At 54.1% G+C, this 119,914-nt stretch overlaps 4 protein-coding genes across 6 annotated transcripts in view; 2 read left to right on the forward strand and 2 right to left on the reverse strand.

Annotated features, from left to right (window-relative positions):
- Nucleotides 1-7,170, reverse strand: part of CSF1R (colony stimulating factor 1 receptor) — a 15,466-nt gene extending 8,296 nt beyond the window's left edge. The window contains exons 1-4 of the mRNA XM_032477098.1: nucleotides 6,963-7,170; nucleotides 2,674-2,931; nucleotides 1,967-2,251; nucleotides 205-341 (exon numbers count right to left, since the gene is read on the reverse strand). Coding sequence (XP_032332989.1) covers nucleotides 205-341; nucleotides 1,967-2,251; nucleotides 2,674-2,931; nucleotides 6,963-7,011 — 729 coding nt within the window. The 5' untranslated portion in view covers nucleotides 7,012-7,170. The remainder of the gene's footprint in view (nucleotides 1-204; nucleotides 342-1,966; nucleotides 2,252-2,673; nucleotides 2,932-6,962) is intronic.
- A 17,874-nt stretch (nucleotides 7,171-25,044) lies between these two features.
- Nucleotides 25,045-62,307, reverse strand: PDGFRB (platelet derived growth factor receptor beta). 3 transcript variants are annotated; one of them, XM_032477089.1, is made up of 25 exons: nucleotides 61,858-62,306; nucleotides 49,415-49,605; nucleotides 47,006-47,156; nucleotides 46,726-46,771; nucleotides 45,305-45,628; nucleotides 44,526-44,792; nucleotides 43,679-43,806; nucleotides 43,392-43,563; nucleotides 42,613-42,805; nucleotides 41,802-41,917; nucleotides 40,397-40,520; nucleotides 39,755-39,966; nucleotides 37,204-37,298; nucleotides 36,170-36,302; nucleotides 35,513-35,617; nucleotides 35,063-35,173; nucleotides 33,878-34,037; nucleotides 32,644-32,804; nucleotides 31,948-32,066; nucleotides 31,584-31,706; nucleotides 30,689-30,800; nucleotides 30,130-30,229; nucleotides 29,493-29,598; nucleotides 28,390-28,619; nucleotides 25,045-27,084 (listed from the first exon to the last, which is right to left on the reverse strand). In XM_032477089.1, the coding sequence occupies exons 4-25, from the start codon at nucleotides 46,763-46,765 to the stop codon at nucleotides 26,907-26,909; spliced, it is 3,309 nt and encodes a 1,102-aa protein (XP_032332980.1). In that variant the 5' UTR covers nucleotides 46,766-46,771; nucleotides 47,006-47,156; nucleotides 49,415-49,605; nucleotides 61,858-62,306; the 3' UTR covers nucleotides 25,045-26,906. The 3 variants fall into 3 exon arrangements, with proteins under 3 accessions (XP_032332980.1, XP_032332979.1, XP_006174702.1); XM_032477088.1 differs by lacking the exon at nucleotides 49,415-49,605; XM_006174640.3 differs by lacking the exons at nucleotides 47,006-47,156; nucleotides 49,415-49,605 and having other exon boundaries at nucleotides 61,858-62,307.
- A 10,120-nt stretch (nucleotides 62,308-72,427) lies between these two features.
- Nucleotides 72,428-88,670, forward strand: CDX1 (caudal type homeobox 1). The gene is made up of 3 exons (XM_032477101.1): nucleotides 72,428-72,946; nucleotides 86,709-86,854; nucleotides 87,570-88,670. Exons 1-3 carry the CDS (start codon nucleotides 72,502-72,504, stop codon nucleotides 87,786-87,788), a joined length of 810 nt encoding a protein of 269 aa, XP_032332992.1. The 5' UTR covers nucleotides 72,428-72,501; the 3' UTR covers nucleotides 87,789-88,670.
- A 5,139-nt stretch (nucleotides 88,671-93,809) lies between these two features.
- SLC6A7 (solute carrier family 6 member 7) lies at nucleotides 93,810-112,756 on the forward strand. The gene is made up of 14 exons (XM_032477099.1): nucleotides 93,810-94,069; nucleotides 98,702-98,885; nucleotides 100,407-100,538; nucleotides 100,698-100,932; nucleotides 102,613-102,751; nucleotides 104,121-104,255; nucleotides 105,137-105,240; nucleotides 105,343-105,467; nucleotides 106,158-106,270; nucleotides 106,598-106,729; nucleotides 107,212-107,311; nucleotides 107,504-107,604; nucleotides 108,182-108,349; nucleotides 111,717-112,756. Exons 1-14 carry the CDS (start codon nucleotides 94,037-94,039, stop codon nucleotides 111,924-111,926), a joined length of 1,911 nt encoding a protein of 636 aa, XP_032332990.1. The 5' UTR covers nucleotides 93,810-94,036; the 3' UTR covers nucleotides 111,927-112,756.
- The last annotated feature ends 7,158 nt before the right edge of the window (nucleotides 112,757-119,914 follow it).

Here is a 119,914-nt window from a genome sequence, read left to right on the forward strand (position 1 = left end):
CAGTGGCATGAGCCTGAGTCCTTTTTCTGGATCAGCTACTGACTGGCAGTGAGATGTTGGGTGTGTCCACTCCTCTCCCTGAGCCTTGGCTGTGCCTTCAGCCCAGAGAGCCAGCTTGAGGCGAGGCCAGGGGCTCTACCCTGCAGGGCCGGGCATGCAGGGGTGAGGGGCCGACTGCACCCTGCTGTCTCCCCAAGGACTGACCTTGGTGTCTCCGCGCTGGAGGAAGACGTCGAAGTTGACATCAACGTCACTGGCTGAGCACACGATCTGGGCAGCCTCTCCCTGAATCTGCACCAGCTCTGCAGGCTTCAGTGTCAAGGTCGGGGGCCCTGGGACGACTGAGATCAGGGGAAGACTGCCATGAACTCTCAGGCCAGAGCAGGCACTCTGCTTCCTGCCATGGGCCAGGCTCCCATCCCAAATCCTGGGAGGCAGCCCTGATGCCTCAGTTTTCCCCACAACATGTCCTGTTTCCTAAATAGAGCTTGAAAAGTTCTCTTCCCTCCGTCACCACCGCCGCTGCCCTCTCCCCAGTCTCACCATCACTCTATGCTCTGGACTCCCACAGCCACCAGGGAGGCCTCCCTGCTTCGTCCCTGACTCCTCACAGCAGCCTAAGTGAGCTCTTTAGAATGAAAACTGGATACTGCCCCTCTCCTGTGCCAATACTCGAAGGCTTCCCATCACTCGCAGAATAGAAGCTGAAGTCTCTCCCCTCCCCAAGCCCTGTTCCCGACGCCTGCACACCTGCTAGCCTTGGCTCGCCACGCCGCGGCCACCGCCTTTCCCACCCGGACCTCGCACCTGCCCTTCCCTCCGGGAAAGCTCCCTCCTGCACTTTGGTTGGTTGCTTTCAGATCTTTAGCTCAAATGTTCCTCAGAGGCCTCCTGGGACAGTTTAGCTGAATTTGTCCCACCCCCGACCCCAGTTTCTCCAGCGTGGTTTCTTGTTCACTGTTGGTATTTACTTTCTCTCTAGTCCATCTTCCTGGTTAAACACTTAGCCCAGTGCCTGACACATAGTAGGCATTGAATTAATATTCGTGGCTGTGCTGTTGTTGAAAAATAATCTAATTCCATTTCTCAAGGTCCAGAGACACTAGGGAACTCACCCCTGGTCACTGAGAGGGTCACAGCAGAATTAAGGCCCAGGGCTGTTGGCTCCCAGCCAGCCCGGGGCTCCCTCTGCAAGATGAGGTGCAGGCAAAGAGCCCTCATGACCTTCTCTGCACACAAAGTAGGGGCCTGTGACTCTCCGCAGAGGTTTCGTGGCCTCAGAGTGCAGGGCCTTGGGCCAGCCATGCCGCTCTGACCCTGGCCTCACGACAGGCACCTTATTCCTGCCTGAAGCCCAGGTTCTGAGTCTGGGGCCCTGCTGACTCACACTAGCCCTTCCAGAAGCCAGAATCCCATCCATCAGCCCAGCAGGGACAAGGGGGAACATGAATGAGGCTTCACCACCAACGGTGCCCCCAAGTAAGAGGTGTCTCATGCACCCATCACCCCCCGGCCTGGGCACCAGGCAGGGCACTGAGTGGGAAATCCACATCTGAGGGTGTGGGAGAGCTTCAGGCCCTCCTTCCATCCCTGAAACACTCAGTTCCCACCTCACAGCTGTGTACCTGCTGTTCCCTCTGCTGAAGCGGATCTTGGCACAGCTACCTTCTTCTCATAATTCACATTTCTGCTCAAGAAAACTGTCACTCTCTCTGCAGGGCTCCCCCCCACCCCAGTCTCTATTCCATCACCCATTTAATGATGTTCACAGCCTATCTCATGATCTGAGATCACCTTGCCTACTGAGATACTGACTTGCATGTGGTCTGCGTCCCTGTACCCGACACCTTGATGTCTTGCCCTGTAGGTGACTGTGGGGCAACTGGAAGGAAGAAGAGAAAGCAGGTGCCCCCGTTCCTTCCCGTCAGGCCAGGTGCCAGCTCTCCGTCCCTCCCCGCCCACGCACCTCTCTGCACTTTAAGCCGGATGCCGATCGACGTCACTGTCCTGCCGCCTACCCGAGCGCTGCACTGGTAGTCCTGGCTTTCAATGAACTTGGCCTTGTGGATGGTGAAGCCATTCCAGGGCGAGAAGGAGTAGTTAGTTTGGCGCAAGACAGGCCGGCCACGCACCCGCACCAGCGAAACGCTCGCCGCCAGTTCCGGGTCAGTGAGCAGGCAGGGCAGCAGCGCATCCTGACCCTCCAGCGCCGTCACCTCCTGGGCCAGAATCTTCCAGGGCCGAACAGGGTCTGGGGTAGAAGGAGACAGGATTAGTGCCCTCCCTTCAGCAGGATAAGTGGTCCCTGGACAGTGGTGATGAGGAGGCTTAGAAATACTGATCACTTGCTTGAAGTCACACAAAACCAAGGAAGCTCGGCTGATGCCTGGGGCTCTGGACCCAGGTCCAGCCCCACTACTTGATGCTGTGTGACCTTGGGCAAATGACTTAACCCTTCTAAGCCTCTGAAAAACGAGCATAATCACAGAATCACCTCACAGGGTTGTTGTGAAGACTACCTTAGAAACACTGCCATAGGTCCTTGTTCGTGGCAGGCTCAGTAAAGGTGGAGCTGGTATGTTATGACTGTTAAAATTACAGCCCAGCCCTCCAGCCCATTCCTGGTGGGCACTGCTTGGCTAGTCCTCCTGGGAGTGGCCTCAGAGTCCTTACCTTTGACGTAGAGGTGGATGGTAGCACTGCCCCCCAGGGAGTCTCCAAGCTCAGTGCAGCGATACGTCCCCGTGTTTTGGAAGGTAGCATTGTTCGTGGTCAAGACGCTGCTGGGGGCATCAGGGTCCAGGGTCCAGTAAGAAGAAATGGGGCCGTCCCATTCCACACTGCCATTGCTCACACATCGCAGGGTCACAGTTGTGCCGGGCTCCACAACCAGCTCAGGGCCACTGGGTTCAATCACTGGGACCCCCTGACCTGGTGATAGGTGGTGGTAAACAGAAGTGAGGCCTGAGGTCACAACCCCTGGTCCACACCCTGCCTCTGAGATGGGTGCTGCCCTAGCAGGGCTGGTTCTGGTTCTGGGGTCCAGCTGTGACTTGCAGGATCGCCTTGAACAAGCTGCTGCCCTTCTCTGGTCATTTGATCAGCCCCCTACCCCAAACCTGCTGCTGATGCACTGATGGCTCTGATACCCACAGCAGTCCCCTTCTCTGCCAAGGGAGATTTCTTGGCCTTCCGCCTAGCCACCGTCCCATGGGGATCTCCCAGCCTCCAGCCTCAGTCTTCCCAGCTGCATCATTCCCCCCAGGAATGGACTCCCTTAGTCCTATGTACGAGTGGGGTGCAACCCTGATGCCAAGCCCAGGGCCTGCCTCAACACAGGAGCCTCAAGCAAGCAAAGGAAGCAACAGAACATTCATGGCAAAGTCCTCCATGGGTGGAAGAAAATGGGTGTAGGATCTTAGCCCAGCAGAGTTAGAAATGTTCAGGAGCTTTCTGTGTGCCCACTCCTGTCACTGGACATCTGGTCTGTAGCACAGTGGGATAGTTCAGAGGCTCTGTGCCTCAGTTTCCCCACTTATAAAATGGGGACCATAATTGCACCCATTTATTGGGATGTCAAGGGGTTTAAATGTATGGGAAGCCTTCAGAACATCACCTGCTCGCCTGTCACCAAATGCTCAGTAAAGCCTAGCCTTTATGTTTATTATCTAGTTTACCCCCAGCAGCCCACCCTGATACCCCAGCACTGCTGTGTTTAGTGGGGAGACGGTCTCTTTTAAGGAAAATTTTCTTGAAGGAGAAAAGAGAACTTGAAACTCATCCCAGGCCCTCCGGGAAGAAGGCCCACTGGCTCTGCAGCGTCAGCATTTCTCCAGGGCCTAAAATAGGGGCACAGGAGGGAAGTGAGAGCTGATTCAAGGCCCTGGAGGGGCTGCCAGGCGCCCTCTGGCCTGCACAGGCGGAAACACATTGCTGGCACCAGGCTCGGGCCCGGTTTCCGCTCAGCCTGCAGCCCTTCTCCCAGGGATGGTCTCACTTCTGCTTCCTGGCCACTGTCCCCTCTAGGGGAGAGACTTCTGCCCCAGGAGAGGGAGTACCACCTGCTGGACATCAGCACGTCCTGGCTTGTGGGACCTGGCTCTGACACTGACCCACGAGGTACCTCTGGTTGAGTTCCAGTGATGGGGACACAGACACCAGCCCTGAAGGCACCAGGTAAATTCAGGGCTGCTCCAATGTCCCACACAAAAGCTCCTTAAATGAATCTTTCCATCCCACCAACCTCTGCCATCATCATAGGCTCCAGAATCAGAAAGATCTGTCACGTGATTTCAGGGTGGCTTAATTTGTTTTGATTTTGTATCCATCTGAGGTATGCAGCCTCTCCACCCGAGCTTCTGATCAGCATAAAGGATTGAGTGAACTGGTGAATACAGCCTAGGCCAACGGGTGGGGGGGGGCAGGGGGGAGTAGCCAGCCCTCCAGTGCTGTGTGACACCAGGGAGAGGAGCAAGTGGCATTTCTGACGGGCTGTTGGCAAATCCCAGCAGAGCAGGTGCTGCTCTATCGCTGCTGCAGCCACGCAGGTCCCCCAGCTGGGCTGTTACAGGGAAGAGCCGGGACTGTGGGGTCACACCGGCGAGGGTCTGAAACTTGGTTCTCTGCTGCTAACTGGGTGGGTTGCTTAACCTCTGACCTTCAGGCTACTCTCCCTTCCAATGGGAATAATCTGAGTTCTCACCTCTGAGAAGTCTCAGGAGGATTCAATGAGGTGATACTCAGCCACTAACTCAGTCAACTCTCCTGCCCTGGGTTACTGCTCCAACTGCTCCCTTCCTTCTGGTCCTGACACTGATAGCTGAAGTTTTTAACATTTAAAGGTCATACAGTCTATGCTTTAACACCCCGCGGTCTCGGATTCTGTGGCTCCGCGTTCTGTTTCTGCTGCTGCCTGGTCTCACAAGCGCCTTCTCCCTTCCCCCGTCCTGTCCTCTGGCCCAGCCTTGGCCTCCTGGAAGTGTAGTCAGAGGCATCTGTCCTGTTTTGTATGTCCTGTTGTCTCAGATACTCACACAGGACAAGGCTGACAGCCTCAACTTCTGCCCTAGTGCCCTGCTGCTGGCTTGGCTGGCAGAAGGGAAAGCCTGCTCAGGCCTGCCCTCCCTAGCCTGGTGCTGGACCCCTGCTTCCCCTCCACTCCACCATCTCGGCTGCCCAAACCTTTCCACCCGCTTTGACTTGCCTGGGAGACCCCTCCATCATCAGCTCTCAGGCTGTGCTCCAACCTCCACTCCACTCACCCAGCACACACACACACTGCACACCAAAACCTGGGGCAGTCCCCTCCTCAGCCTAGGGTCTTAGCGAGCCTCTCCTGGTCTCTAGGGTGTTCTGACCCTGTCCGCCAGCTTTCTCACAGCAGCCCCCTGTACTTCTCCTCATTCACCTGCTGGTCTACTGAGCTGAAAGCTTGTTTCCAGCCTACTGTCCCCATCTCTTCTTTCCTTTGGGGCTAGATGCTGGATAGCCACCCCCTCCTCCCAGCAGTGCTGCCCTGCAGGCAGGTTCTGGACGTGAAGACAGGACAAGGCAGGGAAGTAAAACCCATGGAGCTTTTTAGCGTGAAGGGAATATTCTCTATCTAAATTGAGATGATGTCAAACTCATCACTTGTCAAAACTCATCACTGGACACTTAAGAATGTGCTTTCTACTGTAGGTAAGTTACATCTCAGTAAAAAAGGAGAGACACTCAGTGGGATTAACTGGGCCAGAAAAAGATCTTCAGGGAGCCATCTCTTCATTTGGGACCAGACGCACCTATTCCCCAGGGTCCTGCAGCCTAGGACAGAGGGGAGGCCAGAGCAGAGGCTGCTGTTCCACTCCAACCCCAATCCCCACCCTTCTCCGAGTTCCCTCCAAACAAGCAATATAACATGTGTTTGCTGGGCCAACTCGCACTACAAGCCAAGCACTCAGCCCCCCACCTCCAGTTAGACACCCTCTTAGAAGGAGATTCTGCATCACTGCCGCTGCCAGAGGGGCAGAATTAGGGTGGGGTCTGCCCCACAGCTCTGTCCTGAGGCCCAGGAAACTGTGTTTAGGAAGGCTCTAGGCTCCTGTCCTCCCCCAGGCAAGCCTCTACCCTGTACTCTCTCCTCCCAAATTTACTTCTCCTGAAGGTGCGGAGGGTACAGCTCAGTGGCAGAGCACATGCTTAGCATACATGGGGTCCTGGGCTCAATCCCCAGTACCTCCATTAAGAAAAACAAATTAATAAAAATAAAATAAACCTAATTACCAAGTCCTCCAAAACTTTTTTTTTTTTTTTTTTTAATTTACCTCTCCTGAGCCCTGAGCCAGAGACGCTAAACTCTTACTTCTCCTTCTGAGCCCTTACCCAAGGCTTCCAAGGAAGGACCACTGTGTCTTCAGACCTTTCCAAGTCAGGTCCTTCCTAGTGAGTCACAGGCCAGCCGAGCCATTGGGGGTTCTCTGGGGGCCTCCCTACTCAGTGTAGATCTGGACCAGCAGCATTGGCATCTCCTAGGAGCTTGTTAGTAATGCAGAATCTCAGGCCACACCTGAGACCTACTGAATCAGAATCTGCACTGTAACCAGATCCCCAGGGAATTTGCACACACAGTGAAGTCTGAAAAGCATTTAGTTTAGTCCATCGCCATCCCCAACAACCTGCTATTGACCGAAGCCCTGAGATCATTAGAAACATGTTCAGCACACACGGAGAGTCAACATTCGAGGTGGGACAGATCAGCAGCCCTGGCCAGGACGGTTCCACCCCACTCACACCCTTTTTTTTTTTTTTTTTTACCCCCACTGCCTCTGCGAAGCAGACACCCACAATCCTGCAGTCCAAGGCTGGGGAGATGGAAGCACAGACTGAGGACACCCAGTAAGGGGCAAAGGTTTACAGAGCCCTTCCACACGGACCCTTCTCTGTCACACCCCTGCCACCCCCCAAAGCCCCAGCTCTGCTCTTACCATGCCAGGTTGTGGCCACCAGCAGGATCAGCAGAGCCCCTGGGCCCATGGCCTCAGCAGGGAGGTGGCAGGTTGATGCAGGCTTGGGGGTAGGCAGGGAACTCGACTCCTGGCTACCAGCTCCGCAGGGACTAGCACCACTGGACACACGTTCCTCTCCACTGCACTGGCTGTTTGTCTTGTTTTCCTCTTCCTCCTTCTCCTTGGGCTGATCCCCCTCTTCCCCTTTTAGCTAGGCAAGGCAACCACAGAGTTTGGAAATCTTGGCTTAAGAAAAAAAATAACACATACACAAAGCCATGACCCCCAGGGGGAAGGGCTGGAGTCTGGGGCAGAACTGGCTAAGTATGGGGCCTTTCTGAAGCCTCCACCAAGGGTCCCCTTGCCCAGGGTCACACATTCTCTCAGTAGCACAAACAGGTGTCTTCAGAGGGGCCAGGTGGCTCTGGCTGAGCTGAAAGGGAAGTTGGGTTGGTCTGGGAGAGCCTGATAATAGCATCAAGAAGCTTCCATTTACAAGACACTCAGAAACCAAGCCCTTTACATTCAGTGTCTCTTTTGGTTTCCACAAAAAAAAGTTTTTATGGTAGGTACCATTGTCATTCCCATTTCACAGATGGGGAAACTGAGGTTCAGAGAGCTCAGATACTGTAAACTTGCCCACGGTTACATGGCTACCAAATGGTTGAGCTGGAATGCGGATCCAGGTGGCCTGGATGTAGAACTGCCTTTCTGTGGATTAATTACATTTGTTTATTTTCAGAGCGACTCTAATTGTGCTACTATATATCTTAAGAAAACTGGCATTTCTCTCTCCTCTCCTTTTCTAGAGGCAATTGCTTTCACCCCTTTCAGTTTATTCTTTTAGTGTTTTTCTTCGTATTTCTATTAACATGGTTGTCAGTTACTTCTTGAAACCAAAAAATTTCCAATAGAACATTGATCCAGAAAAATGATCATTCTTTCCATCTGCTTAGATACATTTTTTTATAAACATTTTTTTCAGGAAGTATTTTTAACCTTTAGTAATCATAAATACCAACCAAAATTGACTCAAGAAACAGAAACTAACTAGACCTATAACTAGCAGAGATTGAATCAATAATCAAAAACCTCCCCAAAAAGAAAAGCCCAGGACCAAAGAGTTTCACTGGTGAATTCTCCCAAATATTTAAAGAATTAGCCCCAATCCTTCTCAAACTCATTCAAAAAATAGATGAGGGAACATTTCTAAATTCATTCTATGAGGCCAGCATTATCTTGATACCAATGGACAGACAAGAACATCACAAGAAAACTGCAGACCAGTATCCTTTGTGAACATAGATGCAAATATATTCAATAAAATATTAGCAAACCAAACCCAACAGTATATTAAAGTGATTATACACCATGACCAAGTGGGATTTACCCCAGAAATGCAAAGATGGTTCAACACATGAAAAATCAACCTAGTACACCACATCAGCAGAACAACAAAAGTCCCACATGATTATCTTAATTGATGCAGAAAAAACCCTTTGACAAAGTTTAACATACTTTCATGATAAAACATGCAAAAGACTAGGAATAAGAAGGAACATTCTCGGGGGGAGGTTATAGCTCAAGTAGTAGAGCGCAGGCTTAGCATGCGTGCATGAGGTCCTGGGTTCAATCCCCAGTACCTCCTCTAAGAATAACTAAATAAATAAACCTACTGAAAAAAAAGGACATCTTCAACATGATCAAGGACATACATAAAAAAGCTCACAGCTAACTCAATGATAAGACACTAAAAGCTTCCCCCTCCCACCCCCACCCTCAGATCAGTAACAAGGCAAGGATGCCTGCTCTCACCAGTTCTAGTCAACATGGTACTGGAGGTTCTAGTCAGGGCAATCATGAAGAAAAGAAATAAAAAGCATCCCAATTAAAAAGTCAAACTCTCTCTCTTCACAGATGCCATAATCCTATATACAGAAAAATCCTAAAGAATCTATAAAAAAAACAATTAAAAACCCCAAATCTATTAGAGCTAATAAATGTATCCAGCAAAGTTACAGGATGTAAGATCAACACACAAAGCTCAAGCATATTTCTATACACTAGCAGTGAACAGCCCAAAAAGGAAATTAAAAAAATAATTTTATTTGCAAGGGCATCAAAATGAATCCAAGACATATACACTGAAAACCACAGCACATCACTGAAAGAAGTTAAGAAGACTCAACAAGTGGAAAGACATTTCTTTTCATAGATTGGAAGATTATAAAAACAGCAAAACTCCCCAAAGTGATCTATAGATTTAACACAGTACCTATCAAAACCCCAATAGCCTTCACTGCGGAAATGGAAAAGCTGATTCTCAAGATCATATGGAATTTCAAGAGATGCCCAATAACCAAATCAATCCTGAAAAAGAGCAAAATCGGGGTTACACTTCCTAATTTCAAAACTTACTACAAAGCTACAGAAAGCGACCACAGCATGGTGTTGGCGTAAGCACAGATACATACATCAACAGAATAAACTTGAGACTGCAGAAATAAACCTTCATATCTATGGTCAATTGACTTTCAACAAGGGAGTCAAAGCCATTCAATGGGGAAAAAACAGTCTTTTCAACAACTGGTGTTAAGAGAACTGGATACCCACATACAAAAGAATGAAGTTGGACCCTTACTTCACACCACACAAAAATTAACTCAAAATGGATCAAAGATCTAAATATAAAGGCTAAAACTATAAGATGCATAGAAGAAAGCATAGGGGTAAATATTCATGACCTGAACTTAGAAATGGTTTCATAGCTCTGTCACCGAAAGCACGAGCAACCAAAGGGAAAAAAAAGTAAATTGGACTTTATCAAAATTAAACATTTTGGTGCAAAGAACACTATCAAGAGAATAAAGACAGCACACAGAATGCAAGAAAATATTTGCAAACCATATATACGAGAGTTAAGTATGTAGAATATATATACACACATATCCTATAATTCAACAGAGACAAATACTCAATTTAAGAGTGAGCAAAAAAAATGGAATAGGTATTTCTCCAAAAAAGACATACAAATGATCAACAAGCACATGAAAAGATGCTCAACATCATTAGTCATCAGGCAAATGCAAATCAAAACTACAATGAGATATCGCCTCACACCAACTAGGTCAGCCGTAATAAACAAACCAGAAAATACTAAGTGTCAGCAACGATGTGGAAAAATTGGAACCCTTGTATATTGCTGGTGAGAAGGTAAAGTGATGCCGCTGCTGTGGTAATCAGTTTGACAGTTCTTCAAAAAGTTAAACACAGAATTACCCCGTGGCCCAGTAATTCTCCTCCTCCATGTGGCTGAGCAGGGCCTCGCTGCCAGGCAGGCACAGACTCCACCAGCGTGGCAGCGGTTTTGAGAAGAGAAAGAGCTTTACTGTGAGGTCAATCAGCAAAAAGAGGGAGGCTCTCAAATCTAGGGTTTAAACAGAAATTTAAAGGGTTAGGGAAATTTCCAACTTGGAAGCTGACTGGCTAGCCTTAAATCAGCCCCTAATAAACTACTTATGCTGCTGGAAGCCAGATTTTCCTTATTGAAGGACTTCTCACTGTGTAAAGGGCTCTGGCGGCCACATTTCCTCAGACTAAATATTCTTGGTTCCAGGGTCATCCTGGAGACATGGGCTCCCATCTGGCACAGGCGCAGTGCTGTCTCCCTCAAGTAACTCAAGGTTTAATTAATCAACAGCCTATTTATGGAGGCAAAACCAGTTTAAGCTGGTGCTGTTTCAATCCTCCCTCCTTTCTCGTACATTCCTCAGCCTTGATGGAAATAGGGGAATGACCGCTGTAGCTGCTCCCTGCTAATTAAGGGTGTGGAATTTTATAAAAGGAATGAAATTGAAGTATTTGTGAGTCCCACCTGAGTCCTGGGCAATCATCATGTGAGTGGGGGAGGTCTTTTTAAACATATAAGGGTTACATTTAGTTTGCAGCTGATTCTCAGCGTGCTGATTTTTCCATCTTGAGGAGGACCCAATCCCTTATGCTTATGCAGAGCAGGGGGACGTCTGTGGGAAATGTTAGTCAGCTAGAAGCATTTTACATATAGCAGATAAAGTAACAGCGGAGACTACCTGTTTTAGAGTATCTAATTCTTTTACAATATGATCATTTTCAAGACTGCAATAATACTTAGTCTTAAGGAAGGGTCTCGCACGTAACATTTCACAAAGGCTCAAATTGGAGCTTGCTTCTAGGGGCAACTCTCACCCTGAGCCGGGCAACTGGCAGGGCCTTATCTCAGATTAAGTTGGTTTCTTGACCTATTTTGGCGATTGTCTTTTTCAAGGTATAATTCATCTTTCCGGTCTTTCCCGAAGACTGAGTCTCCATGAAGCGTGTAACTTTCATTATGTTCCGAGGACCCCAGACACCCTGTGAGTTCCCTTGGCTGTGAAAGCTCCACTGTTGTCTCTTTGCATTGAAAGAGGCAACCCAAAATGAGAGATGATTGCTTTTAGTAAGGCCAGGTAAGGCTGTTGTTAACCTCAGAAGCCTTCTCCGTTTCTGAATACTGAGGCTTAAAAGGAGTAGGTGACACACTCGGAATGAGTGCTAGGGCCTTGGGGTCTGGGCTTTTGGTTCTGGCCACTTGCTTTGTGGCCAGCCAAATTATTTACTTTAGCTATTTAACTAGCAGTCAGCTGTGTATCTTCTACAATTTGGTTAGTGCCTCTCAAATCCTGTACAAAACAATCTCCAGTCTGGTTTTAATACTGGTGGGATTGCAATGTTATATGGAGATTGACAAGGCTGGATGAATTGGCATTAAGGAAGGTGGTTATCAAGGGGCTTCATACCTTCCTCTGCATGCCTCTTTAAAGGGAATTGCTTTTAATTTGGAGCCTTGGGGCCTGAACGGAGTCCTATTACTATTGGGTCAGCTTTCTTGCTTCTTCCTGGCCTCCCATCAGCCCAAATGTCCACTCTTACCTTTGGCAGAATTCCTTCAGGTACTTCTGGTTGAGGCTTGTCTCCCAGTTCTAACAGTGCAGCTTGGAGGGTGGAGCCTTCATCTGGGAGTACTTGAATGTCTCCCTTTTCTGGTGAGAAATTCATTTAATTTTGTTAGCAGATGTCATCCCAACAAAGGAACAGGGCATTCAGGCATGTACAGAAAGCCACTTTAAATATGTTTCTCCCCAACTACATAAATCAGAGAGAGAAAAGGGGGAGGGTACACATACGAAAACCCTGCGTGGACCCCTGGTCATCTAGACCTGTGGGAAATCATCTCAGTGGATGTCGCCCTGCCTGAGGCAGGGCACCCCCTGGGCTGAATTGGGTACAGGCCTGGGGCTAGAGCTGTAGCTCCAGAGGAATTGTTGGAGGAAGACTCCGGGGCGACTCACAGGGATCCCCTACTTCACAGGGCATGGAGAACGGTGGGAGGCACCCACTGTAGTCAGTCAAGATCATTAGGTTCTGACTCAGGCAAGACTGACTTTTCCTGAGGGTCTTCCCTCTGACCCATAATTTTACATCTCTTCTGCAAAATAACTTAGAAAAACAAGTCACGGTCAAACGTTGTACCTGACTACTCGATCTGATGAAAGTCAACGACCACAGCGTGAGACAGAGCTGACGGTAGGACAGTGAAGAATTCTCCATCTGGGAGTCCATCCCCTGAAGAAAAATAAGCCCTTAGTGAAGCTGAGCTCTGCAGTTGGCTGACTGGGTTTCTCCCACTGCAGCGCTCAAGATAAGTTTACTCCTTCGCCAGCAAAAACACAAAAAAGCCAGGAACAACTGCCCTTAGCAAGCTCCTGCTCCCTCTTCCCAGGCTTTATGGGTTGGGCCCGAAGTCAACCAGCGCTCTTATCAGAAGCTCGGGGTTTGTGGGATGCGGCGATGTTGGCTGCACCTGGAAACACTTGCGTTCCCGAAAGATGAAGGAAAGCACCAGGGTTTGCCAATCTGTGGCTCAGAGCGCACTTTGTTCCTTTGTAGGAAGCACCTGGGCACACTAGCCACCTCCCCCCTCAACTACTCCACCTTAATGCTGGTTCTGAGGGGTTGGCTGCCCCCTCCCCCGCCCCAAGAATGAAGGTCTGGAGAGAGTGCAAGCAAGCGACCCCTAAGTCAAAGGCTTAGTCAATATCCCAGGTTTCAAACCCAAGAGCTGAGAATAGTCTGTGGAGTGCAGATCCCTAGAAAATGGCCTTGCATCACCCCCCACCAAAAGCAGAGGGAAATCAAACAGCCTTAAGAGGCATGAAAAAGCAAACCTAGGATGTTGGAACCAATTCCATCTCCTAGTTTGCCTTCCGGAAGGATGCAAGCAAATGCAGTAGTGACTATCCACAACTTGGCTGTAAGGATTCCCCGGAGGAGCCATAGAGGAGAGCAGACAGTCTCAAGGATGACCAGCTTGGATTTAAAGGTTCCCTTAGGGAACACCAAGAAGTTTCCCATTAGAGAGGGTTGTCGAGAACCGTAGCCTGAAAGTCATGCGTGCTCCCCAGCTGCCAAGACTGTAGCCAACTTGGTGAGAGGCTCCTGGTAGTTTTCCCCCTTGAGCTGAAGGCAGGCTTGCTATCGCAGAGGGCTTAGGGGAGTCCACGCCCTGTCTCGTTCACCATCTTGAAAAACTTACCTGCTGAGGAGGCAGGTGGAAGAAGAAACTCTATCACCTTGAAGAAATCGAAGTGTGGAGGCTGAGATGCAGTCAGAGCTCAGCTTGAGAGAGGAGTTCAGGAGATACGAGTTGAAACACCCAACCCTCACTACCTTTCTGAGCATGTTGGGGTTTAATCTTCCTGGCCGATGACCAAAATATTTGATCTTCCCAGCAGGTATCACAGACAAGCTAATCTCAATGTCTAGGGAGTTTCCAGGCAGAATACATTCAGCCCAAGCCCTGCACATAGCCCATGGCCTTTAGCATCGCCACCAATGCTTGTTCCTCCCAGCAAACTTAAAAAAAAAAAAAAAATATATATATATATATATATACACACATACATACACACACACACACACACACACACACATACTTAAAAGCAGTTCAGTGCTAACTCCATGCTACTTTGGCTCAAACAAAAGAGAGTTAAAATTCTCAATGAGGAAAAGCCAAAATGTGTCCAATTGTATAAAATTCCTTTAACCCAGGCAGGCGGTGTCCTTCTCTGGTGGAGAATTTTCATGCTTTACCCTCTCACCCCAACACAGTAATCAGGGCTGGTTTCATTAACAGTACACACCTGTATCAATACCATCAAGTAGTCATATTGGGCGCAGGTGAAAACTCCTGACACCTCTATAATAAGCTTTCTAGTCAGAGAGCAACGTCTTTTATCTCCTGAGTCAGAGGATCCTCGTTAATATCAAGTTTCATAAAGCTCTGCTGCAGTCATCCAAGAACCAACCCCTATTAGCCAATCCTAACAAATGATACAGTAGACAAATATAGACGAAGAAAAAAATCCAAAGGCATAAGGCTCTAAGCAAGGATTCGGGATGCTAATCCAATCGTTTGAGCACCTCAGTGGCTATAACCTTTTATACTGTCTCCCTTAGGATGGGACTCTACAATCCTGATGAGATTATTAGAGGATTTAGACACAGGTGCATTGTAACAAGGTTATGCACCCCAAAGACACCTGACGTGTCTAAGGAGCACCGAGGAGCCTGGGGCGCTGTGGTGGGGAAGCAGGACCCTGACAGCTGAACTTCCAGACAAGTAGGTCTAGGTGGCCACTCAGGGTCTGCGGCGAGGGTCCACACTCTGCCAGAGACTGCAGGAAAAAATAATCCGTGATCTGAACTTCCGCCGTAAGAAACTAGAAAAAGAACAAATTAAACACATAGCAACTATGAGGAAGGAAATAAAGACAACAGCAGAAATGAATGAAATCCAGAAAATGTTAGAGAAAAAATTAGTAAAGCCAAGAGCTGTTTCATTGAAAAATAAATAAAATATCCAAGGGAAAAAGAAAAGAAAGATGCAAGTTACAAATATCAGGAATGAAAGAGTGGACATCACCACCAACCCTATGGACATTAAAAGGATAATAAGGGAATGCCATGAACAACTCTAGGCACAGAACTTAAACAAGTTAGATAAGATGGACAAATCCTTTGAAAGACACAAGAATATGCTTCTAACATCACTGAGCTGGCTCGTTGGTCCTAAAAGGATGATAAGCATGTGAAACAGCTGCGCCAGCCGAGGTACGTCTGCTAACCCCAGCCTGGAGCAGTCCCCCGCTGCCCTGTAGATGCATGAGTGAACCCCGCTGCGTCCAACCAGATCAGCTGCATACGGTGTAGATGAGTGAGAAATAAATGTTTATTATTGTCATGGTTTTGTGGGAGTTTTGTTTGTTTGCTATGCAGCAAAAGCTAAATAATAAATTGAGCTGGGGCAAGTGCCAGGCCTGGGGAGGGTTGGATTTTGCCAGGCAGAGGCAGGGAAGGAAAAAAGGGCATTTGGAAAGAAATGAACAGCAGAGGCAATTCACAGGCTCTCTCGTTGGCCACCAGCAGTTACAGGACCCAGGCAGATGGCGGTAGTCCTGGGAATCCCCTCCCACCACCGTTCCTTTGTCCTCCTTGCTCCCGCAGTGCTCACTGTAAGATATTCATACATGAAGAAGGATCTGTTTTCCCCAAGTGGGAGTTCCCCCAAACTCCTTCCAACCACACAGCCCCTTTCCCAGCAAAAACCTCCAGAAGAATTGTGGGTACAGTATACCCTGCCCGACGTTTGCTCACGCATCTACATGCTCGTGTATCTATCCATTCGTACATTCAGCCATACATTATGGTTCTTAAATATAGTGTCATATGCTATTTATTGCACTAGGGGCTTGAGTTTTATCACTTGACCACACATCTTAGAAGTCTTTCCACGTGTGTACATGGAGACCTACCTCCTTGTTTTTTAATTGCTACACTGTATTCATGACAGGGATGTGCCACAATTTTTTCCTACCATCCCTCTACTTAATGGACACTTTAGTTTCTTGATTTTTCTCCACTGTAAACAATGCAGCAGTGAACATCCTCACACAAGCCATCGTGCATGTGTGCCCTCATGTGAGTGGGGTCCATTCCTAGAGGAGGGATTGCTGGGTCAAAGAGCAGGTACATCAAAATGTGGAGGTACTGTTAAACTGCCCTCCAAAAAAGGCTGTGCAAATGTGCGCTCCAGCCAACAGTGTGTGGGAAACCCAGCTTCACGAAATTCTTGCTGACACTGGCTATTGTTGATCTTTAAAAATATTCCTAGTCTAATATTTAAAAAATGTTATTTCACTGAGATTTTAATATGCATTTCCCAGAATGATGGTGAAATAAACTTTTTTTTCCCGCTTGTGTATTTCTACACTATTTCACTATTTGGATTTCTTCTACAGATATCCTTGGCCCATTTTTCCATTTGTTTCTTGTCTTTTATTGATTTATTGGCACCATTTATAGTCCGCATTACGTCTGTTAACCCTATTACCATCCATGTTGCAAATAGTCTCCACCAGTCTACCACTTCTAACTTTTTTCGGGGGTGTCCTTATTTACACAGAAGTTTTACTTTGAATGTTGTCTGATTAGTTCTTTTCACTTCTGGCTTCTGGGTTTTGTGTCTTGCTTAGTTAGGAAGCTGAGCCATTTATTGTTTATAAGGCACTTTCATTTCCATTTTCTCATACGGGCCTGGGCCACAGGGACTCAGTGAAGTGCATGCTATCTCCACTGTAGAGATAAGAAAAATGAATGTCAGAGAGGGTAAGTGACTTATCTCAGGTCACACAGCTTCTTTAGGGAAGACTCCAAGCCAGAGCTGAGATTCTCGGGGTCTCAGGCCCAGGTGACCGCTCCCTGCTACCACAGTCAGTCGGCCAGTACTACTTCCCACACACTTACAGCACTCCTGACAGGTCGCCTGCGTTCCTCTTGTTGTCAGAAAGCTGTAGCCCATGCTTCCCTCCCAGGGAACAGACAGGCCTCCTGAGGCACCCACGTGCTGCTTCTGGTGCTGTGTCCTGGACCCGCAGGCAACTCTGTTCCCTGTCCCTCGACAGGAATCCAGCGATGGGGAGGCAGCCCCCGGGGCCTCCAGAGGCACCATGTCTCCAGGTTGAGCACTCTGGTCCCTTAGCAGTCCCCGTGGGACCTGGTCTCCCCGCATATCTGGTCATCCTCACCCTCATCAGATCTTCAACAATGTGCAGGGTCAGCAGCATGACATTAACTTTTTCAAGTCCAACACGTTTGGAGGGAGTCCCTTTGCGTGGTGACAGGGGCACATCAGATGACATGGGGGACAGGTTGGAGAGTCTCTGAGGGCTTCCAGAGCAGTGGCTTTGGAGATGGTCCTTGGATGAGTCCTCCAGGCAGAAAGGAAAAATCCAGGAGAGTGACTGGCATGACAGCAGAGAAGGTGAAAATTCAGGGCTCCCTGTGGCCAGGCAGAGGAGGGCGGCAGAGGCAGAGGTAGGAAAGGGCAGAGTCTAAGTGGAAAGGGTCCCTGACCATCTGGCTGGGGGCTCAGACTTTATCCTGTAGGCCAGGGGTTCTTCGTGGGAGTCTCTAGAAAGGGGTACCTCCAAGTACAGTCCAGGAGCCCAGCTTCAGAATCACAGGAGTTAAAATGCAGCTTCCAGGGCCACCCCAGGCCTGCTGAATTAGGGTGGGAGGTGGGAACCTGCATGAGAAGCAGGCTCTCTAGGGGATTCTGATGTTACTCAGGCCTCTGCCCTCAAAAGCTCTTGGATAGCCTCAAGGAAATGTGAGGATCTCTAAGTTGTAAGTGAAATTTGTGTCTGATCAGGACATGGTACTCAGCTTCCATGCAGTTCCAAAAAGTCTCTGACCCAGGCTGGCAAGGACCAATCTCTGGTGGAGGGTATTGAGGTGGAGAAGGGATGTGGCTGGTGAGAGGGGTGGTCTAGGCCACCTTAGCAGAACCTGTCTCTGTCTCCTACATTAGAGGAAGCTGTCTTACTCATCTAGTTCTGTCCACCTGGCTAACTCTGACTCTGACAGCTCCTCGGCCTCCCTATCTCCAGGAGGCCTCCCTGTCCCTCCCAGGCCAGCAGGGGCCCCTCCTGTTCATCCCAGGCCTGCTGGGCTCACCCCCATCCCAGTTATTTCCTCACTCATAGGCCTCTGAGGTTTATCAGGTTCTCACCATGTGTCAGGCAGTAGGTATGCCAAGCAGTCTTTGGAGTTTTCTCATTGACTCCTCAACCCTAGAAGGAGGTATGGTTATTATCCCAAGATTCAGAGAAGTTAAGTCACTTTCTCAAGATCACACAGCGGGTGAGGGAATTTCTGTCTCTTGAGCCTATGTTATACTTGACTCTTCTGATCCACTGATTTAGACATTTGAAGGATGACTGAATCAATGAATGAATGCTGCGCTCCAAAGCTCTGCAAGCAGGAAGGTACTCAACCCTCGCACGAATACGACATTTGAAGGCTTCACATTTTCCACGTGTTGTTTACGTACCAGGTACCATGCCAGGCTCTCTGTACATTTACCTCATTTAATCCTCTCAGCCAGGAGGCTGGTTCTGTTAATTATCCTCATTTTGCAGATGAGGAAACCAAGGCTCAGAGAGGTTAGGCACTTGCTCCAGGTCCCAGAGCCAGCAGATGACAGAGCTGGCTGCAGACCCTATGCTAATGACCACCACGATGCACAGGGGGACCCTGGGTCCTTCCCAGCAGCAAGGGTGCTGACCCCAGTGGATGTGGGTGGGCTGGCTGAGGAAGCTGCTGGGAGGGTGACAAACAGGAATCCTGGATTGACATCACTCTTTCCTGTGGTAGAGGAACTCTGAGACAGGTTTGCATGTCAGCCCAAACATTAGGAAATCCTGAAGCGACTGTGTGGGCCTGCCACCATCCTGCACACACCGAGGGCCTGATCCTCATCGCCCTGCCTGGTTCCAGGCTCCTGGCACCTCCAGACCCCATGGCAGGGATAGCTTAGCCCTCACCTCCTGATTCAACCCCAGGCCCAGACCATGTCCTGGGATCCAGGAAGTTTCCCCACGAGAAAGTGGAGGGGCCTGAGCCAGGAACCAGGAATGCAGCATCAGGACAGTTGGGTACCAGTCCTGCTTCAGCTCTAGGCCAGAGAATTTCCACCGCACCTCCCTCTAGGGTCGAGGATTAAATGAGTTCCAGTATCTGGTTTGGGCTCCTGTGGGGTGTTTGTTCCCATCTACTGTTCCAGCCCTGTAGTGCAGATCAAGTCCGCACTCTAGCAGGGCTAGACCAGCTGTCCCCTGCCAGCCTCTGCCCCTTCGCTCTCCCCATGCTCTCCCTGCTGTAATGAGCACTGCGCTTTCAGCTCCTGAGCTCACCGTGCTTTCTTACTGGGCTGCACACTCCTGCTCGCCCCTCCTCTGTCTTTGCCTGTCTTATACTCTCTCTGGCCCCCCGAGGTCACAGCAGTCCTCAGGGTTGGGATGTTCTCAGTGAGGGGGTTATTGACATAGCATTGTCCTGACCCCTCCATCCCCAACACAAGCTCCCTGGGAGACCCTGCCTCTCTCCCAGTATTGACACCTGCTGCCCTTGGCCCATGCCTGGCAGATGACGGGAGCCCAGTCAGTGCCAGATGCATGAATAAATAAGTAAACATGTAAACAAATGAACAGAGGGTAAAAGGAATCCTTTCGCTCTCGGAAACCAGTCCATTTGGTGAAGGCTTCTTGTGCCAGGACCCTGTTCTGGGTCCAGGAAGGAGAAGGCTCAGAGCTCTTCCCTGCCTGCAAGGCCCTGCCTGACTTAAGCGGTGGTCCTATAATGCAGATCATAATACTTGCATCGATCTATATTAATGCAATTTACTTTCCAAATGGGGACCTGTGACCTCAAAGGGGTGCCATTAACAATTGCACTAAAGCAGTTGCATAAAGACGGGCCGTCCTGAGTCCCCCTGTCCATTGGGCACTGTCTTTGTGCCAGTCTCTAAGCCCTTTGTACAGGTCATCTCACTTGATCCTCACAATCACTTATTCTGTGTTACAGATGAGGAAAGACAAGCTCAGAGACGTTGAGTATTCTGCCCAGGGTTACACAGCTGATAAGCAGCAGGGCTGGATTTAAACCCAGAAACTTGGCTCCAGCACCCTTGTGTTTAACCACCTGCCTTCACAGTGGCTGGTGCTCCCAGAAAGGTCAAGGATAGAGGGAACCGACCTGGTTTTTGATGCCAGACAGAATAGGAATCACACTCTCTACTCATAGCTGTGTGACCACAGCCAGGTCCCTGGCTTCTCTGTCTTTTTATCTGTAAAACAGGGGAGGGGTTATTGACTCAGGTCCAGTGAGAATGCAGGTGAAGCGCATTCAGCAAATATTTATCAAGTGTTTACTCTCTGCTTGGTCCCAGGGACAGTGGTGAACATGCAGGCATCGTCCCTGCCCCTCTGGAGCTCATGGCCTGGTGGTGGAGCCAGAAGAGGAACCAGGACATCAGCGAAGTAGCAGGACATCCTGGAAGTGCTGGAGAGGGGACAAGGGAGAGTCTGCCTAAACTGAGGACAAGCTAGAGGGAGGCAGGGAGGAGTAAGAAATGTTGCAGGAAAGAGAGACAGCATAGTAAAGGCCTGGATGTGAGAGAGCACACAGGACATCCAGGGACTGGAGGTGTCAAACAAACACGAGGGCCCATCAGAGGCACAAGCAAAGGACTGAGGAGAGAAACCTCTTCCACCTGAGTGATCAGGAAGGCTTCTTGGAGGAGGTGGCTTTGTGCTAGGCTGGAAGTTAGACCAAGACCTTGCCTTTCCGTCATAGAGGGCTAGGCATCCTGGGCAGTAAGGACAGCACCAACAGAGGTGCAGAGGGGGGGGCTTCTGCACAGCAAAAGAAATGGCCAACAGAGTGAAAAAGTAACCTATGATGTGGGAGAAAGTATTTGCAAATTATGTATCTGATAAGGAGTTAATTTCCAAAATATAAGGAACTCGTACAACTCAATAGCAACAAACAAACAAACAATCTTATTAAAACCTGGACCGAGGAACTGAATAGATGTTTTTCAAAGACAACTGGCCAACAAGCTCATGAAAATATGCATGTCGCTAATCATCAGGGAAATCAAATCAAAACCACAATGAGGTATCACCTTACACCTGTCAGAATGGCCATCACCAAAAAGACAAGCGATACCAAGTGTTGGTGAGGATGTGGAGGAAAGGGAACCCTGTGCGCTGCTGGGAGGTTGGAGAGCTTGTGGCCCACAAAGGTGCAGACTGGCCTTGGAGGGCAGATGTGGGAGAGGCAGCATCAGAAGGAGCCAGGTCAGGGAAGGCCTTGAAGACCACACTGGGGTGTCTGGGCTTTGTTTGTTGGGCCATCGGGAGCCATTGATGATGTTTGAGCAGAGGAGAGCCAAGATCATGGTATGCTTCAAGAAGATCAGGAAAGAAGAAGATAAACTTTCAGGCATGGAAGCTGCCATCTTGTCCCTTCAGAAGGGAACAACCACTCTGAGAATTCTGTGATTTTCCAGAAGCTTGGTTACTTCCCCATGTTTGTGACTTTCTGGTTCCTTGCAGTGATTAACCACGAAACCCCAAACTAGAAAGAGACTGCAACCGCCCAACCCTGTTCAGAGGACCGGAGCCCTATCGGGGGCAGACACGTGAGCCCAAGGGGGCCCAGAGAGAAGGGCAGTGGGCTGAGCCAGTGGGAGGGGGACCACAGGGAGACAGTCTGGCTTCCGTGATATCCCCAAGTCCCTGCTGGACCCTGAGAAAAGGTGCTGCTCCCCTGCTTCAGGCTGGAGCCCCTTCATCAGGTCACCAAGTCTGTTGTGGCAGATTGTCTTCTGAGCTGTAGGAACCTGTCGTTGCCCAGAGCAGCCCCAGAAGCCCCCTCCAAAGGGGAGCCCACCCAGGGAGTTCCAGGAGCCACACCCTGAGTGGGCAGCCAGCACCCTGACCCCAGGGCCCAGTCTACTGTCCCCTCTGCATCCAGGAACTGGACTGCCTTCAGCAGTGGCTGGGGCTCTGAGGAAGGCCGTAGCAAGGACATGAGACTGGCAGGCAAGAACCTCCCCGGGTGTGACCCTGGGCCAGCACGTCACGGCTCTGAGCCTCAGCTTCTAATCTGAATCTTCCCTTGGCTTGTCTCCTAGGTTTATGGTGAACATCACACGGGCCCACTGACAGGAACCCACGGTGACGGATCAGGACAGAGCCAGCCGCTGTTTAGAATTAAGTAGTTTGTTCTCATCATTTACATGTTTGGTTTTCATTCTGGGTATTTTCAGGGGAACTTTAAGACTCCAGTAACATTTGAAATGTTTAGTCTCTCTTAGTTTACTCAGCAACTCTGCACCTAGGAATCTATCTTATGGAAAAAGACATAAAAATGTGCAAAGAGAAATATGCTTTACAAACAATGGTCATTCCAGACTAATTTACAGCTCTGAAACAATAAATGGCCATCAGTAGGGAATTGGTTAAATAATTTAAGTCACAGGCAGGCTTTAAATTATGTGCAGCTCTCAAAATGAATGAATCTGTATGCAACACTGACCTGTGAGTGCATCTGTGATGTATTGTTCAGTGAAAAACAAAAAGCTGCAAAACAGTAGTGGCAGTTTTATTTAAAATTACAATTTTATATATAGAGAGAGGTACAGATACAAAATGAAAATATAAATATAGATGTGAGGGGGCAGAACCTAGAAGAAATAATTAAACTACGCACAGTGAGAGGCAGAAATTCCGTAAGATAAATTCCTACACACACACTTGCTGAGTAAAGAAGATAAGCATTTAAAATGCTATTGGAGTTAAAAATACAAGATGTACAGAGAGAAGATTTTCTCTCTATATTTTGGTAATTGGCATTTTTTAAGGCAGGCATATGTTACATAAGTACTTTTATAAAAGGAATTTTCAATTATTATGAAGCTGAACAAGAAACTGAAATAAAAGAGGCCTTGTGGAGACACTGCCCTAATTCAAAGGGGCATTAATGGGGGCTGTGGGCCCCTCATCAGCTGAGGGTCAGGGCCCCGGGGGGAAGAAGCTTTCAGTACTTCCCTCTTTTTCCGGGAACAAGGACCCTGGCTGTGTATAGGGTGGTGGAAGAATTGTGTAGTCGAGTGGCTCATCGTCTGCGGGGAAAATTCCAGCTCACCCATTCCCATGGGCCCGCCTGAGTGGCGAGGCTGGGAGGCAGGAGCCAGCAGAGGCTGACCTATGGCTCCCAGTCCTCCATCTCCCACACCCCAACTGCACAGGGGCCTGTGGGTTCCAAGCGCTCCACCAGACTCTATTATGTTTACCGAGCCCTCAGATTCACTTCGCCCTTTCCCCTCCCCAGCACTTTCCCACCCTTTCCCGTGGAGACACATAGCATGAGGTCTGGAGCTGGGAGACAGGGCTCCCTACTCCCCAGCCCTGCAACCCGGGCTGACCTGCACCTCCCTAAGCGCTGACCCCAGAGTCAGCCAGGCCCAGCTCCCACCCATCCCTGCCACACCCACAGATGACCTTGGGCAAATCCCTTGACCCTCCTCCTGGAACCCAGTTTCCCCTTTGTAATACGAGGATGATCATAGTCCATAGTTCATAGGGTGGATGTGAGAAAACATGTGCGCGGCAACAGGTGGCCCTGGAGCATAGTAACTGTTCAGCCAGTGGTTTATCCTCCTTTCCCTCTTGTGGTGTCATCAGCCCCATTTATTGCTGGAGAAATGGAAACCAGAGGCGGTCTAATCCACCCAAGGCCCCGTGAGGAGCAGGCCTGGGGGAGGGAGCCAAGGTCCCCTGACCCCCAGATGGAGGCCTTTCCCACGGGCAAGGATAATCCCCACCCGGAATGTGGTTGTTTCGTGTCTTTACAGGGCAGATCACCTCCTACCATAGCCAGGAGAGGAGGGGCCACAGGCTCTGAGGCCAGGACCCCCAGGAGGGTGGGGTTTTCATGGCCAGGCCCTGCGGCAGGCAGGGTTTCCCCTGGTATGGCTCAGCTGCCCCTGAGTTGGCGGCTGGGCCCATGAGTCAGAGCTGCCCCACATCTCCGTCCCTCTCTCCACTGGCAGCCATGACCTCAGACTTCTGGAGGCTGTCCAGGGAGGCCTGGGGCTCCAAAATGAGGTGCTGGTCCCCAGAAACAAACTGAGATGCCCCTTCCCCAGCTTAGAGAGAGCAAGGAATGGCCAAGGTCACTCAGCGAGGTGTGACAGATCTCAGGCTGAAACCCAGTTCCACCTCAGGTGACCCCTCCCAAAGGGCCCAGGTGGGAGGGCCAGGAAACCCCAGGCTGGCTTCAGGCAGCTCTGTTGCCCTGGCCCCATGCTGCTGCCAGGCCTCCCAGGCCCGGGCTGGGCAGTGGAGCCTACAGCCTGCACCGAGCCGGCCAGTGGATACCAGACATTCGGCTCCTGCCAGCCCCACACCACTGAGCTGCTGCAGCCGTGAGCAGCTGGCCTGCAGCCCCTCTGCCCAGCCTGGCTAGACTTCGCTCTCACAGCCACAGCCGGCCCCCCTTTCCCTCCCCTGGCCTTGCCCGGGCCACACTCACCCCCCATCTTCCTCGGTTCCTCTTCCTCTCTCTCCTTCATCCTCTTCCTCATTGTTTCTGCACCCCGGGGTGCTCCATCCATCCGCCCTGCTCCTACGTGAGACCCAACTGCTACTCACCAAGGCCTGGGATCCGGGCTTTAGCAGCTGCCTCTCATTGAGCCACAGCAGCCTCAATCAGGGCCCTCGTGCAGAGTGGAGGCAGGGCGGGGGCGGGGGCGGGGGTGGCCCGGCTTAATAGTTAAAGCCAAAGCACATGGTGGAGCCGGGTGGGGGTGCAGCTCAGGCTTCCAACCCAGAACTGGGTGCAGCAGAGCCAGAAGAGCCTTCTCCTTTCACACCCTGGAAAAGCGAAGCCTAAGGTCCAGGTCACCTGGTACCAGCAAGGGCCGGGGGAAGCGTGAAAACCCCATCTTACAGATGGAAACGAGACTTGAACTGAAGGGGTCTGTGCCGGGATCCTACAGCTGGGGGAGCCTATCTGTCCCACGCCACTCCTGCCACCTCCCAGGCCCAGGGACACAAACCCACGAGACACCACGAAGTCTGTGCGTGAGAAGCACCAGGTTTAATATTAAAATCTTTCTCTTAAAAAAAAAAAGTACACAGAGAGGAAAATTTGATGGCATACAAAATAGCACTTCTGTTGTATAAATGTGAGTTAATGTGAGTCCTAAAAATACTTGTAAACCTAGGTGATTACATCTTTGGTACCGTAGTGAGAACACACCTTCTCCTTGACCAGACTTCGGTGGTCCCAGGACGGGGAGGTGCAAACCAGCACAGGGGGCTGGTGCCCAGAGCCGCTGACCTTCCCTCATCCCCCTTCTGGCCCTTTCCCTGCCAGCGGTCTGGGCCACAGCCCTCACTCCCCTGGCACCTCCAGAGCCCACTGGACTGGCAGTGACAGTGAGGTGAGCATCCTGGGGCAGTCAAAGCCATCTCCCATGGTTCCTGCCTCAGGGTAGGGCAGCTGTCCGGTGGGAAAGCAACTTCCAAAGTACCCACCTCTTGTGCCCCTTTCTTAGGTCCCTCATCCAAGGCTTCTTGTCCTTTCTCTGTCCTTTATGTCTGTGGCACAGGCCTGGACAGCAGAGCCTGGCATGCTGGGCTGCACCAGATGGCCTGATCTGTGATCTCTGCCTCCTTTGCCCAGGATAGCTCCAGAGGTCATGTAGGTGCTGAAAGGGGTCCCATGGTCTCCCCATGTCCGTGGGGCAGCTGCTGGGGGCTCTCCAGGACACTGGCTGTCACTTATAGTCAAGGCCTGGGCAGCTGGCCTTTTGGGACTAGCCAGGGGTCTGGGGAAGGGGCACAGTTCCTGAATGCCCAGAGTATGATCTGTGGTCTGGAATCTCCCCAGGCCCCAGCTGACCCCCAGGATAGAGGTTTGGGGTGTTTTGCTTTGCTTCATCTGAGCAAGTGTGCAGCTCCTGGAATATTCTAGAATGCTAGTGCTGGCAGGGCACCAGAAGTCAGAGTCCAACCTGCTAATTTGTCAACAGGGAAAACAGGCCCAGGGAGGGTGAGGGATTCCTCCAAGGTCTCCTGGCGGGTCCAATACACATACTGGTCCACATATAGGTCCACGTGTGCGTACACTTCTTGCAGGTACGTCAATACACTCAACAAAGACGTGGGGCTTGTCTGGCCCTGGGGACTCCGGTGAGTGGATTAAGACTGGCAGTGATGAAGAAAAAGGCCCCTAGACTCAAGGGGCCAAGAAGACATGGACACAGGCACTTTTATGGGGAGGTGTACCCCGAGTGCCCGGGGCAGGGGCTCCAGGCCAGGGTGTCCTGTACTTGGCTCAGCCCCCAGCACTAATTAAGCATGGAAGGCCCCAGACCAGCTTGGGCCTGGGGAAGCAAAGACTGGCATCGATGGGAGGTGGCTTCTGGATGAGGAAATACTGTCCAAGGCCAGGCCCCAGCTCAGCCCGGAGCCAGGAATGCTAGGGTCCCCTCCCCAGCTCTTGGGGAGATAAAAGTGCAGGGAGAGAGCTGCAGCTCCTTGAGGGGCAGCTGGCTGAACAGAAAAAAAAAGTGAATTGACCACCTCATGAACCTTGAGAATCTCTGCAGGGATTCCCACCTCCACATCTGCCAGCCAGGGAGAGAGTCCCAGATTGTGAGTCACCAGGCCCACCTTTCCCATCTTCAGATGGGGAAACTGAGTCCCCTGGGAGAATCCTGGCTCAGAGTCACATGGCCTCCCCAGAGGCAGAGGGCTGGTCCCGGCCCCTGCAGTCCTCTTCCCTCCTAAGCCAGCCCCAGGGGTTGGGGTGCGACATGCCAGGGGCAAAAGCTTTCCAGAAGGGGACAGCTGACGGGAGGCCAGGCCGGGAGGCCCAGGGTGCTGGGAGGTAGAGGGGGAGCTTCGGGCAGGGGAAGGTGGGGACCAGCCCCTACAGGAAGCTGTCCTCTGCCTCAGCCCGAGGCCCGAGGCAGCTTGAATCCGGCGACCGCTCTGGCTCTGGCTCCGGCTCCACCTGGCACTCAGGCTGGGGCTCTGGTTCCTCTTGGGGCTCCAGGGGGCTGTCACAGGAGATGGTAGATGAGGTGTTGACTTCATTCAGGGTGGAGCTAGAGGGGGAAGGCAAGCGAGTGAGGGGCTGGGAGGGAACCACAGTGAAATAGTAACAGCACTGATATAGAGCATTTTATCTGTCCGACTTCACGCCACGCACCTTACACACTTGAGGTCATGGAACCCTTGTAAACACTACGCAAGGCAGGCATGGCGAAGAAAGTACAGCTCAGAGAGGTTATGTCATTGCCCTGCATCACACAGCAGGTAAGTATAGGAACTGGGACTCCAGGGCAGACCCAGTTGACTCCAAAGTTCATTGTTCACCCATCAGTGTCTTCATCTCCCGCATGCCTGAATGCGTAATGATCTCAGTTAATCCCCACAACAACCTCCAAATAGAACCATTGTTTTCATTTTACAGATGAGGAAACTGAGGTTCAGAGAGGGGAAGCAGCTTGTCTAAGGGCACAGAATAGCACTAGCACTCACACCCTAAGCTGTTTGAATTCTGAGCTTAGTTCCACTGCATACTGGCTGCCTGGAGCCTTGGAATATTAGCTTCTTAAACAGAGTGGGGAGGGACTTCTAAGTCCTGTGTGCGCACATGGAGAGGCTTGCAGCGAAGGAGCCTGGTGGGGTCCTGCAGCAGCTACTGGCAGAGCTGGAGCTGGAACCCAGGCTGGGGCCCCTGCCGCCACACCAGAGGGTGGATCTGGTTTTGGGTGTGGGTCTGGCCTCAAGGGGAACCCTTCTCTCCAGCTGAGGGCAGACCCCGCCTGAACATCAGCTCCACATGAGAGCCGGGCCATCCTCTGTGACCCTCCCCATACTGTAACTCCACCACAGCCCAAGGCAAAGGAAAAGCATGGATCTCCTCCCTAGTCTGATTTCTGGCCTGAACTCCTGTAGACCCCTCTGCCTCCTACAATTGTGCCAGGCTCCCTGGGAGCCTCAGGGCACGGTGCTGAAGGACAGACCGCAGCCCTAGGGCTGGGGATGACTGCAGAGCAGGACGTGGGATGCTGGGATGCCAACAAGATTTTCCTCTTGTCCTTAGGGGTAGATGGGGGCCTAGAGAGGGGACAGAGTAGATGACCTCTGGGGACTCCTTTAAAGGGAACAGCTACCTCGCAATTAAGTCCCAGCCCTTTTTTTCTCTTACCAGCCTGCCCCTTCCACCTGAGGTCATTAAAGTTCAAATGGATTCAATTCCCTCTTTTGATCACTGGCGGAAATAAGTACCCATCCTTGGTAACTTACTTCTAAGGCAGGCCCAATGGCAGGAAGACATGGACAGATACACACACACACATACGCCACACACACTACTGCTTCGGGCCACACGTCAGCGTGGCTACCTGGCAAGGCTGGGGGAACCCTCCAGCGGGCCCTCATCAGCGACCTCGGGTTTGGGGTCGGGCAGGGGGATGATATAGTCGTTGTCACCCTCGGGCTGCACAGCAGTGTAGAGGACGGAGCTGGTGTCCAGCGGGGATCGCAGGCCGTGGAAGCCGGGCAAGCGGGCTTGGGACCGAAGGACGGCTGGGTGGTCGCTCCTCAGAAACTCCTCATCCACCTGCTGGTACTTCTGCTCCACGGGGCAGGAGAACCCGAGACACAGGGATGGTCAGACCAGAAATGCCTTTAGGGGTCATCTGACAGATTCTGACCCAGCCCTTATAAATAAGGCAACTGGTGCTCAGAGAGGAGGGAGAATTGCACAAAGCCACGTGGCTGAGCTGGCCTCCCACAAGGCAAGGTGCGTTCAGGGCCACCCAGGGAGGGGGCAGTGATCAGACCAGCACCTGCGACCCTAAATTTCCCCCATTTCGGGTAGACAGGTGTGGGCTCTTGGCCTGCCACGTCCTCCTTCGCTGGGGCCTCAGTTTCCCTTGCTAATGAATGGGGACAACTCCACTCCATCCACTGGTCCCAGGGCCGTAACCAGATGTGGCTGGGAGTGGGCTTAGGAACGGGCTGAGGGAAAGGGCTGAGTCTGGGCCAGAGGACACGTGCATCCCCTTACTGTAGCTTCATAGCTGGGCAGGGAGGGTTTTAAGGCCCTGCTGGCTTTATTTGCCTTGCACGAGCCTGCGACAGGCCCCTAGTGGTCAACTAGGCTGGGGTTGTTCAGACTTATGACGGAGGCACGGGATTTAGCCTGAGTGCAGAGGCCTGGGGAAGGATGCAGGAAGGAGGAGGGTGCAGGCTCCCTGCCCTCACTTTAAATCAATCAGCTTCCATTGAGGATTTCACTTTTAAAAAAACTCCGTGCCTCGAAAATCAATTACTCACAGCTCCAGCCAGTTTTTTAAAAATTAGTACCAACAGGGAAACTGAGACCCAAACAGGGTAAAAGATGATTCCCTGAACACCAGCCTGTCACGCAGAGCCTTGTACCCTGTGTCTGACTTCCGGACCAGAGCTCCTCGCTCCCCACCCCGCACCCTGCTCTACATACCTTTTTGTAACCCTCGCCCAGCAGTCTCTCGAGAAGCAGCACCAGCTGGGAGAAGGGTGGCCGAATCTCAAACTTCTCTTCCCAGCACTTCTGCATGATCTCGTAGCTGAGGAGGGGCAGAGGGGTCAGGGCCTCCGGCTCAGGGTCCACCGCCTCCCAGCACGAGGTTAGTGAGAGGAGCTGGGAGCGGACGAGGGGAGGGTTGTCCCATCATTGTGCCTGGACGCTCCCTTGGGAAGCCCTCTCTCCTCCGCTAGTTCAGTGGCTCTGTGGGGTTGATCACACCTTGGTGACATGTGACCCAGGTCTGGCCAGGAGGAGTTTTCATCCCCTCAGCTCAGGGGTGGGCTCTGGATGGGTGTGTGACCCCAGCTGAGCCCTTGGCAGTCAGCTCTGGGCCTTTCACTGGAGCTGTGGGGAAAGCAGCTGGGGCGTGGCCATTGGGATGGCTCCAGCCTGAATGTGAGGCTGGCAAGGGAGAAAGCAGAGCCCAGGAGTAGAGGGAGAGATTGTGGATGACCTCATCTGAACACCTGGATCCAGTTATACCTACATATTTCTAGATCTCTGAACTCAGTGGGTAAAGCTGGATATCAGTGGCCTGCACCCAAAAAATCTTCCCAAACGGTCCACTCACATCTCGTCGGAGGCGTGGGCGGGCTGGGCCATGCGGTAGCCCCGTTTGATGGCATTGTAGAACTGCTCGTTCATGGGCAGCTCTGGGTACGGGGTGCCACCTGTTGGGGAGCAGAAGCAAGAGACACAGGCCCAGGGGAGTTGGGAAAGCAGCAGGAACCCTCTTCAGCAGGACAGGGAGAGGCACACCAGCCCTGGCAGGGGGGAGGGGGGAGGGGTGCAGTGGCCTTGGCACTGGGCAATGTGGGCTCCCTCATAGGCCCTGGACAGAGGCCACATCCCTCCCCAGAATCAGAGAACCAGAGAACATCCGAGCCAAGCAGGCTTTTTGACATAACTGTCCAAACCCATCTATATACTCAGATAGGGAGGTAAAGAGACCCAAAGAGGGCAAGAGACTTGCCAAGGTCACACAGCAACCAGAAAGAAGCAGAGCTGGGACTTGACCCAGAGCCCCTGGTCCCTGTCCCACAGCCTGTCCCACCGCCCCACCAGGACGGAGGTGTGAGCGGTCAGGTGGACGCAGTGTCGTGCCGCTGAGCCAGGGGAAGAAGGGGTACCCAGGGTGAAGATCTCCCAGAGCAGGATCCCGAAGGACCACACGTCACTCAGGGTGGTGTAGAGGCTGTTGAAGATGCTCTCGGGGGCCATCCACTTCAGAGGCAGGAAGGTCTGCGGGAGGGCAGAGGGTGCCGAGTGCAAAGGACGGGCCGGGTCCCACTGTGCACCTGGGAGCCCGGAGGAGGCCTGGGAGTTCCCACCCCCAGCTCTTTCTCACTTCCCAGTCCCTGAGGGCCCATCTCTGCTGGTACAGGGTTCCCATGCCCACCCCGGGGCTGGCCAGAGGATCAGGAGGCTGAGTTTCTTTCACCACAAGCTGGGGGCGTGGTAGTCCCTGTTTGTGGGGAAGCGCCCCAGGGTCTGAGGCTCCTCATGGAACAGGCCCCCTTCCTGACCCCAGGAGAGGCCTCTGGCTGAGGTGGTAGGCGTCGGGGAGGCAGGGACGTGGCAAAGTGCCACCCAGCTCTCACCTGGCTGCTTTGTGTCCCTCTAGCTCTGGGTCACTGACCCCATGTGGAAAGTGGGGATATGACCGGGAGGCAAGATGGTCACGTTTTAACCAAATATGGCCTCCCACCTACTCATCTGTCTTAGCCTGTCACCGAGGCTTCTTCCTCTGCCCATCACCACTGCTGGGATGGCGCATTTGGCCTGTTCCCCCTCCAACCAGCCCAGGACCCATTACAGCTAGTCCCTCGCCCCCTGCCATGACCAGCAAACCTGAGCCCCCAGCCCACCCTACAACCCTCTGTGTCTCTCCCCTACCCCAACCCCGTGCACAGCTGCTGGCTCCCCTTCCTGTCCCTGCTGGGCAGGTCAGGCCATAAGCAGCCCTGCCCTGATCCCCTCTGAGCCACAGCCACTCAGACCAGGAGGATGGGGGAAGGCACTCACGCTGCCCTTGGAGATGTAGTTCGAGTCCCGCATGATGTCACGAGCCAGGCCAAAGTCACAGATCTTGACGAGCTTGCCCTCACAGATGAGCACATTCCTGGCCGCCAGGTCTCGGTGGACGCACTGGGGAGGGAGGAGACAGGAGCTGAGGCCCTGGGGGCAATTGTGGGGAAAGACCCTCCACGTCAAGGGCTTTGGGAAAAACGCATCACTGCTCGGGTGTGAGGGGCCATGTGGTACGAGAGCATTCACCATCCTCACCCACCAGAGGGCTCCTGGATGGGGCCATGGACTTGGAGGACCGTGGCTGGCAGGGCGACCCACCTCCCCAGGGCCCCACTCTGCTCACTGTGACCACACATACGTTCTTGGAGGCCAGGAACTCCATGCCATTGGCCACCTGGTAGCTGAAGCCCACAAGATCCGTGTAGCTAAGCACTGGGGACTCGTTGATCAAAGTCGCCCGGCAGGTCCTCTCAGGAGCTAAGGAAGAGCAGAAGGTCACCCACCATCCTGTGTCCTGTGGCCCAGAGAACCCCTATCTTTGGCTTGTGGAGGCTGAATGTCCCAAAGAGGTGACTCCTGATCCTCTAAGCCTCCTCAAAAAGGAAAACAATTTCCAAATATCTGACTTAAACTCTCCAACTTTATCAGAGCCCTCACTGGCCAGAAAAACTCTTGCCATTAGCCACGGCCATCTTTGCTTAGCCCAGCCTGTCGGCTCTGCAGGGGCTCTAGATCGGCCTGGGGCCGGCTCTGAGTGGACTGCTCCTCCCCAAGGCCCCAGGAGGCCAGGTACTTCCACCCTCTCCCCTCCCCTCCCTTCCCTGAGGGCTGTTTGCACATCTCTGGACCCAGAAACAGGGGTTCATATTGCAGCTCCACACCACAGCAGCTTAGGCCAGGTGGCCATCCTCAGTTTCTGCATCTACAAAGTGGGCACATGGCCACCTTCCTTGCAGGGTTGTTGCCAGGCTGGGCAGGATCAAGGTTTTGAAAAGGATGCACGACTGCACAGGTGTGGGGGCCGTGCAGGTGTGAGGAGCCCGTGCACACCTACCAGAGGGGACGTAGTTATCGTAAGGAGCCATGTAGTTGGAGGACTCGATGTCTGCGTATTTGACATCCCCTTTCATGTCCAGCATGGGCACGTAGTCCACTGACTCATCCTTGCTCATGTCCATGTAGCCGCCGTCACTCTCCCCAGGCAGGGACACGTGGCTGGGGGCAGAGGAGCATCACAGGAGAGGCACAGGCTCTCCCCTCTCCTCCCCCTCCTGCCCCTCTGCTCATCCCTGGGGCCTGCAAGGCTCTGTCACTCATGCATTTCTTCTCTCCCTCCCTCCCACCCCCAGTCTGTCACAATATGAATGACCAGGTAGAGAGCCCTTCCAGCCAACCTCAGACCCACCCTGAGCTGGGCACTGGGGCTGCCAAGATGACATAAGTCCCAGGGCATGTCCTCAGAGAACTCACACCCAGGGGTGATTACAGCACCCCAGGACAAGGGTCACAGGAAGGGCCCGTACCCAGATGTCTTTCTGGGGCCTGTACAGTACTGTGCAGCCATGATGCCCTGCGAGTGGGCAATGATTGCCTTAGTGCCTCTGCCTGCAGCTTCAGCTCCCCAGAGAGCTGCGGGACTATGTCCATATGTGCCTCTAGGAGGAGGGAAAAAAACTGGAAGGAAATCAGTCAAAATGTTGGGGAGGACATGGGTGAGATTTAATGTCTTTTAATGCTATTCTGAAGTTACTCTTATCTCTGCAAAAAACACGTATTGCTTTTGTGATCAGCCAAAGAATGAAGAAATGTTATTTTTGGAAAAGAAGAAGAAAGGGGTTGAGTTGCCCTGAGGGCAGTGGAGAGACTGGTGTGTGGAGGGAGTGGGGAAGCCACGGTGAGGGAGCAGAAGAGTGTGGAGCCAGACAGTGAGGGTCGCCTGGGACAGGAAGGCCCTGGGTGCTCCCCGTGGAGGGGGAGAAGGTAACAGGACACGAGATGGGGCAGGGTGAGGGGTCAAGAGGTCACATCTGCAGAGTGCTCAGCATGGAGCCTGGCACACCATGGACAGTCAGTAGGTGGTCCCCCCCATCATCACGGTCATGACTGTCATGCCCTCATCTGGGGTGGCGGATGCCCAGGTCTCAGGCTGACTGGGGAGACAAGTGAAACCTGGCTCCAGGAGTGACTCTGCCCACCCTGGTCTCAGCCTCCTGTCCTGGACAAGGAGGGAGTGAGCAGGCGCTCCTCAGGGCCCCCACGGACTCAGGTCCTGGCCCCCCTCCTGGCACCTGAGCAGGGGGAGCCCGCCGGGCAGGGCGTTGCTGTAGAGCTCGGCACTGGGCGGGCGGCGCTTGTCGGAGCAGCGCTGCAGGAAGGTGTGCTTGTTGCGGTGCAGGTAGTCCACCAGGTCGCCGTAGCGGCAGTACTCGGTGATGATGTAGATGGGCCCTGCGGAGGCACAGGCTCAGGGACAGTCCCCGGGGAGGCCAAGGGCTTCCCGGCAGGGCCATGAGACTAATGATAGGCTGCACGGGGGACAGCAAAGAGGCATAGGCGCCAGGCAAACTTAGTTCTTTTCCTGATTGTGAGCAAGGCACTTGGTCTCCGTCAGCCTTACTTTCCTCATCTGTTAAATGGGGCTATGAATACCCACCTCAAGTTGCTGCATTGAGTACCCATGAGTTAATGCCTTTGTCAGCTCAGCTTAGTGCCTGGCACGCAGCAAGCGCAGGGTTAGCGGTTATTGATAAAGCTTATTTGGGAGCCAAGTATATAAAGTAAACAAAGGCAACTGTTTATTATTGGGTTACTGTTTAAATTCAAACCCAACACGCTGACCTAAAGTCAACTGGTGACAGCTTGAAGATACCAGTGGAATCAAAAATTCCGAAATGTGTGATCACTGCAAATTCAAACTGGCCTACGTACACAACACACTTCCACATTTTGTCTTGGTTGCACAACACTGAGGAAAGCCCCAAATCTCACAATAAGCAGCTGCAAATAGTGATAACATTTGTTTTGCAGCCTAGCTTGTAATCAGAGTCTCAAATAAACACACCTGGCTGGAGCGCCCTTATTCTATGACCCGATGACAGCAGCTCCCAGCGAGCATGCTGGCAGTCTCCAGAGCTGGGGGGGGGGTGGTCATTCACTTCAGTGTCGCATGAGCTGTCACTTATTGTAATAATTTTTTAAAACGTATTGTGAACACTCAAAAAATGTCAGAGGACCACTTGATTTAAAAACTGCTGGGACCGGTGGCCTGAAGAGTCCTTTAGCCTTGAAGGTGATGTGATTTTGTGAGTTGCTAAATCCCACACCCGTCCGGCTCTGTGAAGTGAGGGCACTGGACAGGACGGGCATGGACCTGCCAGCTGGAGCGGCCTGGTGTCTGTGGACTGAGGACGTGTGGGGAGGGGCCAGGCCTTGGCCGCTGGCGTTTTCCCAGACTCCTCTGGGGGTGGTTGTACCTCCTTTAGTGCAGGCTCCCAGCAGGTTGACCACATTCAGGTGAGGCCCGAGGTGACTCATAATCTTCAGCTCTGACATGAGGGCTTGCTTCTCACTGCTGCGGGCTGTGGCTGAGGGAGAGAGGGGCCCTCAGGCCCGGCCCATCACTGAGGCCCCAGGGAGGCCCAACGGGGGCCTATTCTGTGTCTTCTGTGCTGTAAGACCCAGGGGGTCTAGGGTGGTGAGGACCCACATGCAGGAGAAGGGGCCAGAGGACAGGAGGGAGGTGGGGGAGGAGGCTCCCAGAGGAGGGGGCAGGGTGAGGAAGCCTCTTTCCCACAGCAGAACCGGCAGCGCTGCTGGCTGTGGCGGGACTGCTCTCCTTGCACCGAGACAGTCAGAACCCAGCCTGCTCCAGGAGTGTCCGGACACGTGGGCAGAGGGCAGGGCAGAGGGCTTCCAGCACTCACATTTTAGCATCTTGACGGCCACCTTCATGGTAGCCTGTGAATGGCTCAGGCCATGAGCCGTGGCCTCCACCACCTGCCCAAAGGCCCCGGAGCCCAGGGTGCGTCCTGGGGAAGAGATGATCTCTCAGCTCCTGGCCCACCAGGAAGCTGTATCCCTCACCCTCTGTCAGGTCAGCGTAGACGTCCCTCAAGCCACCCTGGACTTAAGGAGTTTCCCCCATGGAGGCTCCTAAAATCAGTGTGCATCCCAGTCCTTCCTTGTCTTGTCTAAGTCCTGCCTGTTTTCTGGCCCATCTTTAGTTCCTGGAAGCTTTTCTCCCACTGCAGAGAGGAGTACAGCTTCTCTGCACCTTCTCAGCCTCTCCAGCTAGACTCAGCACAGGCCTGGCGCTCGGCCTGCCCTCCATTAATATTTCCTCTCTCTCCACGAAGGCGTCCCATCTCACACAGTCACAGGATCACAGGACCTCAATGTTGGACGGTTCTTGGAAGATCATCTTGTCCCCTCTGTACACAGGAGGGGACTGAGGCCAGAGAAGGCAAGACTTCAGCCCCAGGTCTCAAAGCTAGTCATGGCAAGGCTGGGCCCAGATCTCAGACAGTGTTCCCACCCGCCTCAAGTCCCCTGACTGCCATTTGAGGCCTCCCTGGACTGACCAAGCACAAGCTGGTCCCGAGGCAGCTCCCAGGTGGAGTCATAGGGCAGCTGCATAGGGTCCACATAGATGTACTCGTGGCCATCAGAGCTCACAGATTCAATCACCTTCCATCGGATCTCGTAGCGTGGCTTCTGCAGGACCAAGACCAGGTATAGAACATCAGAGGGAGTCTGGGCCTTGAGGCCCACTAGGTCCACCTCCTTATGGAACAGATAGGCCAGGAGACCCTGAGGCCCAGAGAGGGGCAGTGGCATAACTGAAGTCACACAGCAAGTTACTGATAGAGCCAAGGCCTTCATGGGCTCTGCGGGAACAGGTGCCAGGGGGAGGTGGCTGAGGAGCAGTTGATGGCCGAGAGGCAGGCTCATCAGAACTGCCTCACCAGCTTCTCCCAGAACTCCGGCTGCTCCTCAGATGGGAGTAGATGAGCAGGCAGCTCTGGAAAGTGACATGAGGCAGGGACAATGTGCCGGATGTGGATGGCTCCTCCCATACTGGGTCAGTCACAGTGGGAATCTCAGCAAGATGTAACCTTAGAATGTTGAAATCACAGGATGTTGGAATCACAGGATTGGAACTTTAGAATGATAGAATCATTGCTACAATCCTGTGCTGGAATCACAGAATGGTGAAATCTCAGAAGAGACCATTGAAATTACTGATTCATATAATTAGACTGCATTTCAGTAGGATGCTGGGAGTCTCTGTGGGTGAGAGCTGGAAGAATGCTAGAGCCCATGCAGTCCACCCCGAAGGCCCCACACTCTGTGGCTGGGATGGGCAGGGATGATGCCTGAGTAGGACTCTGGGTGGGGAGCCGGGCGCACAGCAGAGACAGGAAACCCTGGATGGCCTGGACCGAGCCCACGTTGGGTCAGATACCCAACATCACTGTAGATCACTTTACGCCTGAGCTCCATGCTGGGCTCCGGACACAACCAGATCCTGCAGCACTAGAGGATGGCATGGTTGTTGGGGGGGGGGGGGTCCGTGCAGAAAAACGGTGTGCCAGTGTGTACCCATGGGGCTTACCTTCTGCCAGAGCATGATGAGGATGATGAGGGAGATGATTGTGAGGACGACCAAGGCGAGGATGGCTGAGATCACCACCACCTTGAAGGGCAGGGCTGGAAGCAGAGACAAGAGGTGCTTATGAACAAACAGGGTACTGGCATCTCCCCTCCCTTCAATCCACCTCTGGCGCCACAAATTCCTCTCTGTCCATCCTGCCCACAGTGGAACCAGCCCCATTCCCCCTTTGGCCTATGATGTCAGACCCTTAACCTCTTCCCTCTGGGCCACATCTTCAGCCTCTTCCATAAATACCCCGTGCCCTGCAGGAACTACCTCTGGATCACTATCAGCCTCCATACCCCTTCAGCCTCTGCCAGGGTCCGTTTGGCCTGTCTGTCATAGCTCCAGATTGGATGAAAGCTCCTGACAGCCGGGCAGTGTCTTAGCTCTCCTCCGAATCCATGCCCTGGTTGGGGCTGTCACAGCTAGGACAGAGCCTGACCGAGAGGCCAACGGATCTAGTGACTGAGCTCCCACAGCCTGATGCACCCAGACTGCAGAAAGGAGCCCATTCCTCCCCTATTTCACGCCAAGTGCCCACCTGGGGCCGGGGTAGTGATGGTAGTTGTAATGTACCTCCCCCCCGAGGAAATTGGGGTAACCAAGTAGGGCCAACTCTGGCTCCTGCAAGCCCTGAGTCTCCTCCACCTTCAAGGCCTCAGCTTCTCTGCTGCAGTTGCCCACTCCTTCCCACTCACTCTGCATCCACCCTAGCCAGACCCTCATCTCCCCTGCCCTGCCCCTCTGGCCACCCATGTGGTCCCCTGCGAACTCGTTCTATTCTCCTCTGTCCCCCGCCTGCCCTCCTCTGCTCTCTAGAGAGCCCTGTTCCTCCTCCTCAAGGACTCAGACCAACATCACTCCTCTCCTCCTTCACCCCACCAGGTCACACATCCTGGGAAGGAAGGCCGCATCTTCTAGGGAGCTACCTCTGAGTAAAAAGAGGAGCCTCCATCCAGCCATGGCAGTCCTCTATGGGCTGGTGCATGGCTCTCCTCTTATGGCACAAAAATGTTTCCCTTCTGCCTTGCTCAGGGCTGGTCTGCAGGTGCCCACTTGCTCAAGGATACATGTGCACGTGTGAGAGGGTCGGTGAGACAAGGTATTAAAATCTCCACCTATCCCACCACAGGGCAGGGGGAGGCAGGTCACTTACACATGGCAACTGCACTTACACATGGACCTACCCAACTGCAGCCGCAAGTGTGTCACAACACCTCATACAGACTTCACAGCTCTGCTTGTACTGGCTTCTGCCTTCTCCTGTAGCCCCCTCGCGTACCACTCCTCTCCCCTTTATCTCCTCCTCCAGTCCTTGAATAAACACATACTCTGCTCTCTAGCCAAGCTGAATTCCTTTAATTTTGTTAAACCCACTTTGCCTCTGGGCTTTTGCACAGGCTGTTCCCTCTAACTGGAACACTGTTCCTCACCAGGCTAACTCCTACTTATCTTTCAGCTGTTGACTTTTAGCTTCCTTTTACCAGGACATTTTCTTGAATCCCACAGCTGGGTATGGAGCCCCTTCTCCGTCTAGGCTTTTACCCCAAAGTGTGACCCACATAAGTCTAGTTCCTTGTCTGCCTTCTCTCTGGACTGCAGGCACTAGGCAGACAGGCAGCGCTGGGTCTTCTCCACTGAGAAGGTGAGACCCTGTCACTATTTACTGAATGAGGAAACAGGTGAATAAATGAAGTACATGCACACAGGTACATACGTGTACAGGGACTGGCAGGTAGCAATATCATCTGGGCACTAGTAGGGACTGTTCACATAGACAAGAATTATGCAGGTATGTGTACCTGCTAACAGACATGCACAGCACAGAGGCATATATGCACAGGGCTCGGGCTGCACATTTTTACAGAAGGGTGTGTTGCCTCTCCATGCTTATAGACATGCACTATGTCAGCACGCACACGTGCACAGGAGTGGTAAATGCATCATTTGCACACTTGTATGGGGATCGCACATCTGCATGTACATGCCTACAGATATTCACTCGTGGGTTTATATACCTGCCTGGGGCTTGGGCATGCTCACGTTCATGATTTACGAACATACAGTCAGTGGGTTTTCACACATAAACATGCTTGCGTACGTGCTCACACACGCACACACACACACATTAGCTTTATGCATGTATCTGGGGATTGGGCATTCTTCATCATGTGGGTTACAAATCTACACTTGGAGGGTATGCACCCATGTCCAAGGATCAGGCATGCTCACATACACGACTTATGATGTACATACAGTGTAGATACTACTACACTTTAAGGAGACAGTGCTGTTTAGAGTCGGTTTATACACATACACTGGTGGATGTACACGTGTGCCACTATTGTGCTGCTGTGTATGTGCATAGGAACATACCCCCCCACAATGCTCCTGAGTGCCCTGGCCGTGCTGACTCTGACCTGCCGTGGGCACCCGGTACCTTCCAAGAGTGGCAGGACTGATGTGGGGGTTAGGGGTCGTGAAGGGCCACGGAGGATGGAGGACTCACAATGCGGCACCACGGTGACCTCCTGCATGTCGTGGCCCAGCAGGTTGTGCAGCGTGCAGCGCACCGACAGGGGCTGATCCACGCGGCGCAGGCGCAGCGTGCTCACCACCTCGAACTCCTGCTCCTCCGCCCAGTACGTCACGTTCGTCTCCAGCTGGCTCTCCTCCTGGGAACTGTTCCCCAGCGGCGTGGGCGGCAGCTCGCGCGGACACCTGCCGCGAGAGCAGCCAGGTCAGCTTCCAGTCCCTTCCTTCCCGCTGCGGGCAGGAAAACTGAGCCACGACAGCGCCACGGGGTGGTGGCGGAACGAGGCTGGAGGCGTCCAATTCATTTTTTCCCCACCACTTGGTCCTAAGCCCGTTCCTCCTGTGATCCCTCAACTGACCAGCAGGGGCGCTCCTACCCCAGAATTGAGAACCCTAGATGGCAAAATCCACTCTTCATTTGACCCTCAGGGTCAAGGTGAGAAAAAGCGACAATTCAGGTCATGCAGAGTATCTCCAAGAAGCCACATCAGGACGTGGCTCTAGCCTGAAACAATGTTCTCAGAGGAAGACTAGATGACCGGACTAGATGACCTTCACTGGGTCCTTCCAGCCAGCTGTGGGTACCCTGGGAGACTGAGGCCGGGGGTCTGCTCACCTTTTGAGGTCGCTACACGTGGACCAGGTGAGGTGTGGCTGGGGCATGCCCCGGCCACGACAGCGGACTGTCTGCTCCCCGCTGGCAGGGTGGCTCTCACTCAGCTCCAGCACACGGACGGGCACTGCATGGAGAGGGCCCGGGAGATGGAGAGGACAGAACACACAGTTAATGGGAAAGGCCCTCAGGGCCCAGAGTCTCCCTTGTGCAGGGGGAAGCTGCAGACTGCAGGTGAACAGTAAATACCGGGAATCACAGTGCAAAAACTGACAGATTCCCTTTCTGAGTACTTCAAAGGGAAGGCCTCAGTAGGGTGCTAGTCTGTCTTTAACACCTCCCTGAGGTTTGCTAATCTTCCCTTTCAACAAAGAGCGACAGAGCCCTGGGCAGCCAAGAACATAGAGCCAGAATTTAATAGCATTGTTTTGTTTCCTCAGAGTTTATTTTAGTGGTGGCTTTATATTTATGACATGTGATGCTGATTTTCCATCTACAATGGAGAGGTTCAATTTTCATTCAAAATAAATTTATTTTTAGAAAGTCAGTTGACAAAACAGTAAGTCATTATTGTGTCATTTCTCCGCTCAAAACCCTGCAGTGGCTCTTCATTTCAGTCACAGTAAAAGCCAAAGTCCACACGAGGGCCCATGAGGGCCTGCACGATCTTCTCTTCCCTGGCCCAGCAACTGCCCCCTCTCAGCTCTGACCTCATCTCCCACCAGGCTCCCCCTCTCTCCGTTCTGGCCACATGGGCCTCTCTGCGTTGCTCCTCCCTTTGCACTGCCTGCTATGCCCTTTCCCCAAATAGCCACTTGGCTAATGCCCTCACCTTCAGCAAGTCTTCACACACACGTCATCTCCGTGAGGCCAGCCCTGATGCTGCTGTTTAAAACTGCAGCCCTCCCCATGCCCCTGCTTCAGGGGGACTCCAGCCTCCCTACCCTACAAAATTTTCCTTTTTCTTTCACAGCACTTGTTAGCTTCTCACCTTGTATGTGGCTTGCTATTTTTTCCCCTACTGTTGAATGTCTACCCTCCCCGCACTGGGATGCAACCTGCATGGTGGCAGGGCCTCAACAACCTTGAATGGACTGGCATATTGTAGTTGCTCAGTAAATATCCATCTAATTAGTAGTACAGTGTAAGTGGTATGTGAGAAGGAAACATCACTGGGACATGAACGCCTGGGGTTTTGGAAACACCAATCCAGCCAATGCCTCTTGGTAAAGCTGGGGAAACTGAGGCCCAGAGAGGGTATATGTACACAGCAGTGTCAGTGTTGGAGCTTGGCCTAGAACCCAGCCTCCTGAGTCCAGGACTCCCTCTTCTGCTCCTCCTGTGGGTGGATGGACAGTGTAAGAAGGGGGACGGTCAGGGAAGGAAAGCAGGGCAGAGGGCTCCTCACCATTGACCTGCAGCTGGAAGGAGAGCTGGGCCTCAGCATCCTCATGGAAGGCCCTCATGGTGTAGCTGCCAGCCTCAGCCACCTTCACCCGCACCAGTGTCAGTTCTGACACATACCTGAGGAGGACAGGCCAGAAGACCCAGCTGTCAGAGCCGGAAGAACTCTTACACTTCCCACCTTCCTCGTAAAGACAGGAAAAGCAAGGCCCAGGGAGGGGAAGGGGATTGCCAAGGTCACGCGGATGCCAGCAGCAGAGCCAGGACTTTTGAATCCCCACCCATGAGCAGCTCCAGGGAGCCAAGAGGGAGGGTAAGGAGGGATGGGGTGGGGGGTGTGAAGGGGAAGCACCATTTCCGTCCCCCACCACATCTCATCCCTTTCAGAAAGGCCTGACACTGCTTTATCCTAACACGCAGCACCTCACGTCGGCCTGCTCATCTCCATCCTCAGGGCTACCATTCATGCACAGGTGGCAGTGGCCCACCTGGCACCCTCTTCCTCAATCATCCCCCCCCTTTCTCCTCCAGTGCTTCCTGTTGCCTCCACCCATCACAAGGACAACTAAACATCTGGGTGATCATCTGACCAGTGTCTGTTTCCCCCACTAGACAGGAAATTCTAGGAAGGCTGGAACAGTCTGTTCTGTTCTCTGCAGCATCCCCAGGGTCTGGAACGGGGGTGCCTGGCATGTAGCAGGCTCTCAGAAAAGATGGGCCTTGGTTTACCAAGTAGCTGAAAGCTGTGGGCTGCCTGGTGGCTGGCTGCAGAGAATAATAACTTCCAGAATAGGGTGGACAGGTCGGCTGCTCACCGGGTCTCCGACACATTGCGTGTGGACAGCACGATCTCGCCGGCGCTGGAATCACCCAGGGTCCTGTTGTCCTTGAACCACATGACAGTGGGAGGCGGGTAGGCCTCGAAAACCACGTGCAGTGTCCGGCTGCGGTGCAGCTCCGCGAATTGTACAGGGTCCAGCTCCTCCAGCAGCTGCACATAGCCGCTCTCTACAAGCGGGCGGCCGTCAGGGGCAAGGCTACGCCTGCCCACCCATGGGGCAGTGCCTCTTTGGGGCGGGGCATCAGTTGTATGCCTAAGTCGTCCAGCCTTCTAGGGGAGGGGCTTCAGGCTTTAGGAATTGAATCAGCGATGGAGTCACCTGAACTGGGGTTTAGGTTGGGACAGGGACGGACTGGAGCAAGAGCCAAGTTTAGGGCTGATATTGGTTTGGGGCCTGGGTTTGGAATTGGGACTAGAGTTGTAGCGCTCATTGGGTGTGTTCTGCCTCAGGACTGTGGCTGAGATCAACTGCAGCCTGGCTGAATTTGGGGATGGGGCTGCCTGAGCCTGGGATGGCAGTTAGGATTAGAAATTGGGATGGGGCTGGGGTTCTGGCTAGGCAGAAAGTCTAGGTTGGGATTAGGATTGGATTGGGGGCTGATACTGAACTTTGGTTTGGGCTTATCCTGGAAATGGGGCTTTGGTCGACATAGGCTAGAACTGGACTGGAACATGGCTGACAGTACCCCAGGGCTGTGACAAGGTCTGGGGCCAGTTCAGAATAAGGGTTGGGGCTGAGACCAAGGCACCTACCGACTACAGTGACATTGATGGCCTTTTCATCTCGATGGTCGCTCACACTATCTGATACATTGCAGATGTAGGTCCCTGAGTCTCCCAGCTCAGCACTGGGGATGTGCAGGATAGAACGTATGTGGGGCATTTCAAAGAGGAAGTCAGTCACTGGCTCTACCAGCCGCCCACTCTGTAGGGACAGGTGAGGCAAGCCCCCCAAATCAGGAAGAGTCCAAGAAGTCAGGCTGCAAGTTACAATGTCCATCCCTGCCTGGCCCTTCTTCCAACCCCTGGCCCAGCATTACCTCCATGCGTGGGTATGTCCACTCAAAGTTAACCACCTCATTCCCCGTCACAATGCACATAATGGTGATGTTCTCCCCCTGGCGGACCACAGTCTGCACTGCACTCACTGAGACATTGATGGATGACACTGGTGGAAAGAAATTGGCTTAGGGCTGAGGAAGTCACCGCCAGCCAGCAGCACATCAACTTGGGGATGAGGTTGGGGTCCAGAGAGGGAAGGGATGACTGGTGTGGAAGATTCAGTCTTTCATCAAACATTTCTTAAATACACACTATGTGCCAAGTACTGTTACAGGCACTGGGGCTTTAGCAGTAAACACAGCACACAAAATTCCTGCCCTCATGAGGCTGCCATTCTGGGAGAAATAACAGTTTTGAAATCAAAGTACTCTCTGGGAATCTAATTACTAAAGAAATTTACTGAGCACAACCAGGTACTCTCCGTCTTTTGTTTTATTTAATCTTCACAATAATCCCACTAGGTAGGCAGTCAATATTATCCCCATTTCACAAAGGATGAAGCAGACTCAGAGAGATTATGTGCCTTGTGCAAAGCCACTCAGATGGGAAGTGGCAGAGCTGGGATTCAGAGCTGGGTGCCTTTGCCCAACACAGCATACAGCCTAGCCCCACCACTAATGCTTCCCGTCACCTTGGACATACTCCACCCTCTTTCTGAGACTCAGTTTTCTCATCTGTAAAATGGGGAGACATACTTTCCTTCCAAGGACGTAGTGCAAATCCACTGAAAAATGGGATGCCCACTTTGTAACCTGTGAAGGTCTGTACCTCTGCAGAGGGTCATACTTGCCTCTGCTGAGCATCAGGCCAGAAAGGGGGGCTCACCTTGGAGGCTGTAGACATAGTAGGCATCAGAATCCACTTCCCTGTCCCCGATGGTGGTTTTGCAGACATAGGTCTTGTCCTCAAAGGTCCCAGAGAAGCCACGTTGGTGGTCATAGGAGATGGGCAGTGGGACATCCACCTTCTTCTCATGCAGTGTCACCACCAATCGTGGATCCGTCACTCGGCATGGAATTGTGATCTCAGTTATTTCCGTGAGAAAGATGAAGAGTTCCTCAGGGTCGACAGGAAGGAAGCCTATGGTGGGATCTGCCAGAAGTGGGGCCAAGAATGTGGGTCAGGGGAGCTGGGTTTCTGGCTATCCCCTGATTTGTTATGTGACCTTGAGCAGGTCTCTTCCCACCTCTGGCCCTCAGTCTTCCCACTACGGAATAAGGATGCTCTCAGAGGTCCCTTCTAACTTTAGCATTTGATAGGGACAGCACCAGTGTGAGAAAGAAGATAAATCACAAGTTGATGGGCAGCTGGCACCCGGAGCTTGGAGAATGGGGAAGATGAGACATGGAGGCCAAGAGGGTGCATATTAGAACCAGCTGAGAATGCAGAGTTCTTGGGAACCAGGAATGGGGTGGGCGGGAGCAGAAAAATCTCCAGATCAAGGGGTGGGAGTGAACATATTCCTAGACTGATTCCGTGATTCCCCTGCATTTCTAAGTTAGCTGTGTTTCACCATATCAGTAAAGCGCTCTCTGAGCTTCCCCCAGATGCCTGCAGCTGAGAAGAGGAGTTAGGGAGTGAGCTCACAGGCCGGGGGCCCTTACCTGGCACAAAGATGTACAGCCGTTTCCGCTCACTGGCCTCCAGCCCATGGGAGCCGTTGTAGGTACAAAAGTATTCTCCCGTGTGGAGCCCAGTGACGTTGGCCAGTGTCAGCTTGCTGGAGAACGTGCCGTCCTGGGTCTTGGTTATTTCCTGTGGGGGGTTCTGGGACATCCGTTCCCACACCACTGGAGCTGGACCCGAGCAGGTCAGAACAAAGGTGCTGGAGAGATTGAGGACAAGCTCCGGCCCCGGGGGTGTGATGACCAGGCCCCAGGAGGCCTGTGGTCCCAGCAGCAACAGCAGGGGCAGCAACAGCTCCTGGCCTTTGGGAGAAGAGGCATCAGACATCAAGGCACGATCGTATCAGCCCCCTCCCCGCAGACGGGGAACACACCTCCCTAATCCACAGGAACACAGACTGGAAGCCAGGGTTCTGAGACCTGCCCGTCCAGGGCCTGGTCCCCAGGGACTCCTTCTGGCCTCCTGGCCTCCTGATCTCCAAGCCTTTAGACCCCCAGCCTTGGAGTCCTTCTGCAATGCAGCATTCAGGCTGCAGGCATGTTCTAGCAAAAGCATCAGGAAGTCCTCGGGAAGCAATTCCCAGGCCTCCGGTTCCTGCATTACTTCCCAGGTCACTCTTGGAGCCTCTTCCCTGCGGCTGCCTCAGCTGCCCAGGTTCTGTCCAAAGCCCAGAGATGGCCCTTTGGGGAGGTGGTGGCCACGGTAGTCCAGAGTGGGGCAGACTGAGGCAGCCCTGGAGGCTGAAGGGGGCTGGGGTTGGGAGGAAGTCAAGGGACTGGTCTCCGCTCTCCCTTCTGACAGCCCCTGGGGAAGGATTCTGTGAGCCACACCCTCCTGTCTCGGCAGGGCACACTGGAGGTGAAGATACAGAGGGGGCACTGACAGGTGGGTGCTCGGCCAGCTAGTCAGTCATATTTGGGGGGGCCTTTGGCTGGTCACTGATTGCCTGGTCAGCACTGATTGCCTGGAGAAGCCCACCAGAACCTGGGAGCTCACAACCAACGAGGGGTCCAGGCCGGGGAGGGGAGTCCCACACCAGAACCAGACTGGCCAAACTGATAACAACGTGCGCTGAGGAGAGATGGGAGACCAGGGTGACTGTTAGGGACTGGGGTGGGGACAGGCGGTGAGGGGCATGGGGTATGGAGGGCCAAGCAAAGGATTTGAGCGGATGGCTCTGGACGAGCAGGGGCCCACTGCGGTTTCTGAGCTGAGGGATGGGGGGTGGAAGTAGAGGCCTCCACTGAGACCCACTGAAAAGGCGGGAAATTGAGGCTCAAGAGCAGAGCAGTGGCCCTGGGCTCCCAGGCCCTGGCGCTAGCATGTGCCACCCTGTCAGCTCCAGGGTCTTCGTTAGTGGCTCCCCAGGGCCCTCTCCCCTCACCCCCAGTCCACCTACCTTTGAGGACAGGAGCAGGCATGGCACTCGGAAGCCACATGGTATCCTGCAGAGGTAAAGAGGAATCAGGACCCAGAGTGGTCAAAGGCGATGCCAGGGTTCATCTTTCCTGGGTCCTGCAGAGTCAGCCCCAACCTGAGCCACCCAGCCTCTATCCATCAGGCTAAAGTCAAAGGCCACCCACCCCCAACACCGAGCGGGCACTCATGCCAAGGGGCACCCCCTCTTGCGCTGGGCCCAGCCCCAGGCTGCCTGGGCCCTGCTTTGGCTCTGCCTCTACCTCTCTGGTGACTTGGCTGAGGCCCCGGCTTCTCTCTGGGCCTTAGTTTCTCTGTATGCGCAGCAGGGGTAGGGTCTTGGGCTGGATGGTATCCAGGGACCCGCCAGCTCTAACAGTCCTTGGGGTGACAGTTCCAATACCAGGCTCTTATCTGCCAGGACAAATATTTGGGAAAGTGTGATGAAAGGCCTGGGGGCGGGGGGGGGGGGGAAGAGGGGGTAGGCCAGAACCCAGAGAACTCCCACAGCTCCACAAGCACAACAGGAAATGGAGGCGGCTGTGGGAAGGGAAGCGGGGGAGTTGGGGCTGCGGAATGTAGGGGGGGGTCACCTCCCCATGCCTGGCCCCCTTTATTCAGCCCCAAGCTGCACAGGGAGGCCCAGGGGGAGGGGCCCGGGTCTGGCCCACGGGAGGCCCAGCAAGGTTTCAGAGATCCTTGGAGACTACAGAATCCAAGCCCCCCACCACTGCCTCCAGTGTCCCCATGGGGAGACTGAGGCTCTGAGAGGGAAAGAAGATTGCCTGAGGCTACACAGCAGAGCTTGTCCTGGAAGGAGACAAGGAGAACTGGAATGGTGGACGTAGAGAGAGACAAAGACACAGAGAGACAGAGAGAGAGGAAACACCCAGCGACAGACTCAGAAAGAGACAGAAGCAGGGACATGGAGAAAGAGACAGACAATACTGGGTGGGTCTTTGCCCTATTCCTGCCCTTGGCAGCCCCATCCGAGAGTCCCAAATAACCAACAGCCAGGCTTGCAAAGGTCTGACTATAGCACCAACAAGAAGGGGGCCAAAAGTGGGCAGGGGGGTTGCAGAGCAAGAAACATGGGAGACACCAGGTGACAAAGTGACAAGGAGACCTGGGTGCTGTGGGACTGCTGACCTCTCTGAGTGGCTGCCCAGCCTGGCCCGGTCCCTAAGGTCATGCCTGGCTTGCCCCCACTCCACTCCCATCTCACCCCTCCTAGTTCCCAGGCCAGGGCTGGGATCTGGGCTTGAGTCCCAGCAGGGCTACCTTCTTCGCCATCACTATCTCAGTGGCCTCAGTCTCCAGCTCTCAAAGTGGTAGGACGGCGAGTGTACCACTTCCAGGGCTGCATTTACACAGTAATCATGAGACAGAAGCAAGGCTCATAGCCTGAGGACCGCCATCTCAGCTCTGCCCAGCACCCCAAGAAGCTCTGAAAGGATCTGCTCTCCTCCTCCTCTCCCCATCCCTTCAGACAGCTTGCCGGAGGGTCCCCTCTCCCTTCTCCCAATTGCTTGAGACTCAAAGCCCAGCCGACTTGAGGACCCCTCCTCAGCTCCCCCCTCTCCCATCCCTCCTGCCCCAGCCTTCCAGCTGGATGCCAGGCTCCTCCAGCAGGAGGGAGCAGCGCCATGGCAGAGCCAGCAGCCCCCACAGAGGCCCATCTGCCCCTTGGTGGGTGCCCCTCTGGATCCCCTCTTCCTGCCAGAGATCTCAGCCAAAGAAAATCATTAGCAGTGGAGGCTGGGGGAGGGGGTCACTTCAGCCTCCGTGCCCCTCCCCTCCCAGCCTCCCTGGCTGGCCACACTGTTTATTATTCTAAAGGAGGAATTTGGTCGGCTGGCCTGGAGATGGGAGGTCACTGCAACCAGGGCTGCCTGGCTCTGGAAGGTTGTGGGCTGGGGCCCCCGGGTGAGCAGCCCCCGACCCTGGCTCCTCTCCCCATAGTCCTGGAGCTAAGGGGGCTTAGAGTCTCTGAGACTCTGAGTTGGGAGGGGACTTCTTGAACAGGCAGCAGAGGCCCAGAGACAGACAGAACCATGGCCCAGTCACCCAGCAAAAAGGCAGAATCAGGTGGCAGCGTGGGGACAGGCTGGGCAAAGGAGCTCAGGGAGAATGTAGCCACCTTAGGGAGAGCATAGCTAACCAGGGGTTTTGATCTGGCTTCTCTCTTTATGCAGTGAGCATTTTGCCTCTGGTCACAAGGGACTTCAGACCCACTATGAGACTGAGTAAGTCCCCAGTCCTCTCTGGGACTTGGTTTCCCCACCCATAAGGGGAGGGGTTTAGACAGGTCATCTCCAAGAGCCATCTCTGCACTAAAACTGCCAGAGAGAAGGTTCTGGTCACTGTTATTCCTGCTTTGGGGACATAGGGGCTGACGAGAGGAGGGGTTACCTTCCTGAGGCTGGCGTTGAGTGAGAACTCTCATAACTCATCATGTTCTGTGGATTGAATCCCCTGACCCTGTGGTCCCAGATTTGCTGTGTGTACTCTGACAGGTTGTTTCCCTCTCTGGGCTTCAGTCGTTCAGGTAACTTCCACACAAATAAACTGATGATATGGATACTCAGGAGGTGGCAGGGGGAAGGGTGGTGTGGGCAACAGGCCAGTGGACTGAGAAGAACCAGAGTGGGGCTTGGGGCACCCAGACAGACCTCCTGGGCCATCTTGGGTGACTTGCTGACACTCCAGTTGTCCACCCAATGTTTTATGGACTTCTGTGCCTCTCAAGGGCTGCTGTGTTACCAGGAACCCCAGAAGGGCTCAGGTGGCTGATGGGGTGGAGGGCTTGCCTGTGAGCACTTCCCTTCTTCAGAGGCAGGGCTGCGCTCCAGGGAGGAGCCACCTGGGACAAGGTGAATGTCATAGTCAAGGAGGAGGCACTCCTCTTCCTGCCACACTCTCTTGTCTAGAGAGGCCCCTAGAGCAGAGAGGAGGGGACACTCAGGGACCCACCCACTTTGCCCATGAGGCAAGTGCTGTGTGGGAAGTTCTCATGGTTCCTCCTATTCTGGCAAGGTTGGGGGAACACAGATCCCAAGATGGGGTAATTGCCCAGCTCCTCACAGTGAGTCAGAGAGACCCCTTTGGTCCAGGGGAGGACCCCAAGTCCAGGGGAGCAGCATGCTTGGGGAGTCACTCTCAGAGCCCCAGCCGCCCCTCCTTCCAGCACATACAAGTTTCCACTCCTTTCCCACCGCCTTAATCTAAATAAATCCAGTCCATCTTGGCCACATCCGCTAGCAGCAGCTTCCCTCCCTCGGGGTCCCGAGGCTCCCACGACACAGGCAGGCCCGGGGGGGGGGCCTGTGCGGCTGCCGGCGGGGGAGGCTCGCACACGGTGAGCACGTGCGCACGCAGCACAGGCTCCTGCCTACGCGCTCTCTCACACTGCTCTGAAACACACCCAAGTGCAGCGGGCCCCATGTGTGCCCAGCCGTCACGCCGGCACCAGACGTGTGCACGCCCACACGAAACATGCATGCACGCAGCTCCACGGGGCCCGGCACACAGCACAGACCACCACCTCTGTGCTCTCCCACGTGCCCATGTGAGGTGCGCACACTCATGGCAAATCACATGGGTACCCGGCACAAACAGAGCTGTGCACATACAACACGCACAGAGCATGAACACACGAGAGCCCAAACTCACCTGAACACACATCCTCATGCGGGCGCAGACGAGCCACAAAGCCAGTGTGTGTTACACACTTACCGCACCAGGTGCTGTTCTGTACGCCTAACGCATATAGACTCACTTGCTTCTCAGACACCACCATGATGTAGATATAAGGATCGGTCCCATTTTAGATGGGTAAACTGAGGCAGAGGGCACTTAAGGAACTTGCCTAGGAACACAGAGCAGAGACTGCTCTGCCACTGCTTTTCTGTTTACTTGGTTTGGACTGGGCAGAAGCCAGTGGGGACTGACGGAAACAGATGGCATTGAGATGTATCCAGCCGAGAATGACAGGACTCGATGATCAGATGTAGGGGGGCTGGGGAGAGAGGTACCCTAAATGAGTCCCACCCCTATTTCTGGCTGGGAGCACTAGGGGACAGGAGTGTGTGTGTGTATGTCCTGGGGGCACAATTTCATTTTCAGAGATGAGAAAAAGGCAGAGGAGAAAGATTGAGCGCTGGCACTGAGCTGGTTTAGGATTTGGAGGGGCTGTGGGTACCTGAGGGATGAAGGGACACAGTCTGGAGGCAGGGGAACAGGCTGGGCAGAAATTGCAGCAAGATGGAGAAGGGAGGCAGCCTTGCTATGAGGAGGAGGGGGTGCTTGAGGCCACCGCCGCCAAGTCAGTCTCGGGTCAGGGATGCTCTGAATAAACAAGATGCCAGAGGGAGGAGGAGGCCTGGCCATGGGGTCGCAGGGTTACAGCCCTGGAATGTCAGAGTTCCACGGCCCTCAGGGACCATCTATCTGGTCCAACCCCTTTCCTGTGCCCCATTGTACAGATGGGGAAACTGAGGCTAGGAGGACAGGGACAGGCCCCAGTGTTTTACTGTAGGCAAGCTGGGCTCAGGTGGCCAATGGGGCACTGAAGCTCACCTGACTGGGCAGCCCCGGCCCTCCCCCCAGGCTCAGATGTGAGGCTGGTGACTCAAGGCCCCAGGGTTCAAACTACAGCTGCTACCCGCTCCCTCCCCAGAGGACACCACCACCCCCACCTTGCCACATGGAGGCCTTTACACCAAAGTCATTTCCTTGCACTGTCTCAGCCAGGCAGGGATTGGAAACTGAGACTTAGAGGAGGGGACCAGCTAAATGGCTGGCAGAAGTGGGACACAGACTCCAGTCTCCCCGCCAGCAGTTTAGTCCTCTGTCCTCCACACCACGGACACTTCACAGCTCCTGGGACAAACTGCAGAGGCAGATCCCTGGCTGAGAGTAAGGATGTGGGTTCTAGCTCAGCTCTGTCATCCATTTGTATGGTCCTGACCCTCTCTGAGCCTTGGTTTCCCCATCTGTACACAGGGTGGGTGGGGCTGTCCTGGGAGCACTTCCAGGGCTGACATGTTGTGACTCTCAGGACCCTGCTCTGGAAGCAGCTGTACTGAGTTGGAATGCTGGGGTGGGGGTGGGGTGCTGGGGAGGGGCCCGGGCCAGGATGTCATGACTCAGCTTGAAGAAGGCCGCCAGCTCCAGGCCTGGGAGTGTGTGGGGGCAAGAGGCATCTGGAGCCAGAGAATGAGTCCTCCCGCCAGCAGCTGGGAGAGTACGAGAGTGATGGCAGCACAGGCTGGACCTGGCAGAGAGCGTGGCCACGTGGCCTTGCCCCAAGTGGTCTGAGACGTAGGTGTGTGCTTACCGCATGGGCAGGGGAGCCCCGCCCTGGGGGCCAGGAGGAGAGCAGGGTCCACTGGGTTGGGAGATAGTTACAGGCGGGAAAGGGCTGAAGCTATGGGGCTCCCATCTGCCCCCTCAATCCTATGCCTCTTCCATTGGTGAAGGTTTAACACTCCACCCTACACAATGCATCTCCCTACAAACCTCAGGATCACATTAAGGGCACAGCGGTGAGCAACCTGACCCAAATCACACAGCGGTGCAGCTCAATCACCCAGGCCCAACTCTGCCACGGTGCTTCTAGACCCAGAGGACTTTTCGTGTTTTCCAGGTACCTGTGATGTCCCCCAAACAAAGCAGCAGAAATCAGCTAAGTTGGGGCTTGGCATGGGATCCAGCTGTGGGAATTCCAAGTGGATGCAAGAACAGTGCCAGTGCCATGGACCATCCCTCTGATCCCCCTACCCTGCCCCCTTCAGCACAAGCTTGGTGGCCTCTGGCTGCCCCACTGCACCACCCGCCTCCCATCTCACCTCCAGTCTGTCTCCTCCCGCCTGTTCTCACACCCTGACCAGAGGAACATTTCTGAAATCTCTATCTGACCATGTCCCTCCCTGGCACCTTCACGGCTCTCCAGCCACCCGAGGTAAAGGCTGGCTTCTTAGCTCAGTCCTTAAGAACCTTCACTCCCTGGCCCTGCTGACAGCCAGCTCATCATGACAGAGGGAGGGAGGCTGCTGCCCGCCCAGCTCCCCCGGGGACCCCAAGTGAGGCCCCGATGCTCTCGTCACTCACTCTGTGCTCCTCTCCCCAGGAGGCCTCCCCAGGGCCACAATGGAAAGAAATGACCTATTTTCTTGAAGTTCAAAATAAAACGAAACATCTGTCTGGATTGGAGCCAGGCTGATAAAGAACGGACTGATCCCCCTAGTCTGAGCCCCCCTCCTGCCGCCCACCCCCTCACCCACCAGAGAGCATGTGCCGGGAGCTGGGGGGGGGGTGCAGGCCCAGCTACTTGGAACAGTTCGTGGGAAAGCGCTCAGTGTGTGCCTCACGGCCGCTGGGGGCCCAGGGGAGGGGGCCTGGGCCCCCACATGGGCAAGGAACCAGCTTAAGAAGGAGGTCAGGGAGCGAGGGAGGCCCACTGCACACCCCTGTCCACCCACCCACCAGTGGAACAAATGCTTCCTGCCTCCTCTGGTGCCTCACTGGCCTCCCTGCTCGTCCCCATGGCCACCCTCTGGGCCATATGGCCCGGCTCTGCCCAGGCCCAGGGCAACCCTAGACCAGAGTCCTCTGGATGCCAGCTGGGCCCACAACAGCCCCTTCAGAAAGGAACAAGGACTTCGAAGTTCTTGAAAATAACAAGAAGAAGAACAGTGACCTGTGATTTAGTTTTCAGCACCCAGCATCAGGGATCGGCCCTTAATGTGAATGATCTCAGAACAATCTCTGACATCAGTGTTGCTTCTGCATTTTGCAGGTGAGGAAAGCAAGGCACACAGAGCTTACATCATTTGCTCAAGGTCACGGGGCTCACCAGTGGTGAAGCTAGTGCTCAACTGTGGGCAGACTGACCCCAGAGCACATGGACTCGACACCCATGTGACAGCCTCTCTAAGGCAGGAATCAGAGATGACAAGCCCGTGCCTGGCACATAGCACGAGCTCAATACACAAGTCACCAGGCTTGTTGTTTCAATGCTCTGTTCTCCAGCCTCCCCTTCAGTCCATGCTCTCTCCCCTTTAGCTGGGTGAACCTGAAACTGGCAGAACAAGAGAGGAGACCTTTTGCAGAGCCCTACAGTCTGAGGACTGGGAAGGCTGTAAGTCACGTCTCCCCCACCCTCTCTGCAACAAAGGGGTTGTCCAGCTTACAACTGCACACCTCCCATGACAGGGATCTCACCACCTCACCCAAGGCCCATTCCATTCTTGGACAGCTCCGGATCCTCAGAGGCCAGCCTATTGGAAAATTTTTATTACACTGAGCACAATCTGTCTCACTGTATCCTCTACCCATTGGTCCTGCTTCCATTCACCAATACCAACCCAGGACATCTCTCTTCCCATTCATTGTTCTGATGCCCCACAATCTGAAAAGAAACAATAGTCCTTACTAATTTGGAGCTAGGCACTCTGCTAAATGAGATGACCTGGGGATTTTGTTTTATCCTCATAAGAATCTGAATGAGGAAGATACAATCATTATTCCCATTTCACAGAGGAGGAAACTGAGTCTCAGAGAGGTATAGCTGCTTGCCCAAGATCACACAGCCAAAAAGTAACAAGACAATGAGAAGCTGGGATGCAAACTCAAGCCTATCTGACTCCAAACCTGTATTCTTAACTGCGATGCTAAACTACCTAACTTCTGCCCAGAAACAGGTCTGTTCACAGAGAAATACTCCCACATGGGTTTACCCTAGTGGGGTCCACACAGGGGCAGTGCCCAAGCAGGTCTCTGGCCTACCTTGAGGCCTGTCCCAAAGGCCCCTGAGACAGAGCATCCTGGCAGTCAGGCTAGCTGTTTGGCCAGCTCTGCCACAGGCCTGCTGCGCTCATGGTCCAGGCCTGCCCCTGCTGGGGCCCCAGCACCCCCTTCCACTGTTTGCAGAGGGCCTGGGGGCCTCTGCAGCTGCAGAGTTCCAGGCCTCTACCATCCTTCGGCTGCCCTCCGTGCACACCCCCCCTAGCGCCTCATCTCCGGCCGGTGCCATGGCAACAGAGAGCGCCAGTCCCTGGCAGCCAGAGGAGCCCCCGAGAGGGGTCCCAGGCTGAGTCTGGGGAGGGGGGTGCGGCAGGCGCAGACAAGCAAACCTTCTGTTCCCCCGGCTGCTGCCAGCCCGGGATCAGCCCTGGGCCGGGGTGGGGGCCACGCAGAGAATGGGTTCTCAGAGCCAAGTGGGCAGGGGGCAGGCAAGCCTTGGCCGTTCACACTGACCCACCAGCACACGGCCTTCCCCCATCAGCCCAGAGCCCGCAATTTGGGCAGGGCCGCGAGCTAACAAGAACCTGCCATTAATTGGTGCCAATTACAGAGCATTGAGATTCCCCTCAGAGGTCTCCTGGGCGGCAGAGCCAGAGGGGAGAAAACTCGCTTGTCGCAGCCCCCTCTCGCTTTCTCAGCATCTCTTCCCTCGCCCCTTGCTTCAGTCACTCACCCCTGAGACTCCCACGTACTGTTACTCAGCCTTCCTGTGCCTCGGGTCTCCCGTCAGTGAAGTCAGGGCTCCTGGTCCAGGCCTTCGAATGAGTTAATACAAGTGAAATGCTGAGAGCAGGGCCTGGCGCACAGCCCTGGGCGAAGTCAGCGGCCACGTGATTCTTCTTCATTCACTCACGGGAGAGTAAGTCACTCATTCACTCACTCACTTGGCCTTGAGACCCCGCTAGGCTAGGCCTGTCAGCAAAGGGATGCCTGTGGTAAACGAGGTGGTGGGAGAGCCAGGAGGGGAGCTGCTCTTGTCAGCAGGCTCTGCTCGGCTGGGGGCGGGGTCTCCTCCAGGCGGACTCAAGGATTTAAAGGCCAACGCAGGACCAGAACCCAAGTCTAATGACTCCCAGTCCGCTGTCTGCCGACCAGCTCTTTCCTCTACCTTTGTCTTAATTTGATTTTTCACAAATAAGGAATCTGGGGGAATGCCTTCAAGTTCCTCACACGGGATCAGATTTACAGTAGGTGCTCAGTAGAAGCTTACACAGCATGAGAGATCAAATGGCTGTGGAGGGTCAGCCCTTCTGGTCCTCAGCAGCCCCCTAATAACTCAGGACTCACTGGGCTGGGAAACTGGGATGGGTAGGTGACAGCGAGAGACCAGAGAGGTGCTGGGCTGGGCTGGTGAAGGGGCAGAACAGACCTACGGGACGTGCGGTCCCCCCAGGCAGGCCAGGGGCAGCAGTCCCGGCTAGAAGCCACTGAGTCCAGGTCTAAGAACCAGCCCTACTACCTCATCACTGTGTGACCTCTCTGAGTTTGACTTCCCGGGTCTCCATTTCCTGGAAAACAGCAAAAGAGACATCCTTTTCCATTGCTGTGAGGGTTAGAGGTGATGATGAAAAGCACCCGACTCATAATAGGTGTTCAGTACATGGGAGCTACTGTGATTATATGATTATTTCAGGGCTAGGGGTAGCCTTGAGTTGGGTTCTTTGGTGGATGATGCCAAGGAAGGGTATTCCACAGGAGCTCTGTGTGAGCAGTTAAGGAAGTGGGAGCTCTCCAGGCATCTGGGTGAAATGGTAGGGAGAGATCTTTAAGCTAGAATCTGGGGCTCTTCAGCAAAGAGGCAGGTGATGGGCAGAGAGGGAGGGCAGAGGTCACACTGGGATAAGTCTGGGGTGCTGAGTAAGGATATGGGCTTTGCACCGGAGGCACTAGGAAGCCAATTTGTTGGGGCATTGACGGTGAAGTTTGGGGAGCTAGCTGCTGGCTGGGCAGTGATAATGGTGCAACTCCAAGCACTTTTGGGGGTGGGGACCTCCACAGAGGAGAGTGACAGGAGTAGGTTGGTATTTTGTGGGAGGGCGTGGATTAGAATGGGGACAGTGGAGGCAGTGAGGCCAGTCTTGGGGGTAAAGCCATCTCACACCCAGCCTGAACTCCCTGTGGGGCCAAATGCAAAATGCAAATACAGGGAACCCTTGTTAAAAAACTATTCAGCATTTCAAGGCAAGGCCCTTCTAAGCATGGAGTCCTCTGTGACTGCGCAGTTTGAATGCTTATGAAGTCATCCCTGCTCCCTGGACTAAAGGGGAGGCCACTGGCCCATCCATCCGTCCATGCATCCGCCAACCTATTTATCCAACACTCTGTACATTTACTCCTTCACTATCCATTCATCAGACAGGCCCCCAGTCTGGGGGCTGATAAGGACACAAATACAGGTAAGACGGGAGTAGTCCACAGTCCACTGAGTCACACCTGAGCCTTCATGCCCCATGCTCTGGGCTAGGAGAGGCCCAGGATTCAGTGACAGGTTTGTAAATCTGAGCCCCCGCCCTCTGGGACTAACCCTGGAACCCACCTCCCCACGCCCTCTTAGACCCATGGAGAAGCTGGTGAGGGGTGTCACAGCCCTTAACTTTCCACTTCCTGGGACAGATGGTAACCAGGGCAGCAGCAAGATGTGAAACAGCCACACGAAGCCTGGCAGGGGGCTCTCAGGGGCTAAGGGCAGAGCTGGATGGAACGTCTGGTGTCAATGAGCTGTCCACTTTCCCCTCTCCTCACTTTATGTAAAAGGGGATTATGGCCAGAACGGAGAAGTAATGTAACCAAAGGCTCCGTGGTCCACAAGACAACCCAGAGGGGTCCCATCCCTTGTCAGGATGGCGTTGCTCCTCTTCAGCCCGAACTCTGCTCCATGGCCCCACCCCAGGGGAAGCAGGAGCCCGAGCCTTGGATCACAGAGGTGGGTGGTGAAGATTCAGCACACGAGCTGGCACAGAGGAAAGTCCAGGCCTGCAGGCCGGGTCCCAGGCTCAGTGCTATCGCTGACCATCTGTATGACCTGAGGCACACCCCCTCCTCTTCTCTGGACCTTCATTTCCCACCAATACAATAAACAAGTTGAACCTGGGTGGCCCCAAAAGTCCTTTTCTCTCTGACCTTCAAGAACTGCCTGACCCCTTGGCCCTACTGCCCTCACCTCCCAAGGGACAGCCCTTTCCATCACAGGGCGGAGAAGCTGGTACCTCTGGCAGATGAAAGGTCTCAGGCACCTGAGACATTAAATAGCTTTGATCTGAAGTGAGGAGAAGAAACGGTACTAATGCAGTTAAAGCAATACACTTTCATTTTCAACCTCCTGCATCAGGCTGGGGGTGGGGTGCCCCAGGAAGCACCTGGGAGTGGGGGATCCTGGGGCCATGGCCAGGGGTGGTTCAGGGAGCTCTTTTGCCTGAGGGTTCTGGGCCTGAAGTCTTGGGAGGGGCTTGAGGTGGGTTTCTACACTGGAAGCAACAAGTGTGTGAATTCCACACTCCTCCATTAGAAGTGGGTGTCTGCAGCTGTTCCCCGATTTCTGGACCCCACTATTCATCCATCTACCCTCATTCGTCCATCTATCATGGGCCAAAGCCTTGCTTCCTCGTCAAGTCAGAGCATATGAGGTTCACAAATTCAGCAAAGGGTCATATAGCATCCAAACACACCCCCTCACGGCACACCTCCCGACCCTCCTTCCTCGGTATCTGCAGGCTCTGGCAGAACACACCCTCAGAGCTCTTAGAGAAACTGAGCCCATTAAAGGCCCCTGCAATCATCAGAAAGTTCCTCCCCCTTACTGCAGGTCACTCTTTTCCATTAGTGCTCATCGATCCTGACCGCTTTCTGTAACATGTAGAAATAGGGTAAGAAAAAAACTCTTTGATTGTGAAGTTAAATATGCATGATCCCTGAGTACACGACCGGGCTTGTGTGGCTGCCAGTCTGGGCTGGCGTGGCTTGGAATCCTGGAATTGTTCTAGGGCTGGAAGGAGCTCAGAGATCATCTTGTTCAACCTCCTTGTTTTACTGATGGGGAAACTGAGGCCTAGAGAGGGACTGACCACCTCTGGAACTCTGAGGGGCCCCCATAGCTGAGGCCCAGGCCCCACCCAGCCTCTCAGTCATGGACTCTAGGGTCAGAAACACTCGGTTTCAGTCCCAGCTCCACCACTTCCTCGCTGCGGGACTCTGGGCAACTGACTTAACCTCTTAACTTCTCTGGGCATTTCTTCATCTGTAAGACAGAGTGTTTATCTCTGCTCCTCGAGCTTGTTGCAGTGATTAAATTAGTTTGGCAAATATTTATTGAGCACTTACTGAATGCCAGGCCTGTTCTAGGCTCCGAGGAGCACAGCAGGGGGCTTCACGGCAGTGGGTGTGAAGCACAAGGAACGTGTTCAGAGAGGGCTGGTCCTTGTTCTGTCATCCTGCACTCACGGCTTCCCAGCTGGGGGCCTACAGTCTCTGACGCTGGGGGGACATGGCTGGGGGTGGGGGACGCTGTGGAAAACAGTGGAGGAAGCTCTCCCCCTTCCAAGGGTCCACTGCCCATGGGGTTCTGAACCACGTGCAGAAAAAATCAGGGGAGGGAGTACATTTCAGGAACATCTGAGGACCCTTTCATTCCTTCCTGCCTCCTCACCACTCAGCAGCCCGTCCTGACTGAAACGCCCAGAGTCCCCTCCTTCAGCCCAGAAGGCAGCTGGTCTCAGAGCCAGACTGTGCCCGAATGGTGGAAGTGAGCCTTCGGCACCCCCATGATGCAAAGGCCCCTTTTGTGGGCACAGCCCTTCACAAGGTGCAGAGCAGCTTCACAGCCAGGCTGTCTCACGCAGGAGGTGGGGAGAGCAGCCACCTTCTCTTAGCCACTGGCATAAGGTCCAGCCCTATGAAGGACAGGAACTGTGCTAAGTGCCTTATCTTTACTGTAACTTTGTGGACCCTGCATCCTGCCCTTCTGCTCACCGAGGAGGGGTCTGACGCCAAGGGGCAGAGCGCTGGCCCAGCGTCACGCAGTCAGCCAGAGCCCAGGGTTGGGGGGCTGGTCAGTGCCTGGTCATCTGATGCCCAAACCTTGTATTGTTTACCCACGGTGCCCACTGCCTTCTAGATGCAGATACAGCAACAAAGAGGACGTGGGGGGCTGAGGTTGGCCACACAGTGGATTTAAGTGGAGCCAGAAAAAGCTCCAGGTCTCCTGACTCTGAATCCACGGTGCTTTCCGCTGCCCCACATCTGTGGGCAATTAGAAGTCTCAGCTCTTCTTCCCACAGAGAAGGGAGGGCTGCCCAATCACTGCTGAAGGGAGGGGGCTCACCATATGGTCTCCTTCCTCTTAGGACAAAGCCAGGGCCCCGGGTGGACCTGGGAGCAGGTAAGGCCTGAAGCTGAACTTCCTGCTGGAAAAGGTGCTGGAGCCAAGAGCAGGCTCTGCGGGAGGATGGAGACTCTCCCCTCTGACCAGGGGCTCCCTGGGAGCAAGGGGGTTAAGTCTTTGGTTTCAAGCAGACCTCAGCCTAAAATACCAACTCTACTAACTGTGTGACCCTGGGAAAGTCACTGAGCTTCTCTGAGCCTCATTTTCCTTGTCTTCACAACAGGGGTAATAACAATACCAATTCCAAAGGCCTGCTGTGGGGATTATAAGGCACGCGAGGTTCCAGGCTCTGCGCCCGGGACAGGGTAAGCCCTGGATAATGGTGACCAATATGGTCTGCGTGTCCCCAAGTGTTGTGGATTCAGGGCCCTGCTGCTTGGAGGCAGGCGAGGACTGTATGACTTCAGAAGGTCTCACTAGAGGCATCTGCACTGTGGGATCCCCACTCCCTGTGTGACACAGAAAAATGCAGTCTAGAGGAACCACATGAGTTTCTGGAAAGGCACCTAAAGGAAGACAGGAGGTCTGGGTCCTGGGCTCACGCTTGGGAACACAAGGTCTTCCGTGAGTTCCTCCTCCCCTTCACGACCACATTTTCTCAGCCCCACTGCCTTCCTGGGGACACTTTGGCCAGAACACAAACTGGGGAAGCCTGGGGCCTGAACGATTTCTGATGTGTAAATAGAACACAGAAAGAGAGAGCCAAGCAACAAGGCTCCAGCATGAAGGGCATGGCAAGCTCTTGGAAGACTGGAAAAACCCAGGAAGGCTGCCTGGAGGAGGGAGAGTAGGGAGGGTCCTTGAAGGAAAGGGAAGGTGATGAGGAAGGGCATGCCTACAGGCAGAGTGGTGAAAATTCCTTCTGGGAATCCTGAGATCTGACTGACAGGAACACAAAGCCCAAGTTGGGCATGATGGGGAGGGAGCTTACTGTCTCCCTGAGCTCTGCCAACTGTTAGCTGGGTAGCACAGGTTTGTGGCTGCTGTGAGCCTCAGTTCCCTCATGCGTAAATGGGGTATAAAATCAGTCCCTGCCATGGAGTTGCTAGTGAGCGTCACATGAGATCATGCTTATAAAATACTCCGCATGGTCCTGGCATGCAGTAAGTGTCAATCACTGTTAGGAGTTCGTTAGGAGTTAAGAGTTTGGAGTTTGGGCTTTCCACAGTCACCTTCTACCCGGGAGACTCACAGAAGGAATCGTGATCAGATTCATGTTTTAGGGTGGAGCGGAGAAGGAGGGAGACAGTGAGGAGGCCTGAGCAGCTGGGACCAGAGGAAAGGGGCCAGCAGCCCACCCCCCTGCTTCAGAGAGGGGCCCCCATATCTGTGGGCCAGATCCCAGACCCCAGCCCCGCTGCATGACTGTTAGGATGGGCCTGCCACAGCCCCTTCGCCTTCGCACTTTCCCAGCCGCTGGGGGTTTGGAAGGACATCTTAGGAATCTGGAAAATTTGCAAATCCATTTAAATCCTGAGAGGTTGCCGGGCGGCTGACTGGCCTAGAGCCAGACAGATTCTTAGGGACAAGGCCTAGGCCCAGCCAGGGACAGAGGCTGTGGGTCTGAGGTCCCCTATCCCCTACCAGGTCCCGTTTCCATGTACCCTGTCGGCCATCTCCCAATTCCCCTCTCATGCCCCTTCCAGCTCTCCCGTCTCCCAACAAGCGGTGCTATGCTTTGGAGGGCCCCCTGCTCAGCACCCAGAAACCTCTGGGGTTTGTTTGATGAGGGCAGAGGGCACCCACCTCAGAAGCAGCCTGAGCAGAAGAGAGCTGGCTCCTTCAGTCCTGATGTCACCCACAGCCTCCCGGCCTCCTCCCATCTGGTTTTGTTAAAAATATTTTCCATTTTTTGACCTACTCGAGAAGGCGCAGTCTGGGACAAGGGGACAGGACAAGAGCCCGGGGATCCCCCCTCTTCCCAGCACTTACCTTGCTGTTGATGCTTTCTGAAGCGTAGGCAAGGTCCTGGACTCTGGGCTGTCACCCCCTCCAGGAAGACCTCCTGTTGTTAGATAAACTATGCCGGACCCAAAATGGGGCAGCGGCAGGGTTGGAGGGCAGCGAGGACAGTTGTAGGCTCACAGAGCCTCAGGAGAATGGAGGGAGTTGGGGGCTGCAGGGGTGAGGAGTGGCCTCACTCCCAAAGCATCCTTCTAGAGGAGCAGGGCTGCCAGGAGGGGCCGCCCTGGGTCTGGCTGTCTGTGTCTTACGGCACAGGCTGCTGCCTGGTGGCGCTGGTTAGAGGGGCCCGGCTCTCTCCTCCTAGTCCCTCCTCCACTCCGGCTCCAAGTTGTTCACAAAACGATCCTGGGTCCCAGACAGGGGTGGGCAGGGACTGCAAGCTGCTGGCAGCCCCAGGAGCTCACACCACCGTGGGCTTCCCTGCCCCCCCACTTTGGGGGAAAGGCTGCAGGGTGGCCTCTGATTGGCTCAGCTGGGAGAAGGGGGGTTGGGGGCGGGGAAGGTGGACGCGTGCGTCTGTTTTCAATTTCAGTTTGCCCCCCCTTTCTTTTCCCCCAAGTTTCTTGTTTTTCTTCCTCTTTTCCCTCTGCTTGCTCCCTCCCGTTGCCTGCTCACTCAGGATGTGAGGGGATGTTTAGAAATTCCGCAGCCCACGCCAGCCAGCCGCTGAGTCACTTTTATTAACGAGTGGCCTGGCCCCACTCGCCTGATGTCTGTTGCGGGTGGCAGCCTCCCCTTGCTGTGGCACCTGGGGAAGGGTCCCTTCTCTGTGCCTCAGCTTCCCCATCTGAAAAGGGAGCTCTGATAACCTATACGGTCGATTCAGTCAACGTTCATTCACTGAACAAGCATGTTGAGCACCTACCATGTGCCAGCCACTGTGCTGGGTATTGGGGATGCAGTGGTAAGTTACAGTCCCTGACCTCAGGCGGCCCAGGCTAGTGGGGGAGGCAGTGCTCAGGGAGGGCAGGGATGCTGAGAGTGCATTTAGAGGGGCACCCATCGAGGCTTGAGGGAACCAGAAAAGGGCTTCTGAGAAAAGGTGACTTAAGAGATGGAAAGCTCTTCTGAGATTAGCAGTCAGTTCTTAGAAAAAGAAATCAAGGCCCACGGGTGAACTGGCACAGAGAGAGAGACATGCCCAGGGTCACCCAGCAAACTTCAGATTTCCAGACATGACCCTCTATTATCTCAAAGCCCGTGGAATACCAGGAAAGGAGAGTTTCCTCATCTTATAGACAAGGGACTGAAGCCCAGAGGAGTGAAATGAGCTTCCAAAGCTCACATGGCAACAGCAGAGCTACAGCAGAATCAGGTGTTGTGAGTGACATGACAGAAGAGATACAGGTGATCTGACCCCAAAGGAAGACCCACACTGCAAGTGTCGACTGGCCCTCCTGTCCCACCTTCCTGGGTTATCCCATTCCCTGCCCCTCATTCATTTTCGAGCACCTGTTACGTTCCATTTTCCTCCTCCTGCCCGCCTCTGCACAAAGGCCTGCCAAGGCTCCTCCAGGAGCCCCTGGGCCTCTCACCCGCCTCACTTCTTCAATCCTCATGTCCTCAGATCAGAACATGTCTCTAGTCACAGTCTCCTGGCCAAGGGCATCATTTTTAAGTGGCTTAGAGAGTGGAGAGCATCACCCCTCCCCCTACTAGTGTATACCTGGGGAAAAGGAGTCCCAGGGAGGGGATCCCAGGTCACACAGGTAGAGCCTGCCTCTGCCCGGAGCACTTCCATCCTGCCCTCTGTCTCCTTTCCCTCCTGGGACTCACCTCAGGTTCCTGTTCATGGGGGAAGGGGGGTTGCTTGAGCTGGAATTTCATGGCAACCATGGAAACCTCTCTTGTGATCATTTCTTGGTCTTGTCCCAGTGGGGATTGCTGAGCAGAGTGTCTGGGCTGAGCCACACAGAGGGAGAAGGGCTCTCAGACTGGCTCCAGGCCATGGCGTGGGGGCCATGAGAGCCTCCCAAGAGAGTGGGCCGGGCCCAACTCAGTGGCAGTGGGGTCACAGGGGAACATGAGGGGCTCCAAAAACCGCAAGATCAGGCCTGCCTGCATAAGCATTTTCTGTGCCCAAAGATTCCATCAGTGTTCACAACTCCCCTCCGAGCATCTGCCCTGGCTGTTCACCTCCAAAGCCTTGGCCCAGCTGCTGGGACCAGGTCAGTGGGAGCAGTGGGGGAGAACAAGGAGGCATTTCAACCAATATCCAAAAAAGATAGTCTGGGAGTCAGAAGACCCAGCTGTGAACTTGTTGTGTGGCCTTGGATAGGTACCTTGGCCTCCCTGAGCCTCAGTTTCCCCATCCACACATAACAAGGGTAGACTCACTGTGTTGCAGGGCCTTTGGGATGCTTTGTCTGCAAGTTTCTTCGAGTTGGACTCTAGCTAGGAGAGGAGGCTGGTGGGCCCCAGGGCAAGGGGACAGCTGGGGGCCAGAGATGCAACACAGAGGGGAGGGGGTGGCTGCTGGTGGCTCCCCGGGGAAGCTGGCGGCCGCCGGTTTCCGGCCAGCCCAGCCGTCCGGCTGGCCCATCTGGAATCACTTAGCCCCTACCACCATTAACCCTTGGCGGGCACCAGGGCTATTATGCCTCTGCAGAGCTGATATGAGGTTGGGGGATGCAGAACCACAGGGAACACCACAGGACACTTGCTAAGGGCTGGACAGCTGAGGAAGAAGGGTCATGATTGACAGGGCAGGTTCTGGAGCCAGAGACAGAGCTGGTTCAAATCCCAGCTTCTGCAATTCCAAGCTACATGATCTTGACAAGTCACTTAAATTCTGAGCCTCAGTTCCTCCTCTGAAAAATGGAGATATTTCAAGGAATGACTCAAAAGATTGTTGGGATTTGTAATGCACTTTAAGGGCTTAGTACAATGTCCGAAGTGTTCTTGAAATAATGCATTTCCCTCATTCTAGCTGTGGCCCATCCCTGTGTGCCCCTGGGCTGAGCTGTCCCTTCTCTGCGCCTCAGTTTCCCCTGTATACTCTGAAGGGGCTGCGCAGTGGGCAGAGCAGCATCGTCATGCTGGGGTGGTCAGCATGGCCCCCAGTCCCACTGTGCACAGGATGAGCCACAAGCAGTCTCCCACCTGCCCAGGTGCTGGGAGCCTCAGACAATCCTGTTTAGGGGAAGCTAGACTGAGAGTGGGTGGGCAGAGCATGGAGAGTGGGGAGCCCTGCCTGAGGTGGAGTGGCATGGGGTGCAGAGGGAGAGAGGAGCCTTAGGCCCTGGGGTTCAGCACGTCCCCTCCCCACTGCATGGTGGCATGCTTGGGGATTGAGAGCCTGAGCTCTGATATCGGCAGTTCCAGCACAGCTCTGCCACTTCCTAGCTGTGTGAACTTGGACAAACTACATGATCTGAGTTCAAAGAGCCTCAGTGTTTTGGGAATTAGTGTGCCAGCCTCACAGAGTTGTTGAGAGGCCTGCATAAGTGATGCACAGAAGGTCAGGCCTGCCTGCACAAGAATTTCCTGTGCCCAAAGATTCCATCAGTCTTCACAACTCCCCTCCGAGCATCTGCCCTGGCAGCCCAGCTTTTGGTGCAAGGACTATGGGAGAGTGAGAAACACCACGAAAGCTGCCTGCTTCTCAGGTGTCACCAGGAGCTGCCATCACAGAAGTCCACCACCAGGGCTGGAGAGAAGCTGGTCCAATGGCTCCTTTTGCAGCCAGCATGCCTGAGACCCAGTGATGGAAAGTGATGGTGATGTGTGAGATGAGGACCAGAGCTCAGGCTTTGGTCTAGACTCTCAGGCCTATGTTCTTCTGTAAAGGCGGGAACCAGGCTGAACTGACCCCCCCCCCTCAGCCCCCCACCCACGCTCCTTAGAGCCGGAAGCCAGGGTTCTCAGTGGGGCAGGGGAGGGGGCCGGAAAGGGCGCCTGAGTGGGAGAATTCCCAGTAGGCCGGCTCAGTGCTCGCTCAGACAGGGCCAGCGGCCACCACATCTGGCTCTCCCACGCTCCCGGCGCTGCCCCCCCCGGCCCAGGCTCCCCAGGCCTGGGCTGAGGACGCAGCACACATGGCCCAGGCATCAGCACAGGCATCTTGGATGTCAGGGCCTGAAGAGTCCTAAGATGAGTCCATTGGACAGATAAAAACTGAGGCCCAGAGAGCAGAGCGGACTTGCCTGAGGTTAGCAGAGACAAAACAAGCCTGGAATGCAGGACTCCTGGCCCCTAGCTCAGTGTTTTTCCACCCTGCACACCCTGAGCAGCTAGGTCCTTACACTTGCACGGGGGGAGCCGAAAGGATCACACAGCGGAAACTGCCCCTTCCCCTCCAGGACACTAAGCATAATGGCCCTCTGCTTGGGCAGAGGGACCAGTAGGGGCTTCAGGCCACATTCCCACCCTAGATTCCTAGGACTGCTCTTGCTGGGCCAGACTGTTACCACCAAGGACAGATAGACTTCAGGAGATAAGGGCTTCAGTACCCTGCTCACCTCAGCCTCTCCTCACCCTCCAGCTGGCCTTGGTCTCAGTGCCCCAGGGAACAAGGGTGTGTCCTTCTGGTACACAGATGGCTCAAGGATCATCAGAACAGCACAGCCCTCAGAAGCCTCATATGACCCCTTACTGGATATACTGGGTCCCAGAGAAGGCCAAAACTCTCTGGAGGGCACACAGTAGGTCTTGAGGGCACACAGTGGGGTCTCTGACTCCCAGGCCTTTCTGTTTCTCCCACTATTTATCCATGCAACAGAAATTAACTGAGCACCTACTATGTGTCCTGCGCTCATAGAGCTCATAAGCAAACGCAAAGAAAACAAATTAATAATGACAAATGTGATAAAAGAGACACAGAATAAAAGGCTGGGTATGTGGAGGTTCTTATTTAGCTAGATTATGGCTTCTCTGGGGAGGAAATATTTCAACTGAGATCTGAGATCAAGAGGTCACACACAATGCAGGGGCAGGAACAGTGTTCTAGGCAGAAGGAACAGTGTGTGCAAAAGCTTGAACGTCAGAGAGAGCTTGGTATGTTTGAACAAGAAGAAAAGAATGGTTGAAGCACAGAGAGGGGATATGGTGGGGAATATGCTGGAGAGGTAGTAAGGAGCTTTGTGAGCCCAACAGAAGTCTCGCTTTTGTCCTGAGGGTCAGGAGGGGCCACTGCAGGATTTAAAACAGGGGGCTGATGAGATCAGGCCTCCTAATATACTGTGGGGGATGGTTAACAGGCAAAATGAGGCCGGGGGCTAGTAGAGAGGCTACTGTAGTCAGCTGTGGGCTGACTGCCCCCATCCTCACTGTATCTATCCAAGAGGCTGCAGAAATGCACCCAACTGGGACCTGGGGACTCTGGGCCCCACTCCATGCTTGACCACTGACTCACAGTGTAAGATCTTTCTTGCCTGGCCTCTGTATCTCTTCTGAACAACAGGTCAGACACAGTGCTCCTTCAGATAAGGGCAGTCTGGCCCTTGGGCCTCTGGTTTAGCGTCCTCTCTGCTCCCTAAGTGGCTGTGTCCAGGGGTACTGTCTCCCTCCCTAGTGCTTCTGTTTCTCCACTGGGAGGAGGAGGGGAATCAGCACATCCTGGGTCACGATTGAGGCTAGGCTGCCAGGGAGGCCTCCGGTAGTACCTCATAGGGCCAGTAGGTGGCGCCCCCAGCCTCTGGAGAGGGTGGGAAGAGAGAGGAAGATGATGGGAGGGGAGAACGGAGGGGAGAGGGGCCCACAGGAGCCCCAGCACAAATCCATGAGTCTCACATTTGCCCCCAGAGGTGGACAGGGATTACCATCCCCACTTCCACCTCAGGAACTGCCCAAAGAGGGTGAGGAACTCTCCCTCAAGGTCACAAAGTGAGCTCGAGGCTTGGTTGGGACTAGGGGTGAAGTCTGGGTAAGCCTGATGCTGGCCCCAGTGCCCACCAGCTTCTCTTAAGCAAATCATTTCCAACAGAAAGCTGAGCCCAGAACCTCTTCTCTTTAAGGGTCATAAACCTGATTTAAAACCAAGTTATCACCAAGATCTTTATGAGGCCATCGTCTCTGGGCCCCACCCCAGAAGGCCCTGGTCGGGTGTGTGAGAGCAGCCCAGAGGGAGGACTTCCAGAGGCAAGAGGGGCCCAGCCAGGGAGTCAGAGGGAAGGAGGGGTCCAGTAAACAACCGCTCCCAGAGATAAGGGGCTGTCAGAGAGGAAGACGCTGCGACATGGTCGATGGGGGGCTTCTCCACCCACGCATGGTCACGGCACCCCAGCTGGACGGCAGTCTGAGCCTACCAGTCCCCACTGGGCACATGGGGACCCTGAGGCCCAGGGAGGCAAGGGTTCAAGGTCACGTGGTGAGTCAGAGGCCAGGGTGGGGGAAGACTTGCGAATTCAGAAGCCCAGCCTGAAACTTTTAAACAAGGCGACAGTGTCCACAGAGGTGTCACATCAGGGATAGCTCAGGTCTCTGATTGAGGGGTCCACCTAGGGGTGAAGGTGAGGGGGGAGCTGAGGTTCTTTTGCATGAGGAAGCCAGAGGAGGAAGAGGAACCAGGTATTTGTTTAAGCAAAACCCCAGGGTAGGGAGAGAGGCACACACAGGCTCACTCTCTTCCCAGGAAGCTCGGGCTGGAGAGGAAAGGAAAACTTCCAGAGAGGCCGCTGACCTGCTGTGTGGCCTCAGGCAGGTGACTTCACTTCTCTGAGCTGTAGCTGCTTCATCTGCGAAATGGGGAGAACAAATTACCCTACCTCACTGGGCTGTCTGAGGATGACATGAGATTAATAGATGAAAAAGACTTGGCATGATGCCTAGCACTTAACAAATGCTCAATAAAGCATGATGTTATTGCTATTATTATTCCAGCACAGGTAAAAGGCAAACCCTGAAGTCTCAGAGAGAGGCAGTGAAAGGGCGCTGAGCTGGGCATCAGAAGACGTGGGTCTGTCTGTTTCCCATATAGCACTGACCTGCTGTGGGAACTTGGGGAAAAAAATCCCTTCTTTCTTTAGGCTTCTGAGCCTCCGTTCCCCTATCTGTAAAATGAGTAGGTTGACTCTCTAAGGGTCTTCCATGGTCAGGATTCTACAAAATCTATGATGTCCCTGCTTTCCTACCCTACATGGATCAGGGGTGCTGTTTGGAGGATCAAGCAGGCTGGGTTGAGGACAACCTCAGCCACTCTAGCTGGGCAGTGAGAAAGGCCAGTGGGGTCAGGAGACCCAGCTTCTATGCCCAGCCCTGCTCCTGTGTGACCTTGGCCAGTCACCTAGACCTCTCTGTGCTTCCCTTCCTTATCCAGAAGTGGGGCCAGTTTGTCTGACCTTTCCCAATGCCCAGGGCTCAGGAAAGAGCAGGCCCACCCCAGGAGGTGTCTGCAGGGTGGCAGGCACGTCCAGCCTCCACCCTGGCAGAGGGCAGCACTGAGGGGACTACGGAGCAGCTGCGACGGCTCCCTCAGGCCTCAGGCCTCCCTGGCTGTGCTTTCCCTGGCCAGGGAAATAGTCTCTGCGTTGCCTGGAAAATCCCCCATCTCTCAGCCACCACCCAAGTCCTGGACACCATCTTCATGACTCCTGGACCCCAGCCCAGCTTCCTTTCTGTGCTTGGGCTCCCCACCTCTCCCCTGGCTCACTCTCCACACACCAGCCACAGCCATCTGCCCACTACCCACCTGTCCACCATTCAAAACCCCCAAACCCCTCATCAGGCCTTGCTCTGCCTCCCTCCAGACTCATCTCCTGTCCCCATCTTGTGCCCCCTCCCATCACTGAGCTCCCAATTGGTCTTTCAGTTCTAAGGGACCACATGTCCCCTCGGGCCTCAACCCCTGTGTTCACACTATCCCTCTGTTCACTTTGTCCCTCTGCCCACAGTGCCCTTTCCTGCTCCCCAGGGCCTTGACTCATAAGTCACTTCCTCTTGCAAAACTTCCAAGTCTCCTCCCTTTGGGAAAACTTTCCAGATTCCTGGTCCTCACTGAGATGTAATTTTATCCCTGTCTGTGATCATTTGATTCATACCTACTTCTCCCCCTCCCATTTTGTAAGCACCCCAAGGGCAGAGCCTCGTGCCGTACCTTACACCGTGGCAGCACAAAGCAGGAGTGTTAATACACATTTGTCAAAAGTATGAACGAGTAAATTCGTACACCTATTCCCAAGCTTCAAGCCTTCCATCGGGGTCTGATTTAGCATATCTTTGGAATTAGAGGGCACCTAGAGGGCACCAACTTTTCCACCTCCCAAGATAGGCACCCTTTCCACAGCATCCCTGACTGGGACCTCCGTACTGCATACCTGTGCAATCGTGAGGTCACTCCCTCTGTCATGACAACCCTTCCATGATGGATGGCCCTTTAGAGAGCCCTTTATTATGGGTGGGTTGAAAACAGTGTCTGTGCCTACAGCTTTCTTTCTCGGGTATTAGGTCTGCCTTGTCTCCCTCCCCAAACTCAGACCTTCAAGCCCCACCCCAGGTCTTTTCTTCGTCCAGTCTCAGCAGTCCTGATTACATCAGCTCAGAGAACAGAGCTCAGTCCTCTTGGGCCTATCCTCCCTTCTCTGTAGACTTCCCAGTTTAACAAAATTTGGGTCCTGGGTGGAATCCAGCACTCCAGATGACTTCCGTGCAAAATTTCACCAACACATCCACTTCCTGACCTTCCCTACTGAGGCACCCATGTGCTCCTTCACATCGGCCACAACCCATGCAGCCATCTTTCTCCTCTTCCAGACAGCATCCCTTTTGGCTGCATTGGGCACAGCCCCTTTCCTGTCTGGGTCTCAGAGCTTCCACTTGTACAATGAGAAGAGTTCCACTTAGCAGGAAGAGGCACCATGTGCTAACTGTCCTCCACTCTGTGACAGTATCCATCAGAACCTCAGAAGAACAAGATTCTGACCTAGACCAGCTTCATGGATGAGTTACCTGTGTAATCACACAGGGCGCATATTTAGAAGGACCCCACGCTTGGTTGAATGTTCTGCTATTGCCATCTTGAAATCTGTAATAATTTTTGAACAATGAATCTCGTTTTGCAATGGGCCCTGTAAATTGTGTCCTGATCCTGACACATATGTCTAGCCCTGAGAAGATGCTGAGCTGCCTTGGCTGAGGTGGTGATCCAAGGGAGGGACAAGCTGAATAGATAAGACCCTGATTCTGTTCACCTTCTAGGGACCACATGTCCCTGCACATTTAGGGGCCCCTAGGAAATGCTGGTGAATCAAACCCCATAGTGGGGTTCTGTGCAGCTCCTTAGCACTGAACTCCTGCGGGGAGGGAACCCACCTCCCACAGGATTCCTGACCAGAGCCCTGTCCTTCGTGACTCCTTCCCCAAATCCCCCAGCTCTGCTCCCCACTCCCAGTTCACTGATGGCTCCTCAATTGCTTACCCCCCACCTCACCGCCCCCTTTTGGGTAGCTGCAAAATGTTTGGCAGTTTTTCATTGGGCAGGGTTGGGTGGATTTAAAATCCAAGAGGGCTCCAGCTATAATAAATGGATCAGGGCTTTAGGATAAACCAACTATTAAAAGGGCATTTTTGAATCAACTGAAACACTTTGAATATGAACTGGGCATTAGATAATACCCAAGAATTTGTGTTAATATGTGATAATGGCATATTACATAAGGAAATGTCCATGTGTTTTAGAGATGCCCGCTGAGGTATGTAGGGGTAAAATGACATGATGTTTGACAGTTGTTTTAAAATATCTTAGCAAAAAAAGGGAGAGGAGGTCAGTTAAATAAGTGTGGCAATATCTTGATTCACTCTACAATTCTACTTCTGTGTATGTTTGAAACTTTTCATTAAAATAAAGGCAGGGTGGGGAGTGGGGGCTGGGGGGTTGTCAAGAGAATTGTGAAAAGTTTCCTAGAATGTCTCTAAAAGAATGTCCCTATTCCACCTCTCTAAGAACTTTCTCTAGAGAGCCAACTCAGGTGAAGTCCCCAACTGTATGTGCATATGTGCATTTTCCCCCGGGAGAAAAAGATCCACAGCTTTCATCGGAGACTCAGAGGGGTCGTGACCCCTCCTCCCCCCAAAAGAGTAAGAACCCGCTACCTTACAGACGGGACCCTGTTTGAAGTCAGCGTTCCCCCACCTCCTTCGCCTCTAACTCGTTACTGCAGACTGTGTCACAGGTCTGGTGCGGCTGTGTGATGCTGGCCTGGGGTGCCCCCACTCCTCAGATCCCTTTTCTCCACCTGTACAATAGGGTTGCGGGGCGGTCCACGCGGCCACGGGGAGGACGAGGGGTTCGGGCCTCTGCGCCCGGGGCTCCACAGGAGACTCCCACAACTAGCCACGTAGCGAAGCCTCGACGCTCGTCCGGGACGCGCCCTCTGAGCCCCCACCCACTCCGGCCCCTGCCAGTCCACCTCCCGCTTGGGGCGGCAATTTGTCTCCTTTTGAACCCCCCGCCCCCGACGGGTTTCCCCCTTTGATTCGCAGCCTGGAGGCTCCCCCCTCTTTGAAATGCAAACCCGCCTCGGCTGGGGCCGCGGGCGCCTGGAGCTATAAAAGGCCTGGGTGGGGCGCACGCAGTGTCAGGGCCGGGAGTTCAGGTGAGCAGTTGCTCGTCGGGGCGGCCGGCGGCGGCGGCGGCGGCTCCGAGGCCCAGCATGCGCGGGGGGCCCCGCGGCCACCATGTACGTGGGCTATGTGCTGGACAAGGATTCCCCCGTGTACCCCGGCCCCGGCAGACCCGCCAGTCTCGGCCTGGGCCCTCAAGCCTACGGGCCCCCGCCCCCGCCCCCTGGGCCCCCGCAGTACCCCGACTTCACCGGCTACTCTCACGTGGAGCCGGGCCCCGTGCCCCCTGCGGCCTGGAGTGCGCCCTTCCCTGCGCCCAAGGACGACTGGGCCGCCGCCTATGGCCCAGGCCCCGCGGCCCCCGCCGCCAGCCCGGCCCCGCTGGCATTCGGACCCCCTCCGGACTTTAGCGCGGTGCCCGCGCCCCCTGGGCCCGGCCCAGGTCTCCTGGCGCAGCCCCTCGGTGGCCCAGGCGCACCGTCCTCGCCTGGAGCGCAAAGGCGGACGCCCTTCGAGTGGATGCGGCGCAGCGTGGCGGCCGGAGGTGGCGGTGGCAGCGGTAAGGATCCCTCCCTCGCCCTGCGCCTCAGAACGGTTCCCCTGGGCGCCGGCAGGTGCTAAGGCGAGGCCCTGGCCGCCCCCTGTCTGACCTCTGCCCGGCCCTGCTTGGGTTCCTGCGTGTGCCCCCCCCCCCAACTCTCTCCCAGGCGGTTGTTCTCTCAGTTCTCCCCTTATCCCAGCCTGCAGGAGCCTTAGCGAGCACAACCTGTCTCGCTGCAAAGATCGGGAAACTGAGACCCCAGAGTGAAGAAAAACGCCTTGTGGTTGCGTGGCAAGGCCGGAACTAGACGCAGGTCCCCAGACCTCTATCCCAGGGTAAACTTTTAGCCACACTGGTCATCATCTGTTTCTTTGCACCCCTATCCCAGCCCCAAGCCGGGGCTGCAAACTCGCCCCAGACAGGACATGAACCGATTGTGTGAACACCCGCAGGTCACTTCCTTTTCCAGGTGTCAGTCCCCCACCCATACATTGAAGACACTGGTGAGTCATATCCTACGACCCTCATTGCTTAGATTGGTGGTGGTGGTGGAGGGTCCCTACCTTACCATCTCAGGGCCCTCCCTGAACTCTTGACCCTGGGGGAGGGGAAAGCAGGAGCAGTTGGGAAGGTGGCTACTGTTTGGCTCCTGAACCTGTGAACCTCCTGCCCCCAGGCAGGCCTCTTGGATCCACCCTCTTCAAAGGCAGGGGAGGGGGCAGGACAAAGGCTCCGCTTTAATGAGGGGCAGCCTGACCTCCTTTATAGGTCCCCCCTTTGTCATGTAACAGGCTGGGCCTTGGCTCGGCAGTGACTCCTGTCGGCCGGAAAGTGAACATGATACTCCATTGTCCCGACGGTGTCCGGCCTGTCCTGACAAAGGCCACCTGGCCTTAGGGGCGGGAAGTTGGCCTGCCCACTCTTTGATGTCCAGCCCCTCCTCCCCTTCCCCCAGCTGGGAGTGAGCCTGGGACTTCCCCCACCTCCTCTCTCTCTTCCCCGCAAAGTCCCCACACATGCCAGCAGATGCTTGGGGCGGGGGGTTGGTCAGTACCTACAGGTCTGGCTGTAAGTGTACCATCTTCTTGGGAGTCCCAAGGACACAGAATCCCAGATCTGCCTCCACAGGCCTCAGAGGACTGGGGTTTATGCTCCAGCTCTGCCACTTGATTCTGTGGCAGCTAACGTGTATGGAACACTTACTAACGTAACGGAGCAGGCATTGACTTAAGATCTTTCAATTCTTGTATCTTTATCATAGGTACCATTATCACTCCCATTTTCAAGATGAAGAAATGATGGCATAGAGAGGTTAAATACTTGCAGAAGGAGAGTTATACTTGCATAACCAGCAAATGGCGGGGCTAGGATTTGAACCCAGGCTGACTCACCAAGCCTGTGCTCTAGTCCTCTGAACAGCTCTTAATTCAGTCATCTTTTCTGGGTCTCAGTTTTACCATCTGTGGCATGGGAAGGAAGGGTCTGTGCCTTTGTTTGAGTTACAAAAGGACCTTTTGAAAAATATGCTGTGAAGTACAAGTCTTCTCCCTAGAAAAAAAGCACTGCCTAATTGGGCAGACAATTTCAGGGGATCTAGTGGCCCCCAGAAGCTTTATCCAGGTTGAGAACTTTGCATTAGATTACATGAGAGCAAGTGTCTGGGGCTGCTGACCCTCCGGGTCCTGCAGCTCTGTATCTGTCCCCTGGAGAAGGAAGCTCACTTTTCCTGCTCCTTTATTCCAGTTGTTACTTCCTGCTGATCAGGCGACTTTAGAGATGGATGGGGAGGTTCCCCAGGGGCGGGGACTTGGAGAGAGGCCATCACTGTGCGAGGGGGAGAGAGTGGGCCAGTGGGGGTAGGAGGACTGTCGGGAACCCTGGGGAGCTTCCAGGCTACGTCAAGCAAATCACATGTTCTCTCTTGAGCACAGGAGCTGCTGAATCCAGCTCAGCTCTGTACTCGGAAGTCCTCTAGAAACTGTTGTCCCTGGGCAGATAGAAGACCTAGGAGTGACTCTGCCACCCTTATTCCCAGAAAGTAGAAGGAAGGGCTGAGGGAGGTTTGGGGGCTCCCCTAAAGAAAGTGGCTGCCCCAGGAGCCAGTTGAGAGCCATTCTGCCAAGGACATGGGAGCCTTGGCCCTCTCAAAGCTAGAAGCTGCTGCCTATCTGCTCGATGGGCATCTGACTCTGACTAGTGCTCCTGACGTGGGGGCAGAATTGGGGTAGGGTTATAGACCCTCCCTGAGAGAGAGGCCAAGCCCCTTCCCTCTTGGGCCTCAGTTTCTCCTGGGTAATGAAGGTACAAGGTCTCCAAGGGTGTTGCTTGGATGATGCTGTTGTCTGGGACAGCAGAGGGAAGGTCAGTGTGTGCCATCCCCCCAAATGTTGCTGGTCACCCTGTCTTAATGTACCCTTCCTGGCCAGTCCCCTTTTCCCCCTTTCTGTGCTTCCAGCATTCTAGAATATCTGACCTAGACAGACAGAGACCAGACATACAGATGGGAAACTGAAGCCTGGAGATGGTAAGGAATGTTCTAGTTTCATACAAATGGAGGCTGGACGGGGATATATTTTGGATGAGTCAGTTTAAAATTTTCCAGTCATTTCCCCTTATATTTAAGACAAAATCTACCCTCCTTTCTGAGATCTGCAAGCTACATGTGCTACTGCAGGCCTTGTGCATATGCTGTTCCCTCTTTCCAGAAAACTCCTTCCCCAGACTCTTTGCAGGTTCCTTCTCACCCTCCAGGTCTTAGCTTAGTGGCCACCTCCTCAGAGAGGTCCTCCATGATTTTCCAAAGTAGGCTCTCCCTATACCCATCAATAATCTTTGCCATGTTTCCTTCAGAGCACTAACCCCAATTTCAGTTTACTCACTTACTTATTTCTGTGCATGTTGTCTGTTCCCTACCCACCAAGGTAAACTCCCATGAAGTCCAGAACCATGTCTATTTGACCCATGACTACAGCACAGGCACCTGGCTCAGTGTGTGGCATTTAGTAGGTGCTCAATACATTTTGTTGAATGAATGAACAGCGCAAGTGTGATGGACAGTAAGACAACTCTGGGAGAAAAGGGGAGAGATGAAATCTCGACTTGGAGATGGGACCCACAACTGTCTGGCTGAACAGCTCATGCTAGTGGTGGAAGCCTGCTTGCCCCCTCCTCCCTACTGGGACGATGCTCCATGCTCACCTGGGGAATGGGTATATCTGGGGCTAAGCTTTATCTAAGGAGGGGGCAGTGAAAATGCAGGAAGGTGCAGGAGAGGCTGTTATGTTGTCCATAAACAAAATATTAACCAGTTCTGAGTGATTACTATCACTTCATTGAGGCCAGGATAGGAAATGACTACAAGAGGTTCTATTTTTTTCTTTTTTTTTGTCTTCACCCTTTGCATTTGTAATTATTAGTGTTCACCTTAGGAAGGTTATAAATCACCCTTCTGTCAAAGTTGCAGCCTCCAATTCCTTATGAATAAATAGTATCTCACAGGTTAATGGCTCACTGGGATAGCTGAGGTCTCGTACAAGTGGGGAGATGCTCACTTAGATGATGAGATCCTGAACCCTCCTCTCCCCACTACATCCCAGACCCTTTCTCTTGGCCCATTGCCACAGGCCACCAACCTGGCCTCTCGCCTTCAGCCTCTCTTTGATGCCCTAGCTGTCCTCTAAACCATTACCGAATTTATACTCTCAAAGCACATCCCCTGCTCAAGAGTATTCCATGGCTCCCCACTGCCATGGAATTACAATTTCATTTTATGCCATTTCATTGCCGTAAAATCCAGCCCCATTTCAGAGCCCTCTTGAGAACTGGCCCCAGCCCACTCTTGAAACCACTCTCCCATTAGTTTGCTTAGATACGGAGATGCTTACCTGGGACAGTTAAGAGTCTGACTCGGGAGCCTCAGACCTGGAACTATGTTTCTGTAAGACGCTGCATTAGCTTCAGGCAAGTTAATTGGGATCATTTCTCTGAGCCTCAACTTCTTCCACTGTAACTTTAAGACAGTAACAGGATTACACCTCAAAGCAATGGGGCCTGTAAAGCCCAGTCCTGAGACTGGCATATAGTAGATACTCAGTGCATTGATGCCTGCGTCCATCTCTGCCAGTCTTTAGCAGGTGCACACACCTCACAATTCCTGCCTCTCTAGACTGGTTCCCTCAGCCTGAACTGCCCTCCCTTCCCTCTCCTACAGCTTTACCAAATACTGCTTCTTCTCCAAGGACAGCTCCTCTAGGAAGCCCTCCTTGGTTCCCTCCCCTCCAAGCACTGTATCAGGCCCTTGTTTTAACAACACTTATCACTAGGGGGAGGGTATAGTGCAGTGGTAGAGTACGTGCTAAGCATCCACAAGGTCCTAGGTTCAATCCCCACTATCACCATTTTTTTTTTTAAAACTAAAGGTAAATAAATAAACCTAATTACCTTCCCCCTTAAAATAACAATTAACAACACTTATCACTGACTGTCTTGTTTAGCCCTGCCATCTACTGTCTGTTATCTCCTGAAGGACCAGTCCTAATCGGTCCCATCCTTCTCACCATGCCTTACACATAGTAGGAGCTCATGATACAGCTAATAACTCTGGCATCAACTGAGTCTTTACCACGAGCTAGGCACTGTGCCAAGGACTTTGCATGGTGATCTCACTTAAGTCTCATAACAACCCTAAGAAGTGTGAGGTTCTATTATTTGCTTCATTTTTTTTTTTTTATGAGACTCGGAGAGGGTAACACGTTTTGCCCAAGGTCACATAGCTGGGAGGTGGCAGCACAGGGTTCAAATCCAGACCCTATAGGCTAATGAGCGTCTATCAAATAAAACAACACACTCAGAGTGGGAGCCCGGCCCCCTCCCATGTACATTCCAGCCCAGGTGGGGAAAAGGAGGCCAGTCAGAGATGAGCCATAAGAGGCTGGGGGCGGGGTGGGGGGGGAAGCGCACAGCAGGGGCCAGGCTGTTTAAAGCTGGTTCTCAAGGCAGAAGCTCCATCTGACACCTCATCTCTCAGATGCAGCTGGGAAGGGGGGAATGACCCAGTTAGAAGGTGGCAGAAGGCTTTTTTTGGTTGGGTGTTTTTCCCCCCACTTTGGCAGATATTGCTGTTGAGAGCTTGGGGAGTTGTTCTGAAGGTCCAGAACAGCTTTGTTAGCAGCAAGGCTGGCTTGTCAGTGGGAAGTTATCTTAATGGGATGGCCTCTCAAGTTCCTGTCCTGGAGCTTCTGGGATCTGGAAACATTTACATCTAGAGTCAGATCCATCACCACGGTAACGTGCTAAGCCCCCCACCCCATGCCATAATCGCCCATCAAGCTTGTAGGGGTGCCCCACATAGATCCCCTGGCATCAGCAGTGAGAGGGAGCAGACCTTAGTGAAAGCTGAGGCTGACACTCCAGGCTCATCCCCCTCTGATCACTTCCCATTGCTCTAAAAGTCCAATCCAAAGGCCTCACCCCAGGGCTCAAAGCTCTGCTAGCCTCTCCAGCTGCATCACGTGCCTCTCTCATCCATTCATTCATACAGGCAGACAGGCGATAACAGTTTCTGAGTCTCATTTCTATGCCAAACATGCTATTAGGTGCTGGGGATTCCGGACAGAACAAGGCAGGCAGGGTCCATCAGGGGGCCAGTACTCTGCTGCTCCTCTCTGCCTTAGGACCTTTGCACATGTTGTTCACTCTTCCTGGAATATTCTTCCCAATTGGTGACATGGAAACTTCCTTCTCAACCTTCAGATCTTGGCTTAAATGTAGCCTCCTCCTGGAGACCTCCCCCAAGCTAAATAAAGTAGGCTCCCCACTCCACCCTGATCACTCAGTCTAGCTCTCAGCTCCATGACTGCTTTCCTTCACACTAATCACAGTTAGTAATTTTTTGTTTTTCGTCTGCCCCCACCCACCCATGTAAGGGGGAATGAACTGTTTTAACATGTAAGTACGGAGCACCTCCCGCAGTAGTGGTATGAACTGGCATCTATTGAGTGCTTAGTATTTTTTCAAATGCAGGTATTTTTGACCCCAGAACAACACATTTCTCCATTAGATTAGTGGTTTTGACTAAGGCTGTGGGAGCAGTGGAGCTAGATGGAAGGCTGTCCTTTGGAGGTTGAGCCAATCAGCTGATGGATTGGATGTGGGGGGTGGGGGTTGCACCACCTAGGCTTTTGGCATGAGTGGCTGGAGAATGGGGGCTATTTACTGTGATGAGGAAGACCAGGAAGCTATAGATCTGTGTTACATTCAACAAGGACTCATCGTGGGCTCACCCTGTGTGTCAGGCACTGCTGTGGGACAGGATGAGCAAGAAGGAATGGTCCCTACCCTCATAGAGCGTACAGAGAGCCAGGCACTGAGGGGAGGGGATGTGTCAAGGTCCCGCAGCGAGCTAGAAAAAGGCTAGAGTCCAGAGCCTCTTCCTACACCTCCACCCCATATGTGACTCTTCAAGACCCATGCCTGCAGATGGTTTGCAAGGACTTCAGCTCCAGACCAGAGGAGGACGGCCAGGGGAGGGCAGAGGCCTAGAAACACCACCGGGAAACAGCTGAGAGGACGCAGGTGTTCAGCCCAGAAGAAGACTTGAAGGGATGCAGATGCTGCTTCCAACACTTAGAAGGGCTGTTCTAGGCCCCTTATTTCTGGTGCTCCTTGCGGAAAATCCTAGGAAGGATATACATGGGTGATGGATGCAAGAATAGGCTGCTATACAGGTAGTCCAAGCAGTCTGGTTAGGTGTGCACTGCACGTGTGGGCATCTGGGAGTCTGGTCTAGCTGTGTTATCCAATAGAACTTTCTGTGATGATGGCTCTATGTCTGTGCTGTCCAGTGTGCTGGCCACTAGTGACATGTGTCTATTGAGCACTTAATATATGGCTAGTGTGACTAAAGAACTGAATTTTTAATTCTATGTAATTAATTTTAATTTAAATAGCCACATGTGGCTAGTAGCTGTCATATGGGACAGTGCAGGAAAATCTCTCTCAAGAGTTCCTAGAATGGCAATCCATTCCAGACGGGCTCCTTACACTCCAGCAAGGACTCTTTCCTGCCTCTTTTGTCTCTGCAGTCATCGTCATCATCTTCTTCATCATCATCACATCTTTGTCACAGTTAGCTTTTATTAATAATTACCTTGTTAACTAGATGATCACATCTAATCTCCACAGCCACCGTGTCTAAAGGAGGCATTCATGTCCCCATTTCAAGGATGAATAAACTGGGATTCAGAGAGGTTCAGTGACTTCCCTGAGTTCACGCTGCTGGCACGTGGCCAGGCTGGGTTGGAACCATTGGGCCTATGTGACTCTGACGTTCCTATCCTCTTCACTGCCTCCCATAGTCAAGTCAGATCGTGGACCTCCTTGAAGAAGATAGGGGAGAGGAAGATGCAAAGGTGGCCTGGGAGGCAGAGGGTGTGGTGCTGACTGAGCTCTGTGACTAGGAGGGAGGGTGACAGTGGGGTGAAGCCTTCCTAAAGCTACAGGACTCCTGAGTATGGCTGGCCTGGCCATCCTCCCTTCACCTCACCCCCACTCCCTGCCAGCCTCACCCCTGCTCCAGGGATGAGCAGGGTTGAATGAGGAAATGTGTTAGAGCAGTCTGGAACAGGCAAACCAGCTGGAACAAGGACCAGTCATGGACCCAATAGAGAGCCTCACAGCCCAGGGAGGACATTGGTCAGTCCATCATCGAATTGGGTGAATCAGGGCTGCTGCAGCAGAAGTCCCACCCACTGGTGGTACAGATGGGGAAACAGGTCCAAGCTAAACATCACATGTCCAGCTGGTGGCCCAGCCAGACCTCCCACTCCCAGGCCGGTGTGTTCTTTGCCCTGCAACTCCCTATCAGGCGGCATTCCTCCCTCTCCTGAGGGATCCCTCCAACATCCACTTCTGCAAATAGCTCAGTTCTCCTTGTTGCCTCCATAGCTCTTTGTCCTTTGCAGACTGCTTTCACATCCATTTTGCTCCCCAGGGTGAGAGGAAAGCCCAAAGAAGTTTAGTCATTTGTCAAATCCTTCAGCGAAGGATGCAGACCTGGGCCCAGGTCCTTAAGGGAGGCTCAGAGCTGCACAGAAGTTCCGAATCTACGGGGCCCTAGGAGCTGACACTCAATCCTCTTTATTTATGTTTAAAGACAAATTTTTTTAAATGGAGGTACTGAGGATTGAACCCAGAACATTGTGCCTGCTAAGCATGTGCACTACCACTGAGCTATGCCCACCCGCCCAACCCTGCTCTGATGCACAGGAGAATCTGGGGCCCAGAGAGGAGAAGAGACTTATTTAAGGCCACACAGATGGTACTGAACTGGGACCAGGACCTACTGACTCCAGCTGGTGGTTCAGAATCCCCTCTGGTGGGCTTGTTGAAGATGGCAGGGAGACTAGGACGCAGTAGGTCTGGGAGTCTGGGAATCTGTATTTTTAATAAGCATCCATGCATGCATGTATGCATCTGTGTGTGTGTGTGTGTGTGTGTGTGTGTGAGTTGGGGTGGGAGGGGAATTTTGTGTACAGCCAGTGAGGCTGGACCACACAAAGAGGGGTCATGGACTTATGTCTCAGACCCTGAGAGCCAGAGCTGGCAGTCTCATCCCCCAGGGCCACAAACCCAGCAGGAAGAGGACAAAGGAAGTGCTGACCCAGAGGCCACTTGATTTTCCTGGAGCCACTTGCCCCGCCCTGGGGGCAGAGGCTAAACTCTGTCCTTGCCTGGCCCAGTTGGATGGGGAGGCCCCACTGCAGACCAGCAGGCTCCTGCCCGCTATCCTCCAGCTGGGCGGGCCCGGTTTCTAAACTCTCAGACAGGGAAATCAGTCTTAGAATTCTTTCAGCAATAATAACAAACATAATCAGAGAATCAACAAACATTGGGAGCTTCATGTTTCCAAGTTGGAAGGGACCTTATAAATAAACAGTTTCGTTCAAAACACAACCCATTGCTCAGATCCATTTTCCAGCATCCCTGCCATATGGTTATCCCACTACTATTGGAAATGAGTAAGATCTACCCTTCCCTGCATCCCTATGTGGCAGGTACTGTGCCACACATCATCCATCCATCCATCTCAAGTGACCTCCTGTACACCCAAGGTGTGGAGATAATTATGGGAGACCTTACACTGGATGATAAGTTCTGGTGCTATTTCTGAGGCTAGAGAGACCTGAGTTTAAATCCCACCTGCCAGATGTGTGGACCTCAGTTTTCTCATCTGTAAAATAGGGATAACAGTTGCATAGCTTCAGAGGCTGCTGAGAGATGTATGCAAAGTGCCTGACACATGGACATATTGGCCATTATTGGAATAATAATTATCCCCATTTTATAGACACAGAAAATGAGACTCAGAATGGTGAGGTGACTGTCCTAGGTCACCCAACCAGTGAGAAGCTACACAGCACAGCCCTGGAGGTCTGCTTGCCCAAACAACCATATGTCAGGGTCACCTGGAGTATCAAATTTCAGGGCCCCACTTCAACCCCACTGAGTCTGAATTTCTGGGCCAGAATCTGTGCTTTTTAGAAGCTCCTTAGGCAACTCTGAGGCTCCTGGTCATGCATTTGGAACCATTAGCCAGGAGCTTCCAAAGTCCTCTTTAGGGGATGGGGAGTTTGCTACCTCCATCACTGCCTGATGCATATGGATGAGCCTTTCCTCACATCCCAAAACCAGAGCAGAGAGAAAGCCTCTCATTGGGAGAGTTATTCAAGGCTCTTCTCCCGCCATGCTCACCCCTGAAGATCTGGGGAGGGGGGAGGGCTCCGACCCTCCCTCCCACCCACTTGCACTGGCATCCGGCCCAGAGCGTTATTCATTAGGAGGCTGGGAGCGGCCTGGCCCCCATCAGACACCTGTTACAGGAGCCCGGACTTCCCGCTTAGTCCCAGTGTCCCAGGGGCCTGTAAATCATTCATCCCAGGCCCTCTCCCCGCCCCACCGCTGTCACGCACCTCCCTGCCTCCTCCCTCCTGGGCTCGCAGACTGGCACAGGTGTTCACAGGAAGGAAAGGGAGTTGCTCGGGGCAGTGGGGAGTTCTGGCCCAGAGCTGGGACTGGAGCCCAGGCTCCCGACTGTCATTAAAAATACAGATTCAAATCTGTACATGGTAAAAATTTAAACATCCCAAAGACTCCCTCCGACCTGTGGCTCTCCAGCCTCCAGTCCCCTCTCCAGGCAGCCTCTATTATTGGCTTATTGTATATTCTTTCAGAAAGAACTCTCTGGGTGTGCAAACGTGTTTGAGTGTGTGTGTATTTTATTTTTATCCAAAAATAGTAACATTAATATTCACAACATTCTGTCTTGCATTTTTAAACAATAGATTTTTAGAAATTGCTCCATATTGGCACATATTGGAGCTTTATAATTTCTTTTTAATGACTGCATAATGCTCCTGTCTGGATGTACCATCTCTTATCTAATTAACCAGTCTCGACTCATAGGCATGTGCATCGTCCTTAATTTTGTGCTATTTGGAAGAGTTAGCGCTTTGGTCATTTCTCTGTGGGATCAGTCCCCGCAAGTGGGATTAATGGGTCAAAGGGCATGTGCATGTTAAGTGAGGCTGAGATCACCAAGCTGGACTCCAAGGAGCATGTTTCAGTTATCACTCCCCAGACAGCAGATGGGACTCCCTGGTTCCTGGACCACACAGTGCGATGTCAAACATTTGGTTCTCTGTCAGAGCCATTTTCTTAGCAATAAAACTATGCTTTGAGCAGCTCCACCAGATAGAAGTTGTCCAGTGGGTTCCTGAGCCCACCAGCCCCTCTCCTGGGCCCAGAGGTGGGGTGACAGGGCCTGTGGGCTGGGCCTTCACTGGTAGCCTTGCTAGAACAGAAAGGAGCTAGAGCCTCATCTCCTGTCTAGTTCCCCCTGCTCCACTGGCCACCAATGTTGAAGGGGAGGACCCTGGGCTGGCGGTCAGGAAACACGTGAGCCTGGGTTTATACCAATACCAGGCAGGATGGCTCTCAGCAAGTGCCCCTTTCTGAGCCTCAATTTTCCCCATCTATGAAATGGGTGTGATGGACCCTCACTTACTCACCAGAAAGGGTGGGAGTGAGTGCTGGATGCCTGAGGGTGTCTTTGTTATCTCTGTTTAAAATCTCTCAGGCTGAAGTTTGGGTGGGCAGGGAGTCTCATCCCCCTACTTCAGGCTGTGATCTTCTGGGCATTTTTGACCTTGGGCCATCCAGCCCCAGCCCAGGGCTCTCAGGGACCTGCCCTCACCATGGTCCGGACCCTTCCAAGAAATACAAGTAGATGAGTGGTCTGCTGTTTGAGCATCTGCTGCCAGTGCCTAGAACCTCATAGCAGGCTCTGTGGACCCTAAATCTGGTGGCGTGAGGAGCTGTGCACTAGAGCAGGAGCGAGCGCTCTAGGCCCAGTGACATGGCCTTGGGCAAGTTCAAGCCTGCCTGGGGCTTCACTGACCCTGGCTGCACAGGGAGGTTGGACTAGAAGGACTCACAAGGCCACTCTTTGGATCTCTGGCTGCCGTATAACCATCCTGACCCTCGGTCTCTTCATCTATAAAAGTTGGAGGAGACTAAACTCCTATGACCCCTTCTGGCTTTAGCCTAGTGAACCCAGTGGGGCTACGGGTTCAGAGCTCTGCTGGGTTCCAGTGGTGGTGACATTAAGCAGAACTGTTTTTGAGCAGGCGTTGAATTTTCTAGGTCAAGGAGGGGCCCCATCTGGAGCCAAGGCCTTAGCAGCCACTCCCTTGTCTCTCTCCTGGGCTAGGCCTGGCTGAGGGCCGAGGCTGTCCTGTGCTATGTCGGGCAATGGGCTGAGGTCAGTGGATGTGGAAGAGTCCAGTGTGGTTCTGCTGCTCTGGCAGGAAAACAGCCCAGGAACATCTGCTGTCTCCTGTTCTCCACAAACCATTTGGCTCCTGGGGAGCCCAGTGGCGGTCCTGCCAAGCTGCGTGGGCTGGAACATAGTTAGGGGTGGGGGTAGTTAGCACAGGGGTGCTGAAGGACCAGCAGGGCCAGAGCTGGGACTAGGAGAGTGAAGGTCAGGCTGTTGTGGGGGTGAAGTGGGATGGGGTTCATGGTTACTCAGACCTGCCACGCCCTGGTGGGACACATGGGTGGGTCTAAAAGTGCCTGCGCGTGCCTCCTGTTTATAGCCACGTGCTCGGCTTCTTACCAAAGGAAACTGGTGTTTAGTAAGGCCCCCACACTAGCGCAAGCCAAGCATGACTCTTAATATTCTCTCCAGACAAACCTCTGATCCCAGCCCGAAAGCGATTCTGATATTAACCCCAGTCGGTCCTCAAATCTAGTTCCTGGCCCCAGGCTGAGCCCTGTGTGGAAGCCAAGCCACCGCCTTCTCTCTCCTGGGTTATGGCAGGTCTCCCTGCTTTTCCTTCTTCTCGCCAGTCTGTTCCCCATGCAGTAGCTAGAACAATCCTAAAACTGACATCAGACCTCATGGCTCCTATCCCAGGCAGAGTAAAACTCAGACCTCTTAACATGGCCCGGAGGCCCTGCATGACCTGCCCCCTCCCCTTGCTCACTGTACCCACCAGCCCCCTCCCCCACCCCAGGCACCAGCCTCCTTAGAGCAGGCATACATTCCTACCACAGGGCCCTTGCACCTGATATTCCCTCCACCTGCAGACCTCTTTTCCAGACAGCTGCATGGCCCTATCCCTCACCTCCTTTAAATCTTTGCTTAAATACCACTTCAAGGTAAGAGCATCATGGATCACTCTATTTAAAATCACAACCTCTCTCCTCCCTAAATTCCCAGTCCTCCTTCCCTTTCTCTGAAATATTTATCATCAATTAATGTAGCAAATAATTTCTATATTCATTTTTGCCCATCTCCCTCCAAGGGCAGATTTTTTTTTCTCACTGTGCTTGGCCCACAGCAGGAGCTCAGTAAATATTTGTGGGCTGAGCAAAGTACTCCTGTTCTATGCCTGGGCACAGGCTGGTGTGTGGATGGCCCCAGGCAGACCAGCCCCCAGCTCCTGGAGCAGCTCCAACTCATGGCTTGGTGTCTAGAACCAAGGCCTTTTGAGGAAACTGACAAGTCCTGGGGAACCACCAGCAGCCCCAGTCCTTTTTTGTTTGATTTTGGGGCCAGCAACCTCCAGGATCGGACAGGAATTGAGGCGCATACACCACCCCAGGACAGTTCCTGCAAGCTTCCTGCCCGCCTCTGCCTGTGGCGGCCCTTCCTGCTCTCCTCGTGCACAGGAGAGAGGAGCAGCTGACGTCTCGTTAGCCTCAGTCTACCCTTGCCTGCCAGGTGTTCCTCCAAGTCTCTGATGCTCATGTGTGTTGTCTGAGGGCCACTGAATCAGAACCACCTGGGGAGCTCATGAAAAATGCAGATTTCACCCCAGAGCGTTCTGCTTCACATGTGCAGTGACGCCCTGGAATCTGTTTTTCGCAAGCTCCCTGAGGGTCTGTTGCACAGCTGCACCTGGGGATCGTTGCCTGAAAGCTGGCGGGGCTGGAAATCAGAGTAAGGCTCTGGGTCAGGAGACCTGGACTGACACCCCAATTCCACCAGTGGCTTTCTGGGTATAACCCTGGGCAAGTTGCTTCCCCTCTCTGAGCCTTAGGCCAGCGCTCGCCTCCCAGGTTGGGAGTCCCCAAGTGAGCCTGAGGGAATGCTTGTTGCTCACTTAAGGTCCTTCTTGGGGGGGCCTGGACTACTCTTCCTCCTGGGTGCCCTGCTATGGCCTTTTGCAAGCTCCCCTCCCTATTCACCGCTCCTCCTGGCTCCTCTGCTTCTCAGGTAAGACCCGGACCAAGGACAAATACCGCGTGGTCTACACCGACCACCAGCGCCTGGAGCTTGAGAAGGAATTCCACTATAGCCGGTATATCACCATCCGGCGGAAGTCAGAGCTGGCCGCCAATCTGGGCCTTACTGAACGCCAGGTGTGTAGGTCCCTCACCTCATCCACAGAGCAGTACTGGGAGTCTGGCCTCCAGACTGCCAGGCAGATTGTGGAGATCTGTTAGGGGAGGAGAACAGAGAGGTTGAGTCTCCTGGCCATGGTCACACAACACAACAGAAGCTGAGCTCCTGCCAAATCCCATCTAGCCCCCAACCCCGTGCCTCCCCGCCCTGGCCAATAAAACCCAGTATCCCTGACCACCAATAGGAGGATAGGGGACCTGATTAGCTATAGGCTACAGCAGGCTTTGATCAACGCTGGTTAAATCCAGAGGAGGGAACAGTCAGGGAGAACAGGGAAGGCTTCCTGGAGGAGGGGTGACAGAACATGGCTTTGGAAGACCGGGAGGAAGAGGGTTATAGAGAAAGTTGTCTTAAGAGTAGGGGAGGTGGGGAGGGTACAGCTCAGTGGTAGAGCGCATGCGTAGCATGCATGAGGTCCTGGGTTCGATCCCCAGTATCTCCATTAAATAAATAAAAACTAATTACCCCCCCCCCCGAAAAAAAGAGTAGAAGAGCAAGTTCTAGAGGGGGAGAATGGGTTCAAAGTCCATTCCAGTCAGGGTAGCTGGAGCAGGAGCGAGGCCCCAAACGCCACATCGGGAAATAAGAGCTTCACTGTCCCCTGGCTCTTCCTCTTCTTCTGTCATTTGGTCTCCGCAACACCTACCCCATCTCTGTCCTCTGATCCCACAGGTGAAGATCTGGTTCCAAAACCGGCGGGCAAAGGAGCGCAAAGTGAACAAGAAGAAGCAACAGCAGCAGCAGCAGCAGCAGCCCCCACAGCCAACCCCGCCGGCCCATGATGTCACCCCCACTCCAGCTGGGCCGTCCCTGGGGGCCCTGTGCCCCAGCTCTGCCGGCCTCCTGGGCACCTCCTCCCCGATGCCTGTCAAGGAGGAGTATCTATCATAGCCCCCCAACTAGCCTTGCAGGCTGGGGGCCTTGGGGACTCAGGTGCTGGGAACGTGGCTCCTGTTGGGACTCAGGAGGCCTGGTCTGAGTCCCAGCCTTGCCACTGACCTTCTGAGTACCCTTGGACAAATCACCCACCCAGCCCCTGCATCCCCTGGGCCCATCCATGCAGTGAGCTTGTTGGATAAGGACCTTTTCCAGCTGCGGTGCTCTAGGCCTCGGGGGGATAGGGAGCCTGGGGTGGGAGGTCTCAATTCCCAGGGGGCTGAGTGAAGGAGCCAAGAGAAATCACCAGGCCCTACCTCCTCCTCCATAGGCTCAAAGGTGGGAGGCTGCTGTAGGGACTAGACTCCTGGAGAAAGAAGATGGAAGGCTTGCAGACCATGCCCTGAGTGGGGGGAGGGTGTCAGCTCACATCTGCCTTTTCCTGCAGCCTCACCTTTACCTGCCCCCATAATGACATGCCCTGAACCCTCCCCAGGTGGGATGCAAAGCACACAGCCTGCAGGACTGGACCTGAGCAATAGGCTCTGATGACCATCCCTTCTGGGTGGCAGAGCCATGTCCCCTCACTAGCATTCTTAGTGGGGCCTTCAGATTGGGGAGAGGCCCCGGAAGGGGGGCAGGGGGCAAAGTCCACTCTGCCAAGTTTCTACCACCCCGCCAGGGTGTTCCTGAGGGCCCAGGCCCCAGGGAGCCCCCAAAGGACTTTCTCTGGACCAAGCAGACCTCACAGCTAGGCAAGTGTTACACAGTGGAATCTCTTGGATGCAGCTTCAAGAATAAATTTTTTTCCTCTTTTTAAAAATGTATAAAAATCATTATACATAGCATGAAAAGAAAATGTTAAAGAAGTGTAAATCATCCTTACCCTTCTCAACAACTGCATAGTCCCTTCTGGTCTCTGTAGGCCCTTTAACAAGGTCACCTTTAAAATACATTTGAAAGATCAAAACAGGACACAGTTAGAGTGAGTTTATGAGACTGTAAAATTTTAAGTTCATTTTGTAAGCAGAATCATCAGCTTCAATCTATCAGTCTTTTGACTTTTTCAAATACTTTCAACTCAGGTTTTTCTTCAAACAGATGACATCTGCTGGGCACTCCATGTCCCAGGCATGGCTGGGCCCGGGGAATGCACAGACCTTGCCCCTCAGAAGTTCCCAGTCTGAGCTCTAGGTATCAGGGGGGCAGAGCACCCAGGGAGTCCAGAGTGAGCTCCCAGCTTATCCTGGAGAATCTGGAAGGCTTCCTGGAGGAGGAGATGTTGGAACTGAGGCCTGAAAGACTAATGGTTGCTGTCAGGTCAAGAAAGAGGAATGATAAAATAGATTACAAGCACTATGAACTTAAAGTATAATTTTTAAAATCTCCTGAGAAAAGCTGCTATTTTCAACTCCTGTCCAGAGGTGGGCAGAAGTCTGCTACTGGGGGCTTTCACTCCCTAGAGGGCTCTGGTGCCAGCTGCCTGCCCCTCTGTTTACTGTTCTGGGAGGTGGCCCAACCATAAAAAGTGTGTGCAGCCTGCCTGCCTGCCCTTTGCTCCTGGAGCACATGACAGCAGTGCACAAGGTGGATCCAGTCCCTACACGAGCCCCTGAAGAGCAAAGGCACTTCTTTCTCCTCCTGTAGGTGGCCTGGGAGACATCATGGCTGCACTGAGGATGGTGGGCATGGGAACCAGGTGGTATCCAGGAAAAGAACCAGGGTTCCAGGAGCAGAGGATGAGGGTTGGGGGCAAGGTGGCTGGCAGAGAATGAATATAGTTTTCTGATTTTTAAAAACATTTGCTATGTGCCCCTGGGTTAATTACTTCCCCTCTCTGAGCTTCATTTCCCCCTCTGGAAAACTGGGGAGCTTGTTTACCAAGAAGAAATGGATCTGGTCAACTAAGTCCTACAGATTCAACCCTAGTGGGAGAGTCACAGTGTTGCATTAGCACATCAAAGGCTCTGACAAATCCCACGGCAAAGAAATCCTTTGAATTTTCTTTAATCCAGCATTCCCCATACTTTACTACCCAGGATTCCCCTACACCTACCAGAACCCCCACTGAACACTGTGCACTCTGGAGCGTGGGGATGCTGTGGGCTGGAGGGCCATGTTTCAGCTGTGACTCAGTGATCAGTAGCAGATTTGTTGTCACATGGCCTGGACTCCAGCTTGACTTCTTCCAAGCTGTGAGACTTCAGGCAAGTTACTTAACTTCTCTGAGCCTCAGCTTCCCCATGTGTCAAGTGGAAATGAAATACTCTAACCTGGCTCAGAATTGTGTTTAGCACAGGGCCCAGCACACAGTAAGGGCTGTGTTGTAGCCACCTGCTCACAGGCTGCTGCATCCTAGTGTGAGATGCTGGCAGGCCTGACTGATGTTGTAACTACCCCCACCCCCAGTGCTGAGGACAGATGGTGGCTGGGAAGATCTGAGGCAGAACAAGACTGTCACCAGCCACAGGAAGACCTCTGCCTAGTAGGAGGTCAGTAGCCAGGCCTGGCAGGCTGGGTGAGCTGCAGCTGCCACCTACATAGGCGGTCAGGGGTTTGGGTGGGGCCCACATGTTGGGTTGGCCATCACCTGTCACTTGGTGTTTGAGCTCCATGGAAAAGGAAACTTTTGTCTAAGACAGCTTCCAAGCAGTGCCTTGGCTGCCTTGTGAGGTAGTGCTTTCCCTGTCACGCAGAGAATCCCACCAGAGGGTGGGTGCTATAATGGCTCAGGAAAGGGACCCCTGATGTCCTGTCAGACCCTGCAGCCACCCAATGCCAAGAGGTGTTCCAGCTTTCCTACCAGGGATGGCCAATGCTGCTTCAGCTTTGCACATAGTGATACTAGGCTTCCCCTCTGCTGGGTGACAGGTCCTGCACTGGTGCTGGTGACCAGGGCTCCAGGCAAAAGTTAGATCTGGCCTGGCCTGGCTGTGGAAGGCCCGGGCCTGGTCATGGTCTCTAGCCAATCAGAAATATGCACATCCGCCCTATGTTTCTATAGACCCCTAAGACCACGTTGAGAACCTCAGACTTGAGGAGCCAGTCCCACCACTGATTGCCAAGAGATTGGTGTGGGCTGAGTGGAGAGGGCCACAGCTCAAGGGAAGGCTGGGAGTGGAGCGTCCTCACAGAGGAAGTCTCCAGCAAGGAAAGCAGCCTGGCTGTGAGTGGATGAGATGCCCAGCCCATGGGATGCAGAACCTGGGAGCAGAGCAGGTGTAGGACAGGGCGGCTTTGGAGGGCAACCCCTGTCCCAGCATGGCTGCTCCAGAACCACTTTCTCTGAATCACATCAGATGGACTCGCAGTCTGGAACCTCGTTTTTCACAGTCACCACTTGCTGGTGTAACAAAACACATGCTCTGCAGCGATAAAGTCTGAACGTTTGAGCAAATTAAAAATGTTTATTTATATACATTTAAAAATAGCTCCCTATATAATAAAAGGAAGTACATTTTCATCTAACATTTTCTTTAAATTAGGACACATCTCTATTTCACTTCTGGTTTGATGTGAGACCAGGAGAAACAGAAAAGGTAGGGGGAGGGAAGGGGGAAATGGAGATAGATTGAGTATTTACTGGGTTTGGATTCTCAAGTAATTATTTTGCCAAGTGGTACCCAAACCTCCTCTGGGATGGGAGAGAGGGGATAGTGGTCAGCAATTGTCAAGTATGTTTGGTAGCTAAACTCATGGCCAGTAATGTGATCATAAAACTGGGGCTTCAGAGAATAGACTGCCTTATGTGGACAGTGTCTTCTAAAAAATCTTCAGGGTTTGTTTGTTGTGTGAAACACAGATTTTTTCCAACAAGGGCTGTGGTGATGGGGGAGAGGATGGCAGAAAGGTGGGACAGGGAGAGCAGAGCCTAGGTACGGTCAGATTCCTAGATTCCAGGCTTCATCCTGCCTCTACTTCAAGAGTGATTTCGCAATTCCTGCCTCCTCTGGGCCTCAGTTTCCCCAACTGAAAGGCATGGGACTAGACCCATTTGCACTCACAGCCCCAGTGACTGCTGCTGATGTTCAGTGGTCACCCCATTATGTGTTTGAGAAAGGCTGAAGTCCCAGCCCTGTTCCCTTCCCCTTTCCTAGGGCTGGCTCCTTCCAGGGCTGGACCTGGGGGGAGCAGTTACTGCTGGGAAGAGGCCATAAAGAAGCTCGTCTTCCAGGACTCCTGAGCCAATGCCTCACCTCTACTCTCTGTTCCCGTGGTTCTCTGTGCCTTCCATAGAGTCTAATGAAGCCTACCATCCAATGGGAGGGAGTAGTTCAGCAAAGCTGCCACCTGTCCTGTAAGAGGTGCAGTGACAGGCCCTGGGAGAGGGCAGGGGTGGGTCCTGCCTGGGCCTCCTTGGATTCAGGAGCCACTGGCTTTTGCCTCTCTCCAGGAACAGCCCATGGCCCTCCTGGCTTTATCTCCAGAGCCCAGAGACTCAGTGCTGTGTGTCCTTGGGCGCACAACTTCACTCCTCCAAGACAGTTTCCTCAGGTACAAAATGGGGATGCACAAACTAGTCTTTCCAGGCTGTTGGAAAGAACTAAAATTTAGATATTGGCTATGAGTTCATCTAAGACACACAGTAGGGCTCAATGAATGCCCCTTCCCTCCACATTCATCGCTAAGGGGATCCTTCCTCCTGACTCTGGAGAACCCTTGACCTGTTCTGTGAGGCCAGGCTTAAAGGGAGGAGCAGCTTGGTGGGACCTGGGGAGAAGAGGTGGGACTGGGACCTGGCCAGGCCCTTTACCCAAGCCTGTGCTCTGATTTAAACCCCTTCTGCCTCCTGCTCCAGGGATGGAAGAGGCAGCAGTCACTCAACCTCACTCTCTCCAAAGGCCTCACCATGTTGGCTGATGGTAGGCAATCCTATGAGTGTCTGAACTGGGACACTTTCGAGAGTGAAAGGAGCATGACTTGTAATGTATATGCTGGGTCCACTAGCATATACTGGTTCAGTCCCACAAACCAGTGCACACAGTCACTAGCTAATAATTTCACATCCTAGCTATGGGCTCACTGGACCCTCACAACATTCTGTGAGGTCAGCCAGGCCCAAACTGGCTGATGGCCCACTTTACAGATATGAAATCATAACATTCCCAAGGTCATACTGCTGGTGGACAGAAATCCAGGTGCTCATAATCTAAGTCACAAACCATCACAACAACACAGTGCCACTTGCCCTGTCCCTTCTCCTCACCCAAACTTCCCTGTCTTGCTTTCTTCCCAAGCAAAGGAGGTGTGTTCAGGACCATTACTGGCCTGGAAGGTCCATGAGGCCTGACTCTGTCACTGGTGTCACTCATCAGCTCTGCGACCTTGAGTGAGAATTTAACCCCCCTGTGCTTCAGTTTCCTCCTCTGTAAAATAAGGATAATAACATCTCCAGGTCACTGTTGAGAAAGTAAGATCCAGCCCAGGATCTGGCACAATTTAGGTGCTCAATAAATATTGGTGGTTTGAATGACTGAATAAATATCTGACTATAGGCTGTTCATGTGATGGTAGGAGTGGGCAACCCACAGTGGGTCAACAAATGTTAACTGAGCCCCAGCCAAGTGCCAGGTTCCTGTGCTAAACGTTTTCTGTCCCCTTGGATTCCTCACATCCTTAAGCAGAGGTAAGATTCTTGTCCCCATTTTCCAGATGAAGAAGCGGCAGCACAGGGAGTTTAAGTAACGCGGGAAGGGTTCTCCAGATAAAGAGGAAGCACAGGGATGCTGGAACCCAAGCAGGGGCTGTTAGTGCCCCTGTGCATGGCCTGCCTCCCTCACTGCCTCCCCGGGAAAACGGAGGCCCAGAGAGGGCAGGTTACTTCCCCAAGGTCACGCAGGAGACTGTGGGGGAGGCCTCCAGACCTCCGAGGGTTTCCGTCGCGGAACCCCCTCCCCACGCGCTCGGGCCCCTCCAATCCGCAGCTCTGCGTGCGGGGGCGCACATCCCCCGCCCCCCCTCCACTGTCCGTCAGTCAGCCCGTCCGTCTGGGTGTCTACGCGGGCGCAGCCGTGCACCCCTCCCCAGCCTCGGGCGCTGCGCAAGGAGAGGCAGGGCGTTCGCAGCGCCCGGCCCGCGCCCCACGCCCCACGCCCGCAGCCGACAGACGGCAGCGCCTGCGCCCGTGGCCCCCGAGCCAGCGCGCGGGAGTCGCCGGGGCCAAGGAGCGGCGGCTGCCCGGTGGCACCGTCTCTTGCTCCTTCGTTCGCTCTCCGCGATCAGGAAAAGCCAAGCCCGGAAACCCCAGCAACCCGCCCTCCAAGATGAAGAAGCTCCAGGGAGCTCACCTCCGCAAGGTAGGACGCGAGGGCGGGGGCACACCTGAGGGAGGGGGTGCAGAAGCCCGCCCCCTGGAGACCCCTGGGGAGGCTGGAGAGGGCACCTGCTCCGGGCTCGGGGCTCTAGGGTAGGCCGGCTGAGCTGGATTGCAGGGAGGGGCGGGGTCACGGTCTGCGCGGGGTTGGGGGAGGCCTCCCCTGTCTGGGGGTCGGGATGCAGTGTGATGGGGGCGGGGGTTCATTGGGTCAAGTCCTGTGAACAGGTGTCGGCAGCCACAGGAGGTGCGTGGTAGGGGTGCTGGGGCCAGGCACCCGCCCCTGCCCAGTACCCCCCTTCACTTCCCCCACGGCCTGATTAGGGGGTGGGGGATGTTAGAATAGCTGAGCGCCAGCCTTGAGCGGGACTGATGGGGATGGACAAATGGGAGTGGGGGCTTCGGCAAACCGAGCCCTCATCTGTGGGCTCCACATGGAAGCAGCCTCCGGAGCCAGCAGGGGCACGCTGGTTTCCTTCCAGTGCTCCTGCCCTGCTGCGCCCACCACCTGCTTCCTCCCCACCCCCTCAGTCCTTCTGCAGCTTCAGCTTCCACGCTCCGACCCCAGGCTGCCCCTCAGCCGCACACACTGGAGGCAAAGGCAAGGAGGGAGGAAATGGGAGACCTGAGGGACATGGAGGTGGGGTAGAAGCTGGCATGAGAGGGGAGGCCAAGTCTATGTGTTCTTGAGGCCCTGGGCCCAGACCTCAGCCCCTCTCCACCTTGTCCTGTGGGTCTGGACCTCCCAGCCAAGCTGCACCCGTATGGGAAGGGAGAGTGTTGGGGGAAGTTTTCCTGGCTTTTGGCTTAAAAGTACCAGTCTTAGCCAAGGAAGTCAGAACTCCTGGGTACTGTTTCTGCAGATGCCACTTACCCTGTGACTTTGGGCAAGTCCATTCTCTAATATGGGCCATGGCCGGTCCATCCCCAGTGTGGGGCAGGAAAGTAGGCCCAGAGTCCCGAGAGGTGGGGAGATGTGTGAACTCACAGGGGCTGGTGTTGTTGGCCAGCCCTCTCCAATAAGCCCCACCTACCCCCCCCCCCCCAATTCATTCAAGCTCTCTACCCTTGGGCAGCTGAGCATGGAACCACTGTGATGGTTCTTTTTATTCGCTGACATGTGTGACTTCTTGGGGTCGTTTGTGGGTCTCTTGGGTCTTCTTGAGTCCTATCCCTGTTCTTTCCCATCTACTCTCTCCTTTTCGCTCCCTTCCCACAAGGGCCCCTGCCCCTCTCTGGCACAGGGCTGCTCCTTATGTCAATAGCCATGTTTTGTGAGGCCTTAGCTCATGTATTCCTCCAACAATTCTGGGGCCCAGGTCTTATTATCCCCACTTTATAGACAAGGAAATGGAGGCACAAAGGGGTGCAGCTTACTGCTCTCCTGAAGGTGGGCTGAGCAACCCAGGACCAACAGGGCAGGGGTGGGGCCACCTGGCCTCAGGGTCCCCTCCCTCGGTCTCTAGGACAAGGCGGCAGGGAGTGAGGAAGTGCCAGGTACGGCAGAGGAGCAGCATTGTTCAGAGATGAGCACCAGACTGAGAACTGGGGCTCTGGACCCTGATTGTGCTCTGCTCTGCCCTTAACTTGCTGTTTGACCTTGGGCTCACCCCTTCCCTCTCTGAGACTCACTTTCCTGCACAATGATGAAGTCAGACTCCAGATCCCTATTGTCTCTCTCATCCTGAAGAAAGTATGAGAGCCTTGGCTTGAGAGGTCCTACCTATTCTAGGCCTGCTGCTGCTGGTGACCTACATCTGCTGGTCCCTAAAAGGGGGGGGTGGTGCAGGTGTTGCAAACTCAGATGTGTGTTCCTGTGTGAGTCTGGGTGGGAGTGGGAGGATCAGGGTGGGAGCCTCAGACCCAGGCAGAAGTGTGAAGCAACTCATTAAGCTTCCAGCCCTTCCCTGTTGATTCGGTTGCTTTCCTCTGTCTCTCGATTAGTTCCTTCCTGTCTGTGCCAGCCTCCTGGGATTTACCCCACAGTGGGGTTCAGATTGGCTTAACTTTGGAGGACCCCATCCCCTGTCCCTGGAGCAGGAGCAGGCTTCCCTCTGATTGGGGTGGAGGGGGACAGAAGAGCTGGCAGCATCCTGCTCTTGGAACTCTTTTGTCACCATGGAAACAGAGAGCCAGGACCGCTCTGTGAACACAGAAAGGGCAGTAGCTTCTCTGGGGGGATCAGAGGAACCTCATTATCAGGCCCTCCTGCCAGCTAGCCTGAATGGGACTAGGGGGTTCACAGGGTGACAGGCCTGCCTCCCCACCCCATACCAGGGGCCAGTGTCAACTGGCTACCCCATCCTCTTGGAGTTTACCTGGGAGGGAGTGGCTCCAGAGAGGTGATGCTCAACTAGGTGGAGTGGAAGCCTGGGAGAAGGGACATCAGGGGGAAGGGGTGGGTTTCATAGAGGTCTAGGAGCTACTGCTACCCTCACCCCAGCAGGTGTGAGATCACAGCTAAAGAACCACTAATAAGATATTTGTTTCAACCCTTGGAGTTACTTGAAAAGCAGCTTTTTCCTGCTCTCCATTGTCACCATCACCCATAATCATGCCAGGATGCCCCATCACTGCTCCTCTGGCCAATAACCAGCCTCAGGTGGGATCACCACCATGGTTGTCACGATTACTGAGTCAGCCCAACGCTGTCACCACATCCTGCCACCTGAGCCCATTGCCCTGACTGTCACCACAGCCAGACACCTCCAGTCCTGTGAAACAAGGACTCTCACCATCTTCATCCCAGCAAGGCTTATATGACAACTCCCCAGCAAAGTTTCCTCTGTCACCACCTGATTTGTGTATAGACACCTACTTGGGCTGATGCCAGGAAGGGCAATTTTAGGGGATAAAACAGATCTGGGAGTAGCTGTTTGCCGAGTCCTGTGCTCGGATCTGATCTGGTCCTCGATCACCGCAGTGAATTCTCCTTGGTACATCTTGCCTCACAGAGCATCAGAGCCAGAAGACTGTTAGGTAAAGATTATCTAGACCTGCATTTCCACCAAGTATGTCCTGACATGCTACTCCTTGAAGCCTTTTTCTTAAATAGAATTGGAGAATACTGTCTTTTCTAGTCCCTATTTGGAGTCACAGTGTATATTGGTCCATTAAAGATCCGACAAATCCTGCAGCAAAGAAACCTGTTTTACCTTGTGATAACCCAGCTTTTCCCAAACTTTTTTGATTCAAGAATCCTTTGTGTCATCAAACACCCACGAACATTTTAAGGGATGTGTTTCCTAAAGTTGTGCAGTGAATTGGCACAGACCTGGGACGAGGATCGTGGTCTCCTGAGGCCCAGTCCAGTGGAATCACTGTTTGCCCACAACCGTTCCTCAGCAGGAAGTGGCGGGGGGTGGGGGGGTCTTTCTCCTCTCTGAAAACCATGGATGTTGTTTGATAATCGGCCTTCTTTGCAGCCCCGTCCTTCTCTGCCATGGGGCATGGCTTTCAGAAACAAGCAGGAAAAGTGTAGCTGCCCCTTTCACCTTCCCTGCTCTGGAGTCACTTCTGGGAACTGCTGCCTGAATTTTAGACAGTCATCCTGGTATCTCGGGGCTTCCTTCTGGGCCCTAAGCTCAGACAGCTCACGGACATGCTAACTCACATCTCTCAGGCCAGGATTCTATGCCCTGGAGGAAAGTCCTCCATCTTCCAGCCCCAACCTAAGAGAGAATGCCCACTGGACTTCCCCACCCTCCTCCAATCCCAGGAGGGGACCTTAGGGGCAGCTGGTTCCCGTTCCCCTCAGTGTGTGCATCTCTCCTCCAGTGATAGGAAGATAGCTTTCTAGGACACATCAGGGCTTCAGTAGCTGCTTCCTGCTCGTGAACTAAAATCCACAGTCCTCAGTAGGCCTCCTGGAGCCACACAGCATAAATCTAACCCCAGGGGAGCCCACATTCCTTCCATGTCCCATTCTTTCTAAGTTAAGGGCCCGCGCTGCTTCCTTTTGTCCTCCTATAACCGCTTTTCCTGAACACCCTCCAGTCCTGCTCCTTGGCCTGTGCGCATGCTCCAAACTGCCTGTATCTTTCTTAAAATCTGGTGCCGGAATGGAGTAGCAGGACTCCAGCATGGGTGGTTGAAGACCTTGGCTTCAGCACCAGGAAGCTCTGGGCTGGAGACCTGGCTCTCTCACTCGCTAGCCTTGTAAAAGCTATGGGTGTATCATGACACCTCTTTGAGCCTCAGTTTCCCTTAGGTGAGTACTTAGCTCAGAGAGTTGTTTTGGGAATGAAATCAGGTAAAATATTTAGTGCAGTGAGCACATAGTAAGTGCTCGATACGCGGGAACTGTTACTAAGATCATCATCAAAATAGGACCGTCCCTTGGTTTGACCTCTGTGTTTGCCAAACTAAGACCAAGATGGCTTTCTTAGTGCCTGAGCCACCCTGCTGGTCTCATAAGTTTGTGGTCACCTAAAACCCCAAGGAGCTCCTGCCTATTAACCTGTCAGCCCAGGTGAGAGCAGTTGATTGTTTGAAACAGTGGATTTCTCTGCATTTGGCCCTATTGATTCCATATTCTTGTTTTGGGGAGGGGGCGTCACAGTTCCATCCTGGCCTCACCTTTCTCCCTCACTCCTTTGGTCTCTCTTACTGGCAGCCTGTCACCCCAGACCTGCTGATGACCCCCAGTGACCAGGGCGATGTAGACCTGGACGCGGACTTCACGGCAGATCGGGGCAACTGGACAGGCAAGCTGGACTTCCTGCTGTCCTGCATCGGCTACTGTGTAGGCCTGGGGAACGTCTGGCGTTTCCCCTATCGCGCCTACACCAACGGAGGAGGTATGGGCCTGACGCCCTGCTTGACGGGTGTCTAGGCTAGTGGGCCAAGATTCAGGGTCCCTCCCTCTCTCATTCCCAGCACGGATACTCACACGGTTATCTCCCTAAGCCTTGGCACTTCCTGGGCCCTGAGTGATGGGCAGGGGGGCTGCCTCTGCTTTGTGATGAAGGGCTGTATCTGCCTGTCAGTGATGACTGCGCTCTCAATATTCTCCCATCCCCTCCTCTCCTGCCTTACCTCCTCTGGAACCTCGCTCCATCAGTCCGTTATTCCTGCTCTTGAATCTTCAATCTAGCCTCCTCTCTTGGTTCCTTCCATTCAGGCTGCAAACACACCATCTCTTCCATCTTAAATTCTCTGTTCCTGCTTCGCCATCACGTAGCTGTGCTAAGTGCTCATGGGATTGAGCACGCACTGTCGGCCAGGCCGGGTCTTGGTGCTTTCCATGCTTGTCTCATTTAACCCTGATTGCAAGCACCTGGGTGGGTACTGTTTCCCTGATGAGGCAGCGGGGCTTGGAGAGGTCAGGTTCCTTGCCCAAGGTCACATGGCGGCAACCCAGCACTCCACCCCAGGGCTATCTTCTCCAGAGCCAGTGTGCTCCCACCAGCACTCTGTGTCTCCTCCCACCTCTACCAGACTCCTTACAGAAGCGCAGTTTGTCAGAGCAACAGAAATCCAAATAAGACTAGATGAAGCAGCGACAAGCTGAATTGGGATGACTGGGAAGTACAGGGCAGGAGCTGGCCTCCGAAGCTTCAGTGATGTCCACAGTTCTCTCTGCCTCCCCCCTCCCTGGTTCCCGACGCTTTTTCTGTATGCTGACCTCATTTTTCCCTGGGCCAGGCTTCCTCCTTGCAGGTGGGTTGGGGGTGGCCACAGATAGCTCTGGAATGACTTCCTCCTCAGAACTGCTCTCTCTGAAGGCATCTATATAGAATCGCAGGGAAGGTCTCTAATTGGCCTGGTTTGGGATAGGTGCCCAGGAAGAGGTGGGCTGGGGTTGGCCAGTGTGCCTGACAGCCCTTCCAAAGCCATATGGTGGTGGGCAGTTCTGTAAAGGAGCTGGCTGCTGATCTGGGAAGAAAAGGGAAAGTCGTGGTGGGCACATGAGACCACAGGTGGCAGCCACAAGCGTCTGAGGTGGCACTGCAGGGAGGGGAGAGGCAGGTAAACTGGAGCCAGGTTCTGAGGGGCGTTGGATTCTGTTCTGAGGGATTTGTACTTTCTTAGGCAGAGAATTCACTCATCCATTTGCTCATTTGTTCATTCGTTCACTCTGTGTCTGCTCTGAGCCCAGCCCTGGTCTGGGCACTGGGGCTACAGAGGTGAGTAAATCCCTACCCACCCCCTTAGCACTCAGTGATGTCCTGGCGTAGAAGATGGCCGTCCTGCAGTGCACAGCCCCAGTCCAGGGGAGGAGTGGTGTGAGTGCCGGTCAGGGGCAGGGTGGGGGTAGAGCTGGGCTCTGGGGGAGCCGACCCCCCTGAGACCCTCCTTGCCTTCCCCCCTTCTCGCAGGCGCCTTCCTCGTGCCCTACTTCCTGATGCTGGCCATCTGTGGCATCCCCCTCTTCTTCCTCGAGCTCTCTCTGGGCCAGTTTTCTAGCCTGGGACCCCTGGCCGTCTGGAAAATCAGCCCCCTCTTCAAAGGTGAGGCCTCAGTGGTCCCCGGGGTGTTTTGAGCCTGTGGGAGGCATAGAGGTTGCCCCCCAGCTGGAAACCTCTGGGCAGAGAGGGAAGGGGAACCCAGAAAGAGGGTAGCTTCCTTGGCCTGAGGGCTGCCCCCTGCCCCCCCCCCGCCCCGCCCAGGTGCCGGCGCCGCCATGCTGCTCATCGTGGGCCTGGTGGCCATCTACTACAACATGATCATCGCCTACGTCCTCTTCTACCTCTTCGCCTCCCTCACCAGCGACCTGCCCTGGGAGCACTGCGGCAACTGGTGGAACACAGACCTCTGCCTTGAGCACAGAGGCTCCAAGAATGGCAATGGGGCCCTGCCCCTCAACCTCACCAGCACCGTCAGCCCCAGCGAGGAGTACTGGAGGTCAGGCCCCGCAGTGGCCAGGGAGGGACAGAGGGCAGGAATGAGTCCCCAGGGGGCTCAGCATGCACCTCAAAGGCCTAGTTCAAGTGCCAGTGTTAGGTGGACTCTAGGTTCTAATCCCAGCTCTTCACCTGACCAGCTGTGTGACTTTGAACAATTTATTTGGCTGCTGATGCTTTATCTTCGAAGTGGGTATATGTTAATAGTATTTGAAGGTTACTGTGAGAATTAAAGGAAAGAAGGCATATAAAGTGTGCCATCCAGCCTGGTAGGTAGTGGGCGCTCAATAAATGCCAGCTGGTAATAATGATGCTGATGATGACAGTAATAGTCATCTTTTGGAGCCTCAGTTTCCTCCTCTGTACAAGGGGGTAATAATAATCTCTGCTTCATAGGATGTTATCAGCCAGTGACTCATTCATTCATTCTTTCAGTCAGATTTTACTAAGCACCGACTAGATCAGTAGGTAAAGCACTTAGCAGAGGCCACGATCATACATAGCAGGGATCATCTCAGGTTAGTGTAACAGGACGGGAGACTACAGTAGAGGAAGGGGTTGCTGGGAGAATTGCACAGGTAATGCAGGTAAAACCCTGACCATGGTGCCAGGCATGCTGCGAGCCCCTGTGAATGGTGGGTGTCAGGAGGGCACCGCTGCCCATTGGCCTGTCCCAAAGCCCCAGTTTATGGTTGAGAAAACAAGGCTCAGGGGCTTGCTCAGGACTTACTGGCAGAGGCAGCACTGGCACCAAGGAATCCTGATCCCTGATCCTGTTCTGGAACTTTCCAGAGTAGCCTGGTCCCTAGGTAGGGAGCCTTGGCTGACCAGAGAACACAGATCGTACACTTCCAACAGTTTCCCTGCAAAAGGCTGCTCTTAGAAATTTTCCCCTAAATGAGTCCCATGTCTTCAAATGTTTTGGTCTCCAACCTGCATTTATTACACAGTTCATTCATTTGTCCATTTAAAGGCCATCCAAAGTGTCTGCACCTGCTGACTGGTGGGTAAAGACAGGCTTGGGTCTGCAGCTAAAAGCCAAAGAACATGACGTGGTCACTGGCAGCTGCCAGGGGTCTCCATGGAAACGCCAGCCCCACTGCATCAGTTGGGGAGTGGGCAGCAAGCAGATGGCAATCTCACAGGGCTTCGCTGAAGGGAGTTTAGTGGAGGGACTTCAGAGGTGAGGGAACCCACGTGGAAAGATCAGGCACTGGGGACCAGCAGGAGGGACAGCCACCCCTGAGCCAAGGAGGTGAGTGGAGGGACTAGTGTCACCAGAACCAGGGGAGACTTGAAGCCTCGGAGGAAAGGCTGCCCAACAAGAGCTGTGCTAAAGGAGACGGCAGTCGCAGTCAGACCCTTTGGTGGCATGCGCCTGTGCACGCGTGTGAGTGTGTGTGTGTGTGTGTCGATGTGTGTGCAAATACCTCAACCCATCACCCAGTCTCCTGCTGTTCCTTCCCATTAGCTAGACCCAAATAGAAACTGAAGAGGAAGGCAGCCTGGATGATGAGGTCTGCAGAGGCCCACCTCCTGGGTGCAGAGCTGGGCAGCGAAGGACAGAGAGGAGTCAAATAGACAATAGGCAGGAGAGCCTTGCCAGCTGGCCTCAACTTTACTCCACATCTATGGAGCATGGCAGGGTGACCAGAGGACACTCAGACCTTCTCTCCCACAGCCGCTACGTTCTCCACATCCAAGGCAGCCGGGGCATCGGAAGTCCCGGGCAGATCCGCTGGAACCTCTGCCTCTGCCTGCTACTTGCCTGGCTCATCGTGTTCCTCTGTATCCTCAAGGGTGTGAAGTCCTCGGGCAAGGTGAAGCTGGGAGGCCTTGGAGGCCTGAGGGACTGGGAAGGGTGAGGGCTTCCTGGAGGAGGCAGGGTGTGGACTGAGCCTAAGAGGTTGAATGGACTTTAACTGGGAAGAGGGGACAGGAGAGGACGTTGAGACTGGGGGAGGCAGGCATTGTCTGAAGAAAGATGTGGAGGTGAGGCTGGATGGTGGCTAGGCTCCCTCACTAGACTAGAAACGTGCCAAGGGCAGAACTTATCTGTTATTCAAGTTTATATCCCAGTTCAGTGCTTGGCACTTTGAAGAAGCTCAGCAAGTGTTTGTTGAATGCTTGGAGGGTGGGTATGAGTCAAGGTTCCTTCACGTTCAGTTGGAAAGTCCAAAGTGTCTACTTCAGGCATGGCTGGATCTAGGGGCTCAGTTGGAGTTATCAGGACTGTCATTCTCTTGGTCTCTCAACAATGCTTTCCTCTAGATTGGCTTCCTCTTTAGGCTTCATTCTTTGTGGGGTTGCCCCTAGCAGATCTAGGCTTCCATCTTACCTGCTTAGTGATGGGGTCTATCTTGCCCCAGTTTTCAGAAATCCTAGAATTAAGCCTCACTGGATAGATGGCTCTTATTCCCATCCCTGAACCAGTCACTGTGGGCAGGAGGGTGGTCCTCTCCTTGGCTGGGCCGGGGTCACATGCCCACCCCTGGAGCTGGGAATGGAGTCAGCCCCAGGTGGGGAAGTCAGGCTACTGTTACCTGCAGAAGGCCAACTGGATGCTGGGGAGACAAAGCCGCGGATGCCCGCTTTGGGTTAGGAAGGGCCATAAAGCTGTTTCAGAGGGACTTGGAAACCCTCTGAGTGGTTTACTCAATCATTTATATATTAGAACGTGTCCCTCTGCAAAGTGCTGAGAGATGTTGTCCTGGAGGAAGAGAACCACTAAAAGAAAGGCTAGAAAGACAGTGTAGGAACCATTTAGAAAGATAGGAGAGTAAGCGGGGTGCAAGCGAAGGCAGTGAGGAGCCTGACACTTGGTAGTGTTTGCTGAGGGAGGGGCTGGAGGTTTGGGATCAGATGAAGATGGGGCCGGGAGGAGTCTGGGCATGTCCATTGTCTGATGACCATGTGGGCTGGGCTTGAAGGGGGGCGTGGACCAGGGTGCAGTGGAGCTAGAGAGAGTGGATGGATAGGGACAGCCTTGGGAAGCAGTGTTGGGACCTTGCTGATGGGATGATGTGTGGAGGGAGGGAAGGAAGATGGAAAGAGAGCATCCCGGATGATGGCTGTCCCCAGCTTGGGCTCCCTGAAGGTTGGGGAGGCACGTTAGTGAGATGGGAATTTCTGAGAGGAGCAGGGAAGAGAGAGGGTCACCCCCTTCCATCCCCACTTGCTGTCTCTCAGGTGGTGTATTTCACGGCCACGTTCCCCTACCTCATTCTGCTCATGTTACTGGTCCGCGGAGTCACCCTCCCAGGGGCCTGGAAGGGCATCCAGTTCTATCTCACCCCTCAGTTCCACCACCTGTTGTCTTCCAAGGTGAGGCCCTCGAAGCCGGCATGCGGAGGGAGGGGTCAGGCCTGAGCTAGGGGGTGGAAAGAGAGCTTCCTGGGGAAAAGAGGGGCAGGGGGGAGGAATCCTCCACATGGTGAGCCCCCTGTACCAGGCACTGTGCTTGGCACTGTGTCTTTTTCCTTCATTATTATTCACAATCCTATGAAGTAGACTTTATTCTCCCATTTTACAGATGAAGAAACCGAGGCCCCAAAGCGTTAGTGATAAGCTTAAGGTCACATGGCTAGGGAGTGGCAGAGTTGGGATTCCCACTGAGATCTGTCTGACTCCAAACCCCAAGGAGGGCATAATAGAAACAACAGTAGTACTGACAGCTAATGTTTCTTATTTACTAACGGATGACTGTGCCTGAGCCTGCTCTAGCACTTGGCATATCGGTAAGTCACGTAATCCTTACCACTGCCCTCTGAGGGAGGTACTGTTCCTATCCCCTCAGTACAGATGAAGGTCCAGAGGCCCAGAGTGGCGATGTGGCTTCCCCAGGCTACACAGCTAGAAAGTGGTGGAGCTGGGAGTCGAAGCCAGGCCCCTCCAACTCCAGGGAAGTAAAGGGGTTATGTGGGCTTATTGTCAGTGTGCATCTACTGAAAATTTACACAAGGCACTGCTTCCTTCAGAACTGGATCAAGCATCTTCTACACCCTGGATGGGGAAATGAGGCTCAGAGAGGGGAAGGGACTTACCCAAGTGGTGGAGCAGGGCCCGTGTCACTTGTGAGCCAGGCTCTTCACCGCAGCATCCCTGGACCTGTCAACTGGCTTGTGCCCCATCTCCTTCCTCCTCGGGACACCACGGTGTGCCAGCCCCTTTTCTCTGCCTTCCATCTGCACCCCTCCCTGCCACAGGTGTGGATCGAAGCTGCTCTTCAGATCTTCTACTCCCTGGGTGTGGGCTTCGGAGGGCTCCTCACCTTTGCTTCCTACAACACATTTCACCAGAACATCTATAGGTCAGTGCTGCCTCCCAGACCTGTGGACCTGGAGTGGGGAGGCCCTTGCAGGGTGAGGGTGGGGCCCGCTCACCCTGGCCTGTGTCTGGACTTCCCCGGCAGAGACACCTTCATTGTTACTCTGGGCAACGCCATCACCAGCATCCTGGCTGGCTTTGCCATCTTCTCCGTGCTGGGCTACATGTCTCAGGAGCTGGGTGTGCCTGTGGACCAAGTAGCCAAAGCAGGTGGGCAGGCTGCTCGGCCTTGGCGGGTGAGGGTGTGTGTCGAGCCCAGATGGGCTGGGCAAGTGAGTGTATGTGTGGGCCAGCAAGGTTGTGGGTGGGTGTGTTGAGTGTGCATGTGGGTGTGTGCACACACGAATGAATGTGTCTTAGCTGCTGTCTGGGCGTCCAAGTGCAACGGGATGGGGGTGCGAATGAGTATGTGTCTATCTGTGTCTGGAGATAAGCGACTCTCTGTAGGAGGTGGTCTTCTGTTTTGTCAAGCCTTAGAAGCTTGCCCTAATTGTCCGAATGAGTCACATCCTGTGTGGAGATGCCTTTGCTAGTGAATTGAGGGTTTGAATGGTGTTGTGAGTCAGTGTCTTTTGTCAGTGGAAGTGCCTGAGTACGTGTGTTCATGGAATTGTTTGTGCAAGTGATTGTGTACGTAAGCATAGTCAAATGAGGCTTTATATTTGATTTTCTGTTTACTCATTGCTCATTAATTCATTTAATTTATCAGCCTGTGTTTGTAGATCACCGACAGTGTGCTGGCCTGTCTTGAGTGAGTGTTGGAACTATGCAGTGAGCGTACATTTCTGCATTTGGCCAAACTAGCGTGCCCAAGTGGGTATAACTGTCCGTGTGCATTTGCGTATGAGTGTGGGGCCCCCGAGTTCCCCAGGCTGCTGACCCCGTGTGCCCTGGGCCCAGGCCCCGGCCTGGCCTTTGTCGTCTACCCACAGGCCATGACCATGCTGCCCCTCTCGCCCTTCTGGTCCTTCCTCTTCTTCTTCATGTTGCTGACCCTCGGCTTGGACAGCCAGGTGAGCTTGTCTCCGCCAGTGGGTGCGCCTCGTGGTGTGTGTCTGTGATGTATGTGTGTCTGTGTCTCTCTGTGTGTATCTGTGGGTGATGTGGGTGTCTGTGTGTGATGTGTCTGTGCGTGAGATGTATGACCGTCTATCTGTGTGTGTCTGCGTGTGATGTATCTGTGTGGATGATATGTGGGTGATGTGTATCTCTGTGTGTGTGTGTGTGTGTGAGACACGTATGTGTGATGCGTATGTGTCTCTGTGTCTGTGTGGTGTTCTCTGTGTGTGTATGTGTGCGCTGGAGGCAGAACTCTGACCCTCCTCCCCTCCTCCCCCCAGTTTGCCTTCCTGGAGACCATTGTGACAGCTGTGGCAGACGAATTCCCGTACTACCTGCGGCCCAAGAAGGCTGTGTTTTCGGGGCTCATCTGCGTGGCCATGTACCTGATGGGGCTGGTCCTCACCACCGACGTGAGTGGTGCTGCAGGATGGGGCAGCCAGCGGGGACGGCTGGGGCAGGCGCCTGCAGCACTGTCTGTGGCCAGGCTGTGCGCTCCCCAGACTACCTGCTTCTTCCTCTTTGGAGGAACCTAGTCCACCCCAGGCCCTCTCTCCCAGGGGGCAGCTTGGCCTATGACCCAGAATCTTGGCTTTGGATTCTAAAAGACCTAGGTTCAAGCCTCGATCCTGCACTTGCTGAGTGACCTCAGGACAAGTGGCTTCACCTCTCTAAACCTGTTTTCCCACTGATAAAATGGGGTCTATGTCTAGGCTGTTTTTGAGACTCAAGTCAGATGATAAGGGGCTTGGCGGGAAGACAGCGGTCACACTGTCATCATCTTGCCCTCCCCGCCAGCCTGGCTGCTTCCTGTTCGCTTTCTACCTGGAGAAGGGGTTGCATTGGGGAGTGAGGCTGAGATGAGGGGACCCCAGAGCTGTGACTTGTATTCCAGGGCGGCATGTACTGGCTGGTCCTTCTGGACGACTACAGTGCCAGCTTCGGACTAATGGTGGTGGTGATCACCACGTGCCTCGCCGTCACCCGGGTGTATGGTGAGAGGGGCTGTGGGAGGCAGAGTCAGGCTCCCCACAGTGGGAGAATGGGCGTCTACCCTGGATTCCCCCTGTGCTGGGTCCCTGGCCCCAAGGGCCAGGGTTTCTGGCGGGGGCAACTGGGGTGGAGGGGGTGCTGCTGGTGCTTGTGGGGCCTGTGGGTGTGGCCATTCTCCTCCCTTCCCTGTGCAGGCATCCAGAGGTTCTGCCGGGACATCCACATGATGCTGGGCTTCAAGCCGGGCCTCTACTTCAGGGCCTGCTGGCTGTTCCTGTCCCCAGCCACGCTCCTGGTAACTGGGGGTGGGAGGGAGGGCTGCTGGCTGGGGGCTCGGGGGTGAGAGCAGGGCCTCTCTGGGCATTCAGTCTGGTAGGACCTCTGTGGGGGCAGAGGGGTGGGTTGGGCACCAGGACCCAGGTCTGCTCCCCTCCTCCTTGAGGCCTCTGGCTTCTGCAGTTGTGCTGGGCCCGGCCCTGCCCCTGCGTTTGGTTGGCAAAATGACTGGGCCTTTCTCGGGCCTCAGGGCAGGGGCCTTGAGGCTATGCTTCTCGGCCTTAGGGTTGGAGCAGCTCAGGGATAGGCCATCTTAGGAATTAGGGTGTTCCAGAGCTGGGCTGTCTCAGGCCTTGGCAGTGGGTCAGCCTGGGGCAGGGCTGTCTCGGGACCAGCTCAGGTTCTGCTACAGCTTGGGACTGGCCTACCTCTGAGACGGGGTGGCCCTGGACTGGGCTCTCTCAGGCCTTGGGATGGCCCCGGGCCGAGCTATCTCTGGCAGCTCGAGGCAGCCTGAGGTAGCTGAGACCTGGGCTAGCCCAAGCCCCGGGGCCTGCCCGAGGCCCACTGTGATGCTGGGAGCCCCCCACCCGCAGGCCCTGCTGGTGTATAGCATCGTCAAGTACCAGCCCTCAGAGTATGGCAGCTACCGCTTCCCAGCCTGGGCAGAGCTGCTGGGCATCCTGATGGGCTTGCTGTCCTGCCTCATGATCCCGGCCGGCATGCTGGTGGCTGTGCTGCGAGAGGAGGGCTCGCTCTGGGAGGTGAGTCTGCCCGACCCCTGCCTGCCCTCAGCCTCCCCGGCCTGTGGCCCTGCCCTGGGCCCACCCCCTATAACACAAAACATCTGCACCAACACCTTTTCCAGAAACTGCAGGGTCCTTTTAACCCAAAAAGCATTTTTTCTAACGAGTAGCCTGAACTATGAATCGATTCAGATCTGCTTGGACTGTGGCAGCCCTGGGGGCTAGAGTCCTGCCCTGTGTCCCCTTACAACCTTCAGGGCCTGCAGGGGGGCGGGTTGCACAATCCAAAGACCACTGATGTTGGCTGATGCCCACATGTCTTGGGGGAACCTGAAAGGCCAAGGGGCTTATCCAATGCCCCATGAGTTGGGCAGGGCTCAGGACTTGAACTCGGGTCCCTGGCTTCCCTGTGGAACTCAGGGTCAGAGACAATATTGAGGGACCCCAAAGGGTGGGCTGTCACTCTCCTGTGAGCAGGAGCCCTGCCCCACGGCCAGGGCTTTGTGGAGAGATCCAGAAAGCATCGAGCATGCAAGCTGTTTGGCATGGGGATCTGCAGGCTCGGAAGAGGGAAGGAGGGACCTTCTGTGGGCCCGTGGATATGCTGTGATACTGCGTGGCCACTGGAGATCCCATCGCTCTCTGAGCCTCAAGTGCCCTCTGCACACTGAGCCGTCCACTTCTGAGGCCCTGGGTGTGGAGTCCTCTGGTGACAAGAGACTATCATAGTGAGCGGAGCTGAGCAAGCCTGCTAGGGGCCCAAAGACAGCCTTGGGACGGACACACACACACACACACACACACACACACACACACTCTCCTTCAGAGGTGTATGGAACCACTAGTACTGCTTCATCAGAGCTCATTGTTAAACATTCAGGAATATTCTGAGCCAGCTGTTAAACCATTGTTGGCTTGAAATTGACGTCAGGCCTCCTGTGCCCCTTCACCCTCCTCCCCAGCCTGCTCACCAGCACACTACTGCCCCCACTCCTCATATACCCCACAGTTCCTCAGCTGTCCTTCAGCTTCTGGAGAGGGGCTCAGAGCCCTTCCTTGGCAGAAATGGGCTGTGTTCACACAGCACAGACCACAGGGGAATCCTGGAGTCCAGCCACTGCTCTGCCTCCAAGTGCTGTGCGACTTGAAGCAAACCCCTTGCCTTCTCTGAACCTTAAGAGCCCCAACTGTGCTACTAAAGGAAACTTGTCTCCTTGCATGAGAGCCACGGTGTCTGAGAAAGGAAGAAGGGAGGGATGTTGCTCAGGGTGGAGGCTCCAGCCCCCAGGAAGCTCATGGTTCCCAAGCCTTGCTTTGCCTCCCTCCTACCCTCCTGTCACCACTGCCCACAGCCAGGCTGAGGGGGCAGGTTTTGGGGGGACTGGTGAGCCTGTCAGAGGAGTCATTGCCCAGCTCAGGAGTGCCACCTTCAGAAACCAGGGTTTCCAGGCATGGACATACTAGGATCGGAATCCTGGGTCTAGCCACTTGCTAGCTCTGTGACCCTAAGCAAGTGAATGTCCCTCTCTGAACCTTGCTTTCTCTTGTCCTTAAAGCGAGGACAGTGATACCTGCCCATAGGGTTGCTGTGAGAAGAAAAACTCATCAACATAGTACTGTGAGAGGCAGAAAAGCAGAGTATTTTTGAATTTTCAGAATGGGGTCAGGCAGCCTGGATTCAAATGCTGGCGCCACCACTTCCCACCTGTGTGACCTTGGCCAACTTAATGTCTCTGAATCTTACTTTCAGATAATATCCATAGGGGTGGAGGTAATAATAATAAAAGTAATAACATCCCTCTCATAAAAATGCTGTAAGGATTAAATGAGCCCATACTTAGCACAGAGCTGGGACGTGGTAAGTGCTCGGTTTTAGGCCACGGGTTCTCACTTCAAAATCAGGGGGTGATTTTGCCCTCAGAGGACATTTGGCACTGTCTAAAGACAGTTTTGTTTGTCACAAGGGGATAGGGTTGGAGGGGGAATGTTACTGGCATCTAGAGTTCAGGGATCCCACTAAACACCCTTCATGGTACAGAGCAGCTCCCACAGCGGGGAGCCCTCCAGGTCAAAGTGTCAGCAGTGCTCTCAGATCGAGAAACCTTAGGAGGCACCAGTGTTCAGCAGGAAACAAATCTTTAAGCCCTTGCTCTCAGGGATTTTCATGCAAGAGACAGACAATAAACAAATAAACACATGAAGGCAGTAGTAAGTGCAGTACTTAAAAGCAAACAAAATATGACAAAACCAGAGTATAGGAACAGAGACTGATGGAAGATGGTGTTCCCGCCAGGCCGACGTGGGGAGACCTCTCTGAGGAGGTGTCAGAGACCTGACTAAATCGCCAGGATGATTGGTTTAGATGTCTAAGGGGAGAGCATTCCAGGCAGAAGGACAGTCAGTGCAAAGGCCCTGAGGCAGGAAGGGCTGGCCAGCAAGGAGGTTTTAAGGCCAGCAAGGAGGTCAGTGAGACTGGATCAGAGAGGGTGGAGGAGTGACCAGAGCCAAGATCATGAAGATAGACAGGGGCAGGAGTATTTTGGATTTCAAATGAGATGAGAAGACTTTGGTAGGCTTCTGAGCAGTGGGGTAACATACTCTCAATGCATTTTAGTGGGTATCACTGTGCTCTGAGTATGAGGCTGTGCTACGCCCTGGACTAGGGTACTGCTCACAGTATCTCCCGTGGAATCTACACTCAGCAGGCTCTACTCCATGTTGGTTGTCTCCCTTCACTGAAGAGTCTGGGGCTCTTCTCCCTGGCAGGGCAGGCAGAGGGCTTTGGCAATGTGGTTTGAAGACGGCCCTCGAATGTCCACGCTTAGTCATCATCTTAGTCAGCTCCCTCCTTCGGTGGAGACTGGGGCTCGGAGAGGGAAAGGTTAGCATCAGAGTCAGACTGAGGCAGAATGTCAGAGACCTGGAGGTCGGGGACGCTCTGCCTCAGTCCTCCCCGTGCACAGCTCCCTCCTCAAAGCTCAGGACTCAGCACTTAGGGGAGGGGACCCAGAGTGGACTCCTGGACTGACTGCCACGTAATCATAACAAGAGCCACTGTTTACTGGGCCTTAGCTTGTTCCCAGCACCCTGCCAAGCGCTTCATTTTAGGGCCTCACTAACCACCTTTTAACGGCATCATGATTCCCAAGTTATAGATGCAGAAACAGAGCTTAAATTCCGTGCCCAGAGGCACCCAACTTGTGACTGGCAGGGCGGGATTCTCTCCAGGGATGTGACTCCATCCCTTGGGGAAGTAGTGCCCCTTCCTTTACCCCGGGTTGTTGCAAAGACTGAGCTGGGTGACGCGGTAAGGGTACTGCCCGCCCCAGGCCGGGGAAGCACTCCGTGAGCTCTGGGTCTCATCGCTGTGGTTGCTCTGCTGCAGCGGCTCCAGCAGGCCAGCCGGCCAGCCATGGACTGGGGCCCGTCGCTGGAGGAGAACCGGACGGGCATGTACGTGGCCACGCTGGCCGGGAGCCAGTCGCCCAAGCCACTGATGGTGCACATGCGCAAGTACGGGGGCATCACCAGCTTCGAGAACACAGCCATCGAGGTGGACCGCGAGATTGCAGAGGAGGAGGAATCCATGATGTGAGACAGAAAGCAGGCAGACCAGAGGCCCTGCCGTCCCCAAGCATAGCTGTGTGCCCTCTGGGGTTCTGAGAGGCCTGAGGCTGTGCGAGGTTACCATGGTGATGCCAGTTCTCGAAGCAAGTTCCTCTTTGTGGCCTCTGCCTCTCTTGAAACCTCTGTCTACCCCCGACACACACACACACACACACACACACACCCACACCCACACCCACACCCACACCCACACACACACCTGAGAATGAGACAGCACAGCCCTTCTCGGACTAACTGAAGCCAGGGAGGAGGGATTTGCCCAAGGTCACATGGCAGAGGGGACTGGACCCCAGGCCTCCTGACCAGCCAGCTCCCTTTCTCCTGTGGCAGCTGGCACCTCCCTCTCATCTCTGTTCAGGGCTCAGCCCCCTCCCTTTTCTCGGGGAGCCTGCCCCATACAATTCAACGCAGCCAGAATCTTAAGCCAGGCGGGGATGCTCAGGATGTCATGAGGCCATTGGGGCCCCAGGCATTGAAGGTTAGCAAGTCGAGTGGGAGAAAGATCCTTGTGGGTTCATATGTATGTGCACAAGTGCCAGGTTTTCTGAAAGACATGGGACCTGAAGGACCTGGAGGATGGGCAAGTTTGGAGGGAGAGAGAGGAGGGCAGTATGGAGAGGGCCTCTGGCCAAGGCACTGACCCAACCCAGGTGTGAAGGTCAGAATGTAGCCCCCTTCTCTTCCCCTGGGGCCAGGAGGCACCCTGGGGAGAGACCAAGGGCATGTGAGCAGGGGGAGTGGCGGGAGAAACAGGTGTTACCAGGTTACAATAGGATTCAAGTGGGAATGAAGATTGATGGTGGGTTGGGGGGAGCCGGGGACAGGGGTGGGGGGTGGGGGGGTACTGGGCAGGGGATTTGCATGATCTGGTTGTGCTGTAGGTAGAACGTCCTGGGTCAGTGTACGGGGTGGAACAGAGGGGACGTGGTGGAGGTGGGAGGCCTGCAGAGGGGCCAGTGCCCAAGCTTGGGCGTTAACGGGTGGGGCTGGGGAAAGAAGGAGAAGCCCACAGCTTCCCTCTCTGGACCCCATGCTTTCCAGGGGAGGGAGCCCAGGGCGTGATTCAGAGGGGAGGGAGGCCTGCCCTGCACTGTGGTGGTGGGAACGAGCGGTCACAGTCGGAACCCAGGGCCCCTCTCTCCCCTTCTCCCATGTCCTGGCAGCCATCGCTGTCTCCTCCAGCTGCAGGAGGAAGTGACCTTGGCTGTGGACGATCAGGCAACTAAGAGACTCGAAGATGGTCCACACACATGGCTGTCTGGTCCCAGTGCTGCCCCCTCTACTCCAGCGCGGGGCCCTGGGCATGGACATGAGGGTGGAGGCAGACAGCAGAGGGCAACTGACCCCCCAGGCCTATGACCAGAGACCTTGGCATCTCAACCCCCAGGCAAAGGAGGGGCTGCCCTGGGGACCCTCCTTCCCTGAGAGATGAGGGTGGGGTGGGAAAATGCCTGAGCGGCCTGCTGGGGGGCAGGTGGGGGTGGTGTGGGCGGCCTGGTCCAGCTGTGACAGCCTCTGCGATCTGTCTCTCCTGGTGTCTCCCCAACTCGTCCATGTTCTGTTGGTTTATTGTTAATAAACGCCAATGAGGTCATCTTCCTTACCCTGTCTCCTCGCTGCTGCGAGCCACGAGGTAGGCAATGGAGCTTTCTGGCTCCCATTGGACAGATCAGGAAACTGAGGCTCAGCTGCCTCCTTTCCTGACTCTCCTGCCTTGTGACGCGTGCTCTGCCATTTCTCTGTGGCAGTGGTGGGTGTGTGGGGCTGAGGATGGATGATGAAGAAGATGAAGAAGGCCCTTAAAGACCGCCTGGTCGCTTACACATATGGGCAAACCGAGGCCCAGGGAGGGGAAGAGATTTGCTCAAGGTCACCCAGCGGTGGCAACCCTGGCCCTCCAGCAGTCTCCTTCCCCTGGCCGGCTGCCCTCCTTCCCTCTCCAGCCCTTCCCCAGCCTTACCTGCGGCTGCAGCGGGAGCTCCAAGAGCAGGATTGGGAGGAGCCAAGAGTTTCCCAGGCTGGAAGAATTTCCTGGTTCTTCCCACTCCCTCCTGGCGGGACCTTGCCAATATAAAAGGGCCCGGGGCCTTTCAAATGCGAGGCCCAGGTGTTTGCAAGGCCTTTGATTGGGGGTGGAGAGGAAGGGCCACTGCATATTTCGGATATTAATAAATTTCCCCTAACAAAGGACCAGGGCCCTCTCCTGCCCCACCTTTGTTTGGGGCTCTAGGTAGGGGAAGAGAGATGGGTTTGCTAATTTGCAGAGGATGCAGGAATGGACTTCACAATTCAGGGTGCTTCTTCTCACACCGCGGGCACAGGCTCCAGCCTTGCTCACAGAGCCCTGGGTGCCCAGCCCCCTCAGCCTTCTCAGAGCCACCTCTGGCCTGGGAGGAGGTGCTCTTTGGGACTGCTCTAGGACAGAGCCCAGGCCAGGGATCTGGCCTTGTGAGGACCCCTCACCCAGCCTCATGGCTGCAGCTGGGTGTCCTGAAAATCAGGAATGGAGGATCCTAGGAGTCTATGCCTCTCTCCCCCCAGATTCTGAGTCTCCACTCCGATAGGAGGCTTCTAGGCGTCTACGGACCACCAGCCTCAGCTCCCCTGCCTTGTTTCCTCCTGCCTCCGCTTCTCCTGCTCGCCGCCCTGTGGTTCCCGGACTGCCCGCCCTGGCCCAGTCTTCCAGTCTGTCCTGCTTTTCCCATTTCCCATTTCCGCTGTTCCCGACAGCCTTCCCTGCCACACCACACCACTCCTCCTGCTGCCTGCGCCATCTCCCGGCTACTTCCGTCCTGGGCCCCGTATTGATGCCAGATCTCCCTGCTCATGCCAGACCCCAGCCTGGTCCCAACTGCAGTGGGAGCTGACTGGGGACCAGGGACCTGCAGCTGGAGGAATCCCTGACAGAGATGTCAGTCCTGTCTGGAGTAGAACCCTAGAATGTCCCAGTGGGTGCCAAACTCAAGCATCTACAGGGCCGGGCAGGGACCCCGGGCGAGCAAAGCTGTTGGTGTGAGTGGGAGAGTAAGTGGCAACTGAGCCTTTGTGAGGGCTGGAGGGCCGAGAGGGAACGGCGGGGACTGTGGTGAGCTGGGGGAGGGAGCCTCTCTGAAGGGGTGTGACCCCTCAGAAGTGTGGGCCCATGTTGCCAGATATCCTGGCTTTTTAAGAGGATTTTTATGAGACATTTCCCATTTTTAAATGTGGGCAACTCATTCAGAAGACGTAAAACATCATGGCTCAGTTAGGGCCTCCTGTCTGTCTCTCTGTGCAGGCCAACTGCTCAGCAGACATAGGGGCTTAGCAGTCAGAGAGGCAGGGCTTGCCTAGGGTTCCACGATGCGATTGTGCTAGAGCTGAAGCCAGGCCCAGGGCTCCCCACCCCCTCTCAGGGCTCTGCTTCCTGTCTCAGCTGATTTCTGTGTCTATGGACCCCTGACCCTGGGAGGCTGGTTGGGTTTCTGGGAGACAGGGTATGTGCCTGGCTGGGGTGTGGTGGAGGGGTGCCCTGGGGCCCTCCATTCCTGTTCTGAGACCTACTAGAAAAGATGTTCTCTTGGGCGATGCTGTGAGGCACTGAGACGGTGTCCTGGACCATTTGCAGTGACTTCCAGCCTACGATCAATGAGAGCAAATGGGGGTAGGGGTGGAGCAGAGGAGAGACTCCTGGCTACACTATTGGGGCCAGCCATATTCCCAAGGTCAAGTGAGGGTCAACAGACAACGCGGGGGGTCACACAGGTTACCTTGGTGCTTGGTCCTCATTAAGCCCTGCCGCTTCTGTTTCCCTCCACCACCCCAGCCAAGTTCATCTCTGCCTGGTTCCCTGAGCAGGTCCAGGCTCTCTGACCCAGTGTCTTCCCCATCCACTCGTTGGAATTCTGCCCATCCTTTTAGGGTCCACCTCCATACACTCTCCAGCCCCCACAGGTGTGGACTCCTAGGGTCTTTGGGGGGCTGGCTCAGCCCTACATCTGCTGAGCTGTGAGCGCAGCCCAGCCTCCACAGGGCACTCACGGTCTTCTCAAACAACCCACTTCCTTCCCATGCAGTTAAGACCCTTATACCACACTCCTTGGACCCCAGAGTGCTTGGGGCAGCAGCAGGCACCATGGGCGGGGCCGGGCGGCACTGCTCAGCCTCACCGACCTGGGTTCATTCCCAGCTCTGCCCCTCCTGGCTGTGTGGCCTTGGAGACCCACAGTGCCAGTTCACAGCTTTGCAGGATGCAGCATCAATCTGAAAGCAGTTTGTTGGTTGTTCTGAGGACAGCCAGCGAAGGGTTAAGAGTCCCAGCCCCTCCAAATTCCACGTGACCCTGGGTTGCTGAGCCTCCCTGTCTGCGTCTGCGGTGGACACTGCTCTCCCGACTCATTTTTTGCTGGTGGCTCATGGAAAGTTTGGCTCCTTGAACTCCAGACCACTCCCTCTGGGGCCCGAGGCCTCGCTGACGCGGGTCCTGCCCTGGAAGGGCGTCCAGGGCCGCCTCCTGCCTCGGAGCACCCCTGCTCTCTCTCCACCCGCCTCACTTCCTGCTGCCTGACCTTCTCCCCCAGGACGGAGCAGCCCGCTCTCTCTGGCCACACAGAGGCCGCCTCCCAGTACCCCCACCCAGGACCACTTTTTATTGGGGGGGAATAAAGCCTTTTCTCACTAAAGTCCACGGCATCCGTGAGCTGCATCCCTGGAGTGTCGTAGAGGGTAGGAGCCCAGGTAATCCGCTGGTCAGAGCCTAATCTCTGCTCCATTGCTCACTGGCTGTGTGAGCAGCTGAATCTACTTCCCCTCTCTAAACCCAGGTGTCCTCTGATGTAAAAGGGGAAGAATAACTCTCCCCTGGCAGGGGATTAAATGAAATAATATAGCTGCTTGATGCATATTTAAGAAAAAGTGATCAGAGTTCTTAGCATAAAACGTGGTGGCAGGTAGAAATTCTCCAGGTGGGATGGTTCTCATGAGCCTGCTGTCCCTTGTACAGATAAAGAAATGGGCCCAGCTCCTGCTTCCAACCAAGCTAGGGAGAAGGAGGGTGGTGTGCTTGGAGCCAGAGACAGGCCAAGGCAGAGGCCCATGGCTTGCTGGCACCTTCCAGCTTCATGGCAAGGTGCCTTGGAGGCTAGACCAGCGTCCTCGTCAGTAAGATGAATGGGTCGGGAAGGAAGCTTGTGCCTTGGGGAAGAGCTGTGGGCAGAGGGAGCCCTGTGTCCCCACCTGCCCAATGAAGCCTTTTCCTGGGGACCATGCCATGGAGAGCATCACGGGAGCACCGCCTCTTTGGAGCCATGTTCAGGGATTATCTCCTCTTGCTGGATGGAGTTCATGAGTAGGAGCCAGGGTGGTTTCTCCAGTGAGCTGGGATGCCCTGCCAAACCAGTAGGAGGTGGGGGATGTGGGGTGGGGGAGAGGGGAAGGGGACAGGAATGAAATCCTCTGGACCTCAAGCCTTTCTCTGACCTTGACTCTGCTGACCCAGGGTCAGTGTCTCAGAGAGTTTTGGGGCTTGGGGTGGCGGGAGTCAGGGGCAGGGGAGGGGCCGATGGTCAATATTGATCTAGCTGAGTCAGGGGAGCAGGATGGGGAAGCGGGAAGCCTGGGGTGGGGCCTGCTGATAACTGGATCCTCTAGCTCCCAGCGTGACTGTGGGAACCAGGGAAGGGGGTGCTCGAATTCCCAAACTGGGTCCTTTCTAAAACTATGGCTGCCTGGAGCCTTGCCCAGCCCTAATGTTTCCTATTCCCTGAGGGTGCAGCCTGAAACATCTGTATTTTTAGCAAACTCCCTGGGTGATTCTGAGCAGCGGGCCCAGTTCCCGTATTTGGGGACCACAGGTTCACCCCTGTTGTAATATGAGGAAACTGAGGTCAAGAGAGGGAAAGTAACTCACCCAAGGTAACAATGGGCGAGAATGATGATAATCTTCCACCCCTTTTTGGGGGGGAAGGGATAGTCCACTTGTAGATAACTCCATCTACCCCTGCTGTGGCCCAGGGCCCTGGAAGGGATGCCTGCCCAGAGGGAAGTGGCCTCCGAGACCTTGGCAGGCCCAGGTGGAGAAGGGAGGGTGGGGCTTATCCTAGGAGGAAGGACGAGGAGAGGGGGCCATTCCCACAGGTCTGGACCTGCCCCACCTTGCCCTATTCAAACACTCCCTGCACCTGCTGGGGGATGTTCCCTAGAAGACTTACTATGGCCTGGGTCTGGGGAAAGCCACTGGCATTGCTGGGACCCACATGTATCCTGGAAAAGCATGCCTCCAGCACGGTGGATTTGGGGCACTCTCTGGCTTCCAACACTTCTGGCCTCTTCTCCCCCACCCCCACCTGACTCACAGTTCTGGGCTCTCAGCCCAGCTCTGGCGTGCACTCTCCCGCCCCCCACCTCAACCTGTTGAGCATCCACACAAATCCTCCCCAGAACTCCCAGTTGCTGCCACGCCCTTCCTGCTGCTTCTTCTGGCTCCAGGGCAACCTTTGCACCTTCAGGTGCAGCCCTCACCCTAGCCTGCCCTGAGTGCTGGTTCTCACCCTCCGGCGTGGCATCAGGGATTCCTGGAGACAAGCGACAGGATAGCTCATCTCTGAGTCCTCCACAGAGCCCAGCTGGCTGCAGCATCCCCTAGCAGGTGTTTCGAGTGGTTACAACTCTGAATCTCACTTCCTTCCCTGTGGCATTTTGGGCAGGTGCCTTCACTTTCTGCACCACAGTCTCCTTGTTCATGGAATGAAGAGAACAGTAGTGCCCAGCAGAGGGGTGAACTGATGGTCACGGGAGCACATAGAAAGGCACACCGTGTTAAATGCTCTCCATTGTTATTGCGGAGGTGGGTGGGATGCTCCTGCTCCTGCAGCGTCCACTCCTCTTCACTCCAGCAGCACACATTTGTCAGGGGTCTGCTTGGGGCAAGGATGATGGTACCTGTTGCGTGCATCCTGAGCATGGACAAAATGCTCACCGCCTTCAAAGAGCACACGGTTTGGCAGACACTTGCTCAGGTGACTTCAAATCAGTGAGGTGGGTAGGGGGGTTCTGGAGCCCATAGAGGGATCTAAAGCAGTACGTGCTGGGAGAGAGGGGGGCTTCCCGGAGAAGGTACCGAAGCGGTGTCCTAAAGGGTGCGGAGGCGTTGCTATGCACTGAGCAAGGAATGAGGGAAGCCAGCCCTCTGCAGTGAGTTTTGGGGTAAATGGGCGCTGAGGGGGGTGAAGACTGCAGGTGGAGACAACTAGAGACGAGGCAGCAGCTGGAAGGGACAGGAGTTAAAGAGAGAGGGCTCCTGAGAATCCCAGCCACTGTTTGCTGGCCCTCCAGAGACAGGGAAACCCACACTGGGGCCCTGGAGCACCTAGAGGGAACAGAGCTCTGTGTGCGCAAGTCCTGGCTCTTTGTCTTGCAAGAAGCCTCTTTGCCTTTGAGTCTCATTTTCTTCATCTTCAGAACAGGGCTGTTGTAACTGGGACAAGAATTGTGAAAGCACTTTGTGAACGACAAACAATCATGCTCCTGTGAGATAATAATAGTGCTTTAAGTGGAGTCGGCACTTTTGAGGTCCACTGGGAGCTCCCAGAGCTTGCTTAGTGGGCTCACAGAACCCCGAGCCTCCGTGACTGCTCCTGCCCTGACACCTGCTGGCAAGTGTCTGCAATGGCAGCCCAAGTCTCAAGTCCTTCCTCCTACCCAGGCGGGAGATCCCGGGACACATGAAGGCTGAGGTGCAAGCAGTTCTGGTGCTGACATGCCAGGCTCCAGGGCAAGAGTGCAAATGGAAGCCCTAAGTCCCTCTGAGACCCACCCCCTTGCCCTTTTCAGCAAGGGCCTCACATGTGCAAGGAGCACAACCCCACAGACATGCCCCCTGGCCGCCTCCCATGCCAGCAGCCAGGATAGACCAGGACAGAGAGCTGCTGGTGTGGGAATTCTGGAGCATGGTCGGGACAGGACCTTAAGCTTCAGAAGACA

Source organism: Camelus ferus, chromosome 3 (assembly GCF_009834535.1).
Source record: "Camelus ferus isolate YT-003-E chromosome 3, BCGSAC_Cfer_1.0, whole genome shotgun sequence".
In the NCBI taxonomy this organism is placed as follows: Eukaryota; Metazoa; Chordata; class Mammalia; order Artiodactyla; family Camelidae; genus Camelus; species Camelus ferus.

What these genes read in the sequence shown, in the direction of transcription:
- CDX1 (XM_032477101.1), top strand. Translation starts at nt 72,502, where the DNA reads ATGTACGTGGGCTATGTGCTGGACAAGGATTCCCCCGTGTACCCCGGC. An exon ending in CGGAGGTGGCGGTGGCAGCG is followed by an intron (nt 72,947 to 86,708) that starts GTAAGGATCCCT and finishes TCTGCTTCTCAG; the next exon opens with GTAAGACCCGGACCAAGGAC. An exon ending in TGGGCCTTACTGAACGCCAG is followed by an intron (nt 86,855 to 87,569) that starts GTGTGTAGGTCC and finishes CTGATCCCACAG; the next exon opens with GTGAAGATCTGGTTCCAAAA.
- PDGFRB (XM_006174640.3), bottom strand. Translation starts at nt 46,765, where the DNA reads ATGTGGCTTCCGAGTGCCATGCCTGCTCCTGTCCTCAAAG. An exon ending in GGACATACCCACGCATGGAG is followed by an intron (nt 43,564 to 43,678) that starts GTAATGCTGGGC and finishes CTGTCCCTACAG; the next exon opens with AGTGGGCGGCTGGTAGAGCC. An exon ending in GGTCACCGTGGTGCCGCATT is followed by an intron (nt 37,299 to 39,754) that starts GTGAGTCCTCCA and finishes CTCTGCTTCCAG; the next exon opens with CCCTGCCCTTCAAGGTGGTG.
- SLC6A7 (XM_032477099.1), top strand. Translation starts at nt 94,037, where the DNA reads ATGAAGAAGCTCCAGGGAGCTCACCTCCGCAAG. An exon ending in AGGGAGCTCACCTCCGCAAG is followed by an intron (nt 94,070 to 98,701) that starts GTAGGACGCGAG and finishes TCTTACTGGCAG; the next exon opens with CCTGTCACCCCAGACCTGCT. An exon ending in TGTCCCCAGCCACGCTCCTG is followed by an intron (nt 107,605 to 108,181) that starts GTAACTGGGGGT and finishes CCCCACCCGCAG; the next exon opens with GCCCTGCTGGTGTATAGCAT.